At 38.4% G+C, this 144,179-nt stretch overlaps 3 protein-coding genes across 12 annotated transcripts in view; 2 read left to right on the plus strand and 1 right to left on the minus strand.

Annotated features, from left to right (window-relative positions):
- Positions 1–4,794, plus strand: part of DENND2D (DENN domain containing 2D) — a 20,318-nt gene extending 15,524 nt beyond the window's left edge. For both annotated transcript variants that reach the window (XM_006045623.4, XM_006045622.4), the window contains exons 9-12: positions 2,113–2,154; positions 2,515–2,599; positions 2,937–3,176; positions 3,648–4,794. In XM_006045623.4, coding sequence (XP_006045685.3) covers positions 2,113–2,154; positions 2,515–2,599; positions 2,937–3,176; positions 3,648–3,724 — 444 coding nt within the window. In that variant the 3' untranslated portion in view covers positions 3,725–4,794. The remainder of the gene's footprint in view (positions 1–2,112; positions 2,155–2,514; positions 2,600–2,936; positions 3,177–3,647) is intronic.
- A 1,934-nt stretch (positions 4,795–6,728) lies between these two features.
- CEPT1 (choline/ethanolamine phosphotransferase 1) lies at positions 6,729–42,441 on the minus strand. 4 transcript variants are annotated; one of them, XM_025288113.2, is made up of 10 exons: positions 42,313–42,399; positions 37,703–37,749; positions 35,331–35,740; positions 31,056–31,203; positions 28,940–29,081; positions 16,595–16,679; positions 9,515–9,646; positions 8,829–8,987; positions 8,209–8,334; positions 6,729–7,508 (listed from the first exon to the last, which is right to left on the minus strand). In XM_025288113.2, the coding sequence occupies exons 3-10, from the start codon at positions 35,667–35,669 to the stop codon at positions 7,389–7,391; spliced, it is 1,251 nt and encodes a 416-aa protein (XP_025143898.1). In that variant the 5' UTR covers positions 35,670–35,740; positions 37,703–37,749; positions 42,313–42,399; the 3' UTR covers positions 6,729–7,388. The 4 variants fall into 4 exon arrangements, with proteins under 4 accessions (XP_025143898.1, XP_006045688.1, XP_044800497.1 ...); XM_006045626.3 differs by lacking the exon at positions 37,703–37,749 and having other exon boundaries at positions 42,313–42,441; XM_044944562.1 differs by lacking the exons at positions 37,703–37,749; positions 42,313–42,399 and adding an exon at positions 41,817–41,840.
- On the plus strand, positions 42,417–73,296 carry DRAM2 (DNA damage regulated autophagy modulator 2). 6 transcript variants are annotated; one of them, XM_044944564.2, is made up of 9 exons: positions 42,417–42,589; positions 43,601–43,647; positions 51,647–51,791; positions 55,936–56,003; positions 57,643–57,782; positions 68,619–68,796; positions 69,320–69,402; positions 70,028–70,120; positions 70,643–73,296. In XM_044944564.2, exons 3-9 carry the CDS (start codon positions 51,661–51,663, stop codon positions 70,748–70,750), a joined length of 801 nt encoding a protein of 266 aa, XP_044800499.1. In that variant the 5' UTR covers positions 42,417–42,589; positions 43,601–43,647; positions 51,647–51,660; the 3' UTR covers positions 70,751–73,296. The 6 variants fall into 6 exon arrangements, with proteins under 6 accessions (XP_044800499.1, XP_044800500.1, XP_025143900.1 ...); XM_044944565.2 differs by lacking the exon at positions 43,601–43,647 and adding an exon at positions 45,364–45,563; XM_044944563.2 differs by lacking the exon at positions 42,417–42,589 and adding an exon at positions 43,016–43,032.
- Positions 73,297–144,179: the final 70,883 nt, after the last annotated feature.

The raw sequence follows: 144,179 nt of genomic DNA on the forward strand, positions 1-144,179 counted from the left end.
CTGTTTCTCTTCCTTGTGTCCCTAGCCTGCCCTGCCCTCCTCAGAACTGCTGAGCACACATGCCCTTTGAGCCAACCTCTGCCTTGTGACTAACTGGGACAGAGTGTCAGCCCCATGTTTAGTAATACGACTCAATAAGTGTCCCAATCCCAGCAGTTATGAAACTTCCTGATGCTGCAGCGCCATCTTCTTGGACGCTGTGATTTCTCCCCCAGTGGCCTGGCGGGAAGACATCCCAAGGCTAGTCAGACTCCAGCTTGTGCTGTCCAAGAGCCCCAGCTGATGAAATGGGCAGGGGGTAGGGATGGGAGAGGGCTAGGGGTCAGGGAGAGAGATGGGGCATTCCTTGACTCCCAGGTCAGCTCTTTGGAAGGGCTCCTTGGACAGACAGTAATATACTCAAGTACTGGAAAGATTTCTGGGAACAACTTTAGAAAGAAATTCTTTACACATGCTCTTACCTCCCAGCCCACAAACTGAACAGCCTGCCCTAAATGAAGGCATCTCAGCCTATGTATACAAGTGGTTTCATGCCTGAACTAGTTCAACTTTTCTCCCCTGATGATGGATAATTACAGTGCCTGCTCTGTCTTTTGGCACACATTCCTATTTCTCTCTTCTTTTTATTAGGGAGATGGGTGCATGGAGGGATCACTCACCCTCTTGTCGAGACCAAGGTCACAAACTGAAAAGAGGGACCCAGCAGGCATTTAAATGGCCAACACAGGCTTTGGGGGATTATGATAAACTGCTGAGCACCTGCCTTGCCTAAAGGAGGCAGCTGTAACTCAGTTCCCTCTGAATGTGGATCAGTGTTAGAACTCCTGACTTTTCCAGAGAAGCCCTAGATCCAAATTCTGTGTGAAATGTTTTAATTTAAATATTGGAAACTAATTCAATGATTTGAAAATTCTCTAAGTCTCAAAGAAACAGGTCTGTAGGTTGGAATCTAATTGGCAGGATGCATATTGGTCATCTCCAGTCTAGACTAAAGGCCCCTTAGGCAGTGATGGAGCTGATACTAGAACTCAGGTCCCCCGAGTTCCAGCCCTGTGCTTGTCCTGCCTGCACCCTACCAACATGTGATGACTGCCTCTCCGTCCCTCCTCCTTTTGTCCCCAGGCTTATTTTCTCCTCTCACTCTTCCCTGCTGGAAGGTCCAAAGCTCTTGTGGGAATTTTAATAATTTTTATTTATATATTTTTGGCTGTGCTGGGTCTTCGTTCCTGTGTGGGCTTTTCTCTTGCGGTTGCAGAGAGCGGGGGGCTACTCCATAGTTGTGGTGCATGGGTTTCTCATTGTGGCGGCTTCTCTTGTTGCCGAGCACAGGCTCTAGGGCATGCAGGCTTCAGTAGTTACAACACCTGGGTTCAGTAGTTGTGGCACATGGGCTCAATTGCTCTGTGGCATGTGGGATCTTCCCTGAATCAGGGATCAGACCCGTGTCTCCTGTGCTGGCAGGCAGATTCTTTACCACTGAGCCACCAGGGAAGCCCTGTGGGAGTTTTAAAAATGGAATTCTAGGCAATTGAACATAAAGTTGTTGTAAACATTAAAAAAAAAAAATCAAAAGATGCCCATCCCTGTCCTAAAGCTCACCAGAGGGAAGGGAACTGAAGAACTGTAGGAAGAATGATGCGCTACCAAGGACAGCACAACCCAGGCTTGGAAACTGGCGCTACTCTTTGATAGCAGTTCACCTCAGGCAGTTTAACTTCTTTGGGTATTTCCTCATCTGAACAGGCACAGTATCTGCCTCTACAGGAGCATTGGGAAGATTAAATGAGATAAGATGTGCAGAGCACAGTGTATGCCATTTAATGCTTCATACATAGAAGTTATTACTATAATCAATGCTTTTTTATTGAGAGAGTGACTGGCTTCAATTTACCCATATTGTATACCCCATCTTCCTTAGCTCTCTCCCCTATTTCCTGCTTCCTATACCCTCATACCCTTTTCTCAGGAAAGAGTGGGTGGTGAGAAAGGAGTGTAGCAGACAGGAAATGAGAACTGAAGATGCTGATTTTGTTTTTGCTTGGGCTGAAAGGTACAGCAACAGGCAGAAACAGAGAAAGGGGAAGAAACCAAGCTGTCCCGTTTTTATTTCAGGTCCTGTTGGTGAATCTTTGTGAAGGAACCTTCTTAATGTCAGTAAGTGTCTGGGTTCAGATCCCTTGCAGACCCACAACCAACTCACTTGCTCTTGGCTCATCAAAGTTCCACTACTTTAACAAACTTTAAGTATGCTAACAAGACTTCACCTCTCTCAAGGAGAGTGTGACTTCACAAGGCAGTCAGTGTTAGTGCTTTTAGAGCAAGGACATAGACCGAATACCAGAGGGACAGAGACTTCCTAGTGTTTAGAGTTGAAGCTTCTGTTGTTTCTCTTGTATGTGGCCAATTATTTGGGGGTGGAATGGGGTGTAGAATTCATGCCTCACATTCTCTGTCAACACTTCACACCTCCTCCCTGACTGCTTGACCTCTGAGCTGACTCTGTCCTCTCCCTAGGTTGGTGATGAAAAAGACATCCTACCACCCAAGCTTCAGGATGACATCTTAGAATCTCTTAGTCAGGGCATCAAGGAGTCACAGAGTAAGTCCCAGGTCCCTCTTATTCTGGCTTTCTCCAAATAGTTTAAGGGCATGATTCCCAACAATTCCCTTCTAGAACTAAAAGGAATTCACTCCGCAGTCCTGGGCTAGTCCCAGAGGCCTTGATCCTAAAGGGCAAGTATGAGATTTTACTCTTCCTAAGCAATGGTGAACCCATCTCCAGTCTTACATTTTCATCAACCAGTAATTATGAACCCTGCCTCACCCCACCCCTTGCCCAAGAGTTTTCAGCCTGCAATGAAAGCCACTTGCAGCTAAGGGTGGGTAGTTTTCATTCTTCTGCTACCCCAGAGATGGTCTCTTTATATCCCCTGCAGCTTCTGAACAAATCAATGAGCATGTTTCAAGGCCTTTTGTGCAGTTCTTTGTCAAGACTGTGGGCCACTATGCTTCCTACATCAAGCGGGAGGCGAATGGGCAAGGCCGCTTCCAAGAACGGGCCTTCTATAAGGCTCTGACCTCCAAGGCCAACCGCCGGTTTGTGAAGAAATTTGTGAAGACACAGCTCTTCTCCCTTTTCATCCAAGAAGCCGAAAAGAGCAAGAACCCTCCTGCAGGTACTCAGTGAAAGCTCCCTATCAACCCAAGCCCAGAGGGTCACTGCCTCCAAATCAGGTGTGGTCCTAGGAGGGGAGGGAAGAGCACTTCTAAGAGAGGTTCACAAAAATAGCTGTGATCTTATCAAATGGGGTTGGAAAGAAAGGTCCTGAAGCCTAAGAAAATGCCTCCGAGGCTGACGTTTTGTAGACGTTGCTCTGTTCATCAGCCAGTAGGAGGATCTTTGCTTTTTGTTTTAGTCTAGAGCTAATTCCTACTAATTATTCTGTTTTAGGACCCCTTAGGAGCCTAATTGAATACCTAGATCTACAAAGGCCTAGGATGGCATGGGGATCCTGGCAGGAATGTGGGTATAGTGGGCGAGCATGGGCAGCAGACACTGAGAGTATCTCTGACCCTTGTTCTTGAGCTCATCTTAGTCTGCCTGGCCAGATTAGCTGCCTCTAATACCTATATCTCTAACACCACAGATTATTTCCAAAAGAAAATACTTGAATATGAGGAACAGAAGAAACAGAAGAAACCAAAGGAAAAGACTGTGAAATAAGAGCTGTGGTGAACAGGACTGCCTAAACCTATAGGCCAGTAGTGGACTTTGACCCCTGCCAGCACGGTATGATGTGAAGCTCTCAGTCAATAGAATCCACAGCCTTCTTCAGAGTCCTGGTAACCAGGTCTTGCTTCAGGTTGGTGTCTTGAGTTTGGGATTTCTGAAATCAGCTTTCTCAAGACTTTGGAAGGCTCGGACCTCTGTGCTCACAGAGCTGGGCACATAGCTGCCTTTTATGCAGAGGTGACACAGGGCAAGGAACAGTAGTAGAGGTGGTGTAGAGCCCCAGAAGTTTCTGGAACTGCCCTCTCCCAGGAAGCACTATTACAAAATCCTCTACAGAGAAACAAGTTGTCGCCCAAATGTTCAGTTTCTTCACATATAAACAGAGGTCTGTGGACATGTGAGGATAAGAATAAAGACGAAAATCTTGCTCTTTACATGTGTATCTCTGGCTTCCACTGTGGAGAGATAACCAGCAAAACAAGGCAAGAGATGTGAGAATAAACTGGACTAGATGCGGAGGACTGGCAACAGTGCCCAGAACTCTGGTGCTGTGTCTGGGAATGATGGGCACCAGGAGAGCCTTCTGCTAGAAGAGGTGAGGGATACTGGTAACAGCAGCAGCAGCACTGAGGATACAGCAGTGGTTCTTGGTTCAAGTTAGGTGTGTTTTCCAGAATCCTGGGGCGAAAGGCTGCTAGCCTTTCGTGAAATATCTGAAGTTGAGAGTGACTTGACAGTAGGAATCGCAGCTGAAGAAGGCAGTGAAGAACACTACATTGTTTCCATCAATAGGTCTGTCTGGCCATCACTTCCAGTTTGGAACGTTCCATTTTAGACATCCTACTTCCAACTTCATTATTTTGAGAAGCTAGTTCAACTCTTTGGCTAAGGGCAGAGGGATCTCCACATTGACATTTTTTTCTCTCGGAAGAAAAGAGAATCATCATCTTAAAAGTCCAAAGTTTAGTAGTCACCTGGTCCTTCTTCCCTCTGTATCTCTACTGACAGCTTCTGTTTAAATACTGTAAGGGATGGGAAACTTTTAGAAGCATCCTTTTTTTTCAAAAATCCCATGTTTTTAATGTGTGTATGTGTGGGTGGCCCTCAGAGGCCCCCGGATCCTGTACAGAGAACAAAAATGTTGTTGCAGGATGGAACAGGAGACTGGGGTTACTGAATTGAAGTTAAAGTCAATATAATTTCATTTCAGGGGTACAGAGACCTGCTGCAGGTGGCACATGTTCTACTGTCCACATGCCACCCCAAACTAGGCTGCTACTCTTCACAGCTTTCAAGAGTTAGTGCACTTTTTTAGGTAGTTTATGCCAGTGGTTCCTAATCCTAGTTGTATCTCAGGACTGGAATCCTGCAGAGCTTATGAAAATATGAGGCTCCATCTTTAACCTACCAAATCATCATTAAAGATAGGACCCTGGAACCTATATTTTTAAAACTTCTTCAGCTGATTCTGACACCTAACCAGGTATATAATATGCTCATAAGAATCAGGACCAACTGAGGTTTACTATAAACATAACTTGATCTCATGTTGATGGTTATCTAGAGTTGAAGGAAGCACACACCAAATACCTAGATGTCTTCCAGATTTCCATTATGCTGAAAAAGATTCTAGCACCTCAGTTTGTAGCTTCAGCTCACTAAAACCTAGTATAGTGTAGAAGATAATGCTGGACCAGGATTCAGAAGATATGGATTCCAGTCTCCATTTGGAAAAGGAACAACCGTTGTGACACTGGTATGCCATTTAGCGTCTCCAAACCTGTTTCCACTGTAGGCAGTTAACCTCTGCTGTGTCTATCTCATAAGACAATGATGTAACCCTGCCAAGTTTAATTATCCTTCCTTCTTTTTTCCTTTGTCCTACCTTGTGACATCTGATCTACCCTAACATTTTCTTATATGAACTTCTCTACCCCAGATGCTACAGAAGTTGGTAGCAAGCAAATACAGTGAAAACTTCCCTTTCCTGCTACATTCTAGCAAAGAAATGAAAGGTTTCACTACCACTGCTCATCAAGATTACACGGAATTGATGGAATCATTAGAAGTGCAAGAAAGAGTTCTGGTTGCCAGGCAAAGCAGCACAGCTATTGTGTATCCATGATTATGGAAATGGTATAAATAAGAATCAATAGTAAGATACCTCATTTTAGTCAATAGTTTAAACGTTTGCTGTTTGCCTCTTCATTCAAGCAATAGAACTATACAAAATAGAAACAGATCTGGTTTATAGTTACTGAGGACACCTGTTTTTTGTTTCAAACTTGTAGCCAGAAAAGGAGAGTGCAAATATTCAACAATTGCCAAGAGAGGCACAAGCCTCTTTTATTTTAAATCTGGGGGAAGGGCTTGAGATTCTGAGAGCTACTAACCAGTCAATCCTAAAGGAAACCTGAATTTTCATTGGAAGGACTGATGCTGAAGCTCTAATAGCTTGGCCATGTGATGCGAAGAGCTGACTCATTGGAAAAGACCCTGATGCTGGGAAAGACTGAAGGCAGGAGGAGAAGGAGATGACAGAGCATGAGATGGTTGGATGGTACCACCAACTCAATGGACATGAGTCTGAGCAAACTTCAGGAGACAGTGAAGGACAGGGAAGCCTGGTGTGCTGCAGTCCATGGGGTCAGAGAGTCAGACATGACTTAGCAGCCAAGGAACAAAGACCTACTAAATTCCTCTGGACTTTTAAGATTATGGTTCACTTTTTAAAAAGGGAAAAGAAGACTTATAATCTCAAGGGTGACAACTATCTCAACAACAAAAAACCTTCCAAGAGGGAAAATGAACATAGCACTCCCATGTTTTAAGTTAATCAGTTTTATACAAAATAGAAAGGTCACAGGACACATGTTAATGATGTAGCTGACTTAATTTCCTTATTTACAAAGGAACAAAAATAAATTTTGCTTAAAAATTGAAAAAGCGACATTAAAATTTAGTTTTTCCACTGAATAAAACTGAGAAAAAAGACTGGCTTTCAGATCGTATGTTTATTTAAAAAAATAAAATGGATCGACAAAGTTACCACATTATTATGCATGCTAACAGGATTTCCCAAGCCCATGAGATATACCATATCTTGAGCAATAAAAAAATGACTTTCTCAACAATGTAAAGATAGGAAACTTTTCAATCCAAATTCAAAATCTTTATCAAGTTCCACCTCATAAGCTAGTAGGATATATCTGTGCCACAAGCTGAGCTCCTTGGTAAAGAAAGCTTGAGAAGATACTAAACAAGGATGTCACTAAAAAGATGATGATTTGTTAAAATTATAAAGCAACGAATTTTGGCCTGCAAATATTCTACATTAGAAATCTCCACCAGTGGGGATCTGCTCCCCATGACGATTTTACTCGGAATCCAGGATAATTACAAACACATGGTATTTTTTTCTTGCATGCTTTCTTGGGCCAACCCTGCATGACAACACGTACATTTACAGGATGGAACTTGAAATTCCCATTCTCACACAGGGATAGATAAGAAGTGTTATCAATAACAAAGAATAAAAGTTATACAACATTGATTATTATAAATTATTCTTGTTTTTAACCGCCCCATTCGCCTTAATATGTTCAGATTCTTTCCTGCAGAAAACATGAGCTTCCTATGTAACATCGTTACATCATTAATGATGATTAGAATGAGCTGTGGAGACCTTGATTCTGAAGACATGTATATGCAGGTGAGACGCAATCTGATTGCAAACACTGACACAGTAGCGAATCAAATCAAAGAAAGAGAAGACCTGGAAAATACAAAAAAAAAAAAAGAGAGAGATTATTAGATTCTCAGCACCTGCTCAGGCCATCCCTAAAGCTGGAGAGGCTTCTGACTTTCTCTTCTCCTGAAATTCATCTTCAATTCCATACAATTTAGTAACTCAATTTCCCCACAGATCTCCTTTATACCAAGGAGCAACAAACTCAGTGAATATTTTATGCTTTGTGGACCATACTTTGTCACACTGTTCAACTCTGCCTCTGAAGCATAAAAGCAACCACAGACAAGACATAAATGACAGGCCATAACTATGTTTCAAGAAAACTTTATTTACAAAACATGGCCACTGGCCCATACAGTATAGTCTGCCAACTACTGAAATACGGAACTTATGAGCCAGGATGTAGGCAGGACTAATAAGAATACAAAAGAATGACTAAAGACGAAGTCACAAGGAACTCTCATGAAGTCCCATAAATGTTTTCTGGTATTCTAAATCATTACAATTAAAAAAAAATTTTTGGCCACACCCCATGGCATGTGGGATCTTAGTTCCCTGATCAGGGATAGAACCCAAGTTCCTCATTTTGGAAGGTGGAGTTTTAACCACTGGATAACCAGGGAAGTCCCTAAATCATTATATGATCTATGTCTCAGGACTGGCCCACTGAAACAAGAAACAAGCAGCCTCCAAATCATGAAATAGAACACGGTACAAAACTTACCAGGGCTATCCAAAGTACAATATATTCATCAATAAAGCTGTTAAAATACTGGTCCAGAAACAAAAGTGCTGGACCTATGAATGCTGTGTCATGTAAATGCATCTCACTTTTAGTCATGTGTGCCACCTATGAATAAAAGAGAATGAGTGATGTAGGCAGCCATTTTCATTTTACAGCAATTGTGAGCTACACAATAATCAGTATTGTGATCAAATATCATGTTTCAAGAATCCTTTAGCAGTATCTACTGAATGTTCAAAACTAAGATGACAACATAGAGTGGGTTTGAGAGCTATACAGTGAAGGTATGTACCATGACAACTAAATACCCCCCTAAAAGCTCTTCACAAGGAGCCTTAAGTGTACAGAATGAGAATGAAGAATAGAGACAAACTAAATAATCAAATTAACCTGTGGATAGAAGAGTTGCAGAGGTTTTAGGGACTTCTGTTAATCTCAAATTGTAACTTCATGTAAGAGTGAAAACAGCTCCTATGTTGATGTCAAGAGATTTTCACGGGAGGAGAGCAAACTCTAGAATTGCTTAACAAACTGTGAAATAAAAACTCTGGCCATAAAACCAAAATAAGAAGAAAGTTAAAAACAAAACTGGTGCTTACCACAAGCTTATTGGTGATTTTGGCAGATACAAAACCAAATGTCAATATATAAAGACAGGGATGCTTTTCGAAAAGCTGAACTGCTGATTTCTTATAGATCATTGCAGCTAATGTAATTACTGATCCAATATGGAGGAAAGGAGAAAGGACACTTGTTCCCTGTTTAGAGTAAAGAGAAGTGAGGAATTAGTGGTATTCTATACCGATCAGATACTGTATGGATCTGCTTGATGTAAGACAGAGCAACGCAAACTTCTAAGAACTCATGGTGTCTGAAAGCCAGCAATTTTATAACTGAATACCAGAACTGCTAGGGAAAAGTAGCAGTGTGGACTGGTTAGGCACAAACTGATTTTATGTAAAGAGGCCAGACATATTTTACAAAGCAGATTGCACTCTTTAAAAAAGATACACGTTTTTAAAAGTGTGTGTGTGAGTATATGTGCATGCACAAAAATATGCAAATATGAAAATATAAATCTTTACATGTGTAAATAAAACAAGTTTCAGACACTACTTTTTTCTTTAATGCTAAGTGCAAATTCTCAATTAAAAAGTGATTTTTAATTAATTCAAGTAACAACTCAAATGAAAAACAAAGCAATTACAAAACTAAGTCCAAGTATAGAGATTACAAAACTAACTTTGAGCACAGACAATCACTGGAAATCTTAAGAAATACTTACTGCTATTGTTGATCCATTTTTTCCAACACCACCTGTGAAGATTACACGGAAGTAATTTGTACAGGAAAATATGGTCCCTGCTACAGTACAAAGCGCAGGAAAAAGTTTCATTTGAATATTCAGCACTGGAATCTTCAATAGGTAGAGAGAGAGAGCAATTAATATATACATATATATATACACACACACACATATACAGATTAAAATAACAAAACATTTATTTGATTCATATTCTGATATATTCTCCATTCCTTCTATACTTTGTTAATACTCAAACTGATGGAACTTTCCCTAGCCTTTCCATTATAAACAACATAACAAATCTCAACAAATGAGAGATTACATAAAAATTAATCTTACTTCTGATACAACTTAAAAAAAAAGGCTGATTCAACTTTATTAGTCTGTGTCATAGCTAAGTTCACCTAACACATCCCAGAAGTCTGGCAACACTGAATCAGGTTATCTTCCAGCCTTTTTATAAAAGAAGTGTGCTTTGCCTTTTTCTTTGTGCATTTTTTGAACTCTACTGATAAATCTGTAACTAGTTATTAATTGTTATGAGAAAAGCATAGAGTATAAAGGACTAGAAGTATGTGCAACAAGAATTAAAAAAATCTCCAAACTTGAGAATGGAAGACAAAGTTCTACTGAAAAGAGGTCCCAATTCCAAACTGTTGGGATATAAGATGCTAGCAAAAGCAGAGAGCAACTAAGAAAGCATTCATATTCAAGAAGCTTCTGACAATCTCAAATTGTAGCTTCACATAAAAGTAAAAACAGCTCCCATATTGATGTCAAGAGGTTCTCACTGGAGGACAGAAAACTCAGGGACAGGAGGAAAAATATATGACACACACCCAAGCAGGTACAACTCTATAATTGTGTATCCAAAATTTTAACATACAAGTTTACTTTCCAGAAGTAAGTAATAAATTTTTGTAGTGTACTGAAAATATGAATCAATTTACCTAAAGTAAGGGCGGTGGGGGGGGGGGTGCTGAGTAGATTGAGATCATGTATCTAACCTTGCAAACACAATAACCTCATTTAAAACAAAACACACTTGTACTAAATCTTAAAAATCATTTAAAATTTCCTTTTTACACTTCTCTTTTTAGCTTTTTTCAAGTCTCCAATTTTGTCCAGTATGGAAGGAAAAGAAAGCAATAGTAAAATGATACATTCTATTAAGAGAAACAAAATGGCTCTAGGAGTAAGATCCCAAAAGCAATGGTTTTCCAACAGCAATCATTCCAAAAACAACGGATTAATAGGCAATGAGTTCTTACAATGAAGACATTTTAATCAGGGCTGTTTATACTTTTCAAGGCTGCCATCTGCCTATATTTTAAAAATCAAATAAAGAAATGTGACATTGCCCATTCTTTTTGTGTTTAAAACCCCATGAAGATTGACAGATACAAAATTAAACATTTAGATACTCTGTTTCTTTAAAACTCTCAGGAACTCAGTTTATTTACACAACTCTAGGACCGCTTGCAAAACTGTAGTCTAAAAAAACAGGGGAAAATCAACTATTCAAATTTCAAGTTGTACTGTGGCAGTGTTTAATTTTCTAAAATGAAATACGTCAACTTAAAAAATTAAGCCCAGAACTTTATGGAGCACCTTAAATTGTCCCCTTCTTTCTCTAAGTGATCTCCAAACCCTTACAGTCCAAATTCGAAGTTTGTTTTCAATAAAGGAGAAAATCAACACCACAGGGCGCTCTGAATTCCAAGAGATTTCTTCTTTTTTTTTTTTCTTTGCTCTCATTCAGAAAACTAAAGATATCACAATCTAAATCTGATGCACCTGGCTGAAATTCAATACTCTGGCTAGTTCCCCTTTCCCTCCAGACAAAGGACCTGCCTGGCTAAGGAGGAAATACTACACTCTTTCAGATTTCAAAGGAAGCAAACCATTAATCCATTACAGGGGCATGCCTTTATTAGGGCCAGGGTACTAAATGAGTGCCAGTGACTTAGTGCCACAACTAAATGAGAGTGTAGCAGTAATTTGTGCCACAATTGAACTGAATAGCATCACAATTGTTTTTAAAATTTGGTGAAAATGGTTTAGGATCATGGAAGTTTTTGCTCTTTGAAAGAACAAACAGCAACATTAGAAAAGCCAGGCAAAGCTTGGACCACAAACCAAGCTACAGACTTAGGGGCAAAGAATCATAAACATTCTTAGGACCCTCTTCACTTGTGTCATATATGATAGCTATATACACCAAAACATTCACTCCTGAATGTAGGTTTATGCTTAAATTGATTTTTATATTCTCTAGAACCCTGCATATTGTAGGTGCTCAATATAAACTTGTCAAATAGATTAAGATGTCCTCCCTTTCTCTTACTCTCCATGTAGAACTTTTTTGAGATACTATGCAGACACATCTTGCCCCCTCATTAAGAAGGAAAAAGGAAGTTAGCTACAAGAAAATCTGAGGCAACGTGAAGGAAAATCTGAAGTCAAAGGAATCCCAAGTCCTACCACGTGATCCCTTAAAGATCAGCCCAACTGAAGCACCTATAAAAAGTACAAAAAGAGTTGTCACTTTCACCTCACTCAAGATCAAGGAGGGTGGACACAGTCTGTCTTTCTCAACCTTTCTCCTCCTGTCCTCATCTTCCTGGAATGTATTCAAGGTGATCAAAGTGCATCTACTTTATAGACACTGACAGAAAGCTGTATTAAAAACACCTTCATCTCAGGCCTACTCAGAGTGTCCTCAGTCTTTGAGGCTGGAAAGAATACAAACTCACCTGGGTCACAGTGTCTGCTCTATAGCTAGGGTGAAATCCTCAAGTTGTTGCTTAGTCTGGTTGTTGTTAAGTTGTGTCTGACTCTGCGACCCCACGGACTGTGGCCCAACAGGCTCCTCTGTCCATGGGATTCTCCAGGCAAGAATAGTGGAGTGGGTTGCCATTTCCTTCTCCAAAGGGTCTTCCCGACCCAGGGATCTAACCCCTGACTCCTGCTTGGTAGGCAAATTCTTTACCACTTACTTAGCCACCAGGGAAGCCCAAAATCCTTTGGACTCATGCCACAAATTATACAACCAAATAATACCTATCTAATGTAATTCATTTTCCAGAGATGAAAAAAATCTTAAGCTCTCAGGTTTACAGATTAAAACAGACACAGGTTTTGGTTGAATCACTTGGATTAAAGCAAAATATAAGTTACTAATAAAATACTCTTATAGGCTTTGTAAATTTCAGCATAAAGTATAATTTTGAGATTACTTTCTTCCAAAGAATATGGATATGTCTGTTTGTAAGTTGTCACCAACCTAGACAGCATTTTAAAAAGCAGAGACATTACTTTGCCAACAAAGGTCCATCTAGTCAAAGCTATGGTTTTTCCAGTAGTCATGTATGGCTGTGAGAGTTGGACTATAAAGAAAGCTGAGCGCCAAAGAATTGATGCTTTTGAACTGTGGTATTGGAGAAGACTCTTGAAAGTCCCTTGGACTGCAAAGAGATCCAACAAGTCCATCCTAAAGGAGATCGGTCCTGAGTGTTCATTGGAGGGACTAATGTTGAAGCTGAAACTCTAATACTTTGGCCACCTGATGCAAAGAGCTGACTCATTTGAAAAGAGCCTCATGCTGGGCAAGATTGAAAGGAGAATCTTTCAATTTTTCAATCTTTCAAAAGGAGGAGAAGGGGACTACAGAGGATGAGATGGTTGGATGGCATCACAGACTCAATGGAGATGAGTTTGAGTAAACTCCAGGAGTTGGTGATGGATTGGTGCGCTGTAGTCCGTGGGGCTGCAAAGAGTCGGACACAACTGAGCGACTGAACTGAATGTCTGATTTACTTAAGTATAAAGGCACTCCTGAAGTCTTGCAGTTTAACAGTAAGATACCTAATGAATTCTGAAACTTCACCTGTAATGTTTGTGTGTATGCTCAGTCATGTCCGACTCTTTGTGACCCCATGGACTGTGGACCGCCAGATTCCTCTGTCCATGGCAATTTTCCAGGCAAGAATACTGAAGTGTGTTGCCATTTCCTCCTCTGGGGGAAATCTTCCTGACCCAGGGATCGAACCTCTATCTCTGTGTCTCCTGCATTGGTAGGTGGATTCTTTACCAACTGTGCCACCTGGGAAGCTCTTCTCCTGTAAAGCTCCTCATCTGTAATAACACCCACAATTTGCTTAAACTGGATTCTAGAAGGTGTCTCCTGTTTTAACACACATTTATTTAACACACATCAACTGCTACTTAAAGAATCGACTGTCAGTGAAAGTAAACAGCAGGGGATTTTATGTGGATCCCTTCCAAAGTAATATTCCTTTTTTCAAGAGTGATATATATGATAGAAGATAGTTCCAAGACATCCCAAAAGGATAAGAAGCAATACACACAAAAAATGTCTTGTTTCTTGCAATGTATAAACTATGTAGTAAGTTTTGTGCATGAGAATAATTTCTTTTCTTAAAACACGGGGGGAAAGAGACAAACACACACACACAAATCCTAACCAACCTAAACAAACAAAAACTAACTACAACCTCCGGTAAAACAAACAAACAAAATCTCTTTGAAGGAAAAAAAAAAAAAAGCAAAAAGTAGGTGATCAATAAGCAGTAGATGGAAATCACTTACCTTTGCAAAATAGCTGATCTTCTAAAAATCAGCTTTAAGAAGACATTTACACCGTTTTTATTTGTTTTCACCATAAAGCTGCTTTCTTAAATATCAGTAAAAGTCTTTAAATGAGGATTTGGAAGGCAATTTCCATTTTATGTCCTCAGGCTCAAAAGAGACAAAAAATTCATTCCTGGGCCCTAAATAAATATCTCCTCTCCATTTTGGCACACAAATAGAGCACTGGAAGTATAGTCTTTCCTGAACTAAGACAATGCATTTCAAAACACCTTATTCAGCCATGAGCTCATGGGGTCATGTATAAAGAAAAAAGAAACAGAGTGCTTGAAGTCAATTATGGGAATCTGTACTGAAAACTGCTCAAAGAACACAAATATTTCTCTAAGCCTCTGAATATCACCAGAGAGGGCAAGTCCTTTCCTTTTAGTTTAATGATGGTAACAGTAGAACCAATGATACTAATAATAAGACATGGGTCTGGGAATCTGTTTCCTTATTGCAATCTAACCTCACTAATCCTGGAATTGAATTGCTGGGTCTGGGACCTCCAATTCAGTCTTGGGTCTGAGAGTTCCTCAGATTACTTCTTTAAACATATAATAAAAAATAATGATTGTATATATCTTGTCAATAAAGACAGGACAAAATATTTGATCCTTTTAAAGAAAAATAATTTCTGTTATGCACATGTACAGATTCTGTGTATAAATCTTAACAAAGGGAACATGTTTACTTGAAGCAAATTTACTGCCAGGCATCACCTAAAAATTAAGGATATGTGTACAGCCTGTGTGAATACACAACTACACCGACAACAATGCTTCCCGTACTTTCATGCTGATATGGATAATTAGGTGTATATACCTGACGTTGACTTGTTTCTAGACAATTAAGCCAGAAATTCTATTTTTTGCTATTGATATGTTGAAACACTACAAGTAATTTATATGTGTATAAGAGATGCAAAGTAATTTTGGAGGGGGAGATATTTTGGTATAAAACACAAAGCCTATGAAAAAAATAATATCATCAAGAGATAAAAAAAAAATAAGTGAGAGGCAAGCTTTAGGCTTTATAAAATAGTTTCAGGAGAAGACTACTTTTTCTTTCCTTCTACAGCCAAACTGTTTAAAACTATTACCTATTTAATATTTTTATAGCTACTTATAACTGTTTAACTATTTAATTAGCCTATGAGAGAGCAAAAGAAATAACATTATAGTGAAATCCAAGATCTACAGAGAGATACATAAATATAGGACATGTTTATATATCTATAGATCTTGGATTTCACTAGAAACAGTACTGGCATTTGAGACTAATGTGTAAAAAAGATGTGACTTTGAATGATACTATGCATGAACGGTTTCAGAATTTTCCTGGTTGACTAACGATTATTTTTATTCCTTCATTTCCCTCCTCACAAGGCTATCCTGTCAACAAAAGGCATTACGCATTTCTGGTAATAAATACTTAAGGAAACATGTTAATTATACTTCCTTGAGTATCAAATTCACCATCATTAAATGAGTTAGATAAAGGGAAAATTTTGCTCAGTAAATTTCCCTTATACTTAAATATTAATCTGACTTTTAAGAACTGTGTTTGTTTAGGAGTAGGAAAAATTCCAATTGTAAGAGCAGCCACAACTTCTCTTGAGGGCTTATCATCTGATGGACTGTTCCTGAGTGCTTTACACATACTCATTTAATCCACAAAATAACCTTATCAGACAGGTACTATTATTGTCCTCATTTTATAAGAGGAGAAAACTAAGCCACAGAGAGTTGAATAACAGATCAAGTTCGCTTAGTAGGCAGTGAAGCCAGTACCAAACTCAGGCAGTCTGGTTCCTTAGCCTGTGTTCTTGACCCCCCTGTATTATATATATGTTATATTCTTTCTCCAGAAGTCTGTGGAAAGAACTTGTGTTTCTTGGGGATGACTATATTTCAGGTCAGGTTGAAAATCAGGGTCTCAGCTTGTTGAAACAATCCTATAGCATTGATTTCAATAAGCATTTATTCTGTTCTGTGGTCAGAATTAATTTACTACCAAATTTCATTATTCAGCTTTAAGCATATAATGGAGAAACTAGTAGACTCATGTAGTTCAGCAAGAGAATAAAAGATCTGATTTAGTCTTATCGTTGGTTACCTTGATACACTACCTGCTGTTCCCTCACTTATACAATGGGATAACAAATAATAATTCTAAAGCCTTTAAAAATACCCTTGAAATGGACCTACTGAACCATATAACTCCAAATAGTAAAATTCACTATGCCCTAAAGAGAAGTTTGTGTCCTAACGTTGCTGTGACTTTTTGTTTCCAGAGAGAACAAAATAATTTAACATATCACCTTTTAACTGGATTATACTGGATTAGAAAAACACAAGCAAAAGACAACATGCATTACGTGGGATACACAATGTGAAGAGTTACCATAGATTGCCAAAAAGGTGGTCCTCCAATCACTGCCAGCAAATGCATGATTATTATGAAGATTTGCACTTCAGTCACATCAATTCTGATTAGGTACAAAAAGCCAAAAAAGCAGAATTACTCAAAACAATTTCAAGTTAATTACTTGCAAGCTTAGCAGCATTCCTCTATCATGCACAATAGAAAAAAAATCTCAAATATTGAGGAAAGGGGAAAAGGAGATGTCAAAAATTTGTTATGAGCAAAATCAAATAAAATCCAGGGCATTTTCATTTAATTTAATCAATTTCACAGAGCAATAAAAACCCCTCCTTTCTAAAGAAAATTTCTGAAGTTGGGTTGTAACTATAGCTTAACCTTTCTCACCAAAAAAAAAAAAAAAAAAGAAAAAAATAAGTGTGTGTATTAAATTTTGAATGTCAAGCAGAGGACTACACTGCACTGGTATATGAGATCTTGAAATAAGTGCTTTGCAGTATCAAATGGAAGAAATGGTGAGCTTTTACTAAAGTAACATAAATCACAGATGCAAAACTTACTGCCCTTTATATTCATTTAATGCCTTCCATGGTATGGGTGTGGAAAAAAAATTCACCCAATTTTCAAATTCTTATGCTTATTAGGTCAATTACTCTAAGACATCCAGAAAGAAGATACTGAAAGCAGTCAAGAATTAGCTTTGAGGTTGTTGAAAATGATCTTTACAGTCAAGAAGAGACAAACCTGGTACAAAAACAGGGCAGTAGAAATTAGAAGCCTGAGAGTCTGAAAAAAGAATACGGGCAAAAAGACTGAGAAGTAAAGCATAAACTGGTGTTCCTTTCCCTCTATAAACTAGCACTTTATATAATCTTGAGACTGTCCTTCTCAGGTTATTGGGTCCAAATGCCTTTCAGTTTCGATGATTTACCCTACGGTATGCTCACACAAAATGTTTGTACAAGGTTATTTATTACAGCATTATTTATGGTAGCAAAGCTTTAAAAATATCCCTCAATGAGGGAATAGTTATAGAAAGTATGGTATTGCACTTCCATACAATGGACTATTAGGTAGTCTTTTAAAAAAAGAATGGGACAGCTCTATCTGGTGATATGGAAAAATATCAGTTATATTAGGTGAAAAAAAAAAGTTGCAGAAAATGGTATATGCTACGTTTTGTGTAAAAAAAGAAAAATAATATTCCATTTTAATTTTTGCCAATAATTACATAACAAATTTCTGGAAGGATACATTACAAACTAAGAACAGTGGGTACCTACTGGAGAGGGCAGTGTGAGAACTGGACAGCTGGGAAATGCGGATGAGAAGAAACTATTCACTGCATAACTTTTTTATAATGTTAGTTTTTAAACAAAGTGAATAATTTATCTTTTAAGATAAACTAAAAAAATAAAATAAAATCAGTCTAAGAAAGTGGATAGCAACAACAGCAAGGGGGTTCAAATTCTAGAGCAAAACAGAGTCCCCATTTCTAAAATTGATACTTCAAGCAGACTATCTATAATGTGAGCTTAAGAAATATGAGTTTTATGCTCATAAACAACTAGACTGAAGCCAGTCTCTCACAACTGAAGAAACTGATCTTTGATTGCTCAAGAATGTTTTTTAAACAGAAGCGTATTAAGCTGCAAACACATAGTGATGTAGTTATCTTGATACACACATATATTGGAAAGAAAAATGGACTGAATTAGGCTAAAAAGAATCTGTAGAGCTGACCTGGTGAGTGATGTTGCCAATAAGGGGAATTACACTCAGTAGCAGACTCAGGAGACTAAGCAGGTGTCAAAGATGATCGACTTTGTCTTGGGTGGAGGAGGGTAGACATCTTACAACATTTTGCTGGATATATGAAGTAACCTTCTGGGAGGGGAAGGGCCAGAAGTATAGAATTACAAAATAAAAATGGAGGGAACCTCATGCAATTAATCTATGTACCTTGGATGAATGTAAGAGATTAGGAAACATGAATGATCTTTACAAAGCCCCAAATTGGGATTCCTAGGGAGATTTTAATGGATTTTATAGCCTGTTTGGAAACTCTGAAGACAGAATTTTGTAAACAATTCAGATAATATCACTGAATTTAGATCAACAATGTCTTAATGTTAGGAAGGAGAGTCAAGGAAAACTTACTTACCAGTTGGTAATTAGTTAAGAATATTTTTTTCCCATGTGATTATATGATTTAGAGGAATACTCTGTACTCCCTCCTACTCTCAATCATGAGAACTGCCTATTACCACTCCTGGATGTGTGGCTCTAATCATTCTAATGATTATCAGTCTAATCACCGACTGTTAATGAAAAAGAGTGCAGTGTAAGGCTATCCCCAAAGACAGAAAAAGCAAGCTAAGAGGGACACGGGGCAGAAACAATTAACAGTGAACAAGAATTAATAATTCTGTTTAGAAGAGAATTGGTTACCTGACAGTCCATTTTTTCATCCTCCACTAAGAAGTCTCTCAGTATGGGCTGAATTTACTGTGACACATATTAGGAGGGGGCTCATCTTATGTTTTTTTGGCTATACAGAAAAGACATAATTATCTAGAGGGAAAATTCTATATAAAGGCAGGAATTTGGCATTTCTATAGCCACTTGCTTATAATTTTTTCTTCAAAATGACAACATGGGTGATAACATTTTCAAGTGCTGGAACTATTTCTCTAAAACAAAAGCAAACAAACAAACAAAAAAATCAATCTCCACAACTACAGCAAAAAATAAACCCTTCAGAGTACAAGGGCTATGGGGTAGAAAACCACCTAAAACACCACAGTGATTTTTTTAAAAGACCTGGGAAAACCAATCTCATTATCTGTAGGATTAGAGTCCCACAGCCTAAGAGTTTCAGACAGGGGGGAACTAGATGATAATAAATACAATTTTCTATAACCATGAAAGTATTTAAATATCTTGACTGGTATTGGTTAATAATTTCTTACTTCTACTTTATTTTAGAATAGGTTTTGTCAAAGAACAAAAGAAAACTCCCCAAATGCTGTGGATAAATCTATGAGTGCTCTGGTCAGAACACAAAAAATTACTACAACAAGCCAACAACAAACAATATCCTGGTGGTTGTCACAGAAGAAAGATGGAAAAAAGGCAAACTGGTTGTGGAGACAGCTCTCTCATTTTTCTGATTGGGAGGCTGCAAGTGTGGCAGTCCTGAGTAAAAATAACCTTAGAGACTCATAGCAAATCCCTTGGTCCATCACTCCTTACAGCATCCTAGTGATCTACTGATTAAGAGGTAAAGATATGAGGGTGTCCTAAATAAATAGGAGTAATTTAAACTTCTGAACAGGAAATAGAAATTTTCTAGTTGGAGTGATGATCTCAGGGAGCCTTCATCACCATAGAAAGGCAGCTTAGAAAGTTCCCTGATCAGGACAATTACTACATGAGAAGTACAGCTTTTAAAAAAAGTGATTAAGGGATATAACAACTCCGAATCATTTAAGCTACCTAATTGTAAAGAAAATTTCTATTCTGAATGCTTCATTTTATGCATTTGGTTTGAATTCCAACAAGACTCAGCATTAACTGAGGGATGTGAAGGGATTTAACTGACATTCTGTGAACACTAATAAGCATGTTAATCATTATTTCCTAGAATTTTTAATATCAGAAATAAGACAATTTAATCTAGTTTTTTTCCACATATGACATGTGTATTACAAAGATGTACTTGCAGTTAACTTGGAAGTTAATTTTTCTGTTAAACTACATATAATAAATATGATTTTTTAAACTGGGTTGGCTACTAGCTTAGTTAACAGAGAATGTGCACTAGGGTTAAATTCACAATGTCACAGAAATTCTGATTTGTATAATCTGACTTGTCAGTTGTTATTTTAAAAGAAGTATTCTTCTTAGAAGTCACTGAAGCGGGCTGGAGTCCTAGTTAAGGATTAGATTGTTATTAATCACAGACTTGCAATTATTTGTAAATGAATCTGATGTTCTAGGGAATTTATACATAAGCAGAATTGGATGGCATCATTAACAATGGACATAAGTCTGCGCAAACTTCGGGAGATGGTGAAGGACAGGGAAGCCTAGTGTGCTGCAGTCCATGGGGTTGCAAAGAGTCAGATTCAACTTAGTGGCTGTATTGGTATTAGTAGACTGAAGACTGACCTAAAAATTCAACATACTGCCTTCCAATTCTACCCTTGATAATGGGCAAACTGGGCATGACAAACTTAATGTTAATAACATTAAACATATAGCTAAGAGACAACTAAGAGTATTTTAAAGTCAAGTGTTATATATCTGAGAAAACTAAAACAAAACAATCCATTCAGTGACTTTGAATAAGAGAAAAACAGGCAAAGGCTAGAACAGAACAAGTCCTCTAAGAGGAATGAAAGTTTAGGTCTCAAATTTAAGGGGCAGCCTATCCTTATCACCTTTGGAAATAGAAAAATTAGAAGAGAGGACTCTTATCTCATTTAGTAATAATCTCAGAGTTAAATAAAGAGGTCATAGACATAGCCTTCCTCTCAAAATAGCAATATCAATTTTGGAAGAAACCTAGAAATTAGTGGGAGTTATTAACACAGGCCTTATAATGAAAATGAACACTTACTATATATGATAAGCACCGTAGTCAGCACACAGCATTTTTTTAGTTTTTTAACCTTCACAACTATCCTGGGAGGTAGGAAATATTACCACCATTTATAGATGAGGAAATCTGGTCAGATACGGTAAGTAACTTTTGCAAGGTTATAGAATGATAAGTGGAAGAGTCTTGAAAGAAATTAATATTGTTCCTCCACAGTGCTGAAACTCTTCTAATTTTCAGTCTACTAACCATATGGGACAAACATTTGACATATGCTTTTAACTTGCTATCATTAAGATGTCTGTATGTTTTAGCATGACACTTCTCATATTCTAACACAATTTACCCTAAAATGGCAGAATACAACAGGCAATGGCTAACACAGGTTTAGATACTAATAAATTGAAATAAGTTGGAAATAAATTAGAAAGAACAACTCTTTCTGAAGCTTAGAACGTCCTCTGAACTTTGTAAAGAAAAAAGAAAGTACATCTGACAATTTCATTTCTATGATCAAATCAGTTATAGCAACACACATTAAAAGCAAAGGAAAATCTATGCAAGTTAGCAATTGATAAAAGTAAAGACAATATATCTGGAGAAAAAAATGTATTTCCAAAACATTTTTCATGATGGTAAAATTAAAATACATTTTAAAAAACATTTTAATAGGAAGCACTCTATAAACAGAAGGTACTTTGTTATAGACAGACAAGGTGAAGGTAAAAGAGTCAATATCTTGACTATTAATTTAATTAAGAACACTAGTGGAAAAACCTTTGGTAAGTTTAATATTAATAAATGAGCTATCAAAAATTATAAATCTAGACAACTGCAGTGAGTATAAAGCTTCAGGTCTTTGGAGAAAGTACTAGACACAGGCTAAAGGTAAAGGAGTGCTAGAGAATGACACATCCTAAACTATGCACATTATTCTACTCTAGGAGGGAATCTCACAAATAACTATGCCAATATGTTGTAATTCAACTGAAAATGACTTCAGTTTTGCTTCTAAAACATGCCTATAGTACTTCTTAATATATTCCATATTCCAAGTTAATTTGAAAAAATGGTGTAGGACATCCCTCACTATTAATTTGTCCCCACAGCCACCACTACCACCACTGAATAAATGGATTTACAATGCTGCAAGATGCTTTTCAGAAAGCACGCTACTATCAGAGACTCACTATTTCTATCATATTACTGAAACATTTTTGGATATGGGGACTCAATGCACAAAATGTAATACAGCCTTCTAGCTTTGTATTATAGAGGAGCCTGGTGGGCTGCAGTCCATGGGGTCTCTACGAGTCGGACACGACTGAGCAACTTCACTTTCACTTCTCACTTTGATGCACTGGAGGAGGAAATGGCAACCCACTCCAGTATTCTTGCCTGGAGAATCCCAGGGACGGGGGAGCCTGGTGGGCTGCCGTCTATGGGGTCGCACAGAGTTGGACATGACTGAAGCAACTTAGCAGCAGCAGCAGCAACAGCCGTGTACTGCTAGAATGATCTATAATATGAACAGCTCCCCAATATTATTTTTTTCCAATACTATTTAAACTGTAAAAGTTTTTTTGAAAAACTGTTTTTCTTGTAAATAAAACCTTTCAGACTAAAGTGTAAAGGATTCTGGAAAATTTCACAGGGAAACCACTTCCTAGTAAGTTTTTTTTTAACTTTTAAAAGTCATAAGGCCAAAATTATAATTCTAATATGAAGGGGGAAAAAAGACTATTACTTAATCTGTTAGCATTAAGGAAATAATATTTACCAAAACAAAATAGAAAAAAGAAAGTATTCAAAGAACAACCAATAGTAACATGAAAAGCTAAGAATACTTAGTTTTTAAAGCACAACTAAGAGAGGAAAACAGTAAGCAAAACAAATAGAAGTGACAATAGCTTCTAGTATTATTTTTTTAAACCAAGATCATTTAATAGAAGCAGAAGAACTAGTACCAGGTATCTTAAAGAATATTAAAAGAATAAACAGAATCTTTCCTATATAATTATAAAAAAGCTTCTCAAATTACCTATCTAAGGAAAACTCTGCTTGGCTTATTTTTTTCAAAATATAAATACCAAAAAGTTCTGTTTAATGGTGGAAAGGTATTTGTTTCAAAAATATTACATAGAGCAAAAATAATATAAGGTCCATCAGGTAAATGGGAAAGAACTGTTTTTAGCATCAAATCACCAGAAATATTAATTTCAAAAAATTTTAATAGGGTGGATTTTTATTGCCCTATTATATATTAAAATTATTTGTTTTCTAATGACCTGTTTGTCTGTGAAATACCACCAGGAAGACTTTTGAATTTTTGTTTTTTAATTACTCTGTGCATGACAAAGGTGCCGTCTTTATTGAGTTCACGCCATTGTTCATTGGACAGCATGTATATTCTAGCAGTTACCGTGAAGTTCCAGAACCAAGGTCCCAGGGTTCCTGTGAGAAGCTGGCATATTATAATTATGATCTGGGACTCTGTAACATCCAATCTATGCATAAGGAAACAAACATTTCAAAGTAACTTTACTCAGAACTTTTGCTAAAGAGCCCTACGAAAACAAGGGAGCAAAAACAGATTTAAAATGCAGCATTCTCCTTATAAAGACATCTGAAGATTCAATGATACAATTTATACAGCACTATTATTATCCCTATGCATACAGGTATTCTCACCCAAATCAAAATAGTATAGAAGTTTAAAAATCAAAACTAATACACTGAACAAATGACTTACAAATAGGCAGTTGGCAACAATGCAACTAAAAACACACAGTCAATGCTCAGTTACCTAGGAATGTTGAATACTGCTTGTCAAAAATAATCACGCTGTCTGTGACATAGGTCCCTTCAGTGCCAGAACCTACCCAGACTTCCTGGTGGATAAAAATACTTCCCAGGAGCCCCAGTGGACAGTCATCTATGTGTCTGCAAAACCACTAATCATCTGACACCCCTTTACTTCTCCGTACCTCATCCTGCTCCTGCCTTTGCAAGCTCAGTAAAATTTATCACATGGATGTAGAAAGGGCAGGTAGGAAAGTGAACGTGTGACTTCTTTTGATACGGTCAGAGCAAAAATCAAATTGGCCATTTATCTATCCTGCTTCCGGATAATCTCTAGTCTAGAATCTTATTCTTCTTCCTCTCTCATCTCTTAATTCCTCATAAGCATTATATCTCTCTACTGTATGGGATTACTTTATTAGTCATAAAAATCATTAAAACATCCAATGCAATCACTAAAGAAGTTTTGGAACACATGGTGACAGAAAAAGAGAGGCAGTATAGAAGAGACTTCAATAAAAACTACACAATAAAAATTAAGAACTTAGGAATGAGAATAAGAAGTCTATGATTTTACCTGATGATCTGAGAGTCCAAACTACAGTCTAGGTTTTACATTAATATAAATAGTTATTTTAGTATGAAAGTGAAGTCGCTCAGTCGTGTCCGACTCTTTGTGACCTCATAGACTGTAGCCTAACAGGCTCCTCCGTCCATGGGATTTTCCAAGCAAGAATACTGGAGTGGGTTGCCATTTCCTTCTCCAGGAGTTCTTCCCAACCCAGGGACTGAACCCAGGTCTCCCGCATTGTAGGCAGACGCTTTACCGTCTGAGCCACCAAGGAAGTATTACCTATAATAATTTCATAAAATTTAAATGGGCAAGTCCAACTGAATTAATTATTACTGAGGGGAAAAAAAACAGGAACTAGAAACTAAAAGGAAAATCTCTGGTACTAAATAATTCATGTGATAAATCTTAAACATTTAAAGACAGGTAGACCCTATACAGGCATTCAATAGGAAACTTCCTTCTTCTTTTATTTTTTATTGAAGTATAGTTGACTTACAATGTCATGTTAGTTTCTACTGTATAGCAAAGTGATTCAGTTATACAAGATATAACATTATATATATATAAAATATATGCTTTATATATATAATACACATATTCTTTTTAATATTCTTTTCTATTATGGTTTATCTGTGCTATATAGTAGGATCTTTTTGTTTATCTATTTTATATATAGGAAATTTCCTAATTCTTAATCTACAGAAAGTAGATTATGTATTAACAGACAACAATTTTTAATTACTTGGAGGTAGGAGGTCTCTGAGTACTTATTCTTTATAGAGGTTATTTGGATAAGAAGATGAACTTGATTTGTCAGACTACCAGTAAATACATAGCCTAGTAACTTTTTTCAATTAACTACAGACAAGGAAAAAGTCATAAGTTATTTATTTACATAGGAATAAATGTTGGTGGCCAGGTTTTTGGTTAATGTAAATGTGAAACCTCAGATGTATGAACTGAAAAATGCCATAAGCTGAAATAATATCTGTAAAAGTAATAGATTCAAAGAAGGAACCTTAGATATCAAAACACCTACAAGTTGGGAAATGAGGCTCACTAAAGTCATGGGCCTTGCCAAAGCTGAGATGCAGATAATATAGAGATAACACCTGAGGAAAGACACTGGCATGAGTTCAATCTATTACAATTTCTTTCTTTTATTCTCTTCTGAAAAGATAACTTGAGTATTTTTTTTCCCCTGAAATAGTAATTTAATGGCTTTACCTTTTACAATGTGTAAGATTTTTTAAGGCCTTCATTTTATATAAATATAGTTTTATTAAAAATTGTTTAGGGTTTCTAAGCATTTAATTTATAAAAATGATTCTATACATACAAGTTATATATTTAAAAGTATCTAGATATAGAAGGCTTAGGCCTTAAGAAATATGAACTCTTTCATTTAATATAATGCATGAACAATTAAAGACTATTTTACAAATGTTTACCCATGAGCTTCAATTCATAATTTTTCTTTTCCTCCTAACCTATGCTTCTATGAAGTTCTAACATCTAAGGCCATATCCCTCCCTCAGTTTTTCATATCCAGGGCTAGGAAAAGTTCCAAAGGTATAAACTGGGTCAAGAAGGGTCCCAATTAGTAGTACTTATCTCCATCAGATCTCTACTTGCTTAGTCCAGAAGCGCCGTCAGGACAGAGGTCTGTCTAGATGTGAAAGGTATTGATACTCTGTGCAAGGCAGCTTTTAGCAAATCAGATTTCAGTGATCAGAGCAAAGATACAGCTCATAATTCCATTCATTTCTATTCCCTACAGTATGGCCTCATTTTGAGTCTTGGCAGCATTTAGCATTGTTCTCTTTTGAAATTCATCCCTCTTCTGGCTTTTCATTCTGGTATGCCTCCTCCTACTCTGGCTGTTCAATAATTTTCACAGGCTTCTTCTAGGCTTGCTCTCTACATTTTCTGCTATTCTTATTCTGTTTGGATGTCTAAAATCCCTCACATACATGTTCTAGAGAAAACTATTTCTTCAAATAGGTTCCTCTCCCTCACATACATGTTCTATAGAAAACTATTCCTCCAAATAGGTTCCTTTTCCCATCTAGAAGGGGAAATGGGACTCATTCCAACCTCTGCTCTCTCATTCATTCTCCATATTCATATACAGACTATGGCCTATAGTTTGTACCTGTTAAGTTTCTCTCCAACATATCCCTTTCTTGTCTTTTTTTTTTTTTTTTTTAAGATTTTTTGATGTGGACCATTTTTAAAGTCTTTATTGGATTTGTTATGATACCGCTTCTGTTTCATGTTTTGGTTCTTTGGACACAAGGCATGTTGTATGTTAGCTCCCTAACCAGGACTGAACCCACACTCCCTGCATTGGAAGGCAAAGTACCAACCACTGGATGGTCAGAGAAGTTGCCCCTTTCTCTACAATAGCACTGTGACTGTGCCAGTTCAGATTTCATCATTCCTCATATTTAATTACGTTAATGCCTCCTAAAGGATCTAACTTCTGTCATAGCCCTCTCCAATTCACCCTCCAAACTGTTGCCAGACTGATCTTTTCTCATTTCCTGCAAAGGTTCTCCACTGATTGAGGATGAAAAGCCCTCATTTCTTGGCAGAATACAGAAGGCCCATGATTTTCCGGTTCTTCTCCAGCCTTATCTCCTACCATACCCCTACAGGCATCTTATGATTTAACAATATAGAACTGCCTGCAATTCTCCAAGTATATATTTCATCAAAGGAATATACCACATAGGCAATTTCAAGACTGGCAAAAAGAAAGCAGTCACAGCAAACCACTCCTAAAAATACTGTCTATTTAACCCTTCCCCTGCTCCATGGTTCATTTTCTTTCCTTTCTTCACTTCCCACACTGTAAGACTGGTGCTGCTTTACTTGAAAGGAAAGAAAATAAATTAGGACTAAATGATAAATAAGCTTTCAAAATAAGGGTTTGAAAGTTAACCCTAACATAATAACCAATGAAACATAAACTATGTGAAACCCAAGTACTACAAATTCTGCTATTTTTGAAAACAATAACATCACTAACAATTAAAACTGAATTAGGGCAAATCAAGTGATCTTTTTAGTCCTTTATATTTTGTGGTTTTTACCTAATGCAGATAAAGACTATGAAAACATTACTGAGATTACAATGAAACTATGAAAATATTGAAAAAAATCTGTACACAATATTTTTGATTACTGCTTTTTTTTTTAAAAGTATCTAATATCTTCTATATTTTCTGAGCGTAGATCATTTTATGAACTGTTGATGAATGCACAGAATACAGTTTTCAATTAGAAACTCATGGCCACTATTGTCACTTAAGCTGTGCTTTACACACATTCTCTAAATCCCTCTATTTTTAAGTCATTCCAAGACATGTCTTTTAGTTAACATTCAAATTATTATTAATTATTCATTTACTGTCATAAGAACATCTTAAATCCTATTTAAATAAGGTTAGCAAAAATCACCTGAAGAGAACTTGTAGGGGACAGCTAAATTTCTATGCATTCTGGCTTTTTCAAGGACTAGAAAACTAAGTTTATCAGTGACCTAAAATTTTAAAATTCATTAATGATTTGTCTTAATGAAAGACTTGGTTAAGATGGTCTCCTATCACTTCACATCAGAGATTTTTATTATGATATTCCATGAAGTTTTCAGAGTCTTTTCTCACGTTCTTTTTCATTTAACCTACACCAGGAAAAAAATAAAAGACTAACTACAGTAGTGTAAATCAGATCTATAATACTTAAACACGAGTTGGTGAATTCCATCCTTAACCTTTCCAAGACTGGCTTACTCATTAATATTTACACACACACACAATATTTACAGAAAAGCACTAATCATCAAGTAGGAACTATTCATTTTGAGTTTAAAGAAAGTTCCTATTTCATTTTTTAAATTCTTAAGCATTTTGTTGGCAGTAATAATCTATATGGTGTGCTCATGTCCACTAAAATATCAAGAGCTTAGATATTTACAGACTCATAAATAAAAACAATGTGAAGAGAGTAAAATCTAATTAAGCTATGATATTTAAAGAGTTGCTCTTAGCTTTCATAAACTATCTTTTCTTTCCTGCAAATACAACTTCATAGGTCAAAATAAAACACAGTATTAAGATGAATAACAGTGCGGAAAAAGAAAAATGAATTTGAGGGAAATACAGTTGGATATGAGTGAAGGGGCTATTATTTTACTTTAAAAATATTGGCTGGGAGTTTCTAATATTTCCTTTTAAACAGTGTGACAGAAGGACACATGATAAAATAATGAAAATTTCTTTTATTTACTAGTGATTTGATCAATTTCTAATACTTAAACATCTATAAGCAACATTCTTCATATCTGAGAGAGAAAAAGCACACACCATTAAGTGTTACTTACATTCCAAATCGTAATGTTCCAGAAACATATGTTTGCCAGTGTGCACAATAGAACATGAATGTCCCAGCAAAACAGCAAAAAAACATCCAATCAGGGTTTGTCCCCAGTTGCACTGCAATGCAAGTTCCAAGAACCACAAAAACTGAAAAAGAAAGATTACAATGAAAACTAAACAATCTGATTAACAAACATTAACTAAGCTGGTAATGATTTTCAGTTCAGTTCAGCTCAGTTGCTCAGTTGTGTCCGACTCTTTGCGACCCCATGAATTGTAGCACACCAGGCCTCCCTGTCCATCACCAACTCCCGGAGTTCACTCATGTCCATTGAGTCGGTGATGCCATCCAGCCATCTCATCCTCTGTCGTCCCCTTCTCCTCCTGCCCGCAATCCCTCCCAGCATCAGATTCTTTTCCAATGAGTCAACTCTTCGCATGAGATGGCCAAAGTACTGGAGTTTCAGCTTTGGCATCAGTCCTTCCAAAGAACACCCAGGACTGATCTCCGTAATGATTTTAGAAGAAGCAAAAAGAAAACATGCTATGAATGTTTAATCTTTTTTTAGTCATCTACGAAACAGGAAAGCAGGCTATAGTCTTTTATATTAACATTTACCCTGTAACTTCAATCTGTTATTTCACTATACCACTAGGTGAAAACAAACTTCTTGAAAGCAACTAAAATACTTTAGCATTTTTTGGGAATATATGCATATCTCGTTTTATTACACTTTACAGATACTGTGCTTCCAGATATTGCATTTTTTTTTTCAATTAAAGGTTTGTGGCAGCCTTGCATTGCATGTCTATCAGTGCCACTTTCTTTTCAACAGTTTTAGCTCACTTAGTATCTCTGTGTCACATTTTGGTCATTGTTAAAATACTTCCAATTTTTTTCCATTATTACATTTGTGTACTAATTTGTGTAATAATTACCTTAGTGTACTTTTTTTTAGTCTTTTCATTGAAGCCCACTATCACAGTTACAGTCTAAGTCTACAATGAAATTCCAAATTTCTGTATAATATCCATTTAAATTAAAGACTATCTTATAAAACTGATCAACATTTATCTACCAGTACAAAATTAATAGCTAATATAACCTGGAGTAGAATCAGAATTCATAAATATCTTTAGAGTTGAAATAATGGCTGAATTTACTAAGTGTTCATATGAGATGTCTAAAACAGGCAAATTCATAAAGATAGTAAGTTAGTGGTTACCAGGACCTGGGGGAAGTAGGGAATGCAGAGTGACTACTAGCAAATGATTCCTTTTTGGAGTGGAAAGGAAAAAATTGACATCTGACAAAATGTTTTGGAATTAGAGGGCTTCTCTGGTAGCTCAGCTGGTAAAGAATCCACCTGAAATGAAGGAGACCCCAGTTTAATTCCTGGGTCAGGAAGATCACCTAGAGAAGGGACAGGCTACCCGCTCTAGTATTCTTGGGCTCCTCTGGTGGCTCAGCTGGTAAAGAATCTGCCTGGGAGACCTGGGTTTGACCCCTGGGTTGGGAAGATCCGCTTGAGAAGGAACAGCTACCCACTCCAGTATTCTGACCTGGAGAATTCCATGGACTGTATAGTCCATGGGGTCGCAAAGAGTCAGACAGGATTGAGCAATTTTCACTTTTCACTTTGGAATTAGATAATGGTAACGGTTGCATAATTTTGTGACTACCCTAAAAGTCACTAAATTGTACACTTTAAAAGGATGAATTTTATAGTAAGTGAATTATATCTTAATAAAAACTTCAAAAAGGCAAAAACAAAAATACAAAGACTATGAATTTCTTAGTCTCCCATTACTGAACTCTCACCTATAATTTATGAGATTTTTTTCATACAATTATGCCCTAAGAATTTAAAAACAACAGGTGCCAAAACAATAATATTTAGGGTTAAAAATAACTTAGGTAGAAATTAATTTCTAAATTTCCTGATATTATCAAATGAACAAGTATTAACCAGCTTTATATTTTTTGACAATATTAAAACTTAATATAAAATCACTTCTTCTGATAACTACTATAGTATCACAAGCCTGTTATTTATCTTATCATTGTTTTCATATTCCTTTTAACACTGTTAATCATTCACATTAAAAAATCAATAATACCTGTCGATAGTGAATCACACCCATGATCAAAAAGTTCTCCCAAAGGAGAACTACTATTAGTTCTTCTTGCCTGTTTTCCATCAATAGCATCCAAAGACTGGTAAATGAAAAGGCCGCATGCACAAGCAATATACGCCCACAGGGGTGCCTGTGAAATAAAATTTAAAAAACAGTAACAAGACATATTAATATTATGTTTGGCGAGTATATTTTTACTTGCAGATATGTTATCTTCATTCTCCAGAGAAGTTGGAAGCTATGGGAAAGAAGATCCGGGTGCTACATAATGAAAAACTTCTCAAAACAATCAGAATTATGAGAGAATTAAATTCCCTGTTTTGCAGGGATACTCAAGCAGATGCTGGGTAACTACTTCACAGGGGTAATACAGAAATGCCATGTGAGATTAGATTAGGTGACTTGTGTAAGATTCCTCCTAACATTTAGACTCTAAGAATCAATTAATGAATAGCTAATAAGGTTTTTCCTAAGTTGTATTTTTGAAGATGTTCAAAAAGAAAATTTCCATGTTAAACTCAGTTGGAAAACACTGGATTAAACAATGTTAAACCGATTTTTCCACTGTAGGACTGCTTCCAGCCCTTAAGGTTGCTAATGCATAGTGTGCATGTTCAAGGAGGATACAACATGCTGCCATTTCCCAAATGTATTTGAGCATGTGACTTATTTTTTTCACTGTTTCATGAAGCAACACTATGGAAATAATGATCTATTTACTAGACAGAGTGCTTATATTACTTTTCAAATACTTATTATGGTCACATTTTCAAGAAACAATTTCTCTTTTGTCAGACAGAAACTAAACCACTAAAACTGAATTTAAATGTGATGCATTAAAAAAGAGAGCTTCTATTTCGTATGTTCTCTGTAAGAAAGTGAGAGTTTTTGCATCATTTTTTCCTATTTTTCATTGCCTAGGGCCATGAAAACAATTTTATAACCACAAGATATTTTCTCAGATATTGGTTTTCAAGTTAACTGTACTAAATGCTCAGAGCTGCAAAGTATACTACTCAGCTGCAAAAAATATTCAGTATATTCTGCACTACAAAGAGGTATCTCCCTGAGAGAGATCTATTTGTGTGTGGGTGCTCAGTCATGTCCAACTCTTGCAACCCAATGGACTATAGCTTGCCAGGCTCCTCTGTCCATGGGAATTTTCAGGTAAGAATACTGGAGTGGGTTGCCAATTCCTTCTTCAGGGGATCTTCCTAACACAGGGATCAAACCGACATCTCCTGCATTGACAGGCAGATTCTTTACCACTGAGCTACCTGAGAAGCCCAGAGACCTATTTAGACTCAGTTATTAAAGGTAAAGATCTTCTCTTAAATGTTTTTTTTTTTTTTTTGGAGTCTCATATTTTAAAACACTGAGGCTGCTAAAAAGATCATCATATATACCTCCCCCAAGCTCAAGTTACAAACCTGGAAAAGAATAACTGATTTTGTAACCAAGTTTACATGGCAGCACTGGACTAAGTGGTTAATCTTTTTTTTTTTTAATGTATTTGTTTTTTAAAATTTTCATTATTATTTTTCATTGTGCTGGGTCTTCATTGCTGTGCACAGGCTTTCTCTAGTTGTGGAGAGTAGGGGCTACTCTCTAGTTGTGCTGCATGGGCTTCTCACTGCAGTGTCCTCTATTTCAGAGCACAGGCACTAGGCGCACAGGCTTCGGTAGCTGTAGCATGTGCACTGAGGAGCTGTGGCTCCAGAGTGTGCACGCATCAGTAGCTGCAGCATGTAGGCTCAGTGGGTGCAGCCCGTGGGCTCTAGAGAGTGGCCTCAGCAGTTGTGGCGCACGGGCTTAGTTGCTCCAAGGCATGTGGAATCTTCCAGGACCAGGGATCAAATCCATGTCCCCTGCATGGGCAGGTGGTTTCTTTCCACTGAGCCACCAGAGAAGTCCACTAAGTGATTACTCTTATGTGACTAAGAACTCTCCCTTCTAAACTTGGGTTTACTGCTTTTTACTTCTAGAGGAATCCAGTAATTCTCTAGAGCTGCACTGTTAATGGCCATGAGCCAGCCATCTGTGACTATTTTAGTTTAAAGTCATTAAAATAAACCAAAGATTCAGTTCCTCAGCTGCTAGGTACATTTCAAATATTCAATAGCCATAAGTATCTATGGCCTCCATATCAGATCACACAGACACAGAACACTATCATCATCACAGAAAATTCTATTGAACACTACTGCTTTAGGGGACTAGAAAAACAAGGAACTTCTTGGGGGAGGGGGCGGTTTAGGATTTTAATGGGGAAATCTGTTACCCTGGAACAGAACTGGATTCAACTTAGTGACTAAATAACCACCACTTAGAAAACACCAAGATGGTAATTACATATATAAGAGAGAGAAGCAAAGCCTTCTTATCTTTGGACTTTTCTTTTTTCTTGTGAATACATAGAACAGTTTAATATTTATCTATTTCTTCTTTGTTTCCATTATTTCACAACTTGCAGAGGTGTTTTAAGAAGAAAGCCTTCTCATTCAGGAGCAAGTACGGTCTCAGCTGGGTTGAGAGTCTGATACACTGAATGTGTAAGTCAGGAAACTATTATAGTCATAATCTACCTTGATGTCTCAAAGTAGCATTCTGAAATTAGCATAGTTCCTATTCTGGAAGTTTCCCAAAGATTTAACTAATGCCAGGGTTACTCTAATAATTCCAAATTACTTAAGAAAAGAGGCTGAGGAAAAGTATTACAGGGAACATGGTGCCTGGTACAGTCTAGGTGTTCAAAAAATGACTATTAGTGGCCAAGCTAATCTTGAACTTGCTCTCATTCCCTGATCTTTCTCCTGGAACTAGTTTAGGACTTAGAAGGTTTCAACTGGAACCAACCCACTTCCCTGTTGTATCTCTAAGGATGTGTGAGATCTGGACCAGATTCCTCTGGAAGCAGATGTCAGAGCCTCAAGTGATCTACAGGAAAAACAGCTCCAAGGAAATATGATAAAGAATCCCAAGACATATTTAAACAATTGTATTGGTGTTTATTTTTTATTTCCAGATTGATGTAAAGCAAGATAGTTAAGAAAATGAGGAGAAACCAGAAATATATCCATATAATCTGTATGAATTGTATCTGTATAGTAAAAGAGAAATTAAAGGTAATCAAGGGCGAGGGGAAAATAAGTATCTGGAAAAAGACAAAAAACAAAAATATGTTTTATATGTAACTGTGACCCTCATTAACTGTTTACATTAAGAGCTATATGTGGAAACAAATGAATTAATGAAAACAGAAAGGGATAAAGGATTAAATGGTGATAATTTTACCTAAAAAAAAAAAAATCAGCTGAAAAAGACTACATTGAAAAAAATTACTTCAAATTTAAAACAAGACAAGGAGCATTGTAGCCATTATGATTTACACAGTCACTTTCAACAGCTTTACTTGAGGATCACCTTCTATCTTCTTGGCTTATCTGTACTGATCATTCTGGCACAGTAAATGTTTTGATTCTCTTTCATCTACCTAACTACCTTGGTTAACTTTTTGATAAGGACATTTTGAAACCAAATAACTTCAATTTACCCACTGAGTTTCAGTTTTGGTTTTAAGCAGTGAGTAGAGGGAAGGTAAAGGTGAAAGAGCAGCAAAGACATTTGTATTTGAGAATGCCCAGCAGTACCATGTTTCCTTTTTTTAAAGCAGCCGCAGCAAGATACAGAGCAGGAAATACATTACCCCGTTTCTTTCTTCTATTTTTTTTTGCTGTGTTAAAATAACAGAATGACAGAGATACACCTAGGGTTATCAGATATGTTTACAGGAAGAGAAAAGGGATATTCAACAACTCTCACTGGAAATCAAGAGAACACTTTCAATATGACTAATTTATAGCTGTGCCATCTTCCTACCAGAGACTTTCCTCTCTGATCATTTTAAACCTTGCTAAGACTTTATTAGCCATAATAAAGGCGGATAAAATTCTTTTTGTAAAGCATTGAGATTTACTGATTTTAAAGGAATACTTCACGTTAATCTCAACTAACATTAATTTATCTACTGGCATCAGAGTCCACACTTTGCTTCTGGTTTCTCATAAACATAGTGTATGTAAAGTAGGTTGTAGTTATGAGAGTTATTAATAGTATATATGACAGGATACTTTAAAACAGCTGACAAATAGCTGTCACATTATCTTACCTTTAGCTAAAATGACCTAAAAATCCCAATTATAGTGTTTCTGGCATGCAATAAATGTTTATATCTGTTATAAAAGAAATTCCTCTTACCTGCTCTGTAGCTGTAGGGCAGTAGAAGACTAATAAAACAGTTGTACAGATGTTTATTGACAATCCAATGATCGTGATGAGATTTGGAGCGATCCAGGAGGGAACTCTTCCAACGAGCCATTCCCAATACCCCTGCATCAAAGGCTCAAGCAAGGACCGTCCGGCACTCTGATACCTGTGTTCTTCTAGCCGCTTAAGTTGGTGTCTTGACAGTGGTGGTGTAGGTAACTGGAACAACTTATTTAATACACACCCGGGAGTACTCATATGCCCGAAGCCCAAAGGGGACTCCGGGTGAGAATCTCCACATCGTTTCCTTGTCGACCGATGCCCACTCATGGATCTTGGCTTTCTTTTATTTGAGGAGAATACTTTATCTTGTTTTATAGCTTTTGGTGGATGGTCTTTCCCTGGGGGTAGGAAAAAAAAGATATATTTGTCAGCCACTATTTATACCAATGTCAGTAAATTAAAAAAAAATCAAACTGGCAAAAAAATAATACACATTAAACAGGGATCAGAAAAACAGGGATCTGCTTTTAGTTCTAATTCTTACTGGTGTAAAGCTAAAAGAAGTCATATAACCTCATCTTTATGTGAAAAATATTAAGAATTTTAATAATAATATGCTTCCTGTTACCTTATAGCTTACCAGACTTCAAAGCTCATGATTTTTTTTTCAATTTCACACTGCTATCATAGTATAAATTGGAAAAAACCTAATAATGACCTGATCATTTCACATATGCAGAAACTGAGGTCCAAGACACACTCAAAGACAACTAGTAAACCAGTCTTAATATTGGAGAAATGACTTAAATAGAATGGGTCTTAAACTAGATTTTTATTTAATGTGAATAGCTAATACTTATTGAGCACTTGCTGCCGCTGCTGCTGCTAAGTCACTTCAGTTGTGTCCGACTCTGTGCGACCCCATAGACGACAGCCCACCAGGCTCTGCCGTCCCTGGGATTCTCCAGGCAAGAACACTGGAGTGGGTTGCCATTTCCTTCTCTAATGCATGAAAGTGAAAAGTGAAAGTGAAGTCACTCAGTCGTGTCTGACTCTTTGCAACCCTATGGACTTCAGCCTACCAGGTTCCTTGGTCCATGGGATTTTCCAGGCAATACTATTAATTACTCCAGTTTTTACAGAAAGTTAAACTAAGGCACAGAGAGGCTAATTAACTTGTCCAAATTCACACAGCTGTTAAATGAGGTTCATATAAACTGGGTTTCTGTTTAAATTAAAAGACAGACCTTTTTAGTGGAAAGGGATATAGATAATATTCCATGAGGGAATAAACAACAATGAAAAAAATTAACTTTAAGAGGACAGTATTTATGTGTTAGCAGAGTGAACTGATAAACTGACGTAGTAAAAAACAATTATAAGTGCATTAAGTGATGACTGTTTATGTTGTTGTTGTTCAGTCACACAATCATGTCCGACTCAGCGCGACCCCATGCATTGCAGTGGGCCAGGCCTCCCTGTCCCTCATAAGGTTTTTTATAAACCTTAAATTTAAACCCATGAAGTACTTGTACCTGACTTAGAAAGGATCAGAAATAACATAATTACGTAAGTTAATAACCAATGTTAAGAAAACAATGACAAGCTGATTACATATAAAAATTAGTATGGTGACACCAAAGGTTTGAAGTGGTGAGGGCCTACAGTAGGGTGGTAAAAATGGAAATATGAAGACAGTCAAATCTGTAAGTAATTTCTACTTAGGAGGAGGAATCAAGAGGAAATATTTAGAAGAGTTTAGAAGGAAAATCAGTTATTTTGACTTTTGGGAGGTATGAGATGAGAGGGGATCTCGGAATGAAAGTAGGAAAGACATACATGCAACTTTTATGTAGAGATGTTTTAGACAAAAATCAAATGACTGGAGTTTGGGTGAGAAATCAAAATTTCAATTTTTTAACTAGGAAGCTAATGTCTAGTTGAAGATTGGAAAGCAGAAAATTTCTTAAAAGGATTAAGTATGAAGAGAAAAGGAAACTCATGGTTAGTAAGCAGGAAGAGAAACCATTAAAGGATTAAAAAAGAAAAAAAAATCTTAACAGAACTAAAAGAGTAGTGGCATTTGATCAACACAGGTGTACTTTGATCTGGCAGAAAGCTATCCAGAACACAGTACGAAATTCCCAGAAATGCTGCACTATGGGAATATAGAATGTGATACAGGGTCTAGGACAACTCAGCAATGAACTTAGTATCAAAATATGCCCACAACTTCTCTCTATTCCCATAAATAAATTCCAATGTCACTAATGATCTAAAGTGGCATCCCAAACCTCAGTTAATCCTGTATCTCAATAATTGGTTTAGAGAACAGTTACCATAGTTATTAACTGACTTACATTTTCAGAAATCACGAAAGAAGCCCAGTTTAACTAACTCAAGTGCTCTGAAATAAAAATAATAAAATAATTTCAAGCCAAGACAAACCAAAGTTAATTTTCTACCATTTCTAAGAATTCTTTCACACACTCAATTGTATCATAAAGAAACTGATTTAAACTGTTTTAAAGTAATATCTATGTAATGTCAAACATCTGGTTACAAAATCATTTTAGATGATGAAATAACAGACCGATGACCACCAAAATACCATACTATCAAGCGGCCAAATTTTCAGAAGTCAAACTGAATGATGTATTTTCATATTTGGCGAGCTATAATCAATCAGCTCTTACAGATTTCCACTTAAATGGGAATAAAAAGTTTGGTCAACTCAATTTATATTTTATTATTGTAGTGACCCATTCTCCCATAGTTTAAAAAAAAAAAGTGACATATTGAGGATGCTGGCCTGCTTTTGGCACTAAACAGCTACAAGTTTCTGATCCTAATGGTTTTAAGTTTGAGCATTTGGCAGGACTATATAATAAACTGGATACTTTTCCTTTTAAGTGTTTTCCCCTTCTGACCTAGATTTTTGTCCTTCTATTTCTGTTTAAGAAAAATCTACATCTTGACCAACCTTCCTAGACCTAGTTATTATATAATACATACATGTAAAAAGGATATTTCAATTTGGCAACACTATCTCTGTGAAGCTTACTAGCAACAAGATTGCAAATAAAAATTCAGATACATGTTGCCCTTTGTCAGAGGTTGCTGACACTGCCACAGATCCATCTCTACTCTTCCTTCCTCCCATCACACCTGAGACCAGGAGGCAACTGCCAGGAAAACCATCTCTGGAAAAACAGAGGAGTTTCTGAATTTCAGCAAGTGAAAAGCAAGCATATCAAGGGAGCAAGACAGTGAAGGTTGCTACAATAGAAGAGGAGACTCCATGGAGAGAAAGGGGAAAGGATCTGAGATAGGAGTATGGAAAGAAGGTACAAACATTACAAAAATTATTTTGGCTACCTGAAATTTTTATCTAGAGTCAAGCCTATGACCTTTAAAGGTTGAGGAGAAAACATCATTTTCTACCCACACTACAAGGAACTAAAAAATTAATGTAAGAAATTAAAACTAGTGCTGGGTAGCTTAGAAACCCAGCCATCAGTGATAAGTTTTTATGAGAAAATGGATTCCAAGTTTCAAATGCATTCAGCCAATATCTGGGTGCAGTAAACAAGATAGACATGATCCCAGTTCCCAAATCCAATGGAAAATAAGTAAAAGAAGGTAAATAAGCAAATGACATTACACACTTACACACTGTGATGGGCAGTATGAAGAAAACAAGATGTAGAGTCAGAAAATAGTTGAAGACAAACATTGTAGACAAGGTGGTTGAAGACCATGAAAAAGAAGCATTTATACCTGGTGGCTCAGATAGTAAAGTGTCTGTCTGCAATGCAGGAGGCCCAGGTTCGACCCCTGTGCTGGGAAGATCCTCTGGAGAAGGAAATGGCAGCCCACTCCAGTATTCTTGCCTGGAAAATCCCATGGACCGAGGAGCCTGGTAGGCTACAGCCCATGGAGTTGCAAAGAGTAGGACACGACTGAGCAACTTCACTTTCACTTCACATACTAAATTCAGAGGAAAAGGAGACAGCCATTCCAAGCGCAAGAGGAAGAACAGTCCAAGAAAGGAAAACAGACCATGAGGCAAAATCCAGCTTATTTTTCTTATTCATATCTGTGGGATCACTATAGCTGGACAGTAATAAACCATACGAAAGAGTGAGATTAAGGAGAGTATGAAAAGCCCAACAATGCATAGGTTTATAGACTGTGGCAAGGAGTTAATATTTTATTCTGATCTTATAGAAAGCCATCAATTAACCTATAAAGAAATCTATAATTTTGCAGCACAGCCAATTTATTAACTTAGAAAGTGTTTTAACAAATTATAACAATAAAAGTGAACATTTTAAATGTTTTAAAATCCTCATTACCTGGCGTTCAGATTACAATAATACTGATCACTGTCCCATGTAACCTCTCCACTTGTAACCAGCATATTTCCCTCCTCTGCTATAATTTGGCTTGAACGTGATACTTCTTTCATAGCACTTACCACATTTTGAAGTTTTTTTTGTTAATTGTTGTTTTTTTGGGGTCTTTTCCCCACACTGATATGTAAGACACAGGAGTGCAGGAGCCATGCATGTCTTAACATTCTTTTCCCAAAATCTTATACCATACCTAACACTAGGTGGGTGATCAGTACTTATTTGTGGGACAATGAACAAATGTGATTCATCTAGTTATTTAATAGCACTGGATTGTTTGAGATCTTTGAGGAAACAGAAAGATTGAAATATGCCATCCATGCCCTCAAGCTCAAAGTGGTGGTGGGGAGCCTTGTAAACAGCTAAGCTATAACATACTGTGAACAAACTGCTGTGGGAGTTCAGGGAAGGGTGCACATATGGTCTAACAAAATTCTTCTTTGCACATACATGTATTTATGTAAAAAGTCCAATGAAGGTACAAAAATTAAATCATAGACATTTAATGAGTATCTTTACTAAAATTATATACAATTTGTAGACCTTAAGTCTGTGATGCAAAACATCTGTGCTTACAGCCGCTAAAGATAATAACATGCTGCCTACAATATTCCAGTGTTCAGCACCGGTGAAAATCTGACAAGTGTCACACTAAAAAAGGAATCTCCAACCGCTCAGCAGAGAATAAGGTAAGCTCACACAATATCCAACCTGTAGTGTGAAATTCCAGAATTCCCATCCCCCCTATGTCTAAGGGTGCCAAGTTTTGAGCTGCACTGATTCAGCAGTATGCTTACAACCCTTTCACAGGAATTGGTGACTACACAGCTCTTTCCACTTCTATGGTACGACTAAAGGAAAATACTAATGGTGAACAATATTTGGGAGGCAGAGCAAACTATAAAAAAACAAGCTTAAAAAAACGGATCACAGGATTACATTCAGCATTATTTAACAAGTGATACACAGAACAAGTTACCAAAAACAAAAGCCTTTTCAGAAGACTTGGAAGCTAAAACAGTACTGTGTAACACAATTCAGATCTACTGCTTTGCTGAAGTGAAATCTTGCATTCCTTAAAAGAAAAGGAAACAACTTCTTCCAGAAACAAACAAGCAAGCAAAAAAAGCCAAAGCTTAACATTTGGTGGATTATTTTCCTATTCCCTTAAAAGAGACAGCATAGCATGACCCTCAAAAAGAATGTCACCGGTACTTTTAGCCTAAACAAGTCTACTGCTGCCTAGAAAACACACTGACTATCCAGTAATATCTAACGGGGGTTGTAAAACAAGTTTATATTTAAATATCAAACATATAATAGTGTTTATAATGTAAATTTTAAGAGATTGGGTATGAGAAAGGAAGAAGAACGCATTTATGAAACCATAATTGTAAATATTCAGTAATAATCTAATAGCTGGACAACAAATGAAGGTACCTCTGTCAGAACAGGTTAATACAAGAGGCAGCTTTATCTGGCTTTTTTCCAAATGCAAGGGTTGTAAAGACAAGTTGCACAAGGGGCTTCCAAACAGTTTTTGCTCAGCACAAAATGAATATGTAGCAAAATGCCTTTAGAACTTCAATATCTGGAATTTTACATGAAACCCAATGGTTCTTGAGTTCTTATGGTCTAAATGCTCTCAATTCAATACCTCCACTGAACACATGCCCAGTAGTACGAGAGTAGAAACAGAATCTTCATTCCTTGTTCACACACACGACACTAACGTTTGTTTAAAGATAATTACGAACTTGCCTATTACCGTTAACACGGACTCATCAATGAACTAAGAGACTTAAAGCAAAATCACATATATATATTAATACCAATGATGCAAAATGTCATAAATAACACAAAAACGCCAATCACCGAACTGGAGTAAAAACAAGTTAAACACAGCAACATTTAAAGATCCCATTCATCTAGTGTTATAGGGACACCGGCAAAGACTAGCAAACCCTTCCGTCCTTCCAAGAATACTTCTGAAATAAACCCTAGTTGGCAACCTTAGAGATCGTCAGTATACTCTGAGATTTCTAGAAAAGTTGCTGACCAAGAAGTGTGGCCCCAGCCACGAATCACCAGCACCGTACTCCAAACGGAAGGCAAATTCGGCACAGGATTCAACACGGTTTGTGGACTTAGCAACACCTGAGCAGGAGGGTGTGGACCTGACAGGCAAGGTCGGTTCCGCGCAGGCAGCGCCCCTAGCCCTCGGCCCGCCCAGCCCGGGCCGCCGAGGTTTTCTCCAGCCTTACACCCAGCACAGTAGGTAGCCCCCGAGCTCTCGCGCTGGCAATGCGCCACCTCAATCTCTTCATCCGGGGTCAGAGGAGCAGTAGCCCCTCGCCCTCCCCACAAGCCCGCGCGCGAGGCTACCCTGCGCAAGGAAGAAACTGCGTTCGCCTCGCTCGAGTCCATACAGAGATATATTCCAATGCCCCACCCCAGAACTTGCAGCCCTCTCTCCGCCTCTTTTGAGAATCGTGGCCCCCGACACATTCTTTATATTCTGGCCGTTTCCCCAGGACCGAGCCTCGCATCCTTACCACGGCCCGCAAAAGCACACCGCTAGAATTAAGACCTGCGACTCCAGCCGACTGGGTGACTCTGATCCGCGGCAGCACGTTCACGACACTTTCGCGATTGCCGTAAAGGGATACAGTGTCGGAGCAGGCGGCGGCGCGAGCGCGCACCTCTGAGCGGTGAGCGCGCCCCGGGACCGGCTTGGCTGCTCGGGAGCGCGCTTCGGGGCCCTGCCCCATCTCCGTTCAGCCGGCTGCCTCCGGACCCGGCGGTCCGTACTGGCAGGGTCGTCTGAGCGAGGTAGGCCAAATAGGGAATAAGGGCCGGCTCCAGCCCCAACTAAGGAGGGGTGTATTAGAGAATGGGATCGGGCAGGTCAGAGACGGGGATGCTGCCAGGAGCCCCACAACCCTGTGGCGGGCGTGCGAGGCGTCCAGCTTCCAGGGACCACGCTGTGCGACTTGTGGGAGAGGGACCAGGTGGCAGCCGGAGCGCGGACGGACTGCTGGGGATCCGATTGGGGAGGAGGGGTCTTGAGTGGGTGCAGGCTGGGTTCAGGTCTCCGCGCCTCACCTTTCAGTGTGAGTTCTTGGTCTTTCCCCCTCCCCCGCACCCTTCCACGCCTAGCTTGCCCCAAGCCCTGCCAAGCCTCCGCCTCCCACGTCTTTTCTCTGCCCCAGGCACGGGTTAATCGAGTTCTTCGTCCCAGTTCTTTGCGCCTCCGGAAGAAGGCATCGGTGGATGTAAATAATTCCTTGGTTTTATTTGTTTTAAGCGGTTATCGAGAACCTTTGCCCCAGTCCCACAAAAAACTGTGGTTGAGTATACCTTCCCTTTGTCACTCCCGGGCTTGGATTCCTGGAGGGGTGGGGTAGGTAGGGGAGGAAGGTTTTTGTGGTGACTTGCTACTTAGCAGCAGCAGCAGCAGCAGCAGCTAAGGAAACAGCAACCCACTCCAGTATTCATGCCTGGAAAATCCCATGGACCGAGGAGCCTGCGGGGCTACAGTCCATGGAGTCACAAAGAGTCGGACACGACTGAGCGACTTCACTTTCGCTTTCACTTTGTGTTTACCCGAAGCTCAAGTCTTCCCTGGGGTGAGCAGAGTAGTGTGTGTGTGTGTGTTGTGTGTGTGGTGTGTATGTGTGTATGTTAGTCGCTCAGTCGTTCCCCACTCTTTGGGACTCCTGGACCGGGGTCCGCCAGGCTCCTTTGTCTATAGACTTCTTCAGGCAGGAGTACGGGTAGCCATTCCCTTCTCCAGGATATCTCCCCCACCCAAGAATCAAACCCGGGTCTCCTGCATTGCAGGCAGATTCTTTACCGTCTGAGCCACCAGGAAAGTCCAGTATAGAAAGGTAAATATCTAGTCCTTTATATCTTCACAACTGTGCTTACATTAGGATACATTTGTAAAACTCCACATTTTTCCAGTTCTCCCAAATTTAAATTTATAAACCAATACTAAATACAGCTCTAATTTGCCATGCACCATCAGATTCTCCCTCGACTTCTCTCCCTGTAATGTTTGATCCGACTTGTAAAAGTGTTACTTAATTTTCTAGACTATTTAATTTTTAATCATTATGAGAATAGTATGTTTGTTAGAAGGCCAAATTAGAGTTTAGAAAAATAACCATTTACTATTATGCTTTGCTTTGGGCATGATTCTGTGTACCTGTGGCTTTCTTTCTTCACTTGGAATATCCAGAATTTACTTTTTTATTGTCCCTAAGCAGTCACCCCTTAGAGGAAACAGCATAAAGAATTCATCTTTTTTACCTGTGGCATTAAATATTGCGGAATTTAAAACTTGTAGATGCAGTTCTGGTTCAGGGATCTTCAAGGAAAGCAGAGATAAGATAGGTGAGAAATGCAAGAACATTTTGTTAAGTGTTTCTGTTATTGCTATGTGAAGGTTATTCCTGCATATTTTCAAGAATCTTGAAAGGTTTCTTAAATTATTAAGCATTAAAATTCCAATTTTGCTTGGTTGGCAGTGCTTCCAGCTTTCCAGTGTGATAATACATAGGCAACAGTAGTCTTCCTTACCTCGGTGCACTTAAATTTCTCAGTGGTCCTTTGCAAACTGGTAAACCATTTGCCCAATAACCTCAGATATGCAGATAAGACTAGCCTAATGGCAGAAAGCCAAGAGGAACTAAAGAGCCTCTTGATGAAGGTAAAAGAGGACAGTGAAAAAGCTGGCTTCAAACTTAACATTCAGAAAACTAACGTCATGGCATCTGGTCCCATCACTTCATGGCAAATAGATGGGGAAAAAATGGAAACAATATAAGACTTCATTTTCTTGGGCTCCAAAATCACTGTGGATGGTGACGGTAGCCATGAAATTAAAAGATGCTTGCTCCTTGGAAGAAAAGCTATGATAAACTTAGAGTATTAAAAATCAGAGACATCACCTTGCCAACAAAGGTCGGTATAGTCAAAGCTATGGTTTTTCCAGTAGTTATGTACGGATGTGAGAGTTGGACCATAAAGAAGGCTGAGTGCCAAAGAATTGATGCTTTCAAACTGTGGTGCTGGAGAAGACTCTTTAGAGTCTTTTGGACAGCAAGGAGATCAAAGCAGTTAGTCCTAAAGGAAATCAAATCTGAGTGTTCATTGGAAAGACTGATGCTGAAGCTGAAGCTCTTATACTTTGGCCAGCTGATGCGAAGAGCCGACTGATTGGAAAAGACCCTGATGCTGGGAAAGGTTGAGGGCAGGAGAAGGGGGTGACAGAGGATAGGATGGTTGTATGGCATCACCAACTCAGTGAACATGAGTTGAGCAAACTTCAGGAGATAGTGAAGAACCCGGAAGCCTGGCACGCTGCAGTCCTTGGGGTCCCAAATAGTTGGATATGTCTGAGCAGCTGAACAACAACCATTTGCTGCTGCTTTTCCTCTAAATTGTCAATTTAGATAACTAGAACCCTCAAAACCTAAGGAGATAGGAATCTAAGATGATTCACATGTACAGGAATTAAGAATTGTCATTCCCCATCCCTGTGGCTAATTGTGGTTGTACAGAGTTGATAAATCACCTATCATTATTATGGGGCTTCACAGGTGGCTCAGTGGTGAAGAATCCGCCTACCAGTTCAGGGAACCCTGGAGATAACAGGTTCTATCCCTGGGTGCAGAAGATCCCCTGGAGGAGGAAATGGCAGCCTACTCCAGTATTCTTGCCTGGAAAATCCCATGGACAGAGGAGCCAGCAGTCTACAGTCCATAGGGTCAGAAAGAGTTGGACATGACTAAGTGATTAAGTATGAGCATCAGGATTATTTGTATGTTTACTCTGTACTACTCTAAGGAATAGCTACTTTACAAATCAGAATACTGAAACTCAGAAGCTAAGTAACTTGCCTGAAATTGTACAGCTGGGATGTGATAAAGCTGAGATTTGTATTTACGTAAATCTGATCTTAAAACTGTGTTCTTCCCATTGCATCTCAGGGGCTAGTCAGTACTCTATTTGGCTTAATAATAAGCTATCATCTTTTCCTCATTATTGTTTTTCCTTCTGTGGGAGGGAACTCAGTGTTCTTCATTTAATTTTATCCTTTTTGATATCAGTGAAAGGTGTCTAATGTGAGAAAGAATGAGAAAATTGATATCCCAGATTTAAAATATTTAATTCTATGTATTATATTATTATAAAATACACACATATCAACTCTTTAAAGAAAAAATTAATAGCATAGTGCTCTACCCTTGAACAATATTGGTGCATTGACTTGAAATTTTACAGGTTTTAAAGACATGAGAAGACAATGGCACCCCACTCCAGTACTCTTGCTTGGAAAATCCCATAGACAGAGGAGCCTGGTAGGCTGCAGTCCATGAGGTCACTAAGAGTCGGACACGTCTGAGCGACTCCACTTTCACTTTTCACTTTCATGCATTAGAGAAGGAAATGGCAACCCACTCCAGTGTTCTTGCCTGGAGAATCCCAGGGACGGGGGAGCCTGCTGGGCTGCCGCCTATGGGGTCGCACAGAGTCGGACACAACTGAAGTGACTTAGCAAAGACATGTGGGTTGAAACAGCCTCTATTTTGTTTATATGTGAGTTTCAGGATTTACAAAAAAGGTGCAGGTTTGGGCATATTTGAAGACCGGTATTTTGTGAACTTTCATCTTTTACATTCTGAAAGAGGCACGTCTACTGACCACCCATGACAGCATCTTTACATATATTATCTCATTTACTTCTTGAATAAACCTCTCTGAAGCAGGTATTCTTTTAGAGCATTTAACAGTTAATACTAAAAGGTACCAGTATCAGTAAGTGTTTAGGTTCTTTACTTGTGCTATGTCAGTGTAATCCCTGTAATAGTGATCCAGTGCTGTCCAATAGAACTTTTCCACGGTAATGGAAATGTTCCATATTTTCACCATCCTGTATGGTAGCTACAGCTGTGGCTTCTGAGCACTTGAAATGTACCTAGTACAACTGAGGAACTGAAGTTTTTAATTTAAATAGTCACAAGTGGCTTTGTTGTTGTTATTCAGTTGCTATGTTATTCGATTCTTTGTGACCCCAGGGACTGCAGCAAGCCAGGCTCCTCTGTCCTCCACTGTCTCCCCGAGTTTGTTCATAGAGTCTGTGATGCTATCTAACCATCTCATCCTCTGCCGCCCCCTTCTCCTTTTGTCTTCAGTCTTTCCCAGCATCGGGATCTTTTCCAGTGAGTCAGCTCTTCACCTGTGGCTGGTACTGACTGTATTGGACAGTACAGCCTTTGCCAATAATACTGTTGTCATTTTTCAAAGGAGAAACTGGTTCAGAGAAATTAATGAAGCTTGCCCAAGTTCAATGATTCTATTTAAAGAAGTTTTTGAGCAGAAATGTGTTTTAGGAAAGTTAATTTGGCAGTGCGTGTAGAATGGGTGGAGGGGAAGGAAAAACACAGGCCAAGAGAACTGAGAATCTTATTTGAGTGTTTACAGTGGTAGCTAGGAATAAGAATGGTTGCAAATGACCAGGACCTGCATCTTGTCACAAGAATATTGTACTGCATATCACTAGGCTAGGAAAAGGGCAAAATTTGAAGTGTGATTTCTACTGAATGCAAATTACTTTTGTACCATTGTAAAGATGAACTGTAAGTTGGGGATTGCTTGTACTGTTAACTGAAATAGAAAAATCATGAACCTTTTTGGGGTTTATGAGGATCTGGTCTGGGTTATTGAATACTTTTTATGGGCAAGTCCCTATTCTGTGAGTAGAGAAATGGAATTCCTCATCAAGGATTTTATCCACTTCAGACACCCTCCCCAGTTTTTATACTGTCAAAGAAAATGAGCTGTAAGAGATGTGCAAGTCAGATGTTCTCAGAAGAAGGAATGTTCATTTCCAGATCCAAATGGATTAGGGAAGGTTGTGTGGATATGCTATCTAAGCCTGATTTTGAAGGATAGGAAGGATTTGGACATGCACAAACAATTAAAGGAAGAGATCGTGTGGGAATTCTCTGGTGGCCCAGTAGTTAAGAGTACCAGGCTTTCACTGCCATGGCCTGGGTTCAGTCCCTGGTCCAGGAACTGAGATCCTGCAAGCTGCGTGGCAAGGCCGAAAAAGTAAACTAAAATAAAATAGGCTTTCCCATTCTCCCTGGACAAAGACAGTGCTTTCCCCAACTTTGAACAAAATGAATCATCTATCTCCACCACTCTGACTCTCTTCTCTGACTTTATCCCATACTCTGGAACTTGACTGGGACCATAGCCTCCAACATACCTGAGATTAACACGGCCCTTGGGATTCTGGGAGTTTTGGTGTTTTTGTTTTTTGTCTTTTTAAGAAGAGGTCATGCCTCTAGCAATAGGGTGGACAAAATCTTTTGAAAATCCCTTTTGCCAAAACACCCAAAGGCTGAATAAATTATATTAGCCTTGTAAATGTATAGCAGTCCTCATAGGAAAGAAGGGGAAATTCCCAGGGTTAAAAAGTCGAAGAGAGTTGACACCAGGGTAGTAAACTAGTAGTGTGTCTTTTGAGGGGGCTTTGAAATAAAGTACAATTATGGATAAATGATAGGCTACCCCTGTTACCACCCAAGTTAGAGAGATAGAATTTATAACCCTTTGACCTCCCGAATGTATAACTTCCAGAGACACCATGCATGTTATATAGTTGGTGTAGGTGATGCCTGTGTGTCAGGGGATGACTTTTTCATAAAAAATAAAGTGTGAATATTCCCATTTGCAGTTGTACAACTTGTGGCCTTGGAGAACCACCTCTTCCCTCAAATCAGCCAGGACCCTCAAAAATCTACATATTCAATGAAAGATGGGCTAGGAAAAAATATCTCCTTCCTGGCAAAGAAGGAGCACAAATTTGTTCCTTTTCATCACAGCTCCAGGTGGGGGACTAAAGATACCACATAAGAACTTAAAACTATAGAGCCTGTCATCGCTCAGATTCAAAGTTTAAATTTACTTGTATACATGATCTGAAAAACTTGGAAGCCAAGAAATTAAAGTCAACCTAGGTTCATAATATGCCAGAGTATCTGGAAAAAAATACAGACCCTCTCTGCAATGATTCACCCTTAAACTAAACCTTTTAGAATACTCCCAATTAAGATCATCTAAACAGGAGCTCCAACCAGTCCCTTCTGAAGGAGATCAGCCCTGGGATTTCTTTGGAAGGAATGATACTAAAGCTGAAACACCAGTACTTTGGCCACCTCATGCGAAGAGCTGACTCATTGGAAAAGACTCTGATGCTGGGAGGGATTGGGGGCAGGAGGAGAAGGGGACGACAGAGGATGAGATGGCTGGATGGCATCACTGACTCGATGGACTTGAGTCTGAGTGAACTCCGGGAGTTAGTGATGGACAAGGAGGCCTGGCGTGCTGCGATTCATGGGGTCGCAAAGAGTCGGACACGACTAAGCGACTGAACTGAACTGAAACTATGGAGCTCATAGTCAAAAACTGGGGAAAAAAAAAAGTGTGCAAGGGCTGTCAGAACCAACAAAGTCGAAACTAGACTCCTAAAGATTTTAAATTCAAATTTTTAGAAGTTACTCAAAATTTATAGAAATTAAGAATTATTGTCCAGAAACATGCTGGGGAAAGTCCTGTAGGAACTTCGCAAGGAATTGGCATCAGGTAAAGAAAGACTGGGAGTGATCCCTGAGAGATGGGAAACAATGGGTCCAATTTACTGCCTAGGCAGAGTTCCCAAGCAAGGCACCCAATGTGAAAGTGTTAGTTGCTCAGTCATGTCCAACTCTTTGCGACCCCATGGACTGTAGCCCACCAGGCTCCTCTGTCCATGGAATTTCTCCAGGCAGGAATACTGGAGTAGGTTGCCATTTCCTTCTCCAGGGATCTTTCTGCACCAGGGATTGAACCTGGGTCTCCTGTATTGCAGGAAGATTCTTTACCATCTGAGCCACCAGGGAAGCCCCAGGGAACAAGCATGATTAACTAAATAGAGGAGTAAAATTGATGGAATGTTAAGGGGTGACAGGAAGAAAGAACAGAAAAGAGATTATGATGATTCAGACAGGAAATTACTCAAGTTGAGTGTACAATGGTGACTCTAGGGATAAAGGAAAAGAAACTTATTTAGCAAAGTTTAGATGTACATATTTAGTAGCAAGTCAGATGATCAGAGTTAAAGAGAAGTACGAGTCAAAATGGCTGAGGTTTCATTATTTGGAAGGTCAGTCTGAGATGAGGAAGCTGAGCACATTGGAGGATCGTGGAGATAAGAGTTTAAGTTTTTACAGAGTTCATGGGAAATACTGAATTGCAGTCTGTCACACTATGAGAAGATACTCCTCCAAATATGAAATTATTTTCACATGTGTAATAGTAATTTCTTGTAATTTGAAAGTATTTCTCTATTTTTAAATATTAAATGCATGAAGATACATTAATATTTTCTAATTCATATTTTTGACACTTAATTACTTACCAACATCCTCAGTCTGGAATTTAAGGGAGAAAGTGGTGATGTGTGGTATATGTGTAGATAGGCCTTCTAAAGTTAAGTGAGAAAGAGAACCAAACAAGCAGTGTCCTTGTTGAGAAAGTAAGGGTGCCGTCGGAAACAAAGCAGGAGTACTCAGATGAAGCTAGAAGAGTTGAGACTTGAAATGTATAGCAGTTAACGTGTGGTAGTGGAGGAGGAGGTGTGACACTATTTGTAGCCAGACAAAACAAAGGTTCAAAGGTGTGCAAGAGGGCATGACACACTTGGCAACCTGAAAGAGATTTGCATCATGATTGGTGTTAGAATGGAACTGCCTGAGTTTGAATACTATCTCTACTGCAGCCCTATGACCTTGGGCAGTTCTCTTAACTTCTATGATTCTGTTCTGAGGAATAAAGATATCATATGTTTAAGGTACTTAATAGGCTTGCTGACACAGTAAACACTGTTTTTGTATTGATGGTGAAGATGGTGATAGCTAAGGCAGGGAACTGGGAGCAGACAGAGAAGTGGCCAGAGAGGAATGTATTGAATAAATAGAGATCAGACAATAAAAAGACCATAGGCCATGTCAAGAAGGAAAGAAAACTTGTAAGGGCATGGCGGGAGGCACTGAAAGGTTCTCTGGAGGAGAATAAAGTGGTCAGATTGGTATTTTAGAATTAGAATGCTTTTAAAAAAAAATGTATAGTAGAGTCTGGGTTGGTTGTGGTCCAGACTAAGGGAGGACCATTTGCTGCTGCTGCTGCTAAGTCGCTTCAGTCGTGTTCGACTCTGTGCGACCCCATAGACGGCAGCCCACCAGGCTCCTCTGTCCATGGGATTCTCCAGGCAAGAACACTGGAGTGGGTTGCCATTTTCTCCTCCAATGCATGAAAGTGAAAAGTGAAGGTGAAGTCGCTCAGTCGTGTCCAACTCTTAAGAGACCCCATGGACTGCAGCCTACCAGGCTCCTCCGTCCATGGGATTTTCCAGGCAAGAGTACTGGAGTGGGGTGCCATTGCCTTCTCCAAGGGAGGACCATTTAGAAGGTTATAATAATAATCTGGTCAAGAAATGATGGTGGTTTAGGTAGAGTAGTAGCAGTGAAGATGGAGAGAAGGGGTAGATTTTAGGAAATCCAAGAGGTGAAATTAACAGTCCTTGGTAATTGATTATGTGTGGAAAGATGGGGTAGAGAGATAGTGTCTGGATGCAGAAAGTGGGTGATTCCTGGTTCCATTTACTGCAAAACTGAAGGAGAATAGGTGTCAGTAGATGGTATGGGAATTGATCAGAAGTGAAACAGCTGAGGATGAAAAGTACAATTTTGTGGGATGGGATGGCTGAAGTAGAATAGATGAAATACTCTTGAATAATCTTACCTAATTTGTTTTTTTTTTTTTTTTCTGCCTCAGGAGACCTGTTTGAGATGTGGTGGTTTCAGCAAGGCCTCAGTTTCCTTCCTTCAGCCCTTGTAATTTGGACGGCGGCTGCTTTCATATTTTCATATATCACTGCTATAACACTTCACCATGTTGACCCTGTTTTGCCTTATATCAGGTCAGTGAAATGTATTCTTTTGTGGAGAATGGTATGTATCGTTCATATTTTAATATTGAACTCAACATTTATTTTAACATTTTGAAATTCAAATTTTATGTTTGATATTACAATAATAAAAGCAAAAAAAGGAAGTTGTATTTGGTTCTTTCTGTGTGATAGAGAAATATGGAGACAGATGGTTAAGGTTTAGTGAATTGTGACACCTCAATGCCTGTTTTCCAAATAAGTATTCAAGGTTTCAGGAGATAGAGTTGGAATTATTTTCCCCTTACAATTCAAAAATACTAGAACAACGGTAATAAGAATCTGCCTGCAATGCAGGGGACTCGAGATCGATCCCTGGGTCAGGAAGATCCCCTGGAGGAGGGCATGGCAACCCACTCCAGTATACTTGCCTGGAGAATTCCATGGACAGAGGAGTCTGGCGGGCTACAGTCCCTGGGGTAAGAGTCGAACACTACTGAGTGACTAACAGTTTCACTTTCTTTCAAAGATAACAGTAATGGCAAAGATCAATTGATTTGCTTACTACGTACAAGGTAATGTTCTAAGCATTCTTCTTAAATAGGTCTTAAATAATTGAATCTTTACAGCCACCCTTTGAGTTAGGAACTATTACCCCCATTTGATAGAGGAAGAAATGAGGTCCAAGGAGGTTGTTTGTTCAAGGGCATATGACTCAGTAATTGATGGAACCAAGATTCAGTTTGACCAGGCGAGCCATTTGATTCTAGAGACTATGGTCTTACTCTTCATGACATGTTGCCTAGATTTTTCTGACACAACTAAGTATCTAAATTTGTTGATAATGTTTTTGAAATATCAAAACTACTTGTGGTTTAAGTATGGGTATTTGATTACATGTGCTATGTCCATAATCTTTTTTTTTTCCAGTTATAAAGGCAATATGTTGTTATTATAACATGTTTTAAACAGTACTAGAGTGATTATAAAAGTGAAATTCAAAGTCTTTTCCAGCCTCCCTCTAGTTTCTGCCCCTCCAGGAATGATTAACGACTTGGTTGATTTCCTTCCAGTTTGGTTGTTTGTCATAGTTGTTTCATTTATTTGTTTGTTTACCCTCTGAAAAATAACCTTTCCAACACAGAAAATAGAGCACTTCTGAAAGGTGATAAACTTAAAGGCTAAATTTATCTGTTTTAAATGTCAGGAAGAGATCAGGGCAATGCCATGTCATTTACTGTTTCCACGATGGTATGGTGTAGCACACAGGTCACCAACAGATTGAGTCTACTTTAAGAAGATTTATAAAATCCAAAGCTATAAAGTTTCCATTTCTAGGAATAATTTTGATAAGTCACCACTGTTTACCACTCTGATCAAAGGACCTGTAGCTTAAAGGGCCAGTTCATTCTCTAGTAACTCCAAGAGAGCATACATGTTCCTGAGAGTGTTTTATCATTTTTATTTCCCCTTAGAGAATTTGCTTTCATTTCAAAGAGCTTTTTATAATTTGAGGCCACTGAGTTTTTTATCAGAGTTTCAGTTCTCTGATGGTACTGCATGTGATTTTCTGATAGAACACTAGACACTTCCTTTTCTGTCTCTGTTCTGCTGCCTTTTAATTTTTTTTTTGCTAATGAACTTAGTAGTATTATCTGGAGAATTTCCTCCCACATTTTAATGTATGTAAACTTAGTGGTACTTATGTTTACTTCCCCTAGGCTCATTGTCTTCATCTGAAAAATGATAGAGTTAGACTAGATACTCTGCAAAGTTCCTTTCAGCTCATAGACCCTACCTGAAAGACTTCATTGTTACCTTCCCCATACAACATGCTGCTGCTGCTGCTGCTGCTAAGTCGCTTCAGTCGTGTCCGACTCTGTGCAATCCCACAGACGGCAGCCCACCAGGCTCCGCCGTCCCTGGGATTCTCCAGGCAAGACCCCATACAACATAAACAAATATAAATTTGACTTCAGGGATAATTCACAGTTCAGAGACAATTCTGCAAGTGTGCTTCAGGTGTTCTCTTGGTTCAAGTTATGAATGTGTAGGTAGGGTTCCTGAGACTAGCCACTGGGGTATAAGAAGAAATTGTTAGAATGTCTATGTATTTTATATTTCAAAATATTTAAACTTTTATTTGGGAATTCCCTGGTGGTCCGGTGGTCAGAACTCCTCACTTCACTACCAAGGGCCTGGGTTTGATCCCTGGTTGGGGAGCTGAAATACCACAAACCATGCTACGTGGCCAAAAAAAAGAAAAGAACTTGTATTTAATATATGCATAATAATATAAATAACATATAATAGTGATCAGATAATTTTTTTTAATGATGCATAATGACCACTGGGTTGAAATGCAATGCTGATGAGGTGATGGGCTTGGCTATTTTTATTTGTAGGCCAGTTTATCATTCTGATCCAGAGCACACTTAGCCAGCCATCTTGGAAGTGCATGCTATTATTTACTTGAAAGTGAAAGTGTTAGTCACTCAGTTGTGTCTGACTCTGTGCAACCCCATGGACTGTAGCCTACCGGGCTCCTCTGTCCATAGAATACTCCAGGCAAGAATACGGGAGTGGTTTGCTATGCCCTTCTCCGAAGGATCTTCCTGACCCAGGGATTGAACCCATGTCTCCTGCATTGCAGGCAGATTCCTTACTATCTGAGCCACCTGGGAAGCCCCATAAGTTATTTACTTATGGGTAATCTAAAACAGGAGCATCATTTGGAATACCACAGTTAAAATTATGGATTTTTTTTTTCTAGTTTATTTTTATTTTTTGGTGATACCATGCAGCATGTGGGATCTTAGTTCCATGACCACGGATCAAACCCATGCCCCCTGCTTTGGAAGCACAGAGTTTTAACCACTGGACCACCAAGGACGTTCCATGGATTTTTTTCTGATTATAAGAATAATACATATGCATTTATTCTTGAAAATTTGAAAGGTAGAAGCAAAGACAGTCCCCACTCTCTGAAGATGATCAAAGAGTAACAAAATCTTTTGTGTCTTAAGAAACATTGTAGAGTGGGAAGGAGCAATCCTTAGAATCAGTATTTGATACTTTATTTTCCTAATCCTGATCCAAATATTCACCAGGTATTTATTATTGATTCCTTAACGGATATGACTTTGCTCTTTTTTTAAAATTACCATTATCAGGGTTGAGATCCTTCTTATCTCCTTACTATATTACTTCAGTTTGAAGATAAAGACTTTGTCTTTTTAATCTTTTCAGTAGTTTGAGGAAAGGGGAAGGAGCTAACATTCACAGAGTGTCTTCTGTGTGCCTGCAGCTAGGCTAGATATTTTGCATGCATGACCACAGTTTCATTTCCTTATGTTGATCTGATGAGTCTGGGAAGGAATTGATAGCTCCATTTTTTAGATAGGGGAGAACCGTATACATAGAACATACTCAAGGTTCTTGAGTATGCATAGAACATACTCAAGGTTCCCCAGTTAGTAAATGGTGGGCTGTTAATCAGGATCTATGCATTTCATCCTGCACTGAAAGACAGGCATGTAAACAGACACATTGCAATACAGTGTGATCTGTGATTTTAATAGAAGTCTGGAGTGGAAGCTGTGTGAGTCACCTAGGCTGTAGAGAGGAGAGAACTCAAAACTGGCCTTGAGTGGAATCTCCAGAAGGGCAAAGGCAAGGGTTTTGTCTCTTTTATTTCCACAGTGTTTTTGTCCCTAAAATGCTTTCTGACAATCCTGTTAGGTGCTTGATAAATATTTTTAAAAAGTAATCAAGAAACAATTAGGTTTTAATTATAGGCAGAGAACAACAGATGTCCAAAGAATCTGAAAGGATCTTTGGTATTTAGGGAATATTCAGGTGAGACAGATAAACATGCTGCCTGACAGATGTAAGTTAGTAATGCAGCCTCAACATGACAAGGATAGCTATTTTATCAATTTATAGTGAATTCTATTATATGAAAAAGAAATAACCCTAAGTGATATGAGAAAAAAGTGAACATTAAATATTGAGAGCTGAAATTGTCATGTTCTCATTATAAAATTAAGGGTTGAGTCATGGAATTTATAAAAAGATAAAGGATTTGAAATAACCTCTTTTGTTTCTTATCCATTAGAAGCAATACACGTGTATATCTAATATGAGAAATCCTCATACCTATTTTTTTTTCTTCTAGTGACACTGGTACAGTGGCTCCAGAAAAATGCTTGTTTGGGGCAATGTTAAATATCGCTGCAGTTTTATGTAAGTAGTAAGAATGATTTTGGGAATCAAAATTTATAGCTGAATTGCCCTTTACTGTTTGGTTATTTGTTTTACTTGCTAGTTTCACTGAAGGAGGGTTATCATCACTAAATTATTGATGACAGATATGTTTCTTTTAAAGTAAAAACAATGTCTAGAAATGCTAAATTATGGAAATAAATCTTTTAAAATATCTATAGAGCTATTTGACTACTCATGCAAATAGAAGCTGTAAAGTATAACCAAATATTCCTTGAGGTCTTAAGGGGATTTCTTAAGCAACCAGTAGAGGACAAAGAGCTATCAACACACTGACCACAACTAACCGCAACAAAATTCCTTCAAGATAAACAATTGAGAAGTTTGAGAATAGCTATGAAACTCTGTTTTGATTTTTGAGCGATATTCTAATGCCAAAGAAATGCAGTTCTACCATACTATTTTACATTCCTTTCATTATTTTTTGAGCTAATTTTTTAATTAATGGTTTACTAAAATAATGCTTTTTCACAATCCACCAATTGTGATTGTTTTAAATATTTGCATTTTTCCATATCATGTTTATTATTTGCTCAGGGCAAACATTTAAGTTAAAAAAATTATTTCAGTGTACAGAAGTTCATCTTATAACTAAAGTTTTCAGAAATATGTCTCTACAAAAGTGTATCTCTGTTATGTTTCCTACACTTTTAGTTCTTTGGCAATATTTTTGCAATGGAAGGTTTAATTTGGCCCTTTCTTAACCAGTAAGGACAGTCAAGTGGGATTTTGTGTTTTTTTCCTATGTTACTGTCTGCTGTATCTGATTGAGCCAAGTTGTAGCAATTTGAAATGAAATGAGAGTGAAGCAAATAATCCTTTGGTGTTTTTTTGCCTATGTCTATCTTATCCATATTCTTCAAACTAATTACTTTAGACTTTAATACTAATCATATGTAATAGTTTGTGTGAAGTCGCTTTAGTTATATCTGACTCTTTGGGACCCCAAGCACTGTAGCCTACCAGGCTCCTCTTTCCATGGGATTCTCCAGGCAAGAATATTGGCGTGGTTGCCATCCCTTCCTCCAGAGGATCTTCCTGACACAGGGATCCACGTCTCTTATATCTCCTGCATTGGCAGGTGTGTTCTTTACCACTAGCACCCCCAGTTTGTGCTTTATATAACATGTATTACTAGAGATTTTCAGAAAACATCAAACGCACCTCTAAAATTTTTCCAAAATATTTTTAACATGAGGCCCACAGGAAGCAAAGAACTTGCTCAGTCACACAGAGATAATAGTAGTTTTACAGTACAATCTTAAAAGTTCTTTAGAAACTACAGCTGGTTTTTTGCTTGTTTTGTTTTTTCTTCTCTCAGATTATCTTTAAAAGGAAACTATGTTTCTTGAGACTTCCTTGGTGGTCTAGTGGTTAAGACTGAGCTTCCAATGCAAGGGGCATGGGATTGATCTCTGGTCAGGGAACTAAGATCCCACATGCAGTGAGGTCAAGGGGTGGAGTGCAGGCGGGGGGTGGGGGGGGGGTGCTGAGGTGGGGAACTCCATGTTTCTAGATACCACTGACTTTTGTGAGCCTTTTATCGGCAACTTTATTCCTTAGTTATTACTTTTTTGTTTTTCCAATTGTCTTTTCCCAGGCGTTGCGACCATTTATGTTCGTTATAAGCAAGTTCATGCTCTGAATCCTGAAGAGAACCGAATCATCAGATTAAACAAGGCTGGCCTTGTACTTGGATTACTGAGTTGTTTAGGACTTTCTCTTGTGGCAAACTTCCAGGTTTGTGTTTTAGCCTAGCGTAAGTATTTTCCTGAAGTCCATAAAAATACATGCTAAAAAAGGAAACCTAAAGATCCAGTTACATAATCCAAGCAGATATTAGAGTAATGCTTGCTGCTATAACAAAGTCCACAATTTCAGTGTCTTAACACAGTTGAAGTTTAGTTTTCACATAGATGCATCACATGCTGGTATTTTTGGTTGGTAGATGGCTTACCTTCCACAGTGATTTAAAGGTCCACACACTGCCCATCTTTGGGCCTTGCAAATCCTTAAGAATCTTTTGTCTTCTGCATCTAGCTGCCTGAAACAAAGAGAACATGCAGAATTCACACCTGCTTCTTAAAAACTTTGACCTGGCAGTGACTCACATGTTCTACTCACATTCATTTTTGCTAGATACAAGAAAGGCTGGGAAATAAAATCTTGCTGGGCAGCAGTTCCCAGGGCAACTCTATACTATGGAAGAGATACAGAAATTTGTGTGGACAGCTAGCGAGCTGTCTACCACAAATATGGTCCTGCCTTCTGTAGTCAATTTGTATAGTTCAGTGTTTAAAAATGTGTTTGGGGGTTTTTAGTATTTGGATAGTGATTCTTTGCTCCAGTTATCCCTTGATCAATTTAACAATATCTCTCATCAGTTCAGTCAGTTCGGTTCAGTCTCTCAGTCGTGTCCGACTCTTTGCGACCCCATGAATCGCAGCATGCCAGGCCTCCCTGTCCATCACCAACTCCGGGAGTTCACTCAAACTCACATCCATCGAGTCAGTGATGCCATCCAGCGATCTCATCCTCTGTCGTCCCCTTTTCCTTCTGCCCCCAATCCCTCCCAGCATCAGAGTCTTTTCCAATGAGTCAACTCTTCGCATGAGGTGGCCAAAGTACTGGTGTTTCAGCTTTAGCATCATTCTTTCCAAAGAAAACCCAGGGCTGATCTCCTTCAGAAGGGACTGGTTGGATCTCCTTGCAGTCCAAGGGACTCTCAAGAGTCTTCATCACTGTATAGTAAAAATGGATTGCAAAGTGACCTTCACATTTAACATACTACTTCTATTAGTAGCTGATACTTTTTTACACAGCCCAGTGAATTCCAGTGGGAGTTCCTAATAGCACCCATGCAAAACTGCCTTTCTCCCTTAATCTCATTCAGCCATTAAAACAGTGTATATTTGTATACATTCTTTATTTTCAGCTTCCATTCTAATTCACATTCATCACAAGGGTCTCATTGACCTTGTAATTTTGATTCAAATTACTTTTTCTTTTGATAATATCTATTTTCATGCAGCTTTGGACCTGTTGAATGAATATGCTCTACATCTTTTACTCATGGCTTCATTGCCTGTTTATAAGCAAACCCTGTAGCATTACTCACATAGCAAACAGTTCTCCTTCCTTCCTTTCTAATGTAAACTTTCACTGCTTATTTAAAATGGTGAGTTAAATGCCTCTTTCTCTTCTCCCCACTTCTGTCTTGCAGAGACAAACTCTAGTTGATTCATATAGGAAAAATTGTACACAAACCAGGTCTACAAAGGATTTATAGGTGCAGAGCTTAAATTGGAAGAGAGGCAAGCACTTTATTTTAAAGTAGGGACTTGTTGGTTTATCTCTTAAATATTTCTTGAAATCATCTGCTTCTCCATTTTTTTTCCCTACTGTCTCTACCATCTCCTTCTCAACCAGTTTAGATTTCACCACCTCTCCTCTGGATTACTGCCATAGCCTCCCTAATAGTTCTTCTGCATTCGGTGTTATATCCCTTTAATTTGATGCTGCAGCCAAAGTAATCTTTTAGAAATACATGTACACCTCATTCCTGTTTCCTTGTACCCCTTTTTTTTTTTTTAATTTTATTTTATTTTTAAACTTTAGATAATTGTATTAGTTTTGCCAAATATCAAAATGAATCCGCCACAGATATACATGTGTTCCCCATCCTGAACCCTCCTCCCTCCTCCCTCCCCATTCCATCCCTCTGGGTCGTCCCAGTGCACCAGCCCCAAGCATCCAGTATCGTGCATCGAACCTGGACTGGCAACTCATTTCATACATGATATTTTACATGTTTCAATGCCATTCTCCCAAATCTTCCCACCCTCTCCCTCTCTCTCAGAGTCCATAAGACTGTTCTATACATCAGTGTCTCTTTTGCTGTCTCGTACACAGGGTTATTGTTACCATCTTTCTAAATTCCATATATATGCGTTAGTATACTGTATTGCTGTTTTTCTTTCTGGCTTACTTCACTCTGTTTAATAGGCTCCAGTTTCATCCACCTCATTAGAACTGATTCAAATGTATTCTTTTTAATGGCTGAGTAATACTCCATTGTGTATATGTACCACAGCTTTCTTATCCATTCATCTGCTGATGGACATCTAGGTTGCTTCCATGTCCTGGCTATTATAAACAGTGCTGCGATGAACATTGGGGTACACGTGTCTCTTTCCCTTCTGGTTTCCTCAGTGTGTATGCCCAGCAATGGGATTGCTGGATCATAAGGCAGTTCTATTTCCAGTTTTTTAAGGAATCTCCACACTGTTCTCCATAGTGGCTGTACTAGTTTGCATTCCCACCAACAGTGTAAGAGGGTTCCCTTTTCTCCACAAACTCTCCAGCATTTATTACTTGTAGACTTTTGGATCGCAGCCATTCTGACTGGTGTGAAATGGTACCTCATAGTGGTTTTGATTTGCTTAAAGCTCACAGGTCCAAGGTCACTTGAAAAGAGAGAAAATCAAGAGAGAAAAAAATAATTTGTTAAACTGCCAAGCTACTTAATTAATCAAAAGGTCCTGTGAGATCTGACTGCTGTCTACCTGTATAGCCTCATGCTGCATCATTGCCCCTCCTTATATTATACATCAGATCAGATCAGATCAGTCACTCAGTCGTGTCCGACTCTTTGCGACCCCATGAATCGCAGCACGCCAGGCCTCCCTGTCCATCACCAACTCCCGGAGTTCACTCAGACTCACGTCCATCGAGTCAGTGATGCCATCCAGCCATCTCATCCTCTGTCGTCCCCTTCTCCTGCCCCCAATCCCTCCCAGCATCAGAGTCTTTTCCAATGAGTCAACTCTTCGCATGAGGTGGCCAAAGTACTGGAGTTTCAGCTTTAGCATCATTCCTTCCAAAGAAATCCCAGGGCTGATCTCCTTCAGAAGGGACTGGTTGGATCTCCTTGCAGTCCAAGGGACTCTCAAGAGTCTTCTCCAACACCACAGTTCAAAAGCATCAATTCTTTGGCGCTCAGCCTTCTTCACAGTCCAACTCTCACATAGCAGGGGTCTTTCTGTGTTCCTTGAATAAGGTTTACTTAACTCTGTTTCATACGTTGTTTCTTCTGTTGCACATGCTACAAACCAAGCCTAAATAGATGTAGGCAGACTTGATTTCCTCAGGGAAGTCTTTTTTGTCAGCAGATTTCATCTTTTAAATTTCAGGTTTTCTTTCTTTGTGTTCTCTAATTCTCTGAAAACTAATTCTTTGCAGCACTTCTGGTAGTATAATCTTTTATTTATGTTTTTAAAATTTATTTTTAATTTTTAAGTTGATATATTTCTCCTTTAAGTATAGCTCAGTGGTTTCATTCACCATTGTATACCCAGAACCTAACATAGTACTTAGCACAGACATGCTTTCATACTAAGTATTAATATTTAGTAACTTATTGAGAGGGGCTAAAGGAACTAAGCAGGATGGATAAAAAATTCCCTGTGATTACTGTGATCGTCTGCATTGAAAGAGACCTAATAATTACAATATGGCCTTTGAAAACTCTGACTTAAAAAAATACATTATTTAATTTCTTTGAAAACAAGTGTGTATAAAAGCATCCAGCAAGGGAATTCCCTAGTGGTCTAGTGGTTAGGACTCTGTGCTTTCACTGCCAAAGTTTTTGTATATGTGTGCTCGGTCACTCAGTCGTGTCCAACTCTCTGCGGTCCCATGGACTGTAGCCAGCCAGGCTCCTCTGTCCATGGAATTTTCTAGGCAAGAATACTGTAGTGAGTTGCCACTTTGTGCTCCAGGGAATCTTCTTGAACCCGAGATTGAACCCACGTCTCTTGCGTCTCCTGCATTGACAGATTCTCTTTCAGAGGGCTTGAGTTCAATTCCTGGTTGGAGAACTAAAATCCTGCAAGCATACAGCCAAACAATCAAAAAAAAAAAAAAAAAATGCAGCAAAACAAATATGTGTCCTCAGTGTTTAGGAATTTTTCCCATCCTAGTGTGTCGACTGAAATAAAAATATACCATGTGAGAGATGTGAGAGATGTGAATTGCAGTTTTATTTGGGGACTTATGAGGGCTTCCCCTGTGGCTCAGCTGGTAAAGAATCCGCCTGCAATTCGAGAGACCTGGGTTCAATCCCTGGATTGGGAAGATCCCCTGGAGAAGGGAAAGGCTACCCACTCTAGTGTTCTGGCCTGGAGAATTCCACGGACTATACAGTGCATGGGGTCACAAAGAGTTGGACACAACTCAGCGACTTTGACTGAGGACGATAGCCTGGAGGCATCCTCTGAGATAGTTATGGGGAACTGCTCCAGAGAAGTTAAGGGGGTTCCCATCAGCATATATGTGATACTGGAGAAAGAGTACATTCAGTCAAACACACGTCTCATAGAAAGTTGCTGCTAGTCATAAGGCAGGACTATCTAAGTTAGTGCTTTTCTAAGTATGAGAGGATATAAGAATTTGGGTTTATAAAATTATCTCTTGAAAATTATCTCTGAAGGCCTGTTGTGCCAGTTTCTCCCAGCACACAGAGTGCCTCATTCCTAATCTCTGCCCTGAGCTCTGTTCAGAGTGTGTTGAAGATGAATGATTACCAGGGCTAATCCCTGTAGGTCCAGATGGCGTGTAACATTCTTTAGTTAACCCTAGAAAAAATTTATCCTCAAGGAAACTTGGAAGGGATAACTAGGCAGGAATCTATATTGAATTTCTAGAGCTGTCATAACAAAATACCACAAACTGGATATTAAAAAATGAGAGAGATTTATTCTGTCAGGGTTCAGGAGGCCAGAAACCTGAAATCAAGATGTTAGTAGGGTTGGTTCCCTTTTGGGGGCTCAGAGCGAGAATCTATTCCATGCCTCTCTCTCAGCTGTTAGTAATTCTTGGCATTTCTTGGCTTGTGGCAGCATACTGTAATATATGCCTCTGTTATCACATGGCATTCTCCTTTCCTAGAAAATTTATCTTCAAGAAGACTTTGGAAGGAATATCATTCAGTTCAGTCACTTAGTCATGTCCAACTCTTTGCGACACCATGGACTGCAGTACGCCAGGCCTCCTTGTCCATCACCAACTCCCAGAATTTTCTGAAACTCATGTCCATTGAGTTGGTGATGCCATCCAACCATCTCATCCTCTGTCCTTCCCTTCTCCTCCTGCCCTCAATCTTTCCCAGCATCAGGGTCTTTTCAAATGAGTCAGCTCTTCACATCAGGTGGCCAAAGTATTGGAGTTTCAGCTTCAACATCAGTCCTTCCAATGAACACTCAGGACTGATCTCCTTTAGGATGGACTGGTTGGATCTCCTTGCAGTCCAAAGGACTCTCAAGAGTCTTTTCCAACACCACAGTTCAAAAGCATCAATTCTTTGGCACTCAGCTTTCTTTATAGTCCAACTCTCACATCCATACATGACTAGTTTTTAAGTTGCATTAAAACTTTTAGGTGAAGATTACAGGGTATTCAGTACATGGTTTATAATTTCTGTAGCAAACATTTGCCCCTGATCACACACATACCTCTATAATTTGTCTTGTCTTTGTCAAGGAGTATGTTTTTGTCTTTGTTAAATTTTATATATATATATATATATATATATATTTTTTTTTTTTTTTTTTTAAGATTTATTTATTTTTGGCCGTGCTGGATCTTTGTTGTTGTGTGAGGGTTTTCTCTACTTGCAGTGATCGAGGGCTGCTGCTTAGTTGCAGTGCACAGGCTTCCCATTGCGATGGCATCTCTTGTTGTGGAGTGTGGGCTATAGGGTGCATGTAGGCTCAGTAGTTGTGGCCAACGGAATCAGTTGCTCCGTGGCATGTGGGATTTTTCTGGACCAGGGGTTGAACCAGTATCCGTCCCTTGCATTGCAAGCAGATTCTTAAGCACTGGAGCACCAGGGAAGTCCTAAATGATATATTTTTAAAGAAGATAAAATTGTGATTGTTGTGGTACATGTGTCAAAGATTGCATTTAGTTTGTTAATTAATGAGAGGAATAGTGGATACTGCAAACCACTTCAAAAAGAAGTCGGAGTACCATACAATTACAAGTCAGAAAAGGAATGCTCAAATGAATTCACAAATAGATTCTAAACTATAGATTCTAAACTAACAAAACTGGTCATTATTCACAAAGTGAAAGTCAGTTGCATTCAGTAGGACACAGTATGCCTTTCTATTCACATTGATTACTTGTGTTACTATGCATTTTCAATAAGTTAACTTTTATCTCTACACATAATGTCTATCATTGTAAAAGTTCTCCCTGCAAAATAGCCTAATCAAAGCCAAGTACAATTAACATTTCTATAGAATCATTCCCACAGGCTCTAGCATTCTATTGAAAGGGTATCTGTTGCCCATTTCAAGATCTTTTGCTGTTTCCCTAGTCTCTAAATGACAAAATTAAATGGGTTAAACCGAAGTACTGTCAGTTAAAACTAGCTTTATACACCTCCATTCTGATTATAAACATAGTAGTGAATGTTCTCTATTCTTTTTCTTTTAACTATGGGATTTTGTTGATGGAACTGTGTGCTGATCACATGTGGGCATTCATCAGACTATATCTATATTTAGCTTCATCAATATATGAATGAAAAATGTTGCCTGCCACGTCAATAAACAAAGACTATCGCAGTCATCAAGCTACTACAGCCGTTCCCAACAGTGAGCCTTGAGAAAACTCAGGATGGAGACAAATGGGCTCCCAGCTGCCAAGCCTTCAGCCACTGCAGCCACCGCCCAGCAGTGCACCCTGAGGGGACTCAGGATGGGGACTGGATACTGGACCTAGATAGCTAAGGTGCTTATCAAAGGAATGATTTCAGTGAGCCCAGGCTCTTGCATCTTTCCATATATAGAAAAGCACAAAACTAAGTTGAGATATCTGGTTTTCTTTATTAATTAATAGTAGTCATCTTTGTTGCAAAACTTATATATATCTGGTTCCTCCCTTACCTCTTCAGGACAGTTTCTTAGAGCTATCTGAGAGGCTACCTCCTGGACATGAAGTCTTCAGAAAGTCTTCCAAATAAAATATAACTTTCAAGGTGGCTCAGACGATAAAGAATCTGCCTGCAGTGCGGGAGACCTGGGTTCGATCCCTGGGTTGGGAAGATACCCTGGAGGAGGGTGTGGCACTCCAGTATTCTTTCCTGGAGAATCCCCATGGACAAGGAGCCTTGTGGGCTACAGTCCACGGGGTCACAAAGAGTTGGACATGACTGAACAACTAAACACAGCACACGCTCAACCTTTATCTTGTTCATATTTTTCAGTCAACAAATATATGTGAGAATATTTTTAAGGAGAAAAATCCTGCTCTTAGCCCTAAGTCAATTTCATTTTTGCAGCCTGTATCCATATATACTGGTAAATTCACATGAACCAAGAAGATAATACCATTTTGTATTGATTTATGGGTGCTGAACTTTTTTTTTCTTTGTGACCCAAGGTGACAGTAACAATGATTTTTTCCCTTCCCAGTGCTCATAACTTACTGCCAGTTAAAACAGCCCAAACCTTATTTATCAAAGTAGCACTTTCTCCAAAGGAATCCAAATAACTTGTTATCTTTATTTCTTTATACTTGAGACTTCTTACACCTTCAGCTAAAAAAAGTAGACTGTATGTGAATTAGCATAGTTGATTGTAGAAGGAGAGAACCAACCCCTAACCTAATCTCTCTTTTATTACCTTAGTCATACCCTCTTTTTTCTTTTAATTTAAATTTTACTTTTTTAATTGTAATGTAATTGGTTTACAATGCTGTGTTAATTTCTGCTGTACAATGAAGTGAGTTAGCCATGAAAGTGTAGTCGCTCAGTCATGTCCCACTCTGTGACCCCATGGACTGTATGTAGTCCACCAGGCTCCTCTGTCCATGGAATTCTCCAGGCAAGAGTATGGGAGTGGGTTGCCATTCCCTTCTCCAGGACATCTTCCCAACTCGGGGGTGAAACCCAGGTCTCTCGCATTGCTGATAAGTTCTTTACCATCTAAGCCACCAGGGAACATATCCCCTCTCTCTTGGACCTCGCTCCCACCTCTCCTCCTCGCCCCTGCCGCCCCTCATCCCTCCCATTTAGATCATCACAACACCAAGCCGAGCTCCCGGTACTATACAGCAGGTTCCCATTAACTGTCTGTTTTATACATAGTAGTGTATATATGTCAATCCCATTTTGTCTCAGTTTGTCCTACCTTCCTCTTCCCCATTGTGTCTACATGTCCATTCTAGATTCCATATATATGTGCTAATGTACGATATTTGTTTTTCTCTTTCTGACTTATTTCACTTGGTATGACAGACTCTTGTTCCATCTACGTCTCTACAGGTGACCCTGTTTCATTCCTTTTAATGGCTGAGTAATATTCCATTGTGTATATGTATCACATTTTGTCCATTCATCTGTCAGTGGACATTTAGGTTGTTTCCATGTCCTGGCTATTGAAAATAGTGCTGCATGAACACTGGGGAGTCATACCCTCATACCATGTGCTGTGTGGTATCTTGTCAACCAAGTGACACAGACAGCATCCATTTAGAAAACTGTATTAGGTTGGTACAAAAGTAATTGTGATTTTGCATTGTTGAACTTTGCTGTTTGTTATTAGAATACATTCTTAAGTAAATGTGATTATGTTATACACTATTTTAATGCACATTTTTCACTTTTTTTTTTTGCTAATGACTTAGTACTTGCTGTTTATTTGTATATTTATTTTAGACTAGGGAAATGATGTTAGATGAAGCAAATTTGAACAATTTTCTTATTCAAGTTCAAAATGGGTCATAAAGCAGTAGAGACAACTTGCAACATCAGCTCATTTCGTCCAGGAACTGCTAAGGAACATACATTGCAATGGTGGTTCAAGAAATTTTGCAAAGGAGACGAGAGCCTTGAAGATGGGGAACACTGTGACTGGCTGTTGGAAGTTAACAACAACCAATTGAGAGGATCATTGAAGCTGATCCTCTTAAAACAACACAAGAAGTTGCCGAAGAACTCAGTGTCAACCATTCTATTGTCATTCAGCATTTGAAGCAAATTGGAAAAGTGAAAAAGCTCAATAAGTAGGTGTCTCATGAACTGACTGCAAAAAAAAAATCATCATTTTGAAGTGTTGTCTTCTCTTATTCTATGTAACAGCAAACCATTTCTCAATTGGATTGTAATGTGCGATGAAAAGTGGATTTCATACAGCAATGGGAAACAACCAGCTCAGTGGCTGGACTGAAAGGAAGCTCCAAAGCACTTCCCAAAGCCAAACTTGGTCATGGTCACTGTTTGGTGGTCTGCTTGCTGCCTGTCTGATCCTCTACAGCTTTCTGAATCTCAACGAAACTATTACATCTGAGAAGTATGTTCAGCAAATAGATGAGATGCACTAAAAACTGTAATGCCTGAAGCTGGCATTGGTCAACAGACAGGGCCCAGTTCTCCACTACAGCATCCAACTGCACATTGCATAACCAACGCTTCAAAAGTTGAACAAATTGAGCTGTGAGGTTTTGCCTCGTCCGCCATATTCACCTGACCTCTCGCCAACTGACTACAACTTCTTCAAGCATCTCGACAAACTTTTTGCAGGGAAAATGCTTCCACAACTAGCAGGAGGCAGAAAATGCTTTCCAAGAGTTTGTTGAATCTCAAGGCAAGAATTTTTATGCTACAGGAGTAAACAAACTTATTTCTCATTGACAAAAAGGTGTCATTGTGATGGTTCTCATTTTGATTAATAAAGATATGTTTGAGCCTAGTTGCAGTGGTCCAAAACCGCAATTACTTTTTCACCAACCTAATACTTCAACCAAAGGCTTTGATAATAGAATTTTTGGGAAGCTACTGTCATCACTTTTAAACAGGGACATATATAGTAAAAAGTAAAATGTAAATGGATATTAATGAGAGTAAGGCAAAGGAAAACAATAATACAAAAACAAACAGTAAGGTAACAGAAAAAATTTGCAGTTCCTGCTAATCTCTTATTGTATAATTTATCAAAACAAGTCAAACTAGAAACAAGAATGTTTTAATTTCTTTAACCTTTAAATTGTATTTAGATTTTATTTAAATTTAAGTTGATACTCCTTGCCTCCTGCATTCCCAACCATCCTAGTTCTCTTTACTTTGTTCTACTCTTTTTCTATAACCCATATCACTATTTAACATATATGGAATTATTTCTAAAGTTTATTTTTTATTGTTTGTGTTCCTTCACTTGAATGTAATCTGTGAGGACCAAATTTTTATCTGATTTGTTTACTCATATATCTGAATGCTTAGAACAGTAGCTTGACACATAAGAGGCACCCAAATAAGCATGATTAAATGAGTAAATGAGTAATTACTATCATGTTTTCACTAGTGGCATATGAAGTAATTTGGATGACTGTAATCTTCAGGTTTATTCTGAGTACTGAGAGAAAATTATCTCAGGAAATAATCTGTAGACTCTACATAGCTTTCCTACTCAGTGAATGTCCTGTTGAATTTGCTGGACTTGTGTTTTTAAATATTGTGTTTGTGATGCTTTTGACGTTTCTTTTATTGACTTATTTCTTCCTTTTACCTCTCAGAAAACCACCTTTTTTGCTGTACATGTGTGTGGAGCTGTGCTCACATTTGGTATGGGCTCATTGTATATGTTTGTTCAGACTATCCTTTCCTACCAAATGCAGCCCAAAATTCATGGCAAGCAAGTCTTCTGGATCAGACTGTTATTGGTTATCTGGTGTGGAGTAAGTGCATTTAGCAGTATCCTTTACTGTAAAATGTGGCTACCCTTGAAAGGGAACTGAACAACAAAATTTAAGTGAACACTGTTGACATGTTGTAAACAGGCCTTTTGTGGGCGAGCTTCTTGGTTTACTAAATCCTAAATTAATTTGAATCATGAAATTCAAATTTTTACTTGGGACATGGTAACTGAGTGAGAAGCAAAGATAATGTCTGGCCTAATCATACTCACTTCAAAGATAGGAAAGATGAGTTGATTCCCTCCTTAAGAACAATTGTGTAGCAAAGCTTATGATAGAACTAAGAATTTATTGAGCAAAGAGAAACTGACTCTGCAAAGCATTTTATAATAATCTGGGCACATTTTAAATTTTACTAATGCCATGTAATATGAAGTCTTTAAGAAAATGGTTTTGGGCCTTGGAAACAAATATATGTGTGATCCTTTTAGATCTTTGAAGATATTTGTTTTTAATTTTGAGTTTAGCTTAAACTTAACATGTCTTCCTTGAGATTCTTCCTTGACATTTCTTTTTAATAGTGCTGACTTGCTCATCACTTTTGTACAATGGCAGTTTTGGTGCTGATATAGTACAGAAACTCCATTGGAACCCTGAGGACAAAGTAAGAACTGAAATAATTTACTAGATACTCCTAATCAGAATCCATATTTTAATGCTCAAAATGTAGTATCAAGTTTGTCATGAGCATTTTTTGCATGTGTGCATGTTCAGTTGCTCAGTCATATCCAACTTTTGGGGACTCTGTCGACTGTAACCTGCCAGGCTTCTCTGTCCATGGGATTTTCCAGGCAAGAATACTGGAGTGGGTAGCCATTCCCTTCTCCAGGGGATCTTCCTGACCCAGGGATCGAATCTACATCTCCTGCATTGCAAGCAGATTATTTATACCACTGAGCCACCTATTAATCTGAGCATTGTTTACTTAAACTTTTTTAGTGGCATTTAATGGCTCATGACTTTGGAAAAGGCAGTAACTTCTTGGTTGTAGAGTTAAGTTCTCCTGTTCTTAGTTATTTGAATGAAAATTTTACTTGCTATAAATGAAAATGTGATAGATCATTTAGGATGTCTTTAATGTCCACTTTTAATTCTAGAGATATGTCAAATAAATCAGGGGTTGATATTTCAGAATACTGATCGGTTTATAAATATTACAGGTTTTTTATTTGAGGTCATATGAGTGAAATTTCACAGAACTGTTTTTTTTTTTGTTGTTGTCACTTAAGGGTTATGTGCTTCACATGATTACTACGGCAGCAGAATGGTCTATGTCACTTTCCTTCTTTGGCTTTTTCCTGACTTACATTCGTGATTTTCAGGTAAGAAAATGTAGAATTAGATATATGCTGTCAAACTTCCTTTGGTGGAATAAGAAACTTTCTATAGGCAACTCTCTCGCCTTTTCAAAAATTAACTTCTTAAGCAGTGAGCCAGAAGAGGAGCTTCTAATGTGATTTGTTTCTGTGCTTTGAGAAATAGTGTTCTGTTAGCAAGGTTAAGCCTTGAAAATAGGGTTGTAAAACAATTAAATTTGCAGATACTCTCTCAGAGAGTTTTTATCAACTCAGGCTACATTTATATAGGCCATCCTCAACATTTAGTGTTATTGATTCTTCATAGAAACCAGAGAAAACCAAGGAACTTCTGAGGAAAGAAGTTTATTTTTCACAATTCTGTTTGTACTACAGATGATACTTTTGGCAGTACAACAGCCATCTCTCTCTTGTTCTTCATTAGAATTGGTTTACATTCTGGATCCCAAGATATTCCCAGAATATATTGAACATGTGATCTGTCTTTAAGGAGCAAACTTCTACATGTAATTTTCTTTTCTGTTCCAGAAAATTTCTTTACGGGTCGAAGCCACTTTACATGGATTAACCCTTTATGACACTGCTCCTTGCCCTGTTAACAATGAACGAACATGGCTACTTTCCAGAGATGTATGATGAAACGACAAGATATACCTTTGGTGATTATGATTCTCAGGGATTGGGGAGATATTCATGAAAGTTACTTATTCTCCTCCGAAGTTTTCAACCATTTAATCAAGGCTGACTGTGACATGAAAGAATCCTGATAATCAAGAGACATGAATTAAGACATTTGATGTTGTTTTAAAGGACATCTTCAAGAGGATCATGTAAAAACATTTATGCCTATACTTTTTTAGCCCAGAAAGTAAAACCAAAGGACTACAACATTGTATATTTTTTTTCTACTTTTTTTTTTTAAAAGAGAAACAACCAGAACTGCACCAAGCAGTCTGCAAAATCCAACTTTTCACATTTTTAAAACCATTAAAACTCATGATTTGTTTGGAGCAGTTATGTAAGAGAAACATTTCAGGACCCCAAATAATCAGCAATGCTCAACAGCTTCTTTAGAAATGGGTTTTGAAGTAATAGTTTTACCATATTAATACATTTCATACAGTCTTTATAAAATTTATTTCTTCTGGAATCCAACTTTAAAGGGAAGTAGACCTGAATTCACATGAGCACTTTAATTGCTTAAGCTTTGCACAAGATATTCTGTGGATATTGATTTGATTGCTGCCACAAGGCCAGATACTATGCTAAATGGTCTGTCACACCTGCTCGCTCTCACTTGTTTCATGAAGGTTAGTCTCTGATGTGAAACTTTAATTACTAATGAATGAAAAAAAATAGCTATAGGTAAATGTACTCCAGTTGCATTTTGTATAGAACAGGATTAATGTTCCGACACAAGGCTGAGAAGTTTCTGAATAACAGCAAGTATAATTAATGTAAAAGTCACCTCAAACTGCACTCAAGAATTTATTAAGATTTCATTTATAGCAAATTATAATTATTTGAAAAAGAAACCTTGAACAGACGTTGGACCTTTTTTTAATGGGATGTGATCTTTGTAGAACCCCAATTCTAAAGGATAGAAACAGCAATCCAGAAAAACTAGGTGTAGAATAATGATGATACATGCACCCACCAAAATAATTTTGTTTCTCTCTGGACATGCAAGTAATTGGAGCACTTCTACTTGAATCCTTATCTGTGCAGATAAAGAATGGTTTACAGATCCCAGATAAAATTCAGAAGAAGAAAACACTCATCTGGAAGGTGCCCAGTGATCAAATGATTTGCAAAAGAATCTCTGAAAAAGATTAACAAGGTTTTTCTTTTTAGAAGAAGTGGGTCCATAGCCAGAATAAAAGATGGTAAGGAAAGGTTTAAAGTGTAAGAGAGAGCAATTAAGGGAAGATGGTTATATGGTAGAACCATAGATCTCAATTATGAAAAGCTTGCTGGTTGTAAAAAGGTAAATGTTTCTGAAGACTTCTGTACTTATAAGATAGAAAATAGAATACAATACTGTTTAGCTATATAAAGTAACAGTGAACATGGGAAACATTTCAGTAAACACTGATTGATATCTGACATCACTGAAAAAATTTTTCAGTACAAACCGTAAAACATCTTTTTAATGCCTCTGAAAATCATGATTTTCATCATGTGCAACCACATCATGTGCAACCACATCTGTGAAACAGTATCTAGTCCTGACTGCTGTCCCTCAAGGAAGCTGTAATCCAAGTTGTAAAGGACCACAGTATGGTAAGAAGGAAACAGATAAAATCAAAGTTCATAAAATTATAGTTTATGTGGGGGCAAGATGGCACAGGGAAGAACATGGACTTGTGCTTCCATATTAGAACTTAGAGGTACAGTAACAACTTTAAATTATTTTAAAAACAAAAAATATTACTTGAATAGTATTTTAATTTCATTATTTAACTTTTACCCTTAGAAATAACATGGGCTGAAAATATGAATAAGTTTAAAAAGAGATTATAAATAGAAATTTTTGAATGTGCCTTCATCCCTTATCTTAAGCCTGAAGTAATGGAAGCTAACCATACCCTCCCTCAAAGTATGTCTTGCCAACACTATTGGATAGTAGTATTAATAGCTTGGATGAATGGGTAAGGTAGTTCAATTAATTTGGTTTTAAAAGTAGACTTTTGAGAATAGGAGGTTAAGCTGACAAAATCAACAGATACTGTTTCCTGTGTTCTTAAAGACATGGCAAGACAACATTTCCCTTTTAGTCAAGTATAGGCAGAAGAATGAATTTTAGTCATGAAATGTAAATGATTTGGATGTGTCTATTTCAGCATTATGATTTTGAAAAACAAGAATGCTGTTTCCCAGTTTTGTCTCCTTACATCAGTTGTTTATTGATGAGAACAGGGTTTTAGGAGATGGCAGACTAACATGTAGGAGCCTGAACTAGTTCTCTTTTAATCAGATTTTAGAATATCAACCTAGATATCTAATATAATGTGAGAACTCTTTTTAATTATCCTGCTTACCAAGATTATCCGTTTCTAGAATAGTGTCATGCTGTAAATACTCAGTGGATTTATGAAAGAGAAAGACAACTTTTCTTGTGCAGTGTTCTATACAGACTTGCCATGAAATGAAATTGAATAAATGTTGGATTACTGCCCTAATATTGTCTTTTCTTCAACCAACCAGAGTGCTGGTTTTTAAAACAGTGTATTTATTAGGAAGGTAAGAATGTAGAATAGATCTAAGACAAAGGAAAAGTCTTTCTGAGGCATTATTGGTCTTACCAGTGTAAACAGTTGTATCCTCCACAAGGCATGGTAATTTGACATACAGTTTATCTGAGAATTCACCTACTCAGAAGACTTGAACAGAATATAAAGAGAATGCCTCAGAAATTCTAAAATATACAGTTGGAATGTAGGGCAGAGAGAAATTCCCCATGTTTGGATAACTGGCAGCTCAAATGAAAAGCACAAAGATTCCAGTAGAGTCACGTGAATCAAACTAGCAGTAACAAAGCTCATCTCCACCTCAACTGTAAATCATGTTAACTAACCTTCCATTCTATATACCTGACAAAATAGGCATTCCCCTTTTGGGAGGCAACTGCTGTTTTTAATACTTACTGTTCTTTTATAGAATATATACAGCATATAGTCAGAACTTATAAAATCATTCAAAGGAGCAGAAAAATTTGATACAGACAGGAAATTGTTAATAAAAGCAAACTCAGAGATTGCTCAGGTTTTGTAGTTATCAGAGGGAGATAACTATGATAAAAGTGCTGAAGGAGCTAGTAAAAAGAGTAGAAAACATGCATGAAAAGGGGGGATTTCAGCAGAGAAATGTTTATTTAGAAAGCAAAATAATTCTAGAATATGATATGACTATGCAGAGGAAAGGATGTAAACTAAAAAATAGGGCAATTGAAAGTATAAAAGCTGAAAACCAAAGAAAAAAGCAAAAATAAAAAGAATTGAATGAGTTTTGAAGGCAAAATTAAATGATCTTAATCTTATAATTGGGTTTCAGAAGATAAAAATGGTACTGAAGAAATGTTTGAAAGGTATTGACTGGGGACATTTGCAAAGTTAATGGAAATTAACAGAAAATCAACAAAATCAAAAGTGAGACTTTGGGAAATTATAAAATTGATAAACACCTAGGCCGACTGATACACTGTATTGATTGATATTTCCCGCAAAGTCACATCCATCCAGAACTTCAGAATATGACCTTATTTGGAAATAGGATATTTCAGATGTAATAAGTTATGATGAAATTGACAAGGTGATTGTAAAATTTGGAAATTCACAGCATCTGAAATAGTCAAAAGAATCTTGAAAAGATTGCATGTCTTAGGCTGTCTGGTTTCAAAATGTATTATAATGTTAAATTACAACGGTGTAGTTATTGACATATGCTATGCTATGCTAAGTCACTTCAGTCATGTCCGACTCTGTGTGACCCTAGAGATGGCAGCACACCAGGCTCCTCCATCCATGGGATTTTCCAGGCAAGTGTACTGGAGTAGGGTGCCATTGCCTTCTCCGAGTTATTGACATAAAGATAGACCAATACACCAGTAAAATGGGATAGCATCCTAAGATAGACCATACCTACATAGTCAGTTTATTTTCAGATGGAGTCCCAGAAAATGTAATGAGAAAAAAAGTCTTCAACAACTGATGCTCTTACACCAGAATATCCAAGTGGAAAACAGTGAGCTGCAACATTTTTCTTGGTCCTGTATAGATATATCAAGGTTTATCTCAGGCCTATAAGAAAGAGCCCAAACTGTATAGCTTCTAGATGATAATTTAGGAAAATATCTTTGTGACATCAGGGGAGGCAAAGCTTTCTTAGCAACACAAAAGAAAATTATATGAAGGATTTTTTTCAAAATTTAAGATTTCTCTTTATCAGAAGATACCCCCTGGGGGCTTCGCTGGGGGTCAAGTGGTTAAGAATCTGCCTTCTAATGCAGAGCTTGAGAGTTAATTCTGGGTCACGGAACTAAGATCACACATGCTGCAGGGCAACTTAGCCCATGCATCACAGTCACTAGGCCCAGGCACCTCAACTAGAGAGTCCACATGCCAGGAACTACAAATCCCAAGCATTCTGGAGCCTGTACGCCACAGCAGAGCCCACCCACTACAACAAAAGATCCTACATATTGCAACAAAGACTCAGCACAGCCCAAAATAAATATTTTTAAAAGATACCACTTAGAATCTGAAGAGGCAAACCACAGATTGGGTGAACATATTCATAATATTTACAGTTTACAAAGAACTTGTATGCAGAATATATAAAGAACATAAAAAGTGCATGTTCAGTTTTTTTAAAATGTGCAAAGGACAGAAAGATACTTCATGAAATAAAGGATATGAATACACAAGAAAAGGATGCACTCATCAGAGTAATGGAAATAAATGTCACAACTGCTATAGACCCACTAGTATGGTTACAATAAAAAAGACTGACAGCACCATATCTTGGTAAGACTATGAGAAACTGGACCTCTTGTCTTGCTGGTAAACCAATTGGGAGAATGCTTTGGTAGTTTCTTCTAAAGTTAAACTAAATCTACTTAGTGACCCTGAAAAATCCATTCATAGGAATTTACTTAAATGAAAACATGTTCACAAGAAAACTAACAAGGATCTTCCCACCAATCAGTAATAATTAAAGAGTGACAATAACTTTAATGACCATCAGTAAGAAAATGGATAAATAAGTTGAGGTGTATTTATGTAATGGCATACTGCTTGGCAGTAAAAAGAGATAAGCTACAGATAATGTACAATGACATGAATCACAAAAGCATTGTATGGAGAAAAGCTACACACAGATACAAATATGTATAATTATATTTATTTGAAGCAAAATAGCAGTTGAAATTATGGTAAATAGAAGTCAGAAAGTGATCCTTATGGGAAAAATTTACTAGAAAGAGGTTTAGGAGATTGTTATAGATTGACTGTGTCTTTCCAAAATTTCTATTTTTAACTTTGAAGTCCTCGGACTTGATAATCTGACTATGTGGAGAACGTCTTTAAATAGATAATTAAGTGAAGGTCATTAGGGTGTGCCTAATCCAATATGACTAACATTTTTATAAGAAGAAATTAAAGCAAAGACATATACAGAGGGAAAACCATAGGATGGCACAGGGGGAATATGGCCATCCACAAGCCAAAGATAGAGGTCTTAGGAGAAACCAACCCTACCAACACCTTGGTCTCACACTGCTAGTGTCCACGACTATGAAAAAATTGTTGAAGCTGCCTAGTCTGTGATATTTTGTTATGGCAATCCTAGTAAACTAATATAAATTTTTTTACTGGGGATGATGCAAACATTCTCCATCTTGAAGTAGATGGTATGATAGGTATATACAGTTATCAGTTCCTCATACTGAACTATTATTTCAAGTAAGAAAAGATAAAAGAAGAAAATAGAAGAACAGAACAAATAAGACAATTAGCTGGTGCTGTGGGGAGAAATTAGTAAAATACATAAGATTTTAGCTAACTTTTTAAAAAATATTAAAACGTACAAAATGAGAACTGTTAAGGAAAAATAATTGAAAAAGCAAAAATGTTAAGCAATGAGAATACTTTGCATGAATTTATAGAAATAAATTTGACATTTTCAACAGTTCTCAAGAATATGTAATTTATCAAAATTGATTTAATCTGAAATAGAAATTTTAATGCAACCAATTTCCATAGAATAGAGAACGTTAACATTATGTGTAAATTGGTAGGAAAACAAAATAACTAAAATTTTGTGTGAAGTATATGTCTATATTACTTTGCCAATACTTTCACAACAAAATACCACAGATTAGGTGGCTTGAATAGCAAATTTATTTTCTTAACAATTCTGGAGGCTGGAATTTCATGGTCAAAGTGTCAGCAGGTTTGATTTCTTCTGAGTCCTCTCCTTAGCTTCTAGTTAGTTGCCTTCTTGCTATGTCTTCACCCATAGTCTCTCTGCATTTACATCACTGGTATATCTTAATGTGTCCAAATTTCCTTATAAGGACACCATTCAGATTAGGTCACAATCTAACAGCCTCATTTTAATTAATATGATCTACAGTCATTCAGCATCACAGTAATTCAAGTCTATGCCCCAACCACTAATGATGAAGAAGCTGAAGTCAAACAGTTCTATGAAGACCAATAAGACCTTCTAGAACTAACACCAAAAAAAAAAAAAAAAAAAAAAGATGTCCTTTTCATCATGGGGATTGGAATGTGAAAGTGGGAAGTCAAGAGATAGCTGGAGCCAAGTTAGGCCTTGGAGTACAAAATGAAGCAGGGCAAAGGCTAACAGTTTTCCCAAGAGAACACACTAGTCATAGCAAAACCCTCTTGCAACAACACAAAAGATGACTCTACACTTGGATGTCACCAGATGGTCAATACTGAAATCAGATTGAATATATTCTTGGCAGTTGAAGATGGAGAAGCTGTATACAGTCAGTAAAAACAAAACCGAGAGCTGACTGTGGGTCAGATCATGAGCTCCTTACTGCAAAATTCAGACTTAAAGAAACTAGGGAAGCCACTAGGCCATTCAGGTATCTAAATCAAATCCCTTATGATTATACAGAAGTGGCACAGATTCAAGGGAGTACATCTGATAGAGTGCCTGAAGAAGTATGGATGGAGTTTCATAACATTGTATGGGAGGTGGTGACCAAAACCATGCCCAAGAGAAAGAAATGCAAGAAGGCAAATTGATTGTCTGAGGAGGCCTTAGAAATAGCTGAGAAAAGAAGAGAAGCAAAACATAAAGGAGAAAGGGAAAGGTATACCCAACTGAGTGCAGAGCTCCAAAGAATAGCAAGGAGAGATAAGAAAGCATTCTTAAGTGAAAACAATAGAATGGCAAAGACTAGAGGTCTCTTCAAGAAAATTAGAGATACCAAGGGAATATTTCATGCAAAGATGGGCACAATAAAACAGAAATGGTAAGGTCATAATAGAAGCAGAAGAGATTGAGAGGTGGCAAGAATACACAGAACTGTGCAAAAAACATCTTAATGACCCAGCTAACCATGATGGTGTGATCACTCACCTAGAGCCAGACACCCTGGAAAGCAAAGCCAAGTGGACCTTAGGAAGCATTATGATGATCAAAACTATTGGAGGTGACAGGATTCCAGCCGAGCTGTCTCAAATCCTAAAGGATGATGCTGTGAAAATGCTGCACTCAACATGCCAGCAAATTTGGAAAACTCAACAGTGGCCACAGGACTAGAAAAGGTCAGTTTACATTCCAATTCCAAAGAAGGGCAATGCCAAAGAATGTTCAAACTATGACACAACTGTGCTTATTTCACATGCTAGCAAGGTAATGCACAAAAGCCTTCAAGCTAGGCTTCGACAGTATGTGAACCAAGAACTTCCAGATGTATAAGCTGGATTTAGAAAAGGCAGGGGAACCAGAGATTAAATTGCCAACATTTGTTGGATCATAGAAAAAGCAAAAGAATCCCAGAAAATCTACTTCTTCATTGGCTACACTGAAGCCTTTGACTGTGTGGTTCACAACAAAGTGGAAAATTCTTCAAGAGATGGAAATACAAGACCACCTTACCTGCTTCCTGAGAAACCTGTATGCAGGTCAAGAAACAACAGTTAAGATGTACAACAAGGCTGTATGTTGTCAGCCTGCTTATTTAACTTCTATGTAGAGTACATCATGCTAAATGCCAGCTGGTGTATCAGAAGCTGGAATCAACAATTCTAAGAGAAATAACACAGGCAGATGACAACACCCTAATGGCAGAAAGAGAAGAGGAACTGAAGAGCCTCTTGATGAAAGTGAAAGGAGGAGAGTGAAAAAGCTTGCTTTAAATTCAACATTCAAAAATCTAAGATCATGGCATCTGGTCCCATCACTTCATGCCAAATACATGGGGAAAAAATGGAAGCAGTGACAAACTTAATTTTCTTGGGCTCCAAAATCACTGTGGTTGGTGTCTTGAGCAATGTAATTAAAAGATGCTTACTCTTTGAAAGGAAAGCTATGACAAACCTAGACAACATATTAAAAAACAACGACATCATTTTGCTGACAAAGGTCCATATAGTCATAGCTTTGGTTTTTCCAATAGTCATGTGTGGATGTGAGAATTGGACCATAAAGAAGACTGAGCACTGAAGAATTGATGCTTTCAAACTGTAGTGCTGGAGAAGACGCTTGAGAGTCTCTTGGACAGCAAGGAGATGAAACCAGTCAATCCTAAAGGAAATTAACCCTGAAAATTCATTGGAAGGACTGATGCTGAAGCTGAAGCTCCAATAATTTGGCCACCTCTTGTAAAGATTCTATTCATCAGAAAAGACCCTGATGCTGGAAAAGTTTGAGGGTATGAGAAGAAGGGGATGGCAGAGGATTAGATGGTTGGATGGCATCAGTGACTCAATGGACATGAGTTTTACCAAACTGTAGGAAGTAGTGAAGGACAGGGATGCCTGGTGTGCTGCGGTGGTTTAGTCACTAAGTCATGTCTGACTCTTGGCAACCCCATGCCAGGCTCCTCTGTCCATGGGATTCTCCAGGCAAGAATACTGGAGTGGGTTGCCATTTCCTTCTCCAAGACACAATTGAGCGATTGAATAACAACAACAGCAGTCATGTTTTGTGGAACAGGGGACTAGGATTTCATACGAAGTTTGCCTGCTAAGTTACTTCAGTCATGTCTGATTCTTTGCAACCCTATGGCCTGTAGCCCACCAGGCTTCTCTGTCCCTGGGCTTCACCAGGCAACAATACTGGAGTGGGTTGCCATTTCCTTCTCCAGGGGATCTTTCCAACCTAGGAATCAAATCTGTGTCTCATGTCTCCTGCCCTGGCAGGCGAGTTCTTTACCACTGTTGCCACCTGGGAAGCTCATATGAAGTTTGAGGATACACAGTTCAGCCCATAACACTCTACTTTCTAGACCTCTGAAATTCACGTTCTGATATGCAAAATACATGTGTCCACATCACAACAGCCAGACATCTTAACCATTCCATCATCAACTCTAAATCTAAAGTCTTATCTAAATACCATCTAAATTAGATTAGCAAGAGTCAAAGTCTAATTCACTCTGAATCAAAGTTCTTATCCAACTGTCATCCTGTGAAATCAGATAAGTTCTGCTTCCAAAATGCAATGGTGGAACAGACACAGAATCAGTTCAGTTCAGTTCAGTTGCTCAGTCGTGTTCGACTCTTTGTGACCCTATGAATCGCAGCACGCCAGGCCTCCCTGTCCATCACCATCTCCCGGAGTTCACTCAGACTCACGTCCATCAAGTCAGTGATGCCATCCAGCCATCTCATCCTCTGTCGTCCCCTTCTCCTCCTGCCCCCAATCCCTCCCAGCATCAGAGTCTTTTCCAATGAGTCAACTCTTTGCATGAGGTGGCCAAAGTACTGGAGTTTCAGCTTTAGCATCATTCCTTCCAAAGAAATCCCAGGGCTGATCTCCTTCAGAATGGACTGGTTGGATCTCCTTGCAGTCCAAGGGACTCTCAAGAGTCTTCTCCAACACCACAATTCAAAAGCATCAATTCTTCGGTGTTCAGCTTTCTTCACAGTCCAACTCTCACATCCATACATGACCACAGGAAAAATCATAGCCTTGACTAGACGGACCTTTGTTGGCAAAGGAATGTCTCTGCTTTTCTATATGCTATGTAGGTTGTTCATAACTTTCCTTCCAAGGAGTAAGTGTCTTTTAATTTCCTGGCTGCAGTCACCATTTGCAGTGATTTTGGAGCCCCCCAAAATAAAGTGTGACACTGTTTCCACTGTTTCCCCATCTATTTCTCATGAAGTGATGGGACCAGATGCCATGACCTTCGTTTTCTGAATGTTGAGTTTTAAGCCAACTATTTCACTGTCCTCTTTCACCTTCATCAAGAGGCTTTTTAGTTCCTCTTCACTTTCTGCCATAAGGGTGGTGTCATCTGCATATCTGAGGTTATTGATTATTTCTCCCAGCAATCTTGATTTCAGCTTGTGCTTCTTCCAGCCCAGCGTTTCTCATGATGTACTCTGCATATAAGTTGAATAAGCAGGATGACAAAATACAGCCTTGACGGACTCCTTTTCCTATTTGGAACCCGTCTGTTGTTCCATGTCCAATTCTAACTGTTGCTTCCTGACCTACATACAGATTTCTCAAGAGGCAGGTCAGGTGGTCTGGTATTCCCATCTCTTTCAGAGTTTTCCACAGTTTATTGTGATCCACACAGTCAAAGGCTTTGGCATAGTCAGTAAAGCAGAAATAGATGTTTTTCTGGAATTCTCTTGCTTTTTCCATGATCCAGCGGATGTTGGCAATTTGGTCTTTGGTTCCTCTGCCTTTTCTAAAACCAGCTTGCACATCTGGAAGTTCACGGTTCATGTATTGCTGAAGCCTGGCTTGGAGAATTTTGAGCATTACTTTATTAGTGTATGAGATGAGTGAAATTTTGCAGTAGTTTGAGCATTCTTTGGCATTGCCTTTTTTTGGGATTAAAATGAAAACTGACCTTTTCCAGTCCTGTGACCACTGCTGAGTTTTCCAAATTTGCTGGCATATTGAGTGCAGCACTTTCACAGCATCATCTTTCAGGATTTGAAATAGCTCAACTGGAATTCCATCCCCTCCACTAGCTTTGTTCGTAGTGATGGTTTCTAAGGCTCACTTGACTTCACATTCCAGGATGTCTGGCTCTAAGTCAGTGATCACACCATTGTGATTATCTGGGTCATGAAGGTCTTTTTTGTACAGTACTTCTGTGTTCTTGCCACCTCTTCTTAATATCTTCTGCTTCTGTTAGGTCCATACCATTTTTGTCCTTTATCGAGCCCATCTTTGCATGAAATGTTCCCTTGGTATCTCTAATTTTCTTGAAGAGATCTCTAATCTTTCCGATTCTGTTGTTTTCCTCTATTTCTTTGCATTGATCACTGAGGAAGGCTTTCTTATCTCTTCTTGCTGTTCTTTGGAACTCTGCATTCAGATGCTTATATCTTTCCTTTTCTCCTTTGCTTTTCACTTCTCTTCTTTTCACAGCTATTTTTAAGGCCTCCCCAGACAGCCATTTTGCTTTTTTATATATTTTTATTCCAAAAAGGAGAAATCAGAAGACAGGAGTCACTGTTTCCAAATGAGATGAAAACCTAGCAAGTAACATTCCATTAGACTTTTTTAAGACTGGAGAATAATTCTGTTTGGCTCAGTGCTCTGTCTTCCAAGCCCATTGGGGAGGTTGTCCAGCCTGACGCCTAGATGTCAGCCTTCTCCTTAGAACCTTGGGCAGCAATCTGGCCTGCAAAAACCATGGAGGTGGCTATGCCATTTGGAATCAAAGAAGAAACAATCTTGGCACCTGGACCTGTGCTCTATGATACAACAGTGGCAGTGGCAGGCAGCCCTGTGCTGATCTCTGAATTATCTTCAAAGTCATTCTTCCATTTTTTTGAAGGATAAATCATGTTGACAGATATACAGTTCTGCCATTCAATTCTGTAGTACCCCAGAACAGAAGTCTGATCACCTGCTTTCATTTCACCTCATCTCTGTCTCCCTTAGTCCAAGCTAGCAGTAATGAGTATAATCCATCTCTGTTCCTGACTTATGCTGAGACAGCTAATTACTTCCATGAATAATACTGGTGTTCTTAATCCATTTTGGCTGCTATAAAAATACCATAAATACTTCTCACATTTTTGGAGGCTGGGACATCCAAAATCAAAGTACCAGCATTTTTGATATCTGGTGCTGTGAAAGTGCTGCACTCAATATGCCAGCAAATTTGGAAAACTCAGCAGTGGTCACAGGACTGGAAAAGGTCAGTTTTTCATTCCAATCCCAAAGAAAGGCAATGCCAAAGAATGCTCAAACTATCGCACAATTGCACGCATCTCACACGCTAGTAAAGTAATGCTCAAAATTCTCCTAGCCAGGCTTCAACAATATGTGAACCGTGAACTTCCTGATGTTCAAGCTGGTTTTAGAAAAGACAGAGGAACCAGAGACCAATTCCAACATCCGCTGGATCATGGAAAAAGCAAGAGAGTTCCAGAAAAACATCTATTTCTGCTTTATTGACTATGCCAAAGCCTTTGACTGTGTGGATCACAATAAACTGTGGAAAACTCTGAAAGAGATGGGAATACCAGACCACCTGACCTGCCTCTTGAGAAATTTGTATGTAGGTCAGGAAGCAACAATTAGAATTGGACATGGAACAACAGACGGGTTCCAAATAGGAAAAGGAGTCTGTCAAGGCTGTATATTGTCACCCTGCTTATTTAACTTCTATGCAGAGTACATCATGAGAAATGCTGAGCTGGAAGAAGTACGAACTGGAATCAAGATTGCTGGGAGAAATAATCAATAACCTCAGATATGCAGATGACACCACCCTTATGGCAGAAAGTGAAGAGGAACTAAAAAGCCTCTTGATGAAAGTGAAAGAGGAGAGTGAAAAAGTTGGCTTAAAACTCAACACTCAGAAAATGAAGATCATGGCATCTGGTCCCATCACTTCATGGGAAATAGATGGGGAAACAGTGGAAACAGTGTCAGACTTTATTTTGGGGGGCTCCAAAATCACTGCAGATGGTGATTGCAGCCAGGAAATTAAAAGACGCTTACTCCTTGGAAGAAAAGTTATGACCAACGTATAGTTTTGTATATATCCTGGATAATAACCCCTTATCAGATATATGACTTCCAAGTGTTTTCTGATACTATGTGGGTTGCCTTTTTACTCCATTGGCAGTGTCTTCTAATGTATCACTTTTTAAAATAATTTTTTTAAGAAGCACAACTTGCCTATTTTTTCTTTTGATATCTGTACCTTTGCTATCACATTCTGGAAACCATTGCTAAAACCAATGCTTTAAAGGTTTTGTCCTGTTTTCTTCTAGGAATTTCATACGTTAGGTCTTCCATTTAGGTTCCTGATACTTAATAATTTTTGGATATATTGTTAAGGGTCTAATTTTTTTCTTTTACATAGGGATACCCAGTTTTCCCAGAACCGTTCATTGAACAGACTGGCCTTTACCCATTGGATCGTCTTAGCACCTTGTCAAAAATCATTTGACCATATATATAAGGATTTATTTCTGGGCTCTCTCTTTTACTCTATCAGTCTATGTAAGTCTGTCCTTATGCCAACACAACACTTTTGGATTATTGCTACTTTGTAATAAGTTTTGGAAACTCTGACTTTTTTATTTTTCATGATTGTTTTGGCTTCTCAGGGTCCCTTGAGATATCATATAATTTTTAGGTTTTTCTATTTCTTCAAAGAAAAAAAAACCCAAAGTCATTTGCATTATGGTAGGTATTACATTGAATCTGTAGATCACTTTCCGTAGTATCAACAATTCAAAGTAGTAAGTCTTCCAATCCATCAATATAGGATGTGTTTCCATTTATTGACATTTCCTTTAATTTCTTTCAGTAGTATTTTGTAGTTTTCAGTAAACAAGTCTTTCATCTTTTTTTGCTACATTAATTACTAAGTAATTTTTTGTTCTCTAAATTTTTTATTAGTAAACTTTAATTTTTAGAACAATTTCAGATTTACAGAAAAATTGAGCAGCTAGTACAGAGTTTCCATATGTCCCATCCTGTGTACTGTATTTCCAAATTAATTACTAAGTATTTTAAAATTCAATTTCAAACTGCTTTTATAATATCCTTTTCAGATTGTTCATTGTTAGTGTAAAGAAATGCAACTGGCTTTTGGGTGTTGCCTAGCATCCTGTTCCTTTGCTGAATTAATTTATTAGTTCTGAGTTTCTGTGGAATGTTTAGGGTTATTTACATATACATTAAATCATGTAATATGCAAAGCCATAATTTTACTTTCTTCTTTCCAATTTGGATATCTCTTATGTTTGTTTGTTTGTTTGTTTTTTATCTTGCCTAATTACTCTGGCTAGAACTGCCAGTACTGTCTTGAATAAGGTATGTTAAAAGGGCATCCTTGCCTTGGGCCTGATCTTAGAGGAAATGTTTCTCTTCTTTCGCCAATAAATTTCACAGTGAATTTTTCATAAATGGCTTCCACTTAGTTAAGGTAGCTTTCTTCTGGGCTTCCCAGGTGGTGCTAGTGGTAAAGAGCCCACCTACCAATGCCGGAGACATAAGAGACTCAGGTTCGATCCCTGGGTTGGGAAGATCCCCTGGAGGAGGGCATAGCAACCCACTCCAATATTTTTGCCTGAAGAATCCCCAGGGACAGAAGTGCCTGGGGGGTCACAAAGAGTTGGACATGACTAAAGCAACTTAGTAAGCACGCACACAGCTTCCTTCTACTCCTAGTTTGTGGAGAGGTTTTATCATGAAAGGGTGTGGAATTTTGTGAAGTTCTTTTCTTGCATCAAATGAGATGTTCATGTGGGATTTTTCCCTTTCAGCCTATTGATATGGTGTATTACATTGATCAATTTTCATACGATGAACCATCCTTGCTTTCCAGGAGTAAATTATAATGTCTAATCCTTTAAGTTCAGTTCAGTTCAGTACAGTTGCTCAGTCATGTCTGACTCTTTGCAACCACATGAATTGCAGCACGCCAGGCCTCCCTGTCCATCACCAACTCCTGGAGTTCACTCACACTCACGTCCATAGAGTCAGTGATGCCATCCAGCCATCGCATCCTCTGTCATCCCCTTCTCCTCCTGCCCCCAACCCCTCCCCGCATCAGAGTCTTTTCCAATGAGTCAACTCTTCACATGAGGTGGCCAAAGTACTGGAGTTTCAGCTTCCGCATCATTCCCTCCAAAGAAATCCCAGGGCTGATCTCCTTCAGAATGGACTGGTTGGATCTCCTTGCAGTCCAAGGGACTCTCAACAGTCTTCTCCAACACCACAGTTCAAAACCATCAATTTTTCGGCACTCATCTTTCATCACAGTCCCACTCTCACATCCATACATGACCACTGGAAAAATCATAGCCTTGACTAGACGAACCTTTGTTGGCAAAGTAATGTCTCTGCTTTTCAATATGCTATCTAGGTTGGTCATAACTTTTCTTCCAAGGAGTAAGCGTCTTTTAATTTCATGGCTGCAGTCACCATCTGCAGTGATTTTGGAGCCCCCCAAAATAAAGTCTGACACTGTTTCCACTGTTTCCCCATCTATTTCCCATGAAGTGATGGGACCAGATGCCATGATCTTCATTTTCTGAGTGTTGAGTTTTAAGCCAACTTTTTCACTGTCCTCTTTCACCTTCATCAAGAGGCTTTTTAGTTACTCTTCACTTTCTGCCATAAGGGTGGTGTCATCTGCATATCTGAGGTTATTGATATTTCTCCCGGCAATCTTGATTTCAGCTTGTGCTTCTTCCAGCCCAGCGTTTCTCATGATGTACTCTGCATAGAAGTTAAATAAGCAGGGTGACAAAATACAGCCTTGACAGACTCCTTTTCCTATTTGGAACCAGTCTGTTGTTCCATGTCCAGTTCTAACTGTTGCTTCCTGACCTACATACAAATTTCTCAAGAGGCAGGTCAGGTGGTTTGGTATTCCCATCTCTTTCAGAATTTTCCACAGTTTATTGTGATCCACACAGTCAAAGGCTTTGGCATAGTCAATAAAGCAGAAATAGATGTTTTTTTTCTGGAACTTTCTTGCTTTTTCCATGATCCAGCGGATGTTGGCAATTTGGTCTCTGGTTCCTCTGCCTTTTCTAAAACCAGCTTGAACTTCAGGCAGTTCACAGTTCCCATATTGCTGAAGCCTGGCTGGAGAATTTTGAGCATTACTTTACTAGTGTGTGAGATGCATGCAATTGTGTGGTAATTTGAGCATTCTTTGGCATTGCCTTTCTTTGCGATTGGAATGAAAACTGACCTTTTCCAGTCCTGTGGCCACTGCTGAGTTTTCCAAATTTGCTGGCATATTGAGTGCAGCACTTTCACAGCATCATCTTTCAGGATTTGAAATAGCTCAACTGGAATTCCATCACCTCCACTAGTCTTGTTCGTAGTGATGCTTTCTAAGGCCCACTTGACTTCACATTCCAGGATGTCTGGCTCTAGGTCAGTGATCACACCATCGTGATTATCTGGGTCCTGAAGATCTTTTTTGTACAGTACTTCTGTGTATTCTTGCCACCTCTTCTTAATATCTTCTGCTTCTGTTAGGTCCATACCATTTTTGTCCTTTATCGAGCCTATCTTTGCATGAAATGTTCCCTTGGTATCTCTAATTTTCTTGAAGAGATCTCTAGTCTTTCCCATTCTGTTGTTTTCCTCTATTTCTTTGCATTGATCGCTGAGGAAGGCTTTCTTATCTCTTCTTGCTGTTCTTTGGAACTCTGCATTCAGATGCTTATATCTTTCCTTTTCTCCTTTGCTTTTCACTTCTCTTCTTTTCACAGCTATTTTTAAGGCCTCCCCAGAAAGCCATTCTGCTTTTTTGCATTTCTTTTCCATGGGGATGGTGTTGATCCCTATATCCTGTACAATGTCACGAATCTCATTCCATAGTTCATCAGGCACTCTGTCTATCAGATCTAGTCCCTTAAATCTATTTCTCACTTCCACTGTATAATCATAAGGGATTTGATTTAGGTCAGACCTGAATGGTCTAGTGGTTTTCCCTACTTTCTTCAATTTAAGTCTGAATTTGGCAATAAGGAGTTCATGATCTGAGCCACAGTCAGCTCCTGGTCTTGTTTTTGCTGACTGTATAGAGCTTCTCCATCTTTGGCTGCAAAGGATATAATCAATCTGATTTCAGTGTTGACCATCTGGTGATGTCCATGTATAGAGTCTTCTCTTGTGTTGTTGGAAGAGGGTGTTTGTTATGACCAGTGCTTTTCCTTGGCAAAACTCTATTAGTCTTTGCCCTGCTTCATTCCATATTCCAAGGCCAAATTTGCCGGTTACTTCAGGTGTTTCTTGACTTCCTACTTTTGCATTCCAGTCCCGTATGATGAAAAGGACATCTTTTTGGGGTGTTAGTTCTAAAAGGCCTTGTAGGTCTTCATAGAACCGTTCAACTTCAGCTTCTTCAGCGTTACTGGTTGCTTCAGTTGTGTTCAACTCTCTGCAACCCTATGGATTGTAACCCGTAAGGCTCCTCTGTCTATGGGATTCTCCAGGCAAGAATACTGCAGTGGGTTGCCATACCCTTCTCCAGGGGGTCTTTCCGACCCAGGGATCACACCCATATCTCGCATAGTCTCTTGCATTAGCACGCGGGTTCTTCACCGCTAGTGCCACCTGGGAAGCCCAAAGAGGTCCTTCAGTTCAGTTCAGTTCAGTCACTCAGTCGTGTCTGACTCTTTCCGACCCCATGAATCACAGCACACCAGGACTCCCTGTCCATCACCAACTCCTGGAGTTTCCCCAAACTCATGTCCATTGAGTTGGTGATGCCATCCAGCCATCTCATCCTCTCGTCTCCTCCTCCTGCCCCCAATCCCTCCCAGCATCAGGGTCTTTTCCAATGAGTCAACTCTTCGCATAAGGTGGCCCAAGTATTGGAGTTTCAGCTTCAGCATCAGTCCTTCCAAAGAAATCCCAGGGCTGATCTCCTTCAGAATGGACTGGTTGGATCTCCTTGCAGTCCAAGGGACTCTCAAGAGTCTTCTCCAACACCACAGTTCAGAAGCATCAATTCTTCGGCGCTCAGCTTTCTTCACCGTCAAACTCTCACATCCATACATGACCACTGGAAAAACCATAGCCTTGACTAGACGGACCTTTGTTGGCTAAGTAATATCTCAGCTTTTCAATATGCTATCTAGGTTGGTCATAACTTTCCTTCCAAATATTGCTGCAGTTTATTTTAAATGGTATTCTTCCTGTATTTTTTTCTAAGAACTTTGTGATTTCCAGTCTTATATTTAGGTCTTTAATCCATTTTAGTTTACTTTTGTATATGGTATAAGAAAATGTTCTAATTTTATTCTTTTACATGTTAATGTCCACTTTCCTCAGAACCACTTGTTAAAGAGACTGTCTTCTCTCCATTGTATAGTCTTGCCACTTTTGTTCTATATTAATTGCTAATAACTGAGCGGGTTTATTTCTGAGGTCTCTATTTTGTTCATTGATCTATCTGTCTTTTTTTGTGTGTACCATTACCATGCTGTTTTAATTAATGTAGCTTTGTAGTATAGTCTGAGGTCTGGGAGGATGATACCGCCAGCTTTCTTCTTTTTCTCAAGATTTCTTTGGCAGACTGGGTGTTTCATGGTTCCATATAATTTTAGACTTATTCTAGTTCTGTGAGAAATTTCATGGTTATTTTGACCAAATTTACATTAAATCAATAGATCACTTTGAGTATGATCATTTTAATAATTTTAATTCTTCCAATCCAAAAGCATGGAATATTTTTCTACTTTTTTGTATCATTTTCAAATTCCTTCATCATTGTTTTATAGTTTTCAGAGTATGTCTTTCACCTCCTTGGTTAAATTTGTTCCCAGGCATTTTATTCTTTTTGACGAGATTTTAAATGGCTTGTTTTCTTGCTTTCTCCTTCTTCAGGTTCATTATTAATGTATACAAAAACAACAGATTTCTGTATATTAATCTTGTATCCTGAAACTTTACTGAATTCGTATATTTGTTCTAATAGTATTTTGGTGGAGACTTTAGGGTTTTCTATATATAATACCATATTATCTGAAATCAGTGACAATTTCCTTCCTTTCTGCCAATTTAGATACTTTTTATTCTTTTTCTTGTCTGAATGCTGTTGCTAGGACTTCCAAGACTATGTTGAATAGAAGTGGGAAGAGTGGGCATCCTTGTCTTGTCCCTGACTTTAGAGGAAGACTTCTAGCTTTTCACTATTGAATATGACGTAAGCTTTGGTTTTGTCATAATTGGCCTGTATTATGTTGAGATATATTCCCTCTATACAAACTTTGATGAGAGTTTTTATTATGAATGAATGTTTAATTTTCTGTTGTTTCTTTTGATACTTGTGCCTTTGGTATCATATGCCAAAAATCTTTGCCAAAGTCAATGCCATGAAGTTGTTTTCTAGTGTTTTCTTCTAAGAATTTTATGATTTAAGTCTCTCATTTAGATCAGTCATGGATCTGTTTTGAGTTAATTTTTACATATGGTGATAGGTAAGGGTCTTACTTCATTTGTTTGCATTGTGGATACTCAGTGTCTCAGTACTATTTGTTGAAAATATTTTCTTTTTTTTTGACTGAATGGTTTTGGTATCCTTGTTGAAAATCACTTGATTATTTTTATGCTGGTCTATTTCTGGACTCTTTTTTTCTGTGAGTCTGTATTTCCTTGTGCCAGTGCAGCACTCTTTTCATTACTGTAAGGTTGTAGTAAGTTTTGAATTCAGGTAATGTGAGTAGTCCAGCGTTCTTACTTTTCAGAGTTCATTTAGCTATTTGTGGTTCCTTGAGATTTTATATGAATTTTCAGATGAGTTTCTTGATTTCTGGAAAAAAATTCATTGGAGTTTTGATAGTGACTACTTTGAGTCTGTAGATCATTTTGGACAGTATTCACATTTTAACAATAGTAAGTCTTCCAATTCTTGAACATAAGATATGTTTCTATTTATTGATATTTCCTTTAATTTCTTTCAGCAGTATTTTGTAGTTTTCATTGTACAAGTTTTTCATCTTCTTGGATAATTGTTTCTAAGTATTTTATTAAATTAATGTCATTTCAAATGAAATGTTTTTGCAGTTTTCAGATTGTTCATTGTTACTGAATAGAAATGCAATTTATTTTTGTGTGTGGGTTTGTATTCTGCTTCTTTGCTGAATTAATTTATCAATTCTAAGGGGTTTTTTTAAAATATCTTTAGGATTTTCTATTTTCTATATATTAGATTATAATGTGTGCAAAGATAATTTTAATTTTTCCTTTCCAATATAGATACTTTAAATTTATTTATTTATTTACTGCTCTGGCTAGAACATCTGGTATGGTGTTGAATAGAAGTGACAAAAGTGGGTATCTTTGATTTGTTTCAAGGAAACCTAAGATTTGTATCAATCTTAGGTGAAAAGATTTTAGTGTTTCAACATTTAGTATATTTTTTGTGTTTATTATTTATGGCTTTTATTATGTTAAGGTAGTTTACTTCTATTCCTAGTTTGTTGAGTGTTTCAGTATGAGTGTGTGTGTTCAATTCTATCAGATTATTTTTTGCATCAATGAATGATGTGCTCATGCTTTTTCCATTCATTCTGTTAATGTATTGTATTACATTCATTGATATTTGTGTGTTGAACCATCCTTATGTCCTAGGCATAAGCTTAGTTTTCTTGTGCCATGTAATCTTTTAAATATGTAGCTGAATTTGGTTAGTGAGTATTTTTTTAAGACTTGTTGCATCAGTGTTTACAATGGCCATTGGTGAGTAGTTTTCTGATAGTGCTTTTCTCTGGCTTTAGTATCACTGTAATGATGATCTTGTAAAATTAGAGAATATTCTCGCCAAATTTTTGGAATCACTGTGATTATTAAGTCTTTAAATGTTTGGTGGATATCATCTGTGAAGCCATCAAGTCTAGGATTTTTCTTGGTAAGGAGATTTTTGATTACTGACTTAATCTAACTAGTTATCAATGTGTTTAGATTTTCTATTTCTTCATGACCCAGTTTGGGTAGATTTTATGTTTTTAGAAATTTGAACATTTCATTTAGGTTATCATATTTATTGCCATGTGATTGCCAATAATGTTCTATTATGATTCTTTTTATTTCTGGAGAATCAGTAATGATGTCCCCAGTTTCATTTCTGACTTTAGTAATTTGAATTTTTTTTTTTTCAGTCCCATGTACCTAAACATTTGTCCTTTCTTTGTTGTTGTAATTTTCAAAGAACCATTTAGGTTTTGTTTATTATCTCTTATTTTTCTACTCTCTTATGTTTATCTCTGACCTAATCTTTATTATTTCTTATTTTTCTGCAGCTTTGTCTCATTTGTTCTTCTTTTTCTAGTTCCTTAAATTGTGATGTTAGTTTGTTGTTTTGAGATATTTGTCACTAGTATAATTATTTATGGCTATAAAATTTCCCCTTAGGACTGCTTTTACTATGCCACACAAATTTGGGTAACTTGTGTCTTGTTTGCATTCATCTCTAATTCTTTCTAATTACTCTTGTGATTATATCTTTGACCCATCTTTTTTAGAAGAGTGTGTTGTTAAATTACCACAAATTCATGAATCAATAGAAACACTTTATGGCCTAACATTTGGTCTATATTTGGTTGAAATGTACCATATACTTGAGAAAAAGATATATTCCGTTTTTATTGCATCATATGTGTTGTACATGTCTCTTAGATCTAGCTGGTTTGTTGTATTGTTCAAGTCCTCTATGTTTTGTTTTTTAACTTATCTTATGTCTGGATTTTCTAATATACATGAGATGTTGAAATTTCTAAGTATTATTGTACTGCTGTCTATTTTCCATTCAGTTCTGCCTTTTTGCTTCAGATATTTTGATAGTCTGTTATTAGATATGTAAATGCTTATAATTGTCTATTTTACTGATGTATTGAAACTTTTACTAATATATAATATACTTCTTTATCTCAGGTTACCTCTTTTAATTTGAATTCTATTTGTCTGATGTTAATATATCCACCCCAACTCCTCTGGTTACTATTTACATGGGATATCCTCTTCTGTTCTTTCACTTTTAACCTATTTATGTATTTTTAAAATCTATCCACCAATCTCTGTTTCTTGATTGGAAAGCTTATTCATTTATACCTAAATTAATTAGGTATAAATTAAAATTAAGGATGTACTTATTTCTGTCATTTTCCTATTTGTTTTCTATAGTCCGTGTGGCTCTTTTATCCCGTATTTCCTGCGCTACTCTTCAGTTTCAGTAGTTACTTGATTTTTTATAGTGAAATTGCTAAATTCTTTTATAATATCCTCTTATGTATATTCTTTGATTATTGTCTTTGTAATTACCATGGGGAGTACATTTAACATCCTAAAGTTATAACATCTTAATTTGAATTTATACCAGTTTAACTTCAATAACATACAAAAACTCTGCTTGTTTAACAGCTTTGTCCCCACATCTTTTGGTTAGTTTCACAAAATTGCAATTTTATACATTGTGTAGCCAAAACAAAAGAGTTTTTAAATCCAGTAGTCCCTTTAACTATGTAGAAAAGAAAATGTGGAGTTACAATCCAAATTTATGATAAAGCTAGCTTTTAGACAATGATTTTTAATTAATTTTTAAATCATGTTTAACATAAAAAGTGGAGTTATGTACCATTGTTACAATAATACTAATATTTATTTATTTAATTTATTTTTATTTTTTAGTTTTAGCTACACTGGATCCTTGTGACACACAGGCTTTTTCTAGATGCAGAGTGTGAGGGTTTCTCTCCAGTTGCAGTGTGTGCACTTCTCTTGCTGTGGCACAAAGTGTCTCTTTGAAGTGCACAAGTTTCTCTAGTTGCAGTACACAGGCTTGATTGCTCCACATCATCTTAGTTCCTCAACCAGGGATCAAACCCACATCCCCTGAATTGGAAGATAGATTCTTTTTTTTTTTTTTTTTTTTTTGGAAGATAGATTCTTAATCACTGGACCAACAGGGAAGTCCCAGTCTGTTTTTTATAATTGCCTATGTATTTATTTTTACTGGACTTCCCTGGTGGCTCAGATGGTAAAGCATCTGTCTACAATGCGGGAGACCTGGGTTCGATCCCTGAGTCAGGAAGATTCCCTGGAGAAGGAAATGGAAACCCACTCCAGTACTCTTGCCTAGAAAATCCCATGGACGGAGGAGCCTGGTGCAGGCTACTGTCCATGGGGTCGCAAAGAGTCGGACACAACTGAGCGACTTCACTTTCACTTTATTTAGTTTCACTGAAATCTTTGTTTCTTAATATGGCTTTAAGTTATTGTCTATTTTCTTTTGTTTCAGCCTTCAGCATTCTCTATAGTATTTCTCAGGGCAATTCTAATTGAGCTTGTTCAACTTTTTTTATTTGGGAATTTATTAATTTCTTCTTTACTTTTGAAAGAGTTTTGCCAGATCTAGATTTCTTGTTTGGCAGAAATTTTTTTTTTTATTTTAGCCCTTTAGATATACCAGGCTATAGTCTCCAAAGTTTTGTTGAGAAATCTTCTGCAATCTTATTGAAGATCTCTTACATGTAAAGAGTTGCATTTCATAAGTTCTCTTTGGCTTTTGACAGTTTGATTATATTTTGTTTCAGTGTCAATCTCTTTGAGTTGATTCCTCTTTTCTCTTCTGGGACTCCCACAGTACATATGTTGGTCTTCTTGGTGGTGGTGTACTGGTTCCTTTGGTTTTCTTCACTTTTTAAAATCTCTTTTTTTCCCTTGCCTCCTCATATATGATAATTTCCATTGTTTTATCTTCGAGTTCACCTTTCTTCTGACTAATTCAATTGACCTTCAGATTCCACTGTGATTTTTTTTTTAATTTTGTTATTTTACTTTTCAACTCTTGCATTTCTTCTAAATTTCTGCTTAAGATTTTTTCTATATTGATACTTTATTTTGCTCTTACATTGTTTCTTGACTTTTTTCACATCTTCTTTTAGTTCTTTTAGTGTTTTTATGATAATTGTTTTAAATCTTTGTCTAGTAGGTCCACCATCTTTTTCAGGGACAGTTTCTGTTTTCATTTTTACTTTGAATTTTCCTGCTTCTTTGTATGACTCATGATTTTCTTGTTGAAAAGCAGACGTTTAAGTCTAAAAATATGGTAACTCTGGAAACCAAAATTTCCCTCTCCCCCACAGTTTTTTAGCTTATGATTTTATTGCTTTAGTCTGTCTCTATGTTGTAAAGTTAAGGTCTTTTCTGAGCCTGTGCCTTCCTTTGGACATACATCATGACTTTCTAATTTCCTCACATATATGGTTGCTTTTAACGTTTTTAACGTCTGCCAAAATGGGAAAATAGAAAAATAAAGGGATAGGAATATCCTGACCTTTAATCCCCCTCTAGTTCAATTTAGCCAGATGAGGAGGGATTTACAACAATAGAGGGAGATGCAACAACTATGACTACAAACTTTTTCTTCACATTTCTGTGCTTAGAAGCAGCAATCAGTGATCAGAGCACAGATGCCCAATGTTTGGAGGACACGTTTCTTTTTGCTGACCTTGGTTCCTGAAATTTTTGTGCAAGTTCCTCCAGGAACACTTTCAAAGCTGCCTTTCACTGGCTGATGGTTGAGTGATGGATAAATTCAGCTGTGTTATAAATGAAATTAATATTAACTGCAGTTTTTCATCCATGACTTCTCTTGAAAATTGAGTCTTCAACAGACTTCAGAGTACCAATATAGTTAAACCTATAGTTAAACAGAGTACCAATATAGTTATAGTTGCAAATATAGTCGCAAAGAGTTGAACATGACTGAGCAACTTCACTCACTCACTCATAGTTGAACCAGATACATTCTGCCAAGCAGTTGGCTAGGTGGAGACACAGTTTTCTGGTTCTCTGCTCTTCCATCTTCTTAGAAGACCCTGTATTTCCCTCATGACGAAGGATAATTTTTCAGGATACAAAATACTCATTTCTTGCTTGTAAGGTTTCTGAATAAAAGTAAGTTGTAATTTTTTCTGTGTTTTATTTCAAACTTTTTTTTTTCTTTATCCATGTTTCTACACTTTGAACATGAGATGCCTGCCTGTAGGGTTTTGTGTTTAGTTGGACATTAATTTTGTTTTGTGTTTTCTAATTTTGCTGGACCTATGATGTGCTGTCTAACATTAATTTGGGGAAGTTGTCTTGTATTATTGCTCCTAATATTTTTTCTTTTCTCTTCTTTCTTTTCCTTTTGGTACCTTTATCGTGTGTACCTTTCAGTTTTTGTGGTTTTCCCAAAGTTCTTGGACATTCTGCTATTTTCCCCAGTGTTTTCTTTTGCTTTTTTAGTTTTTGGAAGTTTCTATTGATACATTCTAAATATCAGATATTCTTACCTCAGCCATGTCTCATCTATTAAGGAACCTATCAAAGTTATTTTAAGTTACTGCTACAGTAATCTCAATCTCTAGCATTTCTCATTGGTTATTTCTTTGTACATCACTTTCTATGCTTATGTTACCCATGTGTTCTTACCTATTGTAAATTGTCCTGCTAGAGTTCCTAACATCATTGTTTCTTTAAATTCTTGGTCTAATTATTCCAATATTTGTGCCATATCTAAGTCTGGTTTCATGATCTGTTGCTTCACCTATTTTTTTTTCCTTTTAGAATGTTTTGTAACATTTGTCCAAAAAAATGGACATAGTAGGTAAAAGAAACCCGAAATAAAGTTTCTATACTCCTATGATTAGATCTCAGTCTTTTGGTGAGCCTGTGCCAATAAGCTGTGAATTTTACAAGTGCATTTTAGTTGTTTCACCATTTAACAGGATGGCAGGAGATTTCTAGAGCAGGCTGGAGTTTCGTATTTCTCTTCCCCCATACTGGTTTGTGTATTAACCAGGGTTCTTCAGATAAACAGAACCAATTGGAGATACACACACATTTACATATAATGAATTATTAGGAATTGGCTCATAAGCTATGCTTATGGAGGCTGAGAAGTTGCACAATCTTCCATCTGCATGCTGTATATTTGGGAAATCCAGTGGTGTTTCCAGTAATAGTCTGAAAACCTGAGAAATAGGAACACTAATGGTATAAGTTATACTCCTAAGGCAGCAAGAAGCTGTATCCCAGCTCTTTTAGTCAGGCTGAAATAGGCCAATTTCTTCCTTTCTCCATATTTTCGTTTTTGTTTTTTTTTTTTTTTAACCTCAAAGAATTGGATGGTGTCCATTTACATTGAGGATGGTAACCTGCTTTAGTCTGTCTACTGATTTAAATGCTACTCTCAACCAGAAACACCCTCACAGAAAATTTTTTTAAAGAGTTATATCTCAGCATCCTGGGATGTAGTCAAGTTGATGCATGAACTTAATCATCATAGTTAGGCTCTGACAAAAGCCTGGTGAGTTAGGTTCTGGTGGAATAGAGAACCTTTCTCTTGAGGACAGACCTTCTTAAGAAGAACAGAATTCTCTAGCATATTTCAGAATGTGCACTTTCCCCCAACTCCTGCTGGAAACAGGGAAATTTTCTCTAGTATTCAGATTGTGAACCTGGTAGAGCTCCTGGAGTTTAAATTGTCACAAGCGTGGGAGGTGACCCTGTGACTGCCCTCGACTGAGACAACTTTTACCTCTCAGACTTGTCCAACTAAGTATCCAGCAAGTCATCGAAGTTGAGATTTTACTATTCCGGTGCTTTCAGGCTTCCCTCATAGCTCAGTCGGTAAAGAATCCACCTGAAATGCAGGAGACCCCAGTTCAATTCATGGGCTGGGAAGATCTGCCAGAGAAGGGATAAGCTACCCACTCCAGGATTCTTGGGTTTCCCTGGTGGCTCAGATGGTAAAGAATCTGCCTGCAATGCAGGAGACCTGGGCTCAATCCCTGAGTTGGGAAGACCCCCTGGAGAAGAAAAAGGCTACCCACTTGAGTATTCTGGCCTGGAGAATTCCATGGACGTTATAGTTCACAGTCAAATTTGGCCTTGGAGTACAAAATGAAGTGGTGCAAAGGCTAACAGAGTTTTGCCAGGAGAACACACTGGTCATAGCAAACACCCTCATCCAACAACACAAGAGAAGACTACACATGGACAGCACCAGGATCAACACCGAAATCAGATTGATTATATTCTTTGCTGCCAAAGATGGAGAAGCTCTATACAGTCAGCAAAAACAAGACTGGGAGCTGACTGTGGCTCAGATCATGAACTCCTTACTGCAAAATTCAGACTGAAATTGAAGAAAGCAGGGAAAACCGCTAGACCATTCAGGTATGACCTAAATCAAATCCCTTAGGATTATACAGTGGAAGTAACAGATAGATCCAAGGGATTAAATCCGACAGAATGCCCAAAGAACTATGGACATAGGTTTGTGATACTGTACAGAAAGCAGTAATCAAGACCATCCCCAAGAGAAAAAAGAAATGCAAAAAGGCAAAATAGTTGTCTGAAGAGGCCATACAAACAGCTGAGAAAAGAAGTGAAAGGCAAAGGAGAAAAGGAAAGATATACCCATCTGAATGCAGAGTTCCAAAAGAATAGCAAGGAGAAATAAAAAGGCCTTCCTCAGTGATCAATGCAAAGAAATAGAGGAAAACAATAGAATGGGAAAGACTAGAGATTTCTTCAAGAAAATTAAAGATACCAAGGGTACATTTCATGCAAAGATGGGCTCTATAAAGGACAGAAATGGTATGGACCTAACAGAAGCAGAAGATATTAAGAAGAGGTGGCAAAAATACACAGAACTATACAAAAAAGATCTTCATGATCCAGATAACCATGATGATGTGATGACTCACCTAGAGGCAGACATCCTGGAATGCAAAGTCACATGGGCCTTAGGAAGCATCACTATGAACAAAGCTAGTGGAGGTGATGGAATTTCATTTGTGCTTTCAAATCCTAAAAGATGATGCTGTGAAAGTGCTGCATTCAATATGCCAGAAAATTTGGAAAACTCAGCAGTGGCCCCAAGACTGGAAAAGGTCAGTTTTCATTCCAATCCCAGAGAAAGGCAATGCCAAAGAATGTTCAAACTCCTGCACAATTGCACTCCTCTCACATGCTAGTAAAGTAATGCTCAAAATTCTCCAAACCAGACTTCAACAGTACATGAAGCATGAACTTCCAGATGTTCAAGCTGGATTTAGAAAAAGCAGAGGACCCAGTGATAAAATTGCCAGCATCTATTGGATCATTGAAAAAGCAAGAAAGTTCCAGAAAAATGTCTGTTTTTTATTTTTTGGTTCCAAAATCACTGCAGATGATGACTGCAGCCATGAAATTAAAAGACACTTGATCCTTGAAAGAAAAGCTATGATGAACCTAGACAGCATTTTAAAAAGCAGAGACATTACTTTGCCAACAAAGGTCCATCTAGTCAAAGCTATGGTTTTTCCAGTAGTCATGTATGGATGCAAGAGTTGGACTAAAGAAAGCTGAGCACCAAAGAATTGATGCTTTTGAACTGTGGTGTTGTAGAAGACCCTTGAGAGTCTTCTCAAGAAGACCCAACCAGTCAATCCTAAAGGAAATGAGTCCTGAATATTCACTGGAAGGACTGATGCTTCAGTCCTTCCAGTGAAACTCCAATACTTTGTCCACCTGATGCAAAGAACTGACTCGTTGGAAAAGACCCTTATGATGGGGAAGATTGAAGGCTGGAAGAGAAGGGGATGACAGAGGATGAGATGGTTGGATAGTATCACCGACTTGATGGAAATGAGTTTGAGCAGGCTCAGAAGCTGGTAATGGACAGGGAAGCCTGGTGTGCTGCAGTCCATGGGGCCACAAAGAGTCAGATACTACTGAGTGACTGAACTGATTCCAGTGCTAGTTCCCATAGTGATTTCTACTCATGGATTTCTGGTCTAGTAAGCTGTGTTTCTTTTTTTTTTTAATATAAATTTATTTATTTTAATTGGAGGCTGATTACTTTATCTGTGTATCTATCTCTCAGTTTTGGAGGTGGTTGTTTTCCCTGTGACCCACTTCTCTGATGACTCTAAGGAGAGTTGTTTAATTTTTAGTTTCAGCTTTTTGCTTATTTAAGTGGAATAAAGCCTTCCAGTCACCATACAAATATGACTGAAATTTAACTGATTTTTAAATTCTAGCTATTTTTCTAAATGTATGTGGTCTCTCACTTTTTATTGTAGTTTAGATTTGCATTTCCCTTGTGATTATTAATATTGAATATCTCCTCATGTGCATATTGGCCATAAGTATATCTTTCATATGAGAGTTGCCTGTTCAAATTATTTTTCCATTAACATTCTGTTGTCTTTTTATTACTGAGCTGGAAAATATTTGGTATGCTAAGTCGTTTCAGTCGTGTCCAGCTCTTTGCAACCACATGGACTGTAGCCTGCCAGGCCTTTCTGTCCATGGGATTCTCCAGGCAAGAATACTGGAATGGGTTTCCATGCCCTTCTCCAGGAAGAGTACTTCAGTTCAGTTCAGTTTAGTTCAGTCGCTCAGTCGTGTCCAACTCTTTGCAACCCCATGAAGTGCAGCACGCCAGGCCTCCCTGTCCATCATCAACTCTCAGAGTTCACTCAAACTCATGTCCATCAAGTTGGTGATGCCATCCAGCCATCTCATCCTCTGTTGTCCCCTTCTACTCCTGCCCCCAATCCCTCCTAGCATCAGTCTTTTCCAATGAGTCAACTCTTCACATGAGGTGACCAAAGAATTGGAGTTTCAGCTTTAGCATCAGTCCTTCCAAAGAACACCCAGGACTGATCTCCTTCAGAATGGACTAGTTGGATCTCCTTACAGTCCAAGGGACTCTCAAGAGTCTTCTCCAACACCACAGTTCAAAAGCATCAATTCTTCGGTGTTCAGCTTTCTTCAATATAAATTTACTCTGAGATATATGATTCACAAATATTTTCTTCATTTTATAATTTTCTTTTTTACTTCCTTGATGATATTCTTTTATGTACAAAGTTTTTCACTTTAATTAAGCCCAGTTTATCTTATTTTGTTGGTGTTGATTGTGCTTTTGCTGGCATATGTAAGACTCTTTCACCAATTCCAAGGTATCAAAGGCTTACTCCTATGTTTTACTGTAAGAGTGTTATAGTTTTTACTCTTACATTTAGGTGTTTGCCCATTTTAAGTTAATTTTTGTATATGATATTAGGAAATAATTCCACTTTATTCTTTTGCCCGTGGCTATCCAATTGCCTACTACAATTTATTTACAGAAGCATTATTTCCCCCAATGAATGATCTTGGTATCTTTGTTTAAAATCTGTTGTCTTTAGATGTGTGGGTTTATTTCAGGACTCTCACTTCAGTTACATTTTAATCTAGATATGTCCTTGTTCTACTAAAACATTGTCTTGATTACTGTTGCTTTGTAGTAAGTTCTGAAATGAGCAAAAGCAAATTCTCCTATTTTATTCTTTTTCAGGATTGTTTCAACTATCCTTGGCCTGAAATTCCTTATGAATTTTAGAATTGGCTTATCAGTTAGTAAAAAGAACTCAGCTGCAATTGTATAGGAATCATGATGAATCTGCCAATCTGTTTGAGGGGCCTTTCCATCTTTAAAATATTGTCTCAATCCATGAAAATGGTAATGATTTTTCATTTATTTAGTTTTTAAATTCTCTGTACAATATTTTGAAGTTTTCAGAGTCTAAGTTTTGTACTTCTTTTGTTAAATTTATCCCTAAGTATTATATTCATCTTGATGAAATGTTCTCTTAATTTTATTTTCAGATTGATTATTACAAGTGTTCAGAAGTCCAGTTGAAGAGAGATCAAAACCAAGATGCAAATAGAAGGGCTTTGGTCTAAAAAGCCTCTTGATGAAAGTGAAAGAGGACAGTGAAAATGTTGGCTTAAATCTCAACATTCAGAAAATTAAGATCATGGCATCTGGTCCCATCACTCCATGGGAAATAGATGGGGAAACAGTGTCAGACTTTATTTTTTTGGGCTCCAAAATCACTGCAGATGGTGACTGCAGCCATGAAATTAAAAGATGCTTACTCCTTAGAAGGAAAGTTATGACCAACCTAGATAGCATGTTGAAAAGCAGAGACATTACTTTGCCAACAAAGGTCCGTCTAGTCAAGGCTATGGTGTTTCCAGTGGTCATGTATGGATGTGAGAGTTGAACTGTGAAGAAAGCTGAACACCGAAAAACTGATGGTTTTGAACTGTGGTGTTGGAGAAGACTCTTGAGAGTCCCTTGGACTGCAAAGAGATCCAACCAGTCCATTCTGAAGGAGATCAGCCCTGGGATTTCTTTGGAAGGAATGATGCGGAAGCTGAAACTCCAGTACTTTGGCCACCTCATGCAAAGAGTTGACTCATTGGAAAAGACTCTGATGCTGGGAGGGATTGGGGGCAGGAGGAGAAGGGGATGACAGAGGATGAGATGGCTGGATGGCACCACTGACTCGATGGACATGAGTTTGAGTGAACTCCAGGAGGTGGTGATGGACAGGGAGGCCTAGCATGCTGCTCTTCATGGGGTTGCAAAGAGTCGGACACGACTGAGCGACTGAACTGAACTGAACTGAACTGGTCTCACTTCCTCTCATAAGCACACATAACCACTATTAACTGTGGAACCATAATCAACAAAAAGCATAGAACCTACCAAAAATGTATTCTGCATCATAGAATATAAAGAAGAACCACAAGATGCTAGGAGGGGCACATTCGTGATACAGTCAAGATCTCATATTCCCTGTGTGGCTGTTCTACAAACTGGAGAATAATTAAATCATCAAAGTTCTCCTGTAGAAATAAGAGTTCTGAGCCCTATCAGACACCTCAGCCTCAGAGTCTGACATCAGGGGAAGAAGCCTCCAAAAATTTGGCTTTGAAGGCCAATAGGGCTTGACTGCAGGAGCTCCATCTGACTACGGGGGCAATGGGGGGAAGCATAAACTTCATTCTTGGAGGACACACACACGGTCTCACATGTACCAGGACTCAGGGCAAAGGCAGTGACTTCATAGGAGCCTGGGTGAAATCTACAAGCTGGTCTTGGAGAGTTTCCTGGGGATATATCGTATGGCTGTGGCTCACCCTTACGACATGGACACTGATGGTGGAGATTTCAAGTAGTCAACTACTTGAACTCTTGTGGAGACAAACATCTTGCTTTCTTCAGCACCAACACGTGGCCGTACCCAAAAAACCTGCAGGCTCCTGTAGTTGGATGCCTCAGGCCAAACAATCAACAGGCTGGGAACACAGCCCCACCCATCAGCAGACATCCTGGGGGACTTCCCTGGTGGTTGATTTATTAACACACCACATTTCACTGCACGGGACACAGTTTCAATCCCTGGTTGAGGAAATAAAACCCTACATGCTGCATGACACAGCCAAAAAAAAAAAAAAAAAATTCCTGAGCTCACACCCACCTCTAAACACACACCTTAACAGCCTTGCCCAACTGGGCCAAAACCCAGCTCTACCAACTAGTGGGTAGGCACCAGCTCTTCCAAATAGGAGGCCTGCACAAGTCTAAACAAGCCTCCACCAGGAGGGTAGACACCATTAGAAATCCACAAACACAGAAATTAGACAAAATGAGAGTGCGGAAGAATATGGCCCAGATGAAACAAGATAAAATCGCAGAAGAACAACTGAGTGAAGTGGAGCTAGGCAATCTACCAGGGAAAGACTTCAGAGTCAGAATCATAAAGATGATCCAAGATCTTGGAAAAAGAATGGGTGCACAGTGCAAGAAGTTGCAAGTAATTTTAACCAAAAATGAGAAAATATAAAGAATAACCAAGCAGAGTTGAAGAATAAAATAACTAAAATGAAAAATACACTGGGAGGAATCAATAGTAGAATAAACGAGGCAGAAAAACAGATAAGTAAACTGAAAGGCAGAATGGGGAAATCACTGCCATGGAACAGAAGAAAGAAAAAAGGATGACGGTAAGGGAATTTAAGAGACCTCTGGGCCAAGTTTAAATGCAACAACCTTTGAATTATAGAGGTCCCAGAAGGAAGAGCAAGAAAGTATTTGAAGAAATAAAAGCTTAAAACTTCCCTAACATGGGAAAGAAAGCAATAAGCCAAGTCCAGAAAGCACAGAGTACCAGGCAAAATTAATCCAAGGAATAACATGCCAAGACACATATTGATCAAATTGACAAAAATTAAAGACAGAAGAGAAAGTGTTAAAAGCAACAAGGAAGAGGCAACAAATAACATGCAAGGGAATACCCATAAAGTTATCAGCTGATTTTTCAGCAGAAGCTATACAGGTAAGAAGGGAGTGACATGATATATTTAATGTTATGAAAGCAAGACATCCATGACGAAGAATACCCTATCCAGCAAGGTTCTCACTCATATTTTACAGAAAGATAAAAAATTTTTACAGATAAACAAAAGCTAAAAGAATTCAGCACCACCAAACCAAAGGTAAAGGAACTTCTCTAGGTAGAAAAAAAAAGTCACAACTAGAAACAAGAAGACTATGAAATGACAAAGGGAAACATACAGTAAAGTTAGGAAATCACCCACACACAAATATGATATCAAAACTAGTAAGCATGAGAGGTGGAGAGTACAAATGCAGGATATTTGAAAAAATAAATTTGAAATTAAGAGATCTTCAACTTAAAACAATCATGTATTTATTTAGACTTCTATATCAAAACCTCATGGTAACTTCAAACCAAAAATCTATAATAGATGTATACACAATAAAGAAAAAGGAATCCAAATATAACACTGAAAATATTTATCAGATCAAAAGAGGGAACAAAGAAAAAAGACTTTCTAAAACAAATCCAAAACAACAAAATGGCGGGAAGATTATACATATTGAGAATTCATTATGTAAATGGATTAAATGCTTCAACCAAAAGACATATTCTGGCTAAATGTATACAAAAACAAAACTCGAATATTAGCTGTTTACAAAGCACTCATTTCAGATCTGGAGACACATATAGGTTGAAAGTGAAGGAATGGAAAAAGATGTTCTATGCAAATGAAAATCAAACCTGGAGTAAAATACTCACATCAGACAAAATAGACTTTAAAGACTATTGCAAGAGACAAAGGACACTACATAATGATCAAGGAATCAATCCAAGAAGAAAATATAATAGTTGTAAATAAATATACAACCAACACAGGAGTACCTCAATATATAAGGGAAATACTAACAAATAAAAAATGAGAAATTGATAGTAACTGAATAATAGTGGGGGACTTTAACACCTCATTTGCATCAGCCAACAGATCAAGACAAAATAAATAAAGAAACATGGCTTTAAATATTACATCAGTCCAGATGGACTTAATTGATACCTATAGAGTGTTCCATCTAAAAGCAGCAGAATACACATTCTTCTCAAGTGCAAATGGAACATTCTCTAGGATAGATCACATGCTCGGCCACAAAGCAAGACTTGGCAAATTTAAGAAAATTGAAATATCACTTAAGCATTTTTCTGACCACCAACACTATGAGATTAGAAGTCAAATATAAGGGGGGAAAAAAACCAAAAACACAAATATGGGAAGCTAAAACATATGCTACTAAACAACCATTGTATCACTGAAGAAATCAAAGACTAAATTTGAAAAATACCTAGAGACAGATGAAAACAAAAGCACAGCATTCCAAAGCCTATTGGGATGCAGCAAAAGTAGCTCTAGGAGGAAATTTTATAATAATACAAACTTACCTCAGGAACTGAGAAAAATCTCAAGTAAACAACCTAAAAGTACACCTAAAGCAAATAAAGAAGAACAAGCAAAACCCATAGCCAGTAAAAGGAAAGAAATAAAGATCAGAGCAGAAATAAATGAAATAAATGACAAAAATAATAGAAAATATTAATAAAACTAAAAGCCAGTTCATTGAAAACATAAGCAAAATTGATAAACCTTTAGCCAGACTCATCAAGAAAAATAAGGAGAGAGCACAAATCGGCAAAATTAGAAGGGAAAAGGGAGAAGTTAAAGTAGACACCACAGAAATACAAAGGATCATAATAGAGTAACACAAGCAACTATATGCTGATAAAATATAGAGGAAAATGGACAGATTCTTAGAAAGGTACAAGCTCCCAAAATGGCTTCACAGGCAAATCCTGTCAACCATTTACAGAAGAGTTAGCATCTATCCTTCTGAAATGCTTCCAAAAAATCACAGAGGATAGACCATCACCCTGATACCAGAAACCAATAAAGATAGCACAAAAAAGAAAATTGTGGGTCATATCACTGGTGAACATAGATGTAAAAACCCTCAACAAAATACTAGCAAACTGATTCCAACAAACATTAAAAGAAGTATATCTCATGATCAAATGGGATTTAGCTCAGGGATGTAAGGATTTTTCTATCTCCACAAATCAATTAATATGATACATCACATTAACAAACTGACAGATGAAAATCATGATCATCTCATTAGATGCAGAAAAAGCTTCTGAGAAATCCCAACACCGGTTTATGATAAAAAAAAAAAATTCCAGAAAATGGGAATAGAGGGAACAGACCTCAATATAATAAAGACCATATATGAAAACTCACGGCTAACTTCATATTCAATGATGAAAGTTTAAAGCATTTCCCTTAAGATCATTAACAATAGAAGAATATCCACTCTTGCCAATTTAATTCAACATAGTTTTGGAAGTCCTAGCCATGACAATCAGGGAAGACAAAGAAAAGGAATCCAAATTGGAAATGAAGTAATATCGTCAGTGTATGCAGATGATATAACTCTCTATATATAAAATCCTATAGACACCAACAGAAAACTAATACAGCTCTTCAATGAAATTGGTAAAGTTGTGGATACAAAATTAATATATAGGAACCTGTTACATTTCTAAACACTAGCAATGAATGATCAGAAAGGGAAGTTAAGGAAATTATCCCATTACCAGCCCATCAAAACAAAAACAAAAACAAAAAAAACTGTGTGCTCAGTTGCTCAGTCGTGTCCAACTCTTTGTGACCCCATGTGCTGTAGCCCGCCATGCTCCTCTCTCCATGGAGTTTTCCAGGCAAGAACACTGGAGCAGGTCTCCATTTCCTACTCCAGGGATCTTCTCAATCCAGGGATCAAACCCATGGCTCTTGCATCTCCTGCATTGGCAGGCAGATTCTTTACCAGTGGCTATACCAATTAACATTTCCACCAACAGGTTATAAGCTATGTATAGATACTATAAAAATATTGTCTATATTCCTCATTTGTTCAATATATCCATGTAGCTTAATGCATATTAGTTTGCAGCTCTTAATTCTCTACCCCATCTTGCACCTCCCCTTACCTCTCCCCACTGGTAACCACTAATTTGTACCCTATATTTATGAATCTGCTTCTTTTTTGTTATATTTACTAGTTCATTGTATTTCTTAGATTCCACATATAAATGATACCATACAGGACTTGCCTTTCTCTTTCTTAATACCCCCCACATCCATCCACGTTACTGCAAAATTCATTCCTTTTTATGGCTGAGTAGTACTTCACTGTTGGAGAAGGCAATGGCACCCTACTCCAGTACTCTTGCCTGGAAAGTCCCATGGATGGAGGAGCCTGGTGGGCTGCAGTCCATGGGGTCGCTAAGAGTTGGACACGACTGAGTGACTTCACTTTCACTTTTCACTTTCATGCATTGGAGAAGGAAATGGCAACCCACTCCAGTGTTCTTGCCTGGAGAATCCCAGGGACGGGGGAGCCTGGTGGGCTGCCGTCTATGGGGTCGCACAGAGTCGGACACGACTGAAGCGACTTAGCAGCAGCAGTATTTCACTGTAAATATATACCATGTCTTCTTTATCCATTCATCTTTTGTTGAACACTTAAATTGCTTTCATATCTTGACAATTGTAAATAATACTGCTATGAACTTTGGGATGTGTGTGTCTTTTTGGATTAGTGTTTTTGATTTTGGGGATATATACCCAGAAGTGAAATTTCTAGATCAAATGATAGTTATATTTTTACTTTTTTGAGAATCCTCCATACTGTTTTCCACAGTGGCTACATAAATTTACATTCCCACCAACAGTGTATGAAGGTTTCCTTTTCTCCACATTCTTGGCAACATTTATTATTTGTTTTCTTTCTGTTCACCATTCTCACAGATGTGAAGTGATATCTCATTGTGGATTTGATTTGCATTTTTCTGATGACTAGTGATGTTAAGCATCTTTTCATGTGCCTCTTGGCCATCTATATGTCTTCTTGGAAAAATGTCAGTTCATGACTTCTGTCTAATTTTTAAAGTTATTGTTTTTTAAAATGTTGAATTATATGAGCTGTCTATATATTTTGGATATTTACCTCTTAATTGCAAATCATTTGCAAATATTTTCCATTCAATAGGTTGTTTTTCATTTTGTTGATGGTTTCCTTTGCTATGTAAAAGCTTTTAAATTTAGATCCCATTTGTTAATTTTTGTCTTGTTTACTTTGCTTTAGGAGACAGATCCCCTGCAAGTGTTGCTACAATTAATGTTCAAGAGTCTTCTGCCTATGTTTTTTTAGGAGTTTTGTGGTTGCCAGTCTTACATTTGGGTCTTTAAACCATTTCAAGTTTACTTTTGTATATGGTGTTAGAGAGTGTTCTAATTTCATTCTTTAACATGCAGCTGTCCAGTGTTCTCAGCACCACTTATTGAATAGAATGTCTTTTCTCCATTATGTAGTCTTGTCTCCTCTGTTGTAGACTAATTACCCGTTCAGTTCAGTTCAGTTGCTCAGTCGTGTCCGACTTATTGTGACCCCATGGAATGCAGCACGCCAGCCCTCCCTGTCCATCACCAACTCCCAGAATTTTCTCAAACTCATGTCCATTGAGTTGGTGATGCCATCCAACCATCTCATCCTCTATCGTCCCCTTCTCCTCACGCCTTCTATTTTCCCCAGCATCAGGGTCTTTACAAATGAGTCAGTTCTTTGCATCAGGTAGCCAAAATATTGCAGTTTCAGCTTGAGCATCAGTCCTTGCAATGAATATTCAGGACTGATTTCCTTTAGGATGGACTGGTTTGATCTTCTTGCAGTCCAAGGGACTCTCAAGAGTCTTATCTAACACCACAGCTCAAAAGCATCAATTCTTTGGTGCTCAGCTTTCTTTATAGCCCAACTCTCACATCCATACATGACTACTGGAAAGACCATAGCTTTGACTAGATGGACATTTGTTAGCAAAATAATGTCTCTGCTTTTTAATATGCTGTCTAGGTTGGTCATAACTTTTCTTCCAAGGAGTAATTTTTAAATTTCATGGCTGCAGTCACCATCTGCAGTGATTTTGGAGCTTGCCCCCCCCCCAAAAAAAATTGGTCATTGTTTCCACTGTTTCCCCATCTATTTGTCATGAAGTGATGGGACCGGGAGTTGGTGATGAATAAGGAGGCCTGGCGTGCTGTGATTCATGGGGTCGCAAAGAGTCGGACACGACTGAGCGAATGAACTGAACTGAACTGAACTGATGGGACCAGATGCCATGATACTAATTTTCTGAATGTTGAGCTTTAAGCCAACTTTTTCACTCTTCTCTTTCACTTTTATCAAGAGGCTCTTTAGCTCTTCTTCACTTTCTGCCATAAGGGTGGTGTCATCTGCATATCTGAGGTTATTGATATTTCTCCTGGCAATCTTGATTCCAGCTTGTGCTTCCTCCAACCCAGCGTTTCTCATGATGTGCTCTGCATATAAGTTAAATAAGCAGGGTGACAATATACAGCCTTGACGTACTCCTTTTCCTATTTGGAACCAGTCTGTTGTTCCATGTCCAGTTCTAACTGTTGCTTCCTGACCTGCATACAGATTTCTCAAGAGGCAGATCAGGTGGTCTGGTACTCCCATCTCTTGAAGAATTTTCCACAGTTTGTTGTGATCCACACAGTCAAAGGCTTTGGCATAGTCAGTAAAGCAGAAATAGATGTTTTTCTGGAACGCTCTTGCTTTTGTGATGATCCAACTGATGTTGGCAGTTTGATCTCTGGTTCCTCTGTCTTTTCTAAATCCAGCTTGAACATCTGGACGTTCATGCTTCATGTACTGTTGAAGCCTGGCTTGGAGAATTTTGAACATTACTTTACTAGCGTGTGAGAGGAGTGTAATTGTGCAGGAGTTTGAACATTCTTTGGCATTGCCTTTCTCTGGGATTGCAACAAAAACTGACCTTTTTCAGTCCTGTGGCCACTGCTGAGTTTTCCAAATTTGCTGGCATATTGAGTGCAGCACTTTCACAGCATCATCTTTCAGGATTTGAAATAGCTCAACTGGAATTCCATCACCTCCACTAGCTTTGTTCATAGTGATGCTTCCTAAGGCCCATGTAACTTCGCTTTCCAGAATTTCTGGCTCTAGGTTAGTGATGATACCATTGTGATTATCTGAGTCATGAAGATCTTTTTTGCATAGTTCTTCTGTGTATTTTTACCACCTTTTCTTAATATCTTCTGCTTCTGTTATATCCATGCCATTTCTGTCCTTTATTGTTCCCATCTTTGCATGAAATGTTCCCTTGGTATCTCTAATTTTCTTGAAGAGATCTCTAGTCTTTCCCATTCTATTGTTTTCCGCTATTTCTTTGCACTGATCACTGAGAAAGGCTTTCTTATCTCCCCTTGCTATTATTTGGAACTCTGCCTCAAATGGGTATATCTTTCCTTTTCTCCTTTGCTTTTCGCTGCTCTTTTTTTCACAGCTGTTTGTAAGACCACCACAGACAGCCATTTTGCTTTTTTGCATTTGTTTTTCTTGGGGATGGTCTTGATCCTTGTCTCCTGTACAATGTCACGAACCTCCTTCCATAATTCTTCAGGCACTCTGTCTATCAGATCTAATCCTTTGAATCTATTTCTCACTTCCACTGTATAATCATAAGGGATTTGATTTAGGTCATACCTGAATGGTCTAGTGGTTTTCCCTACTTTCTTTGACTTAAGTCTGAATTTTGCAATAAGGAGTTCATGATCTGAGCCATAGTCAGCTCCTGGTCTTGTTTTTGCTAACTGTATAGAGCTTCTCCATCTTTGGCTGCAAAGAATGTAATCAATCTGATTTCAGTATTGACCATCTGGTGATGTCCATGTGTAGAGACTTCTCTTGTGTTGATGGAAGAGGGTGTTTGCTATGACCAGTGCATTTTCTGGCAAAACTCTATTAGCCTTTGCTCTGCTTCATTCTGTACTCCAAGGCCAAATTTTCCTGTTACTCCAGGTGTTTCTTGACTTCCTATTGTTTCATTCCAGTCCCCTATAATGAAAAGGACATTCTTTTGGGGTGTTAGTTCTAGGTTTCATAGACCTTCATAGAACCATTCAAATTCTGCTTCTTCAGCATTACTGGTCGGGGCATAGACTTGGATTACTGTAATACTGAATGCCTTGCCTTGGAAACAAACAGAGATCATTCTGGCATTTTTGAGATTGCATCCAAGTACTGCATTTCAGACTGTTTTGTTGGCTATAATGGCTACTCCATTTCTTCTAAGGGATACTTGCCCACAGTAGTAAATATAATGGTCATCTGAGTTAAATTCACCCGTAGTACATATGTTTATTTCTGGGCTTTCTTTTCTGCTCCATCAATTTATATTTCTGATTTGTGCCACTACCATAGCATTTTGATTATTATAACTTTGTAATATAGTCTGAAGTCAGGGAGCATGATACTTTGAGTATGGCATTTTCACCCCCTCAATATTTGCTTTGGCTATTTGGGTTCTTTTGTGTTTCCATACAAATTTTTAAATTATTTGTTTGCTTCTGTGAAATATTCCATATATATTTGGATACGGATTGTATTGAATCTGTGGTTTGCCTTAGGTAGTAATGTTATTATTAACTTTATTTTGGCTGCATCAGGCAGCTTACAGATCTCAGTTCCCCGACTGAGGATTGAACTTGAGCCACGGCAGTGAGAGCCCTGAATTCTAACACTGTACCACCTGGGAACTCCCTAGTATGGTTATTTTAAAAATATTAATTCTTCCATCCATGAATATGGTATATCTTTCCATGAGTTTGTGTCATCTTTGATTTCTTTTATTAGTATCTTATATTTTTCTAAGTATAGATCCTTTACCTCCCTATGTATGTTTACTTGTAGATATTTTCTTCTTTTTCATTAAATGAAATTGTTTCCTTAATTTCTTTTTCTGATGGTTTGTTGTTAGTGTACAAAGTTTAAACAGATTTCTAAATATTAGTTGGGTATCTTATAACTTATTCAAATTCCAATAATAGTTTTTTGTGTGTGTGTGACATCTATAATATCTATCTATCTATAAGGCTTTTCTATCTATAATATCATGTTGTCTATAAACAAGAATAGTCTTACTTCTTCCTTTTCAGCTTGGATTTCTTTTATTTCTTTTTGTTTGATTGCTATGGCTATGACTTGTAACACTGTGTTGAATAAATGTGGCAATAGTGGGCATCCTTATCTTGTTTTTGATCTTAACTGCACCACTGTGGATGATTCTAGCTGTGAGTTTTCATTAAATCAATTTCATATATTGAGTTATATCCCCTCTATATCAACTTTTATGAGAGGGTTTTTTCTGTTTGCTTTTTATAATGAATGAATGTTGATTTTTTAATTAATTTATTTTAATTGAAGGCTATTGTTTTACAATATTGTGGTGGTTTTTGCCATACATTGGCATGGATCAGCCATGGTGTATATGTGTTCCATCCTGAACCCCCTTCCCACCTCTCACCCACCCCATCCCTCTGAGTTGTCCCAGCGAACCGGCTTTGGGTGCCCTGCTTCATGCATTGAACTTACACTGGTCATCTGTTTTACATATGGTAAGATACATGTTTCAACACTATTCTCTCAAATTTTCCCACCCCCGCCTTCTCCCACATAGTCCAAAAGAATGTTTTTTACATCTGTGTCTCTTTTGCTGTCTTGCATATAGGACCATCATAACCATCTTTCTAAATTCCATATATATGCATTAATATACTGTATTGGTGTGTCTCTCTTTGTGGCTATGGTTTTTCCTGTGGTCATGTATGGATGTGAGAGTCGGACTGCAAAGAAGGCTGAGTGCCGAAGAATTGATGCTTTTGAACTGTGGTGTTGGAGAAGACTCTTGAGAGTCCTTGGACTACAAGGAGATCCAACCAGTCCATTCTGAAGGAGATCAGCCCTGGGATTTCTTTGGAAGGAATGATGCTACAGCTGAAACTCCAGTACTTTGGCCACCTCATGCGAAGAGTTGACTCATTGGAAAAGACTCTGATGCTGGGAGGAATTGTGGGCAGGAGGAGAAGGGGACGACAGAGGGTGAGATGGCTGGATGGCATCACTGACTCGGTGGACGTGAGTCTCAGTGAACTCTGGGAGTTGGTGATGGACAGGGAGGCCTGGCATGCTGCGATTCATGGGGTTGCAAAGAGTCAGACATTACTGAGCGACTGATCTGATCTGATCTTATCAGAATGTATGGGGGCTTCTCTTGTGGCTCAGCAGGTAGAGAAACCACGTGCAATGCAGGAGACCTGGATTCAATCCCTGGGTTGGGACTATCCCCTGGAAAAGGAAAAGATACCCATTCGAGTATTCTGGCATAATGAATTCCACAGACTGTATAGTCCATGGGGTCTCAAAGAATTGGACACAAGTGAGCAACTTTCACTTCACTTCACTCTGTATAATAGGCTCCAGTTTCATCCATCTCATTAAAACTGACTCAAAACGCATTCTTTTTTATAGCTGAGTAATATTCCATTGTGTTAACATACCATAACTTCCTTATCCATTCATCTGTCGATGGACATCTAGGTTGCTTCCATATTCTAGCTATTGTAAAAGTGCTACAATGAACATTGGGGTATATCTGTCTCTTTCAGTTCTGGTTTCCTCAGTGTGTATGTCCAGCAGTGAGATTGCTGGGTCGTATGGCAGTTCAATTTCCATTTTTTTTTGGTTGAGTCTGGCTAATGGTTTGTTTATTTATCTTCTCAAAGAACCAGCTTTTAGTTTTGTTGATTTTTGCTATGGTCTCCTTAGTTTCTTTTTCATTTATTTCTGCTCAGATTTTTATTATTTCTTTCATTCTACTAACTTTTGGGTTCTTCTTTTCTTCTTTTTCTAGTTGCTTTAGGCATAAAGTTAGGTTGTTTATTTGATGTTTCTCTTGTTTCTTAAGCTAGGCTTATATTGCTATGAGCCTTTGTCTTAGCACTGCTTTTATTGAATCCCATAGGTTTTGGGTTGTCATATTTTCATTTGTTTCCATGCATATTTTGATTTCCTTTTTTATTTCTCCTGTGATCTGTTGGTTTTTCAGTAGTTTGTTGTTTACTCTTCATATGTTTGTATTTTTAATAGTTATTTTATCCTGTAGTTAACATCTTAATCTTACCACATTGTGATCAGAATAGATGCTTGAAATGATTTCAGTTTTTAAAAAATTTACCAACGCTAGATTTATGGCCCAGGATGTGATCTATCCTGGAGAATGTTTCATGTGCACTTGAGAAAAAAGTGAATTCCATTGTTTTGTGGTAAAATGCCCTATAGAGTTCTTGCCTGAAGAATCCCAGGGATGGGGGAGCCTGGTGGGCTGTCATCTCTGGGGTCGCACAGAGTCGGACATGACTGAAGTGACTTAGCAGCAGCAGCAGCAGCCCTATAGATATGAATTAGGTCTAACTGGTCCATTGTATCATTTAGCACTTGTGTTTCCTTGCTAATTTTCTATTTGGTTGATCTATCCATAGGTGTGAGTGGGGTATTAAAGTCCCCCACTATTATTGTGTTACTGTTAACTTTCTCTTTCATACTTGTTAGTATTTGCTTTACATATTGAGTTGCTCCTATGTTGGGTGCATATATATTTATAGTTGTTATATCTTCTTTTTGGACTGATCTTTTGATTATGTAGTATCCTTCTTTGTCTCTTATCATGGTCTTTATTTCCAAGCCTGTTTTATCTAATATGACTATTGCTAATCTTGCTTTCTTTTGGTCTCCATTTGCATGAAATATCTTTTTCCAGCCCTTCACTTTCAGTCTGTATATGTCCCTGGGTTTGAGGCGGGTTTCTTGTAGACAGTATATATACGGATCTTGTTTTTGTATCCATTCAGCCAGCCTTTGTCTTTTGGTTGGAGCATTTAACCCATTTACATTTAAGGTAATTATGGATAAGTATGGTCCCATTACCATTTATTTTGTTGTTTTGGATTCATTTTTATAAACCTTGTCTGTGTTTCCTCTCTAGAGAAGATCCTTTTTGCATTTGTTAAAGAGCTGGTTGGTGGTGCTGAATTCTCTCACCTTTTGCTTGTCTGTAAAGCTTTTGATTTCTCCTTTGAATCTCAGTGAGATACTTGCTGGGTAGAGAAATCTTGGTTGTAGGTTTTCTTTTTCATAACTTTAAGTATACCCTGTCATTCCCTTCTGGCCTACATAGTTTCTATTGAAATATTAGCTTTTATCCTTATGAGGATTCCCTTGTGTGCTATTTGTTGCTTTTCCCTTGTTGCTTTTAATATTTTCTCTTTGTGTTTGATCTTTGTTAGTTTGATTAATACGTGTCTTGGGGTGTTCCGCCTTGGGTTTATTATTTGGGACTCTCTGGGTTTCTTAGACCTTGGTGACTATTTCCTTCCCCATTTTAGGGAAGTTTTCAACTATTAACTCCTCAAGTATATTCTCATGTCCTTTCTTTTTGTCCTCTTCTTCTGGGACTCCTATAATTAGAATGTTGGGGCGTTTAACATTGTCCCAGTGGTCTCTGAGGTTGTTCTCATTTCTTTTAAGTCTTTTTTCTTTTTTCCTCTCTGCTTTATTTATTTCCACCATTCTACCTTCTTCCACTCTTATCCTCTCTTCTTCCTCAGTTATTCTATTGTTGGTTCCCTCCAGAGTGCTTTTCATCTGAGTTATTATGTTGTTCATTATCAATTGACTCTTCTTTATTTCTTCTAGGTCCTTGTTGAACGTTTCTTGCATCTTCTCAATCTTTGTCTCTAGTCCATTTATCTGTAACTCCATTTTGTTTTCAACATTTTGGATCATCTTTACTATCATTATTCTGAATTGTTTTTCAAGTAGACTCCTTATCTTCTCTTCTTTTGTTTCGTTTGGTAGGTTTTTATCATGTTCCTTCACCAGATGGATATTTCTATGCCATTTCATCTTGTTTAGATTGCTGTGTTTGTGGTACTTTCTGAAGACTGGAAGTTCATGGTTCCTCTTAATTGTGGAGTCTGCTCCATGTGGGTGGGGTTGGACTAGTAGCTTGTTAAGGTTCCCTTTTTAGGGGAGCTTGCATCTGTGTTCTGGTGGGTAGAGCTGGATTGCTTCTCTCTGGAGTGCAATGAAGTGTCCAGTAGTGAGTTTTGGGTAGTCTATGGGTTTGTCATGGCTTTGGGCAGCCATTATTTTAATGCTCATGGTTGTACTCCCATTTTCCTGGCAAATTAGCATGGTGTGTCTTGCACTGGAACTGGTTGGCTCTTGGTTTGGGGTTGGTTTCACTGTAGGTATGGAGACTTTTGGGTGAACTCTTGTCTATTAAAATTCCCTGGAGTCATGAGTTCTCTAATGGTCTAAAGTTTTGGAGTTAAGCCTCCTACCTCTGGCTTTGGTCCTTCTCTTACAGTAGTCTCAAGACTTCTCCATCCATACAGCACAGAAGATAAAACCCCTAGGTGAAACAATTCCCCACAGCTAGGAACATCCAGAGAGATTCACAGAGTTATATAAAGAGAAGAGGGAGGAGGGAGATAGAGGTGACCAGGAGAAGAAAAGGGGGAATCAAAAGGGGAGAGAGCAGTTTAGCCAGTACAAATCCCTAAGTGCTCTCCACAGCCCAGAATACCCAGAGAGATTCAGAGTTACATAGAGAAGAGAAGAGGGAGGAAGGAGATGGAGGTGACCTAGAGGAGAAAAGGGAGAGTCAAAAGGAGAGAGAGAATCAAGCTGGTAATCAAATCCCTAAGTGAAAATGGATACTGAAGATTAGATTCTTAAAGGTACAAAATTAATAACAAATATCAAAAAGCAAAGAATAAAACCTAGAATAGAGGTTAGATTCTCAAAAAGACAATATAAAATATACAAAACAAAATCACAGAAACTAAATATATATATATATGGAACATATATATATGGAATTTGTTTTTAATAAAAATAGGGTTTCTTTTGAAATGTAATAGCATATATATATATATGGAACATATATATATATATATGGAATTTGTTTTTAATGAAAATAGGGTTTCTTTTGAAATGTAATAGCATATATATATATATGGAACATATATATATATATATGGAATTTGTTTTTAATAAAAATAGGGTTTCTTTTGAAATGTAATAGCAGGCCATAAAAATGAAAGTTAAAGGAGTAGTAAAGAACTGAAGTTTATTTTTAAATTAAAAAGTGATAATCATTAAAAACATATCTAGGAATTTATCTGGAGCTGTTGTGGGTAGTGTGGTGTCAGTTTAGTGTCAGATAGTCCCTTGTTCTGGCTTGTAATTTTTCTCAAGGTCTATAGGTGTCCCTCAAATGCACAGTCTCAGTAGTAATTATAGGGTTTTAATCTGTTGCACTTGTCACTTCCAAAGAGGTTCCTCCTTCGTTGTCTATTTTGGCTTCCTCTATTTGCAGGTCTCTTCAACATCTAATTTCTGCCCTGACACAAGAGGGCAAAGGTGGCCACTTACTTAGGCTCACTTGTTCTGTTGTGTTGTGGGGAGGGAGGGACACTGCACACAAATATCACTGGCATGTGTGGGGAGTGCTCAAAGTGGATGGACCACACTGGGCTTGCTGCAGCTCAAGGCGGCATGTACTTACTGGGTTCACACTGCTCAGGCTCCAGGGTGTTCTGCAAGGGCACTATCCCAAGTGGGCCCTGCATTTCGTGCACTTCCCAGGTCTAAGCCGTTCAGGTTCTCCGTGCTCAGCAGGGGCACAGACCCAGATGGGCTGTGTGTTTTTGTGCCCTTCCCAGGTCTGAGCAGCTCAGACGACCAGGTGCTTGGTGAACTCACTGTCCCAGGTGGACCGTGCATCTTATTCACCTCCCTGGTCCCAGACACTCAGTTTCCTGGGTGTGGTGTGAGAGCACAGCCCCAGGTGTGCCATGTGTTTCCTCTGGGGATTGATCTCAGGCTGTGACACTCCTGGTACATATCAACTGTTCAGGATCCGGGAGCCTGCTCACAGTTTGGTGGAATATGCAGTCTCTGAGGCTGAGATTTAGCAGCCCCTTGCCTTCCAGCTCTGGCTGTCACACGCCTGCCCCTCTGACTCTGGGGAGGGAGGGCCCTATATGGCACCCGGCTTGCTGTCCTTTGGTATTCGCTCAATCCTTTTTTCTGTGAGCACACCAGGGGTCACTGTGTGGCATTAGAGCCTTTTGTGGGAAAGGCTTTTTTTTTCCCCCTGTCTCTCTGACGATCCCATGGTTTGGGTTGCTATCTCACATTATCTCCGTCAGACTGTTCTCAGGGCATTCAGGCCCAGTGCTTACCCTAAGGACTGAAGATGCAGCCCGTACCTCCCTGCCCAGCCCCCACTCACTGGTGGCAGCCATGAGCATCTGTGCCACTTCTCCATCTCTGCTTGTAGTTGTGGTTAGATGTGTATTCTGCTAGGTTTTTTTCCTCCCAGTTATGTTGCCCTCTGAGATTTCAAAGCTCCCCAAAGACACACCTGTGAGAGACTTTCCTACTGTGTGGAAACTTCTTACTGATTCCCTCCCCAGGACGAGTCCCTGTCCCTAAATCTTTTGTCTCTGTTTTTGTCTCATATATTTTGTCCTCCCTCCTTTCAAAGAGATTGGGCTACCTTTCTGAGTGCCTGGTGTCCTCTGCCAGCGCTCAGAAGTTGTTTTGTGGAAGTTGTTCAACATTCAAATGACCGTTTGATTAACTTGTGAGGGAGAAAGTGGTTTCCCTGTCCTATTCCTTTGCCATCTTGACACCATGCCCCTGAATGTTGAATTTTGTCACCTGTCTTTTCTGCATCTATTTAGATAATCATGTGGTTTCTTTTGTTTGTATGGTGTATCATATTGATTGATTTTCAAATGGTAAGTCATTCTGTGTCCCTGGGTTAAATCCAACTTGATCACAGTATATAGTCCTTTTTATATGTTATTGGATTCAGTTTGCTAATATTTTGTTGGGGATTTTTATATCTATATTCTTCAAAAGTATTGACCTGTAATTTTAATTTTTTGTAGTGTCTTTTCTCTGGTTCTGGTATTAGGGTAATGGTGGCCTCAGAATAATTTGGGAGTATTCTATCCTCTTAAGTTGTTTGAAATAGTTTGAGAAGTATAAACATTAGTTCTTTATATTAATATTTTTTGTGTTGTTGACTCTAGCTAAAGTTTTAGTAACTTTTAAAAAATGTTTTCAAAGAACCACATCTTAGTTTTATCTCTCTTTTCTATACTTTTTTAGTCTCTATTTCATTTATCTATGGTCATAAAAATTTTTTTACTACTACTAATTTTCATTTTATTTAGTTTGTCTTTCCCTAATTCTTTTAGCTGTAATGTTAGATTCTTCTTTTTCAGTCATTTTTGTAATTTTTTTTATTTGATCATAGGAAAATTGCTTTACAATGTTATGTTGGTTTCTGCTGTACAAAAATTTGTATCAGTGGTAACAATACATACCTCACCTGCCTCTTGAGCCTCTATCCTGTCCTGCCACCTACCCCTCTAGGTCATCACAGAAAGCCAGGCTGGGCTTCCCTGATATACAACTTCTCACCAGCTATTTGTTTTAAACATAGTATATATATGTCAATGCTATTTTCTCCATTCATCCCACTCTCCTCTTTCCCCAGTGTATCCACAAGTCCATTCTTGACATTGGCTTCTGCATTCCTTCCCTACAAATATGTGCGTCAATATCATTTTTTAGATACCATATATATACATTAATACACGATAGTTATTTTTGTCTTTCTGACTTCACTCTAACAGGCTGTAGGTTCATCTGCCTCACTAGAACTGACTCAAATTCATTCTTTTGTATGGCTGTGTAATATTTCATTGTATATATGTACCACATCTTCTTTATCCATTCATTTGTAGATGGCCATCTAGGTTGCTTCCATGTCCTGGCTATTGTAAATAGTACTGCAATAAACTTTGTGGTACATATGTCTTTTAGAATTGTGAATTTCGCAAGGTATATACCCAGTAGTGGGATTGCTGAGTCATATGGTAGATTTATTCCTGGTTTTTTAAGGAATCTCCAAAAGGAATGCTCTCAGTAATTGCTGTATCAGTTTACATTCCCACCAACAGTGTAGGAGGGTGCCCTTTCTCCACATCCGTTCAAGCATTAATTGTTTGTAGATATTTTTGGTGATGGCCATTCTGGCTAGTGTGACTTTAATTAAGCAGAAGGAAGAATCTGTGAACTTGAAAATATACCTCTTTCTGGTCAGAGAGGAAAATAGAAACAGGAATGAAAATGAGTGAAGAAAGCCTACAGGATTATGGGACGCCATTATGAGAGTCCCTTGAACAACAAGGACATCAAATCAGTCAGTCCTAAAGGAAATCAACTTTGAATAATCGTTGGAAGGACTGATGCTGAAGCTGAAGCTCCAATAACTTAACCACCTGTTGCAAAGAGCCAACTCACTGGAAAAGACCCTAATGCTGGGAAGGATTGAAGACAGAAGGAGAAGGGGATAATAGAGGATGAGATGGTTGGATGGCATCGCCAACTCAATGGACATGAGTTTGGGCAAATTCTGGGAGATGGTGGAGGACAGGGAAGCCTGGTGTGCTGCAGTCCATGGGGTCACAAAGGGTCAGACACGACTGAGCGACTGAACAACAAATTATGAGAGCAAATGTATTCATTAAGGTAGTCCCAGGAGATGAAGAAAGAAGAAGAAAGCTTATTTAAAAAAAAAATAATGCTTGAAAAATTCCCAAACCTGGAGAGAGATATGGACACCCATCATCAATCTCAAAGGTCCTTAAACAGACTCAACTCAAAGAGATCTTCAGAAAGAGATCTTTACTCAAATAGATATTCACCAAGACATAATAAACTCTCAAAAATAAAAAATAAAGTGAGGATTTTTAAAGTAGTGAGAGAAAAAGTCTTCATTTACAAGGGATATTCAGTAAAACTATCAGCCGATTTCCCTGTAGAAACCTTGCAGGCCAGGAGACAGTGGGATGATATATTCAAAGTGTTGAAAGTTAAAATAAAGAAATGCCAACTTAGAATACTTTACCTAAGTTGTCCTTCAGAAATAAAAGAAAGAAAAGGCCCTTCTTAGACAAACAAAGCTAAGGGAGTTCATCACCATTAGAAAAGCATCCCAAATATAGCAGAAGAAAGGCTACAATAAAGATTAGGGCAGAAATGAATAGAATACAAGGACAACTGAATCAATTAAACAGTTGGCTTAAGAGGTACAAACTACTATGTGTAAAGTACATAAGATACATAGATATATTGTACAGCACAGGGAGTACAGCCAATATTTTATAATATCTTTAAATAGAGAATAATCTATAAAAATACCAAATCACTCTTGTACAAGATAAAAACCTTTCCTCTAAGATCAGGATCAAGATAAAGATGCCTAATCTTATTAATTTTATCCCCCATAGTATTGGAAGTCCTAGCCACAGCAATTAGGCAAAAAAAAAAAAAAAAAAAGACATCAAAATCAGAAAGGAAAAAGTAAAGCTATCACTATTTTCAAATTATATAATTTTCTATATGGAAAACCCTAAAGACTCCGTACAACTTTTATAACTACGATATTCAGTAAAGTTACAGGATACAAAATCAACATATAAAAATCAACTGCATTTCTATACACTAACAATGAACTATCTCAGAGAAATTAAGAAAGCAATACAATTTAAAGTAACATCAAAAACAACAAAATGGTTAGGAATAAATTAAACCAAAGATGTGAAAGATCTACACACTGAAAAAACTATGATGTTGTGAAAGAAATTGAAGACATAAATGAATGGAAAGATATCCTATGTTATTGAATTGGAAGTATTTATATTGTTAAAATGTCCTACTACTTAACAATCTACAGATTCAATGGGATCCTTATCAAAATTCCAATTACATTTTTCACAGAAATAAAAAATTCAATCCTAAAATTTGTATGGAATCACTGTGTTGTGCTTAGTCGCTCAGTTGTGTATAACTCTTTGCAAACCCATGCACCATAGCCCACCAGACTCCCCTGTCCGTGGAGATTCTCCAGGCAAGAATCTGGAGTGGGCTTCCATGCCCTCCTCCAGGGGATCTTCCCAACCCTGGGATCAAACCCAGGTCTCCTGAATTGCAGGTGGATTCTTTACCATCTGAGCCACCAGGGAAACCCATGGAATGACTAAGGACTCTAACTAAAGCAATCTTGAGCAATGAATCCAAAGAAACGCACAATGAGACACATTATTATTATTTTAAAATGTTTAAAGACAGATATTGAAAGCAGCAAGAGAGAAACAACTCATACAAACAAGAGATTCTCAATAAGACTATCAGCCTATTTCTCAGTAGAAACCTTGAAACTAAAAGCACAATAGGGTGATACAGGAATAAAAATATTGTCAACTATGAAGTCTGTATCTGGCAGAAATGTCCTGCCAAAATAAGGGAGAAATTAAGACAGTCACAGATAAACAAATGCTGAATGAATTTGTTATCACTAGACCTACACTGCAAGCAATGCTAAAAGTAATCCTTAAGTTTGAAGTGAAAGGAAATTGGACAGTAATTCAAGGCTAAAGGAAAAAAGTGTCTGGTAAAGACAAATACATGGGGAATTATAAAATTTAGTATTATTGTAATTTTGGTTTGTTACTTCACTTTTTATTTTCCATATGATTTAAAAGATACATGTATAAAAAGTAATTATTAATCTATGTTATATGGCACTTAATGTATAAGAATGTAATCTGTGACATCAATAATAGGAGGTTGTAGACAGACATGTAGGAGCAAATTTTTGTATTCTTTTGAAGTGAAATTGGAAAGCATAATTGAAAGTGAAAAAAGTGAAAGTGAAAGCATAATTTCAAATTGGATTGTTTTAAGTGTAAGATATTATACAACATCCTTATAGTTACCCAAAAGAGGATATCTATAGAAAAATACATTAAAATATTAAGAAAGGAATCAAAATGTCTCACAAGGAGAACAAAAAACAGCTAACACAAAAGGCAGAATTAGAGAAAATGAGGGAATAAGTATGTTGTATGATAACAATTCACAAACTGGCAGAAGTTAAGTCCTTACTTATAAGTAATTACTTTAAACATGACAGATTAAACTCTAATCAAAAGATAGATATTTGCACAATGTATTTTTTAAATTAATTTATTTTAACTGGAGGCTAATTACAATATTGTAGTGGTTTTTTCCATACATTGACACAAATCAGCCTTGGGTGTACATGTGTTCCCCCATCCTGAAGCCTCCTCCCACTTCCCTCCCCACTCCATCCTTCAGGGTTGTCCCAGTGTACCAGCTTTCAGTGCCCTGTTTCATCCATCGAATTTGGACTGGTGATTTATTTCATATATGGTAATATACATGTTTCAATGCTATTCTCTCAAATCATCCCACCCTCACCTTCTCCCACAGAGTCCAAAAGTCTGTTCTTTATATCTGTGTCTCTTTGGCTGTCCCGTATATAGGGTCATCATTACCATCTTTCTAAATTCCATATATATGCATTAATATACTGTATTGGTGTTTTTCTTTCTGACTTACTTCACTCTGTATAATAGGCTCCAGTTTCATCCACCTCATTAGAACTGATTCAAATGCATTCTTTTTAATAGCTGAGTAATATTCCATTGTGTGTATGTACCACCGCTTTCTTATCCATTCATCTTCCAATGGACATCTAGGTTGCTTCCATGTCCTAGCTATGGTAAACAGTGTTGCAGTGAACTCTGAGTACAAATGTCTCTTTCAATTCTGGTTTCCTCAGTGTGTATGCCCAGCAGTGGGATTGCTGGCTCACATGGCAGTTCTATTTCCAGTTTTTTAAGGCATCTCCACACTGTCCTCCATAGTGGCTTACTAGTTTGTATTCCCATCAACAGTGGTGGGACCACTGCACCTTTTCTGCACCTTCTCCCCACCTTCTCCAGCAATTGTTGTTTGTAGACTTTTTGATTGCAGCCATTCTGACCGGCATGAGATGGTACCTCATTGTGGTTTTGATTTGCATTTCTCTACTAATGAGTGAGTGCAGCACTTTCACAGCATCATCTTCCAGGACTTGAAATAGCTTAACTGGAATTCCATCACCTCCACTACCTTTGTTCATAGTGATGCTTTCTAAGGCCCACTTGACTTCACATTCCAGGATGTCTGGCTCTAGGTGAGTGATCACACCATTGTGAATATCTGGGTTATGAAGCTCTTTTTTGTACAGTTCTTTTGTGTGTTCTTGCCACCTCTTCTTAATATCTTCTGCTTCTGTTAGGTCCATACCATTTCTGTCCTTTATCGAGCCCATCTTTGCATGAAATGTTCTCTTGGTATCTCTAATTTTCTTGAAGAGATCTCTAGTCTTTCCCTATTTGCACTGATCACCGAGGAAGGCTTTCTTATCTCTTCTTGCTATTCTTTGGAACTCTGCATTCAGATGCTTATATCTTTCCTTTTCTCCTTTGCTTTTTGCTTCTTTTCTTTTCACAGCTATTTGTAAGGCCTCCCTAGACAGCCATTTTGCTTTTTTGCATTTCTTTTCCATGTGGAAGGTCTTGATCCCTGTCTCCTGTACAATGTCATGAACCTCCGTCCATAGTTCATCAGGCACTCTATCTATCAGATCTAGGCCCTTAAATCTATTTCTCACTTCCACTGTATAATCATGAAGAATTTGATTTAGGTTATACCTGAATGGTCTAGTGGTTTCCCCTACTTTCTTCAATTTAAGTCTGAATTTAGCGATAAGGAATTCATGGCCTGAGCCACAGTCAGCTCCTGGTCTTGTTTTTGTTGACTGTATAGAGCTTCTCCATCTTTGGCTGCAAAGACTATAATCAATCTGATTTCAGTGTTGACCATCTGGTGATGTCCATGTGTAGAGTCTTCCCTTGTGTTGTTGGAAGAGGGTGTTTGCTATGACCAGTGCGTTCTCTGGGAAAAACTCTATTAGTCTTTGCCCTGCTTCATTCTGTATTCCAAGGCCAAATTTGCCTGTTACCCCAGGTGTTGCTTGACTTCCTACTTTTGCATTCCATTCCCCTATAATGAAAATGACATCTTTTTTTGGGTGTTAGTAGACCTTTTAGAACCGTTCAACTTCAGCTTCTTCAGCATTACTGCTTGGGGCATAGACTTGAATTACTGTGATATTGAATGGCTTGAGAGTCCCTTGGACTGCCAGGAGATCCAACCAGTACATTCTAAAGGAGATCAGTCCTGGGTGTTCTTTGGAAGGACTGATGCTAAATCTGAAACTGCAATACTATGGCCACCTCATGGGAAGAGTTGACTCATTGGAAAAGACTCTGATGCTGGGAGGGGTTGGGGGCAGGAGGAGAAGGGGACGACAGAGGATGAGATGGCTGGATGGCATCACCGACTCGATGGACATGAGTTTGGGTGAACTCCAGGAGTTGGTGATGGACAGGGAGGCCTGGCGTGCTGCGATTCATGGGTTTGCAAAGAGTTGGACACGACTAAGCGACTGAACTGAACTGAACTGAAGTGAATGAGTGATCAGTTCAGTAGCTCAGTCATGTCTGACTCTTTGTGACCCCATGGACTGCAGCACGCCAGGCCTCCCTGTCCATCACCAACTCCTGGAGTTTACTCAAACTCATATCCGTTGAGTCGGTGAAGCGATCTAACCATCCCATCCTCTGTCGTCCCCTTCTCCTCCCACCTTCAATCTTTCCCATCATCAAGGTGTTTTCCAATGAGTCAGTTCTTTGCATCAGGTTGCCAAAGTATTGGAATTTCAGCTTCAGCATCAGTCCTTGCAATGAATATTCAGGACTGATTTCCTTTAGGATGGACTGGTTGGATCTCTTTGCAGTCCAAGGGACTCTCAAGAGTCTTCTCCAACACCATAGTTCAAAAGCATCAATTCTTCGGTGCTCAGCTTTCTTTATAGTCCAACTCTCACATCCATACATGACTACTGGAAAAAACCATAGCTTTGGCTAGACAGACCTTTGTTGGCAAAGTAATGTCATAATGAGTGATGTTGAGCATCTTTTCATGTACTTGTTAGCCATCTGTATGTCTTCTTTGGATAAATGTCTGTTTAGTTCTTTAGTCCATTTTTTGATTGGGTCATTTATATTTCTGGTGTTGAACTGCATGAGCTGCTTGTATATTTTTGAGATTAATTCTTTGTCAGTTGCTTCATTTGCTGTTATTTTCTCCCATTCTTAAGGCTGTCTTTTCACCTTGCTTATAGTTTCCTTTGTTGTGTAAAAGCTTTTAAGTTTAATTAGGTCCCATTTGTTTATTTTTGCTTTTATTTCCATTACTCTGGGAGGTGGGTCAATAATGCAACTCTGCTGTTTACAAGAAATTCACTTTAGAGCTGATGACACAAATAGTTTAAAGTAAAAGTATAGAAAAATTTATTCCATGCAAATAGTAACCAAAAGAGTGTTGTGTGGCTATAATAGTAGACAAAATAGATTTGAAATGACAAAAAAAATTGGTTCCAATAGATGAAGGACAGTCTGTATTGATAAAGGCTTAATATATCAAGAAGCTATAACAATTATAAACATCTATGCACCTAACAACAGACCTCCAAAATATTTGAAGCAAAAATTGACATAATTGAAAGAGAAAATAGATAGTTCTACAATAACAGTTAAAATTTTCAACACCTCACTTTCAATAATGGATCAATCAACCATACAGAAATAAGTAGGGGAAAAAAACAGATTTGAAAACACCATAAATGGACTAGACTTAACATATATAAGAACACTGTATCAAATAAGGGCAAAACATGTACCCTTCTCAAGTTCACATAGGACATTTTCCAAATATCCTGTATGCCAGGCCACAAAACAAATCTCAGTAGATTTTTAAAAATAGATGGCATACAAGTAATCTTCTCTAACCAAAATGGAACAAAGCTAGAAATCAATAACAGAAGGAGTACTACAAAGCCCCAAAATGCATAGAAATTGAACAACACAATCTTAATTAATTAATTGACCAAAAAGGTTATCATGGGAGAAATTAGAAGATACTTGGAAGTAGATGAAAATGGAAACATAACATACAAAAACTTATGGGATGAAGCAAAAGTAGTGCTCAGAGGGAAGTTTATAGAGATAAATGCATATAATTATAGGAAGAAAGATCTTAAATCAATAACCTAATTTTCCACCTTAAGACACAAATAGAAGATCAAATGAAATTCAAAATTAGCTGAAGAAAGAAAATAATAAACATTAGAGTGGGAATGAACGAAACAACAGAACACCAACAGAAAATCGATAGAAAAAGAGTTGGTTCTTTGAAAATATCAACAAAATTTAACAAAATCTCAGCTCAGTTCAGTTCAGTCACTCAGTCGTGTTCAACTCTTTGCAACCCCATGAATCACAGCACGCCAGGCCTCCCTGTCCATCATCAACTCCTGGAGTTCACTCAAACTCATGTCCATCGAGTCAGTGATGCCATCCAGCCATCTCATCCTCTGTCATCCCCTTCTCCTCCTGCCCCCAACCCCTCCCAGCATCAGAGTCTTTTCCAATGAGTCAACTCTTCGCATGAGGTGGCCAAAGTACTGGAGTTTCAGCTTTAGCATCATTCCTTCCAAAGAAATCCCAGGGCTGATCTCCTTCAGAATGGACTGGTTGGATCTCCTTGCAGTCCAAGGGACTCTCAACACCACAGTTCAAAAGCATCAATTCTTCAGTGCCCAGCTTTCTTCACAGTCCAAATCTCACATCCATACATGACCATTGGGAAAACCATAGCCTTGACTAGATGGACCTTTGTTGGCAAAGTAATGTCTCTGCTTTTCAATATGCTGTGTAGGTTGGTCATAACTTTCCTTCCAAGGAGTAAGCATGTTTTAATTTCATGGCTGCAGTCACCATGTGCAGTGATTTTGGAGCCCCCAAAAATAAAGTCTGACACTGTTTTCACTGTTTCCCCATCTATTTCCCATGAAGTGATGGGACCAGATGCCATGATCTTCGTTTTCTGAATGTTGAGCTTTAAGCCAACTATTTCACTGTCCTCTTTCACCTTCATCAAGAGGCTTTTTAGTTCCTCTTCGCTTTCTGCCATAAGAGTGGTGTCATCTGCATATCTGAGGTTATTGATATTTCTCCTGGCAATCTTGATTCCAGCTTGTGCTTCTTCCAGTCCAGCGTTTCTCATGATGTACTCTGCATAGAAGTTAAATAAGCAGGGTGACAGTATACAGCCTTGACATACTCCTTTTCCTATTTGGAACCAGTTTGTTGTTCCATGTCCAGTTCTAGCTGTTGCTTCCTAACCTGCATACAGATTCTCAAGAGGCAGGTCAGGTGGTCTGGTATTCCCATCTCTTTCAGAATTTTCCACAGTTTATTGTGATCCACACAGTCAAAGGCTTTGGCATAGTCAATAAAGCAGAAATAGATGTTTTTCTGGAACTCTCTTGCTTTTTCCATGATCCAGCGAATGTTGGCAATTTGATCTCTGGTTCCTCTGCCTTTTCGAAAACCAGCTTGAACATCAGGAACTTCACAGTTCATGTATTGCTGAAGCCTGGCTTGGAGAATTTTGGGCATTACTTTACTAGCATGTGAGAGGAGTGCAATTGTGTGGTAGTTTGAGCATTGTTTGGCATTGTCTTTCTTTGGGATTGGAATGAAAACTGACCTTTTCCAGTCCTGTGGCCACTGCTGAGTTTTCCAAATTTGCTGGCATATTGAGTGCAGCACTTTCACAGCATCATCTTTCAGGATTTGAAAGAGCTCCACTGGAATTCCATCACCTCCACTAGCTTTGTTCGTAGTGATCCTCTCTAAGACCCACTTGACTTCACATTCCAGGATGTCTGGCTCTAGGTCAGTGATCACACCATCGTGATTATCTGGGTCATGAAGATCTTTTTTGCACAGTTCTTCTGTGTATTCTTGCCATCTCTTCTTAATATCTTCTGCTTCTATTAGGTCCATACCATTTCTGTCCTTTATCGAGTCCATCTTTGCATGAAATGTCCCCTTGGTATCTCTAATTTTCTTGAAGAGATCTCTAGTCTTTCCCATTCTGTTGTTTTCCTCTATTTCTTTGCATTGATCTCTGAGGAAGGCTTTCTTATCTCTTCTTGCTATTCTTTGGAACTCTGCATTCAGATGCTTATCTTTCCTTTTCTCCTTTGCTTTTTGCTTCTCTTCTTTTCACAGCTATTTGTAAGGCCTCCCCAGACAGCCATTTTGCTTTTTTGCATTTCTTTCCCATGGGGATGGTGTTGATCCCTGTCTCCTGTACAATGTCACAAACCTTATTCCATAGTTCATCAGGCACTCTATCTATCAGATCTAGGCCCTTAAATCTATTTCTCACTTCCACTGTATAATCATAAGGGATTTGATTTAGGTCAGACCTGAATGGTCTAGTGGTTTTCCCTACTTTCTTCAGTTTGAGTCTGAATTTTGCAATAAGGAGTTCATGATCTGAGCCACAGTCAGCTCCTGGTCTTGTTTTTGCTGACTGTATAGAGCTTCTCCATCTTTGGCTGCAAAGAATATAATCAATCTGTGTGATGGTGTTGACCATCTGGTGATGTCCATGTATAGAGTCTTCTCTTGTGTTGTTGGAAGAGGGTGTTTTCTATGACCAGTGCATTTCCTTGGCAAAACTCTATTAGTCTTTGTCCTGCTTAATTCCATATTCCAAGGCCAAATTTGCCTGTTACTCCAGGTGTTTCTTGACTTCCTACTTTTGCATTCCAGTCCCCTGAAATGAAAAGGACATCTGTTTTGAGTGTTAGTTCTAAAAGGTCTTGTAGGTCTTCATAGAACCGTTCAACTTCAGCTTCTTCAGCATTACTGGTTGGGGCATAGACTTGGATTACTGTGATATTGAATGGTTTGCCTTGGAAATGAACAGAGATCATTCTGTCATTTTTGAGATTGCATCCAAGTACTGCATTTCGGACTCTCTTGTTGACCATGATGGCTACTCCGTTTCTTCTGAGGGATTCCTGCCCAGAGTAGTAGATATAATGGTCATCTGAGTTAAATTCACCCATTCCAGTCCATTTTAGTTCACTGATTCCTAGAATGTCGACATTCACTCTTTCCATCTCTTGTTTGACCACTCCCAATTTGCCTTGATTCATGGGCCTGACATTCCAGGTTCCTATGCAATATTACTCTTTACAGCATTGGACCTTGCTTCTATCACCAGTCACATCCACAGCTGGGTATTGTTTTTGCTTTGGCTCCATCCCTTCATTCTTTCTGGAGTTATTTTTCCACTGATCTCCAGTAGCATATTGGGCACCTACTGACCTGGGAAGTTCCTCTTTCAGTATCCTATCTTTTTGCCTTTTCATACTGTTCATGGTTTTCTCAAGGCAAGAATACTGAAGTGGTTTGCCATTCCCTTCTCCAGTGGACCACATTCTGTCAGATCTCTCCACCATGACCCACCCGTCTTGGGTTGCTCCACAGGCATGGCTTAGTTTCATTGAGTTAGACAAGGCTGTGGTCCTAGTGTGATTAGATTGACTAGCTTTCTGTGAGTATGGTTTCAGTGTGTCTGCCCTTTGATGCTCTCTTGCAACACCTACCATCTTACGTGGGTTTCTCTTACCTTGGACGTGGGGTATCTCTTCACAGCTGGTCCAGCAAAGCGCAGTGGCTGCTCCTTACCTTGGATGAGGGGTATCTCCTCACCGCTGCCCTTCCTGACCTTCAATGTGAGATAGCTTCTCTAGGCCCTCCTGCGCCCGCACAGCCACCGCTCCTTGGACGTTTGTCCTCCCGGCCACCGCCCCTGGCCTCGGGTGTGGGGATGGTCCTCCCGGCTGCCTCCCCTGACCTCGGATGCAGGGTAGCTCCTCCCAGCCACCGCCCCTGACCTCAGACGCGGGGTAGTTCCTCCCGGCCGCCACCCCTGACCTCAGACTTGGGTAGCACTTCTCGGCCATTCCTGCGCCGTTGCAGCCTCACACTCTCGGCCGCTGCCCCTGACCTCAGACGTGGGGTAAGTCCTCTTGGCAGCTGCCCTTCGGGCATGGGGTCCTCCCAGCTTCTGCCCCTGACCTCGGACGTGGGGTAGCTCCTCTCGGCCGCGCTTAGTATGCTGGTTAGAATGCGATATTTATCTTTCTCTTCCTGACTCACTTCACTCTGTATAATAGGCTCTAGGCTCATCCACCTCATTAGAACTGACTCAAATGCATTCCTTTTTATGGCTGAGTAATATTCCATTGTGTATATGTATCACAACTTTATCCATTCATCTGTTGATGGGCATCTAGGGTGCTTCCATGTTCTAGCTGTTGTAAATAGTACTGCAATGAACAATGAAATACATGTGTCTTTTTCAATTTTGGTTCCCTCAGGGTATATGCCTAGGAGTGGGATTTCTGGGTCCTATAGTAGTTTTGTTCCCAGGTTTTTAAGGAATCTCCATACAGCCTTCCATAGTGGCTGCATCAATTTACATTCCCACCAACAGTGCAAGAGTGTTCCCTTTTCTCCACACCCTCTCCAGCATTTATTGTTTGTAGACTTTTTGATGATGGCCATTCTGACCGGTGTGAGGTGATATCTCATTGTAGTTTTGATTTACATTTCTCTAATAATGAGTGATATTGAGCGTATTTTCATGTGTTTGTTAGCCATCTGTATGTCTTCTTTGGAGAAATGTCTGTTGAGGTCTTTTCCCCACTTTTTGATTGGGTTGTTTGTTTTTCTGGTATTGAGTTGTATGAACTGCTTGTATATTTTGGAAATTAATCCTTTGTCAGTTGTTTCATTTGCTGTTATTTTCTCCCATTCTGAGGGTTGTCTTTTTACCTTGCTTATAGTTTCCTTTGCTTTGCAAAAGCTTTTAGGTTTAATCAGGTCCCATTTGTTTACTTTTGTTTTTATTTCCATTACTCTAGGAAGTGGGTCATAGAGGATTTTGCTTTGATTTATGTCATCGAATGTTCTGCCTATATTTTCCTCTAAGAGTTTTATAGTTTCTGGTCTTACATTTATGTCTTTAATCCATTTTGAGTTTATCTTTGTGTATGGTGTTAGGAAGTGTTCTAATTTCATTCTTTAACATGTAGCTGTCCAGTTTTCCCAGCACCATTTATTGAAGAGGCTGTCTTTGCCACATTGTATATTCTTGCCTCCTTTGTCAAAAATAAGTTATTACCAGGTACCCAAAGGTGAATGGGTTTATTTCTGGGCTTTCTATCTTGTTCCATTGGTCTATATTTCTGCTTTTGTGCCAGTACCATACTGTCTTGATGACTGTAGCTTTGTAGTATAATCTTAAATCAGGAAGGTTGATTCCTCCAGCTCCATTCTTCTTTCTCAAGACTGCTTGGGCCAATCGGGACCTTTTGTGTCTCCATATGAACTGTGAAATTTTTTGTTCTAGTTCTGTGAAAAAATGCCATTGGTAGTTTGATGCGGATCACATTGAATCTGTAGATTGCGTTTGGTAGTATAGTCATTTTCACAATATTGATTCTTCCTAGCTAGGAACATGGAATATCTCTCTATCTGTTTATGTCATCTTTGGTTTCTTTCATCAGTGTCTTATAATTGTGTGTGTAGAGTTCTTTTGTCTCCTTAGGTAAGTTTATTCCTAGATATTTTATTCTTTTTGTTGCAATGGTGAATGGGATTGATTCCTTAATTTCTCTTTCTGATTTTTCATTGTTAGTTTATAGAAGTGTAAGTGATTTATATATACTAACAATGTATATAGAAATGCAAGAATCCTTGCATCCCTGGTATAAACCCAATTTGATCATGGCGTATGAGTTTTTTGATGTATTGCTGAATTCTGTTTACTAAAATTTTGAGAAATTTTGCATCTATGTTCATCAGTGATATTGGCCTGTAGTTTTCTTTTTTGTGTGTTGTCTTGTCTGGTTTTGGTATCAGGGTGATGGTGGCCTAGTAGAATGAATTAGGAATTGTTCCTTCCTCTGAAAGTTTTTGAAAGAGTTTTAGAAGGATAGGCATTAAATGTGTGATAGAATTCTCCTGTGAAGTCATCTGGTCCTGGGCCTTTGTTTTTCAGGAGATTTTTTTATCACAACTTCAATTTCAGTGCTTGCAATTCAGTTGTTCATAATTTCTATTTCTTCCTGGTTCACTCTTGGAAGATTGAACTTTTCTGAGAATGTATCCATCTCTTCCAGGTTATCCATTTTATTGCCATGTAATTGTTCATAATAGTCTCTTACAATCCTTTGTATTTCTGCATTGTCTGTTGTAACCTCTCTTTTTTATTTCTAATTTTGTTGATTTGATCCTTCTCTCTTTTTTTTCCTTGATGAGTCTGGCTAAAGGTTTGTGAATTTTGTTTATCTTCTCAAAGAATCAGCTTTTAGTTTTATAAATCTTTACTATTGTTTCATTTCTTTTTCATTTATTTCTGCTCTGATCATTATGTTTTCTTTCCTTTTGCTAATTTTGGTGGGGTTTTTTTCAGTTGTTTTAGGTGTAAAGTTAGGTTATCTATTTGATGTTTTTCTAGTTTCTTGATGGAGAATTGTATTGCTATAAACTTCCCTCTTAGAACTGCTTTTGCTGCATCCTATAAATTTTGAGTTGCCATGTTTTACTTGTCATTTGTTTCTAGAAAATTTTTTATTTCCCTTTTTATTTCTTCAGTAACCTGCTGGTTATTTAGAAATGTATTGTTTAATCTCCATGTGTTTGTGCTTTTTACAGTTTTTTTCTTGTAATTGATATCTAGTCTCATAGAGTTGTGGTTGGAGAAAATGCTTGATATGATTTCAATTTTCTTAAATTTACTGAGGTTTGATTTGTGACCCCAAGATATTGTCTCTCCTGGAGAATGTTCCGTGTGCATTTGAGAAGAAGGTGTATTCTTCTGCATTTGGATGGAATGTCCTGACAATATCAGTGAGATCCATCTCATCTAGTATCACTTAAGATTTATGTTCCTTATTAGCTTTCTGTTTTGATGATCTGTCCATTGGTGTGAGTGGGGTGTTAAAGTCTTCTTCTATTATTGTGTTACTGTGAATTTCTCCTTTTATGTCTGTTAGTGTTTGTCTTATGTATTGAGTTTCTCCTATGTTGGGTGCATCAGTTCAGTTCAGTTCAGTTCAGTCACTCAGTCATGTCTGACTCTTTGTGACCCAATGGACTGCAGCATACCAGGCTTCTCTGTCCATCGCAACTCTCGGAGTTTACTCAAAATCATATCCACTGAGTCGGTGATGCCATCCAACCATCTCATCCTCTGTCATCCCCTTCTCCTCCTGCCTTCAGTCTTTCCTAGCATCAGGGTCTGCGTGCATAGATATTTACAATTGCTATGCCTTCCTCTTGGATTGACCCCTTGATCATTATGTAGGTTCCTTATCTTTTATAATATTGTTTATTTTAAGTTATGTTTTGTCTGATATGAGGATTGCTACTCCGTCTTTCTTTTGCTTCCCATTTGCATGGAATATATTTTTCCATCCTCTCACTTTCAGTCTATATGTGTCTTGAGGTCTGAAGTGGGTCTTGTAGACAGCATATATATGGGTCTTGTTTTTATATCCATTCAGCCAGTCTGTGTCTTTTGGTTGGAGCATTTTATCCATTTACATTTAAAGAGATTATTGATATATATGCTCCTATTGACATTTTCTCAATTGTTTGGGGTTTGATTTTGTAGATCTTTTACTTCTCTTGTATTTCTTGACTATATAAGTCCCTTTAACATTTGTTGTAAAGCTGGTTTGGTGGTATTGAATTCTCTTAACTTTTGCTTGTCTGAGTATCTTTTGATTTCTCCATCAATTTTTAAAGAGATCTTTGCCAGGTACAGTAATCTTGGTTGTAGATTTTTACCTTTCTGTGCTTTAAATATATTCTGCCATTCCTTTCTGGCCTATAGTTTCTGCTGAAAGATCAGCTGTTAAATGTATGGGGTTTCCCTTATATGGTACTTGTTGTTTTTCCCTTGCTGCTTTTAATATTCTTTCTTTGTGTTTAATCTTTGTTAGTTTGATTAGTATGTGTCTTGGCATGTTTCTCCCTGGCTTTAACCTGTATGGGACTTCTTTGCACCTCTTGAAATGATTGACTATTTTCTTTTTCATGTTGGGGAAACTTTCAACTCTAATCTCTTAAAAAATTTTTTCTCATACCTTTTCTTTCTCTCTTCTTCTTCTGGGATCCCTATAATTTGAATGTTGATGCGTTTGATATTGTCTCAGAGGTCTCTGAGACTATCCTCAGTTCTTTTCATTCTTTTTACTTTATTCTGCTCTTCAGAAGTTATTTCCACCATTTTATCTTCCAGCTCACTGACTTGTTCTTCTGCTTCAGATATTCTGCTATTGATTCCTTCTAGAGTATTTTTAATTTCAGTAATTGTGTTGTTTGTCTCTGTATGTTTATTCTTTAATTCTTCTAGGTCTTTGTTAATTGATTCTCTCATTTTATCCATTCTGTTTTCAATGTTTTTGATAATCTTTACTATCATTATTCTGAATTCTTTTTCATGTAGTTTGCCTATTTCCTCTTTATTTGGACTTCTGTGTTTCTAGTTTATTCTTTCATTTGTGTAGTATTTGTCTACCTTTTTATTATTCTTTTAAACTTATTGTGTTTGAGGTCTCCTTTTCTTAGGCTTCAAGGTTAAATTCTTTCTTCCTTTTGGTTTCTGCCTGCCTAAGGTTGGTCCAGTGGTTTGTGTAAGCTTTGTATAGGGTGAGATTTGTGCTGAGTTTTTGTTGTTGCTGTTTCTCCTCTGATTGGTGAGGCTGAGTGAGGTGGCAATCCTTTATTCTGATGATTGGGTTTGTATTTTTGTTTTGTTTGTTTAGATGAGGCATCCTTAACAGGGTGCAACTGGTGGTTTAGGTGATACCAGGTCTTGTATTCAAGCGGTTTCCTTTGTGTGAGTTCTCACTGTTTGATACTCCCTAGGGTTAGTTCTCTGGTAGTCTAGGGTCTTGGAGTCAGTGCTCCCACTCCAAAGGCTCAGGGCTTGATCTGGTCAGGAACGAAGATTCCACAAGTGTTTTGTTATGGCATTAAGTGAGATTAAAACACGTACCCCAAAATAAGAAACCAAAGATGAACCCCAGACAAATGGCAGTTACAAATCAGGAAAATAATAATTAAGATAATGGAATATACACATATACATGTACACCCATAAGCAAAGTCAAAACAGTCCAACAAAAATAAAGTACAATAAAGTGACCCAGCAAACAAAGAAAACCAAAAATTCTATCTTCCAGTTAAGAAAAAAAACTAAATAAAGCACAAACTGGAAAACAAAGCTAAAGCAAGGTGTCAAGTGGGGAATAAAGAAATTAAAACAAAACTAACACATATGTTGAGAGGAAAGGAAAGAAAGAAAAGAAAGAGATAACCAATATGCAAAGTTAAATAGAGTTGGATAAAGAAGACCTATATACATTAAAGATTAACTGCAAGGGGAAAAGAACAGTAGGAAAAGCAAACAAAGGAGTAAATGTAGAAAAAATAATAATTGGTTTAAAAAGTTTAAAAAAGAGAAAAGAAAAAAGGAAGAAGGAAAAAAGGAGAAAAAAAAGGAAAACTCCACAGAACTGGGAAAGACTGAAGACAGGAGAAGAGGATGAGAGAGAACGAGATGGTTGGATGGCATCACCAACTCAAAGATTCTTTCCAGAGAGATGAGAAGGGAGAAAATTGGTTACCGAGAATGTTTAATAGGGGCCCTGCCTTGAACCACAGACATTAGGCACCCTTACTAAAGATCCTAAAATGCATAATTCACTTGGAGATTCTTTGACCCTTGGAGCTTAATTTTTACATGATATTTAGGTCTGAAGGTACCTAGTGAGGATAGAGGGCATTTATCATACCTTTCTCAAAGCCAGGGAGGGTATGATAATAGGCCAGAGCTTTTGAGGAGGTTATAGAAACTTAAAATAAGGAATTCAAAATTTCTTGCTGACTTGGACTTTCATTGCTTGATGGTGACTTCAACCCTCCTTTGCAATCATTGCTGGTAAAGCAGATGCCCAGTGAAAAAATTATGGTGGAGGGTGGCATGCTCTTCTGCAAAACTGGTTTGGTTCAATGGGTCTATCATTTCTTTGAACATCCAGAAAGGAAGATCCTCAACACATTTCTAAACTGAAGGAAACCCCCTTTGATACAAAGTCCATGAAATTGTAGGAGACCATGAATAGAATTGATTTTCTGACTCTCTAGGAGGGCTCTGCCCACCCTGACTCACAAATTTTGAGCTCTTAAACACCACCTTCTGGAGCACAGAAACCCTGCCCCTTACCCTCAATCCCCACCTAAACCAATTTCCCTGCCATTTGTTTTCTGACTGACTACTCCTACCACCTCTCAGCAATCAAATTCTCTCTTCATTGGCAATTGAATAGGGGTAGCCTCATGAAATAATCACTAGACAGGTCACCTCCAAGAGGTGCATTGAAAGAATATCATCCTTTGCCCACAAATCTGATGGCCAAGGAAACCACTGGCCCACCCAAGATGTGTGCAGCCAATACCCAAATCTCTGAAATTGGGAATTTCTTCAAACTCTTCCAAAGGGATTTGGCCATTCCTGAGCCTTGTCACATCACCTTGGGGCAATTGCTCATATATAACTCTGGTGGTTAATCATAACTCTAAAAATAATATTTTCTAGCTTTGTCAGATATGGAAATGCAAGTTACCATCATTATAGGCAACCATCCAAATTTAAAAGGGGTACCTCTTTTAAACTGCAGAGTGAAAGTTAAAGTGTTAGTTACTCAGTTGTGTCCAACTCTTTATGACCCCATGCCCACCAGGCTCCTCTGTCCATGGAATTCTCCAGGCAACAATACTGGAGTGAGTAGCCATTCCTTTCTCCAGGAATGTTCCTGACCCAGGATCAAACCCAGATGTCTTCCATCACAGGCAGATTCTTATAGTCTGAGCCACCAGGCAGGGTAAACATGGGTAAAACTACCCATGGCAAACAGATTCCACTAGATGTTATTATTGGAAAAATTATTTTTTTAAATAGCTGCCCATCTTGGCGACTCCTCTGGCTTTGGGTTTTCTTACTGTAGGCATAAAGGCTTATTTCATGCCAGGTGCAACACTGGAACAAATCAAAGTCCCTGGCTCTACTAGTCTTATTTGCAAAGTGAGACCCCATGGGACTGTCCCTGCCAGTAAAGGTGGTGAACACGACACAAAATCCCATGACAAGACACTGTTGGCTTTCTACCTGTTTGTCAAGATTTACTAAAAGAAGGAAGTGATTGTTTCCACTGTTTCTCCTTTCAGTAGTTCTATTTGGTCTATTTGGTAGCATCATCAAGGATACATTGTGCTCTAAATAATGGCACCTTCCAGTTATATTGTGGTCCAAACTCACAGGCACAGCACCTTATGTATTTTTATTTTGCCAATTTCCCCACAGATTTTCTCTAATAAAATCATGCCCCAGTGAGCAATGGTTACATAGGAGATTCCCTTATTCCTTTATACACTAGGTACCTCCTTGTTTCTATAAACCAAGGACACCAAGCAAAATGGGCAATATTTATCCCTATCTTAATAGCACTTGCCATAGCTATAAGAGTTGGCAGAATTGGCAGAGCAGCAGTCTTTGGCAAATAAAATCAGATTATAACTGCCAACCATCACATTTCAGTTGACTTTTCAGATCATATTTAAAGGCTTGTCAAAACACCATCCGTTTTACAATTAGTCCATTGGTGGCTCAGACAGTAAAGAATCTGCCTGGAATTCAGGAGATCTGGGTTCAATCCCTGGGTTGGGAAGAGCCCCTGGAGAAAGGAATAGCTTCCCACTCCAGTATTCTTATCTGGAGAATCCCATGGACATAGGAGCCTGGTGGGCTACACTTCATGAGGTCACAAAGAGTCAGACACGACTGAGCGACAGAGCACACATGCCATTAGTCTCTAGGCCAAATGTTAATGAATAGCAGATTGGCTCTTGTCTTTTTGCTAGCCAGGGAAGGAGGGGTTTGTGCTATTCAGGATACCTTCTGTTGTATGTACATGAATAACTCTGAACATGTACAGACAGACCAAGTTTTGAGGAATGACAAGAGGTAAAGATCTTTCATAACATAACCAACATCTTTCAACAGATTTCTTTAATTCAGATGTGATGGGTTTTGTCCCACAAGGTAGGGTGCCTTGTGAACTGAGCACATTACAAACCCTCATAATATCCTTAATAGAACTCCTAGTAGTTGTCACCTTTGTCAACATTTACTTTCAGTGGCTAAGTCAAGCTGTTCCATTCACCTTTAACATCTCCAGAACCTAGGGGGCAAGCATTATCCATTCTGACTCCCCGTTAGAATTGTCGGTGATGTTGAACCACAGGGTCAACTGTACTGTAAATTTTAAAACTTCATTTTTTTTCCTGCTGCCTCAACATCCCCACCAGTAGTCTGTGAGCATCCTGCCCAGGTGAGTAGACGTGATAGGGTTGGCCCTTGGCATAAGTTCCTTCTTGTCATCCTCTGGCTGTGACCTACTGACATTGAAACACACCAGTGAAATTCCCTGGCACTTTTTGCTTTGATAGTCCCCTGACCCGCAATAAAAGCACTTGCTCACAGGTTCCCTCTCTCTCATGCAGCTTGTTGAATCTGCTGTCTCAGTGCTCCTCACCTGTGAGGATCTGCATGAATGTAGCTAACTATCCATGCTCCCCCTTGTGGCCGCACCCGATTCACCATCACTTAAAAGAATACAGAAGAGGTTTAAGATAGCTATGAGGTACCATTTCACCCCAGTCAGAATGGCTGAGATCCAAAAGTCTACAAGTAATAAATGCTGGAGAGGGTGTGGAGAAAAGGGAACCCTCTTACACTGTTGGTGGGAATGCAAACTAGTACAGCCACTATGGAGAACAGTGTGGAGATTCCTTAAAAAACTGGAAATAGACCTGCCTTATGATCCAGCAATCCCACTGCTGGGCATACACACTGAGGAAACCAGAAGAGAAAGAGACACGTGTACCCCAATGTTCATCGCAGCACTGTTTATAATAGCCAGGACATGGAAGCAACCTAGATGTCCATCAGCAGATGAATGGATAAGAAAGCTGTGGTACATATACACAATGGAGTATTATTCAGCCATTAAAAAGAATACATTTGAATCAGTTCTAATGAGGTGGATGAAACTGGAGCCTATTATACAGAGTGAAGTAAGCCAGAAAGAAAAACACCAATACAGTATACTAACGCATATATATGGAATTTAGAAAGATGGTAACAATAACCCTGTGTACGAGACAGCAAAAGAGACACTGATGTATAGAACAGTCTTATGGACTCTGTGAGAGAGGGAGAGGGTGGGAAGATTTGGGAGAATGGCATTGAAACATGTAAAATATCATGTATGAAACAAGTTGCCAGTCCAGGTTCGATGCACGATACTGGATGCTTGGGGCTGGTGCACTGGGACGACCCAGAGGGATGGAATGGGGAGGGAGGAGGGAGGGGGGTTCGGGATGGGGAACACATGTATACCTGTGGTGGATTCATTTTGATATTTGGCAAAACTAATACAAGTTATGTAAAGTCTAAAAATAAAATTAAATTAAAAAAAAAAGATAGCAACAGAGGAAGATCCTGAACACACTTCTTACACAGACATAACAAATTTACAACTGCATGTGGAATAATTATCCTCTGAAAAGGACCTGAGAACTAGAGGAACAGCATATTTACAACAAAAGAAAAGAAATGCCTCAAAATATATAGGAGAGGCAGGGACTTTGTCTTGCTTGGGACCCAACATCAGGCATGGCATTACACAACTGGGGAAGAATTCCCCAAATACAGAATATTCCCAAGGGCAGTCAAGGGACTGTGCACCACCACAGACATTAACCCCAATTCTTGGATCTTGTACCAGCAAGACAAATCCCCAAAATATCTGGCTTTGAAAATTAACAGGGATTCAATCTAGGAACTATAGGGAATCAAGAACTTGTTCTTAAAGTTCTTAAAGGGTTCATGTGCAGACCGACTCACTCTGATGTCCAGTGCAAAAGCAACAGTTTAAAAAGTACCTAGGTCATAAGTGAGGGGTATCTACTCTCTAATCCTAAGGCAGTTGCCAGAGAGGCAGGAACCTGAGTGACTCTAGGGACAGAAGCACTACTGAGAACTACTTTCGGCGCCCTTTCTATAGCCTACAAGCACAAGAAGGCATGCTCTGCACATCACCTACCCTACACAACAGCTACCCCACAAGCAGGACAGGCAAGCACATGGTGCCCTACCATGTCCGAGCAGCAGCCGCACGTAAGCAGGCTGGGCAAGGGTCCTGAGCCCCACCACCCTATCCAGCAGCCACACCACAGTCAGGTGAGTGCCCCAAGCCTTGCCCTTCCCATGCACCAGCCATACCACAACAAAGCCAAGGGAATGCCTTGAGCCCCATTTACCTTATGCTGTACTTCTGCCACAGCTGTGTTAGGTGACCACATTACACCCTGCCCTCCCTGTGCAGTAGCTGAAGCCCTGCCATAACTGGTAAGGGGACACAGTCTGCACAATAAATGCCTCTTGACTGCCTGGCTCTGGAGGACAGAGGAGATTGTGCTTCTAGGCCTTATGGATCATCTTTTACACAAAACCTCTCCTTTAAGACTGAGAGAAGTGGCTTTTTTGCCTAATACATATAGACAAACACAGAGAGTCAGGCAAAATAAGAAGACAGAGGAATATGTTCCTAACCAAAGAACAAGACAGAGCCCCAGAAAAAGACCATAAATAAAAAGAGATTTAAAGAAGGGATAAGTAGGAGTAAGGAGGGGGATAAAGGAGTAAGGGAGTAAGGAGAGGGATAAATTGAGAGGACGGGGCTGACATATATACCCTGCTCTCTCTCTCTCTCTCTCTCTCTCTATATATATATATATATATATATATATATATATATATATATATATAATAGGCAACTAATGAGGACCTACTGTATAGCACAGGGACCTCTACTCAATATTTGTAATGGCATATATGGGAAGAGAATCTAAAAAAGAAAAAGAATGAAATTATGTAGATGGATAACATTCAGTTTGCTGTACAGCAGAAAGTAACAAAACATTGTAAATTAACTATACTTCAATAAAAACTTTAAATAAAAATTTTTATAAAGGAGGTAAGGAACCTATCTGATAAAGAGTTCAAAGTAATGGTCATCAGGATACTCTCTGATCTCAGGAGACAAGGGCGTGAAAAAAAAATGAGAACTTAAAGAAAGAAATTAGATCTATAAGAAAGTACCAAACAAAGCTTATAACAATTGAAAAATACAGTGGGGGTTTCAAGAGCAGAAAGGATGAAGTAGGAGCACAAATCAGTTAGCTGGATTACAAAGCAATAGGTCTTACCTAGATGGAGCAGCAAAATTAAAGAATTTTTTAAAAGTGAGGATAACTTAGGGGATCCCTAAGACAACATCAAGCAGAATAGCAATTGCACCACAGGGGCCCCAGGAGGATGAGAGTGAAAGAGAGAGAGAAAAGGGGGCAGAAGAATTATTTGAAGAAATTATATATGAAATGTTCCTTAATTTGGGGAAGGAGACAGACATCCATATTCAAGAAGCCCAGAGAGTTCCAAATATGGTGACCCAAAGAGAACCACACCACAGCACATCATAATTAACATTTAAAAATTTAAGGATAAAGACAGAATTTTAAAAGCATCTAAAGAGAGAGAGGGTCCCAAGATGGCAGAAGAATAGGATGGGGAGACCACTTTCTCCCCAAAAAATATATCAAAAGATGATCTGCACGTGGAGCAACTTCCACAGAACAACTTATGAACACTGGAGATGACACCAGATACCCAGAAAGGCAAACCAATCTCTTGGAAACGAGATAGGACAAAGGATAAAGATGAAAAGCAAGACAGAGGATTTCAGGACAGAGACCCATCCTGGGGAGGGAATCATGAAAGACAATTTTCCACACAACAGGAAACCCACTCACATGCAGGAGCTTTGGAATCTCAGAGGGCAGCCTAACTGGGTAACCAGGGTGGTGGGGGCTGGGGTGGCGGAATTGGATGGGAACTACCACAGAAATCACGCCCAATGGCAATTATCAGCCAAGAAGAGGCTCACAGATCACAATCGCCGGCAGCAAGTTGGGGCTGGCTGCAGATGTGCTGGCTGCATCCTCAGTCCTTAGAAAAAGGAGCAGGGTTGAATGCCCTAAGGACACTCTGAGGGGACTAATGTGACATAGCACAGACATAATGGGGAAAACCTAAACTGTGGGAATGCCAGAGAGACAAAAACAAAAGACCTTACCCGCAGAAAGGCTATAATGCTGCAGACCCCAGGTGCACTCATAGAGTGAAGGATCCCACCCAAGCGAATACCAAAAGACAGCAAGCCAGCTGCTATTTATGGCCTTCTCTGGAGGCAGAGAGAGGGCTTCCCTCATAGCTCAGTCAGTAAAGAATCTTCCTGCAATGCAGGAGACCTGGGTTCGATTCCTGGGTCAGGAAGATCCCCTGGAGAAGGAAATGGCAACCCACTCCAGTACTCTTGCTTAGAGAATCCCATAGACAGAGGAGCCTGGCAGGCTATAGACCATGGTGTTGCAAGGGTCAGATATGACTTAGTGACTAAACTATCACGACTGGAGGTGGAGAGGTAGGTGCATGACAGACAGAGGCAGAAGGCAAGGGGCCACTGCAATCTTAGTCCCGGAGACCATTTTTCCCACCAAGCTGTGAGTGGGATCCTAGTCGCTAACCACATCTTCCTAGGATCCTACACAGTTCATATCTGCCAAGAGTGTAACAGCTTGAAACAAGCTCCCCTGAGGAGATGCATGGTCCACCTGGGACTGTGCCCTTGTGGTGCATCCAGGACTCTGAGTGGCTTGGACCTGGGAAGGACACGACACTGGATTGAAGCAACCCCTGTGTGGTCCATCCACCGTAAGCACTGGCAGACACATGCCAGTGCGATTTGTTTGCAGTGTCCCTCCCTCTCCTCAGCACAACTGAGCAAGTGAGCCCAAATAAGTGGCCACTTTCCACCCCCTCATGTCAGGGCAGAGATCAGACAGTGAAGAGAGACTTGCAAGCAGAGGAGGCCAACCTAAGCAAAGAAAAGAAGGGAAACCAGACCAGAAATGGCAGGTCCAACAGATTAAAATCCTGCAGTTAAATTTAGACTATGCATTTGAGGGGCAACTGTAGACTTTGAGAACAGGTAGAAGCTAGAACAAGGGATTA

Source organism: Bubalus bubalis, chromosome 6, assembly GCF_019923935.1.
Source record: "Bubalus bubalis isolate 160015118507 breed Murrah chromosome 6, NDDB_SH_1, whole genome shotgun sequence".
Classification (NCBI taxonomy): Eukaryota; Metazoa; Chordata; class Mammalia; order Artiodactyla; family Bovidae; genus Bubalus; species Bubalus bubalis.

What these genes read in the sequence shown, in the direction of transcription:
- CEPT1 (XM_006045626.3), bottom strand. Translation starts at nt 35,669, where the DNA reads ATGAGTGGGCATCGGTCGACAAGGAAACGATGTGGAGATTCTCACCCG. An exon ending in AAAATGGATCAACAATAGCA is followed by an intron (nt 8,988 to 9,514) that starts GTAAGTATTTCT and finishes TACTCTAAACAG; the next exon opens with GGAACAAGTGTCCTTTCTCC. An exon ending in AAATCACCAATAAGCTTGTG is followed by an intron (nt 8,335 to 8,828) that starts GTAAGCACCAGT and finishes TTTTATTCATAG; the next exon opens with GTGGCACACATGACTAAAAG.
- DRAM2 (XM_044944564.2), top strand. Translation starts at nt 51,661, where the DNA reads ATGTGGTGGTTTCAGCAAGGCCTCAGTTTCCTTCCTTCAGCCCTTGTA. An exon ending in CCTGTTTTGCCTTATATCAG is followed by an intron (nt 51,792 to 55,935) that starts GTCAGTGAAATG and finishes TTTTTCTTCTAG; the next exon opens with TGACACTGGTACAGTGGCTC. An exon ending in CTCTTGTGGCAAACTTCCAG is followed by an intron (nt 57,783 to 68,618) that starts GTTTGTGTTTTA and finishes TTTACCTCTCAG; the next exon opens with AAAACCACCTTTTTTGCTGT.